This window comes from Drosophila kikkawai, chromosome 2L, assembly GCF_030179895.1.
Source record: "Drosophila kikkawai strain 14028-0561.14 chromosome 2L, DkikHiC1v2, whole genome shotgun sequence".
Classification (NCBI taxonomy): Eukaryota; Metazoa; Arthropoda; class Insecta; order Diptera; family Drosophilidae; genus Drosophila; species Drosophila kikkawai.
In genome coordinates this window covers 19,231,823-19,349,965 of record NC_091728.1, presented here as the reverse complement: position 1 = coordinate 19,349,965, position 118,143 = coordinate 19,231,823, and the positions used below count along the sequence as shown (strand labels likewise).

General features: G+C 40.9%; 4 protein-coding genes, 1 long non-coding RNA gene and 3 other non-coding genes across 13 annotated transcripts; 2 read left to right on the top strand and 6 right to left on the bottom strand.

Moving 5' to 3' along the window:
* The first annotated feature begins 2,597 nt into the window (after positions 1-2,597).
* osp (myosin phosphatase Rho interacting protein outspread) lies at positions 2,598-94,693 on the top strand. 6 transcript variants are annotated; one of them, XM_017170690.2, is made up of 12 exons: positions 22,659-23,762; positions 59,438-59,458; positions 62,206-62,286; positions 83,205-83,270; positions 83,734-84,322; positions 89,185-91,847; positions 91,970-92,104; positions 92,169-92,308; positions 92,372-92,521; positions 92,587-92,704; positions 92,915-93,245; positions 93,535-94,693. In XM_017170690.2, exons 1-12 carry the CDS (start codon positions 23,553-23,555, stop codon positions 93,732-93,734), a joined length of 4,704 nt encoding a protein of 1,567 aa, XP_017026179.1. In that variant the 5' UTR covers positions 22,659-23,552; the 3' UTR covers positions 93,735-94,693. The 6 variants fall into 6 exon arrangements, with proteins under 6 accessions (XP_070140049.1, XP_070140035.1, XP_017026179.1 ...); XM_017170691.2 differs by lacking the exon at positions 59,438-59,458; XM_070283939.1 differs by having other exon boundaries at positions 92,915-93,596.
* On the bottom strand, positions 14,509-39,038 carry LOC138928017 (uncharacterized). Its single transcript, XR_011444468.1, has 3 exons — positions 38,967-39,038; positions 14,742-14,880; positions 14,509-14,677 (listed from the first exon to the last, which is right to left on the bottom strand). It is a non-coding gene; the product is annotated as an uncharacterized lncRNA (long non-coding RNA).
* LOC121502475 (probable E3 ubiquitin-protein ligase bre1) lies at positions 19,351-21,187 on the bottom strand. Its single transcript, XM_041776118.2, has 2 exons — positions 19,592-21,187; positions 19,351-19,533 (listed from the first exon to the last, which is right to left on the bottom strand). The coding sequence occupies exons 1-2, from the start codon at positions 21,008-21,010 to the stop codon at positions 19,522-19,524; spliced, it is 1,431 nt and encodes a 476-aa protein (XP_041632052.1). The 5' UTR covers positions 21,011-21,187; the 3' UTR covers positions 19,351-19,521.
* Adhr (Adh-related) lies at positions 76,864-78,037 on the bottom strand. Its single transcript, XM_017170694.3, has 3 exons — positions 77,915-78,037; positions 77,266-77,670; positions 76,864-77,205 (listed from the first exon to the last, which is right to left on the bottom strand). The coding sequence occupies exons 1-3, from the start codon at positions 78,008-78,010 to the stop codon at positions 76,888-76,890; spliced, it is 819 nt and encodes a 272-aa protein (XP_017026183.1). The 5' UTR covers positions 78,011-78,037; the 3' UTR covers positions 76,864-76,887.
* Positions 78,117-79,817, bottom strand: Adh (Alcohol dehydrogenase). Its single transcript, XM_017170695.3, has 4 exons — positions 79,695-79,817; positions 79,073-79,199; positions 78,614-79,018; positions 78,117-78,546 (listed from the first exon to the last, which is right to left on the bottom strand). The coding sequence occupies exons 2-4, from the start codon at positions 79,169-79,171 to the stop codon at positions 78,280-78,282; spliced, it is 771 nt and encodes a 256-aa protein (XP_017026184.1). The 5' UTR covers positions 79,172-79,199; positions 79,695-79,817; the 3' UTR covers positions 78,117-78,279.
* A 28-nt stretch (positions 94,694-94,721) lies between the features above and the next one.
* On the bottom strand, positions 94,722-94,793 carry TRNAP-AGG (transfer RNA proline (anticodon AGG)). Its single transcript has one exon. It is a non-coding gene; the product is annotated as a tRNA-Pro (tRNA).
* A 209-nt stretch (positions 94,794-95,002) lies between these two features.
* On the top strand, positions 95,003-95,074 carry TRNAP-AGG (transfer RNA proline (anticodon AGG)). Its single transcript has one exon. It is a non-coding gene; the product is annotated as a tRNA-Pro (tRNA).
* A 178-nt stretch (positions 95,075-95,252) lies between these two features.
* Positions 95,253-95,324, bottom strand: TRNAP-AGG (transfer RNA proline (anticodon AGG)). Its single transcript has one exon. It is a non-coding gene; the product is annotated as a tRNA-Pro (tRNA).
* Positions 95,325-118,143: the final 22,819 nt, after the last annotated feature.

The following is a 118,143-nucleotide window of genomic DNA, read 5'->3' as shown; positions in this document are numbered from 1 at the left end:
CAATTTGGCTCCCGAAATATTAAAAGTTAATATACGATTATAAATAACAATTTTAAATAACGCTAAGAATGTTAAAATAAATAATAAATAATTAATAATTTTAATAAACTTTACCTCTGGAGTGAACAGAGGGAAACATTGATTGTTTAACTTTTTAGCGATGTAAAAACTAACAGAGGTGTAATTTATTTGATGTAAAAGTAGAGAAAATGCTTTACGTTTGGCACCTAGTTACCAGCTTTGGAACATAAGACGGTCTTTACACATCACTCTTTCATGATACATATATCCTAGTAAAATCTAGTCATAGGAAGAAAACTCCAAGTATTTTTAATATATATTTTTGTTAACAAACACAAAACGAATATGACTATAATAAAAGTTATTAACAGTTGTAAAGCAAATGTTAACAGCTATACACATGTAGAAACATTTCTCTTATACAGTAAAAACTCAAATTTCTGGTTGCAATACAGACCAAAGCCCAATAATTCCGAAAGCTGTCCCCGCCGAAAGCTTTTGTAGTTAACTTAAAACATAAAAGGTGGCGTTCTTAGCACAAGAAAACGTTAAATTTTGCATTTTAAATTCCTTATAAATTAATAATTTATTGTAAAGTTTGTTTAGACGAGTTTCAGATTTAATATAGTACAAATTGGAATTACCTTTTCCCCAGACAAGCCACTGGAAAACCACAAGACTGTCCGTACGCAAATTCCTTGGTCGAATGATCAAATGGTTCACTGTGCCAGGCACTGTAATCGGCGCACAGTGGGTGGCAAACAAGGAAATGTTTACATTTTTGTTTGATTTTGTTAAGAATATAACTTTTTTCTGTGAGTCGACAAGAAATTTTTATAAGAATTGATCTACAAAAGAATTTTCTGCAAACAAAAAAACAGGATAATAAGCTAATAAATTATTTACTTATCGAAATGTCATATTCCAGGGTTTCTATTGAGGCATCTGAATTTAAATTCATAGCTGTCAATACAGACCACTGTGCCGGACTAGCCGCAAACTCCCTAGCCAGAGGAGAAACCCAACTCGATGCACACCGGAAAAATCGCTTGCATGACTGAGAAGTTGGAACTGAGGCAGTAATTGCTGTGGCAGTGAAGCGCCTTAGTTTCGATCTTCCTCTTCCTGGGATCCACTATATTTGATTGGGGGATTGCGATCGCCTCACGCACACCCATCGACTGGTCATGCAAATCGGGCAGCCACTTGACCATGGCGCGGCTGCTCCTTGCTGCACATGAGCCCGATCTCGATGGCTATGATTACACGGTAAGAATTACATATTGCAAAAAAAAATTAACAATAAATAAAGATAATAAACTTTTCCCCCAGATTATTTAAAGTTAAGTATACAAAATAAAGTAAATAAAAATAAATCTTACAATACATTCTTTGTCATAATAGTTTCATTTTCAGTTCATTTGCTGACCTGCAATTCCAGTTCGGAAAAGTCAGCTCACTTGTCATATTTTTTTCCCTATGTACGATCTGGTCGAGATACGCTTGGCTACCGACTGAGTGCCTCCATGGGCGCCACTTGCTGGGCGTTCAATGGGCCAACTTTCCAAGCCCAGTGAAGGCTGACCTTAATCGATTGTCGTTTAGCTGCAGATTTTCCTTCTATCGACTGGGTTGGGGAGGTGGGTGGGGAGGTTCTCCCTCACCCTCCAGTTTGCATTTCTTTCCTACTTTTACCCAAAAGCTGCCAAGTCACTTCTAATTGACCCAGCTGAGACGGCATGACGATGACGTTAAGAATAATGTCTCATAGTGCAATGATTGATGTCAATCCGGGGTCGCCTCATTGCACTCACTCTCGATCCCTCCTCCACCTGCCTAGTTTTCCATTTTCCATCTCTTTCCCAATTGGGTCAACTATTGGAAAAGCATTTCGATCGCAAAAAGTTCACTCTCATGGCCCGCAGAAATGTGTCAAGCCGCTGGCGCCTTGGGGTCTTTTTAAAGTATTTCCATTTTTTTCCTCTTCTCAGTCTTAGTTTGCCATGCAAATTAAACTTAATACGACGTAGCAAGACTCAAAAGGTGCAACCAGTTTCAAATGGCTCACAACGCATTGGCCAGGTAGAAAAAAAAAAAAAAAACATTGACCGCGGACAACGTCATGTTACGGCAGCAGAATCATTTACACCTGTTGCCGGCCAGGGAGTTTGAGAGTAGGACGCGGTGGCAGTACTTCCACGAAGCCTGTGCTATCCGCTCCCAGGGATTAACGTGCATTTGGGACTTTAATCGCAAATCAGATTTTCACGGCTTTGATGGGAAGATCGAGAGAGGCATCCACACATAAATGGGACACGCTCCATTTTCCACACTCATCTTTGTCAAGTGGCACTTGCATGTCGCGGGAATACAGCCTGAAAGAGATACTCAGTGTTAATCGATGGAAAATTCTATAGTTGAGTTGTAAAATCTAGAAATATGCTTTAAATTTACTTACCAATATCTTTGGTTCCCTCGTATGAAGTGATATCTCTAGCTACTAACTAGTACTCAGTAATCTAGGGGCTACTTTTCATATAAAATATATCAGTTAACACTTTACTTCTACCTGGACTATGGTAAATGATCTCACGTTAGGCCTTTTGCCGGCCTCATGGAACTGGCTCAAGTCTTTGATTAGACTAGTTTTTAATTTTTATGCTGTGTTTAAATATTTTGTGCCACACCTATTCCAACGACAACGACAACGACAACGACAGCAAAGGCAGCCAGAATGCTTCGTGTGCACTTGTTTCGAGCAGCTGGAAGCCAAATTTAACGATGACATAAATACTGTAGATAACGAGCAGCAGGTGAGCCCGAGCGAATTTCCCTCAAATGGTTTGCAAAAAAAGAATGCTGGAGTAAAAATATTATCAAGTTAAGTAAGTGAGTGCTTAGATCTTAGTTTAGGGTGCAGTGAAAAATCATTTATAACTTATTTACATTATCAAAATATGTAAAATGCATTTGATTTGTACCAAAAAATAACAAACTATTTAAACAAAAAGCTACAAATATTTGTACATGCATCTACAACTCGAATGCATAAATATCTTTTGCTCAACAAAGCTCGAAGCGATCTGCCTTGCTGCACCTTCTTTTTAGTTTTCTTTAATTTTTTTTTTTATTGCAAAGCCCAGAAAGTGCACTGCCCATATTGGTAACATGCCGTAGTTTGTTCAACATCATTTTACCTGGCCAGAAGCTGTTGCTCATGTTCAGGCTCTTGCTGTTGTTGTTGTCGCGGTAACTAGAGCAATAATCATGCAAAGCACAGTTACTAAATGAAGTCGCGCATAAAAAGCAGCAGCATAAAAATATCGTAATGAAAGAAAAAATAAATATAGTTGAGAGAGAGAGAGAAAAAAAAAAGGAAAACGAAATTAATAAGAGAAACGAAGTAATTGCCAGTCAGGCTAGATGAAAGAAAGAATTTCTTTGCAAATTATATTTTACGATTTCAGTGAAAATGCCCAAGAATTAAGAGTTTGGATCTGGCACCGTTTTAATCATGGGTTGCATGCAGCACCAGCAGCGGAACCTGTTGCAGTTGCCGGCACACTCGAGTGAGCAGTTGATCGAGATTCGCATGTGAATATATATTCCTCAGGCACTGTGGCTTTTTGGGTGGTTGTTCTGGCTCAAAGTGAGGGCTAAGATGTATTTGCAATTAGAATCGATTCCTATTCGTTTTTCACGCTTGACTTTTATCTAAAACAAATTTGAACGTCAGACTGCGTTAACGAGAATTTGATTTATCACATTTCTCTCTATAATTCGAAATTGCAATCGAAAGAATTGAGTGGAAAAAGATCATAATGAAATTTTTATTTTATTTCGCACTGTCGCCGGCAGTCAACAGTGTTATATGAAGATTTATGGCAACCAATTGACCCAAGTCCCGCCAAGGTGCTGGCCCAAGAAGCTGTCAATTGGCCGCGGAGGGAGCTGGCAGCAAATTGAAATTGAGTTCCAACGGCAGAGGAAAGACTCCGCCGGACAGTGACTTGGGGCCAGCATTATTTGATGAATTGTTATTTATAAAAAAATTAAATTTCAAGGATTTGTGGATTTTCTAAAGAAAGACAAACAAATATTATATTTTGCTTATAAAATATTATAACACTTATTTAGACGCTGCCTTTGGTCATATAGCTAATTAATCTTTATCTAATCTATAAATATATATATAATTTCTTAAGTTTTCTTTTCTTAAAACTGCCATTTCAAGTGCCATCTAATTACATTTCCCGTTTAGCTTATAGTCTTGCCACGTCTCAACCCAAATTCAAAACAAATTTGATTAATTTGACTTTAATTTCACTTGCTCACCCAGCAACGGCGGCACCTTTCAAAAAACCGTACAGAAAAAGGGATCAGAGATGATGGGAGAGGAGGAGGCATAGCCATCGACTTCCAAGAGCTTCGAGGGTAATTAGAGTAGAGCTGCGGGTAAGCGCCTTAGCTTGTATTATACCTATACCTATACCTATAGTTATAGTTATTGCTCCGGCTGCAGTCGCTGCACATTTTCGCCCGGCAATTAAGGCGGCAATGAGTGCATACAGACGAGACAAGTGGGGACACTGAGAGAAACCTGTGGGAAAATTAATATAAATTATTTAATACAAAGCAAGACCCACAGCTTCAGAGCTACTTAATTAGCTTGGAAATACTTATTTTTCTGCTAGCTTAAACTTTAAAGGAACCCACCACATTTCTCCCAGTGTAGAAGACAGCAACAGACTTTCGTGCAGGACTGTTAGAGAGACTGATGTTGCAGCCGCCCGTCCGCTTCTAACGAGCGAAAGTGTTGTAAAATATTTTGTTCGCTTTTTGCTCCGCCGCTCGACAACGTTTATGCTCGAAGCACATATTTCTCCAGTGATTTTATTGTTTTCCATTTCGATTTCTTTAATTGCATTTTTAGTTGTTTGTTGTGGGCTTGGTCGCGCTCCAATTTGTTGACAAATAATTTTTGTGCACGATGCGTCACAGTTGATTGAGTGACTCGCGCAGGTGGGGCATCTAGGGGGCAGGGCAGGTGGCAAAGAGGCTGGAAAAGCCGCTTTCGTGCTGCTTAGGTATTTAATTAATTTCAATTTTTCTCCTCTGCCTGCTGGGAAGTGTGGAAATGTACGGTCCAATGCAATCTCTAAAGCCAGCTGAAAATCGTTTTGTCCACAGTCTGTGGTAACAAAAATGCAATCGCAAGAAAAAAACAACCATTACTTTCATTTTCCCAATGGTAACAACTAAAAAAGAAAAATCCAGTGCACGCGAATAGCAATTTTATAGCCGAGGAAAATTAACATTGTCTCTGGCAGATAGATGCGATTTATGAAAAATGCCATCAAGGGTTTTTTGCAAACTAAAAATAATTGCTTTATAATTACAAGTCGGTCTGCTAAAAAAAAGAGTGCCTTATTAAGCGAAGAATTAATTAAATTTTTGCACAATATGAAACTTGATAATTACAATGGAAGACGTGAGCACTTGTGATAAAGATGAGGTTTTTGACTTAGACTGTATTTGCATAAATCAAATTGTAATATATTTAAAAATTGTTTTTTAAAAATATATATTGTATATACAATAGATTTTATAAGCCCTTGAACTAGGAAATATATTTAGTAAATAAAAAATATAATAATTATTATATTTATACCCCATTAATCGCAGCACACATCAAAAAATTTGCATAGTTTCTCTGGTCTGTCACATTTTTCATTGCTCCCGGCTAAAAAACAAATCGAATTTCCAATTCCCAACACGATCAGGCTCAAAGACCTCAAAAACAACAACAGCAACAAGAACAACAACAGCAACAACCTAAAAAATGGCAATTTGTGGGCCCATTACAAGAGCATTAAGCCTAAGAAAGAAAAAAAAAAGTGGGCAAAATGGAATAAAATTGACAACACCGAACCCAGATTGCAGCTCTTTTAATAGACTAAAAACCGAGGTGCGGCCACCTCTTAGCTTCCCCCCCGCTGCACTTTCCCTTCCCTCGAGTTCCTCCACCCAAAAACTGAATACGCACTGGCATGTGGCCAAAGTCGGGCTGGCTCTCACTCATATACGCATCGAAAATTGGGTGCGTTTATGCAAAAAAGAGACAAGTCGATGTGGTTGCGAGCCCCCGTTTCCAAAAAAAAAGGAAAAAAACACACTCCCGCCGCCTCTGTAAATGTAAAAAATAAAAGAAAAACAACAAAGACTACATGGCTTTATTCTGTGCACACAAAGTATAAGTTAAGTTTAAAATTCTTACGTTTTCTTAATTTTAAAATAAATTTTTCTGATTGATAATTAAATTTATTTTATGTTAATTAGTAGGGTTTTTATTCATTTGAAGTTTGAATGATTTTTAATAATGTTTTTTCTGAATTAAAATCTAAAATTTTTCAAATAATCTTATGAAGTTCCCTCAGTGTAGGTGAAATTGATTGGCGCACGCCTCGGGCATATTTTCATGCGTTTATTATAGCCATGTTCGCTTTTTTAGACGCCGCCGTCGAATCGTTTCCAGCCATCAGTCGTCTGTCCGTTTGTCTATCCAACCAACTGCCACTGGGCTGGCTGCATTTGAAACATGTTTAAAATTTATGATTAACACACGTGCATTGAAATGTTTTTGTTAATTCTATGCCATAAGCCATAAGGCAGCCAAAGATTTCTATTTGTTTATGTGAATAAATTTGATGTGAGTATTTATAGTTCTTATGTTGAAAGAAACGCAAGAACCTTTAAACGTCAGTTTGAAGTTGGACCACGTAGAGATTATCATAAGCATGCCTATTTATATTTCTAGTGTTTAGAGGAGGGAGAGGTACCTCACTATCTCTCTCATAATTATAATTACTATCAATTATACATCTATAAACATAAAATTAGAATTAAAAAGCCCGAGTCCGAGTCCGAGTAAGGCGATTATTGGAAACTATGAACATAGCTTTGGGTGCAGCTCACAACTTGGGCTTGGCTGACAAGTGTGGACAGTCCGGGCCTAATCTCCCAGCTCCGATCGCAGTGTTAGGATATTTTCCATCACTCCCATGCCATTTTTCCCCTTAAAGCGATGACAGGCCAAAGTCAAAAGCCCAGGTGTGAGAGTGCACGGCTAATTAAAGAGCGCGTTTTTTTCACATCAATGTCCGACTTGGACCGTAAATGTCATCAACGTCAGCGTCACCATCAAAATTTCACCAAGCCAATCCAACGAATGTCCATCAAACACAAATTGCACCTCACTCGACTTGCATATTTTTTTTGTTTCATTTTTTTTTCAGATGTTATGACAGGTTGCAGCCGTTGTAAAAATATAACTCTCACCCGTACGACATTCATACAAGTCCTATTTGGTTTGTTATATAGCAAACATTTTCGGTGGGCTGGCATTTTTTTTGGCGCACGTCTGCCCGAAAAAAGCCCAACGGCAGCGGCCAAGAAGCCAAAAACGTCCAGAGACTGGGGCTACTGCTACTTACACTTCTCACTACTCCACTTCCACTTGACTCCCACTCGAGAAAGCACAGGAAATACAGTGGTGTGGGTTGCTTTTAAGTGAAACTAAAAAATTATGTTATAATATAATTTTTGCTTTAAATTATAAAAGCATATAAAGAACATACTTATTATGATTTTTGTATATTTCTTTAAATTTTATTAATAGATTTATGATTTAAGAAACCAAAAAAGAACCGGGTTCTTTGTAATGTTAGCTCTCATATTGACATAATAGAAAACCTTATTTTCTTAACCAAAACTATTTTTTTAAGATTTATATTTATAAAATATCCTCTGAGCTTTAAAATTCTCCTTCAAGTCGTTGATCAATTCCTTTATTCATAGTTTATGATCCACTGTACTCTCAAGGCGTATAATTTTTGCCACCTCATTCAGTCAACCAGTCCGTCATTCATTCATTTGGCACGTCTTCGTTCGTGATAGGAGGCAAGACTGTAAGTGAAGTGAGAGGGGTGGTGCGGGTGAAATAGAGTGGTTTGACCGGCAGTGCATTCATCATATAATCGAATATTCATATTCAGGTGGGGTTCTTCTTTGATAGGCGCTTGCCATTTGCTGTCATGTGAAATTTCGCCAGGCATTTGGCCAACTTTTTTCTTTGTAATCTATTTTTCTTGCTGTTTTGGACAAGTGAAATGAAATGTAACACTAGTTTACAAGGCAATGGGGGAAAGTCTTCATTGGATTGAAAAGTATTTAACAAATAATATTAATAAATATTTAAAATAAATTTCTAAATAATTACTAAGAAAATATTGGCTTGCATGGGTGCTTTTCTTCAGAAGATTTCACTTGTAAGGCAGTGCAATTTCTCTTTTTCTATTAATTGTTTTCATTTATTTATTGTAAGACATTTGTGGAACGAATGGATTCAATCTAAAAATTAAGCTAAATTTGATCAAAACTTACAAGAGGAAATGGAGAGAGTAAGAATCGCCATGTTTTCAAATTATTTTCTAGTTATTTTAGTAATATTTAAAAAATTATAAATATTTATTTTCCAAATAAACTTAAAAATACAAATTGCCTTTATAAATTTATGCCTTGGCAAACCCCTCAGGAAAATTTCCACATACTCAAAACGTCAGTTTCATTTTCAACCATAACTTTGGGTCCCTGCCCTCCACATAGTAATTGCATTTTGTGTTTTTTTTTTTTAGGTTTTGTAACACTCCCAAGCTATCAATTGTCCTATTAAGTTGAGTTTTTGTCTACCTCTCTGGAAGTTTGCCCTTTTGCCACTTGTTTCGCAATCGAAAATGAGTTGTTAGAGCTGAAATTACCATGGACAACACAACCCAACACACACGTGGTGTCCGTTGGCCATTGCACTTTGTCGATGGAGTGATGGAAGACAACAAAAAAAGTGATGTTGCCTCATGCCGAAAATGTTGTAAAAGTGAAAATCATAAATGGTTAATTGTGTTCAAATGCAGGAGAAAAAGAGCACCTCAGTTCAAAGGCCAAAGTGGACGCGGGGAATAAAGATGTAAGATCTTTATAGTAAAGATCTCTATAGTAAATATAAATTATATTATATTATATTTTCTATACCCACTTCCCTATATTTTGTTTATTGATCACTTTATTTTTTTGTGAGTGAATACCAAATGCATTTCCCAACGACCAAAAAACCTATTTCAATTAAATACGCATATCAAATGCATTTTTATGGCCGCCAGACTCTTACTTTGCCTTTCGGTTTCGGGATTTTAAAATCTACAAGAGCATAATTTAATTTGTTTTACTGCTTTTGCGTTTATCGATTTCTTGTGCAACTTTATGGCGGCTTTCAATTTGTTTTATGCTCACTCCTGCTTTTGCATCCGTGACTCAGCAACAACAACAACATGGCCAAATAGCTGAGCCGCCAACAGGAAAGAAACAAAAAAAAAAAACTCGTCACCGAATCAAAGTCTTCCTCGAGTCTACACAGAGATGGGATATCCCGCTGTGTTCTGCTTATTATATGATTTATCTGCATGCGGCTCTCGACTCGCTGCTGCAGAGGATGCACTTCACTTCGAGTTAAAAAGAGAGTGGGTCAAGTGCAGTCAAAAGTGAAATTAATATTTGCTCGCCCTTGCAAACTCAAATTGGAAATACAAGTGGGCATACCCGATATAAGGGGGCATGTAGGCAGATGTTTAATAAATATTAAAGCTGCTGTATAAAATATAGAAACAATATAACTGTTTTTAGATTATTTATAGTTGAGGCTTCAATTTAAGAATACATTTTTGTGTATATTTTAAAATAGTTAAACAGTATTATTCCCTCTTAACTTTAACTTATTTCTACATCAAATATGATTAGGAAATTCAACATTTTATGATAAAAACATATGTTTGCTTTTTCAAATCATAATTAATTTCAGTTTTCTTACTTTTATGGTTGGTTCCTGGTTTTATTTTAATTTTCATAGTTGTCTGACCAGCAGGTGCACCGAATCAGTGTTGGCAAAAACCCACGCCATGCGTTCATACACTAAGAAAAATTGTCATAATTATAAGGACAACAAAATTTACTTAATAAAATCACTATTACTAAAACCTGATTATTAAAATGTATTTTCCTAGCTTAAATTCCAATTTGTAATAGTTTATAAAAATGCTCCCCTAAATTTCCCTCAGTGTACTGAGGAAAACTAACTCTGAAATCTCAAATGGGCGTCAAAGTTGCGTGTTGGCTCAGCATCAGGCTTTTGTTCAAAGAAAAAAATAAAACAAAAAATTCGATTCGGTTCCCCCGCTTGTGACCAAAAAAAAAAATAAATTAATTGAAATAAAATTCATTAAAAGCGCTGCATTGACAAATAAATCATTGTTCGTTCGAATGTCATGTCAAATAAATCATAAGACACGGCAGGACTGAGCGAGCAGCAAATGGGAAACTCGGAAAATGGGAAACTCCTCGCCACCACCACCTATGCTGCACTCTGCGTGCCAAGTTGTGCTGATGAAGAGTTAACTGTAAATTATGTTGTCGCACTCGGCTGGCAAAAAAAAAATCAACAAAATAATAATGAAAACTGTTGAGAAGAAATGTATATTTTTTCTTCTACTTTCCCAAAAAAAGAGCGAACGAAAAGCATTGCATATATCAAAAGGAAAACGAGCGAAAAGCAACGAAAAATAAAACTACTCGAAACAGATAACAAGTATACGCAATGTTGGTCGGTAGACGGCCCCACGAAACCAACCGATTCCGCTTGGCATATGTCATGGCTGTGACGTGTTTCCCTCCCCAATTTTCAATTTTCCTTTTTCCTTGTTAATGAAACGCGATTTCCTAGCTGCCTGTTGCCGCCGCTGACGTCTGTGGTTGCTGCAACTGCTGCCGTTGTTGGTTGTTATTATTCACGCGCTTAGAGTCAATTATCAAGCCACGAAGGAAAAAAAATACGAACAAGTTAACGGACTTTGAATGCTCTTGAATATAAATATTATTTACTTTATTTAATATAGTTAAGATAATGTTAATAAAATCAGAAATATTGTAAAGTTTAATACTGCGAAATTAAGAAAATCAAAGCTGTCATCTTCCAAAATGAATTAGTTTCCCTTACCTTAAATTCTTATCCCCAAAAGTGTTTTTCTGTAACTCGATATAAAAACGTATTTGCAACACTATTTCCTTCCTCTCAAAATCTAAAACTGAAACACTTGCCGTGGAGGGTACAAAATGAACCATAAAAAAGAGCAGGAAAACAAAGTGCCAGCAGACTTTTCGCAAAAATTTCACTTTCACAAAAAGGTCTATGGACGATTGGTCCCCTCCTGCCGACACAACACACACCCCTCCCCTCCCGCGGTCCACACCCTGCGCCTGGCGTGAGTCCGCGAATCGCTGCCAAATTGGTACCAGTACCAACCAAAGACTGTCAGACGTCGATTTGCGGCATTTTTCGTTGGTTTTTATATTTTTTTCTTCGTGTTTTTCTTATTGTTTGTATGGCATAAAAATTGTGTGCAGGTGGTTTCCGTGAGGCTTCGATTCGAGCTGGACTTAGGCTCGGTTTAGCTTCGGTCAGTTATGGGCACCTATTCGCAGTCTCGACGCCCCAAAAAATAAGTTACAAGCTAAAATATTTGCATATATTAAGTTTTTTAAGCTAGCTGAATGTTATAAGGAAGGTATAATAATTTTAGGAAATGCTTTGATTAAATATAGATAAAAAGGAAAGCCTATTTAATAGGGATGCAATTTATGTTTTTATTTAACCGGAAAATATATAAACATTTTTATTGGAATGTTTATTATGTTTTTTATCTAAGAAAGTCTTTCCTTATTTTATTGTAAATAAAGTATTTTTAAACTACCAAATTGTGTCTAAAATATCGCAGATTAAAGTCGCCCTAAATTTTTCATAAATCAAAAAATCTAATTTAAGAACCAACCCCTTCTTTTCCATGTATTTCAAACTTTTTCCCTGCTTAGTCTTGCCTAAAATTTGGTGGCAAGTTTAGCATAAATCATGTCATTTATAGGGATATTTTAGGAATTCTTAATACCGAGACATAAAAAACTTGCTACTTGAAATGGGAAACATTTCATGCCGTGAGATTTGGGGTGTTCTTTAAAGACTTTATCAAAAAATGTATTTTATACCATTTTTTCTTCTTCTATTAATACATTCCATCCTTAAATATTTGCAAGCTATTTAAAAACTAGAATAAATTAATTAATAAATTCAAAATAAAATTTAAATTACATTTTATATATAATAGAAAATCCTCAAAGATATAAAATTGTTTAAATTCCATAAACATCCCCAAACACATGCTCAAAAAAATTGCCTTAAATTTTTCCCATGCTTGCGCTTTTCTTCATATGGAAAATTATCTTGGCAAAAAGTGAAAGTGTTTGCAGCTGCAATGAATTTAATATGTACCAGCGCCCGACATCATAAGCACCACTTAGACCTCGCCCAAGCGCCACCCCTTCAGCTCCACCAACAACACCGCTCCAAATTGCCAATGAATGGGAGCCTTACTTTCTGTCAAAAGGGCTCAAAGTGAGGATAATTTTGTTTCGGGTTTCGAAGCATTTTCCTTTGAGAAAATGCCCAAAACTGACTGTGGAAAGCGCCAGCCCACGCGCAGATTTTCATCCAAGCTGGCGGAGGTGAGGAGTTGTCGGCTCAGATTGCCTCAAGTTCAGTGCTTTGATTTTCAATTCGGTTCACGATTTGCATGGCTAGACGAGATACTTATTAACCCAAGTGCTACGCCAAGAAGCGTGATCCATGTTTTTTGGTCACACACCCCGAAGGCGGTATCGGTTGCACTTGCTGCTGCTGAAGCCGGGGTCTCTTGTTGCATGTTTCTAGTCTAATGGGTAAGTGCACCGGACTAATTGCCCCTAAATCAGTCCAGGGAAACATGTATGAATAATAATATAATTTTATTTTGAACGGAAGGTGTCATAAAGCTACAAAAATGGTTCATCGAAAGAGGTGAGTTTTCTCAATAAAAATCTATATTTTCATCCTTGATTTTCATTACTCAGAATGGTTTATAAATTATGATGAAATAATTTTCTTTACTTATTTTTTGACTTACCTGAATCCTTGCTTAATTTAATCACTGCTAGACTTTACCGTTTACATTTCAAACTCATTTAAAAAAGGACCCCCGAAATTATTTAGGGAAATAGGTTTTTCCTCTTCATTGTTTGAATTTGAATTCATTTTGAGTGCCGGCAGTGGGACGAGCTTTAAGGGGGACAACTCATTTCGTGACTCGATTGACATTTGAATGAGAGTGGAAAATGTGGAAAACGAGCGGTGGCGGTGGCGGTGGCTAGCTTGGCACACACACACCAAGTGTGTCCTCTCCTCTCTCTCGCGCCATCGATGAAATCGATATGCGGTAATGCATTTTTTAGCTATGCAGGTATTACAACAACAAAAACAGCAACAGCAGCAACAGCAGCAGAGACAGCAACAATGGCCACAAAAAGAAGCCATTATCATGCAATGTTTTGTTGCAAGGCAGCTGGCAAATGCAACAGTTGCAACAACAGCCAGCAGAACCGAAGGCGATCGAAGCATTTTCGGCAATTGCACAAGACCCAGCCGGATTCGAAGCCGAATCACAAATTCGAAATCAACTAATTACCGTAAATGCCAGACACAGTAGTAGCCTTGGTGGTCAATGAACTCGCCGGTTCTTAGGCTATGTTACTCTCCCTTTCTGTAAATGAATTGTAAATTGAGGGTACACTGGGTGTAAAAATGAAAGGCTCGCTTGATAAAAAGGATGCCTACTTCAAACGATTAAAGGAAAATATTGCATTCTTTTATTTTATTACAATTTTATACATTTGTAATTAATAAACACTTAATTTTCGTTGGCAGAATACGCTCAAAAATGTATTACAAAATAAAAAATAAATTTTTAAAATTTGTTGACTTATATAGAAGTAGTATTTAAGGCATTTTCCAACTTTTAATCATGTCAAGTAGTTTTTTGGAAACTACCTCTGCTCCCCCTTCGTGGTTAAGGGCATCAGCGCCACACATTAGTCTTCCCAAGATGACGCCATGAAGCACATTATGTTCATTATATGGGGCCTCTTAGAAGGTTCAGTCAAAATATTTGATCGAATGCATTTCCCTCCTGCAACTTACCCTCTTCTTGCAGGTACACTCCATTTAATTGTCAGAACTCTGGAGAAGCGTAATTAATCAATTTCTACGCTACACTACGAGTAATCCTTTTAAAATCAGATTATGTATGAATTATGAGCTGTAATAGAACATTTTACATTATTATGAAGAAAAAACTAAAGTAAAACTAAAGTAGATAATTTACTAGCAAATTTATAATAAGAGGTACATTTTTTGAACCAATTTTTGTGTCTTTTCTTTATTTTGAAAATAATCTTTTAATATATCTGTTAATAGAACATATTTTATATAAGAAAAAATAACCACATCAAAATCCTTTTAAATTTGAATATTAAACAAGTATAAATAAAATAACTTATTTCCAATTTCCCTCAGTGTACTCTCTCCCTCTCTCTTGCCTTATTCCCACTTCTCTTTTGCTTTGTTCCAGGTGCCTGAAAAGGGTTCATTTTCCATTCGCTCCCACTCCCTTAATGGTTCTGCTTCGCACTTGAAAATTTGTTGTCCGAGGTTGTTAATGAAGCGTGCAGTTAATTGTTATTGTTATTGTTACCGCTCTTCTGCCTCCTGTGTTCTCTGGCCGCGGGAAACCGTAAACAAATTGTTTGTGAAGCGATATGATTGCCGGCTTTGATTTTTCCACCAGCATAACTTTCCAGTGCCGGAGAGGAGTCAAAGAACTCATCAATTATCTGTCGGAAGCGAAACCACATTTTGATGGTAGAATAAAAGAGAAAAGAGGTACTCAGGAACATGTTGCTGTGGAGAAATGTGCTCTTATAAGGTACATTGTAAAACTAAATTAATAATTTAAATTGAATTTTGAAATTTTCAAAGATAATAATGTATCTTTGGCAGTTAAACCATTAACAGATACCAGATATCAGTAGATATTCAGATATATTAAGTTCAGGGGAAACAGAAGAGTAATATTGATTTAATTTTGTTAATTTTTAAATTAAAAAAGGGGTATGGGATAACCAAAAATCTCAGATATATTCGCATGACATTTGAATTTCGGTCCAACCTGTTATTGTTACAGTTTAACAGCGCTCTGTACTCTCAGTCGCTATATTTTATACTCTCTTTTACATTTTACTAACTGAAAAATGTTATTGCACTTGTTGCTTCATGTTATTGTTAAAACGGCTGCAGCAAATGTTGCTAACAAAATAAACCATAAAACTTCTTAAAACTTGTTATCTTTCTGTATACACAAAATCAGTAAATTTTTTAATATTTTATGTTTTATACATGTAATAAGCGGGAAATTTCAGTAGTTGGCTCAGAAATAATAAGAGAACAGGCTTTAAATCTTGAGGCAGGTCGCACTATTATTTTGGCAACGACTGTGTATGTCTAAGGTTCCTTACGTTATGTTAAATGTTTAAGAGTAAATATAAAACATCCAAGAGAGTTTCTGGTTTTGTCGAAAATCAATGGAAATCGGAAATATATGTACATATATAGCCACAATTCTCTCATGCTCTCACAGTTGCATCCAACTAGGCTCCATCATACATGTTCGACGAACAACATTTCAACATAACATAAATGTATTTATTTAGTTAAACATAGGGATTTTGATTTCAAATTTTGATACAAAAATATAAGAAATATATTTAAAAAAATGCTACTGTAGGCCTTTGTATAGTTTAGTTTTTATCTGTTTTATTTAACACCGAAATGTACGCACTTCTTTTGCCAAAAAGACGCCGACCAAAAGTAGTGATCGCAGTCCCTCAATATACATATGTCATTACAAACTATCGATAACCTACTTTATTTACAATCGATCTAATACATGGTGGTCCTAATATTGTTTCCACTTATAATACATGGTGGTCCTAATATGTTTCCACTTATAATACATGGTGGTCTTAATATGTTCCTACAACTCGGCCGTCCTGACTTTTAGGATCTCCCGATCCTTGCCGACGTAGCTCTTGTTATTCTTTTATATTCAATCTTTTCTTCTTTATCTTCATTATCATTTTTACAATTATCTTTACATATATAATTATTCATATTGCTTCTTAAACTAGGTTTAATTCTATAAATACATTTTTCCCTCGTTTCTTTTTTTATTTCTTCCTTGTCCCTATAATCTTTACATTTTTCACAATTTTCATTTACATTTAATTCATCATTCGTTACATCTAATTCATTATCTTCTATGTTTAATTCATCTTCTTCTATATCTAATTCATTTCCTTTACTATTATTTTTTCCTTCTGTATCAATCCAAGGCTTCAAATTGTGTACTGCCCATATCCCTTCATATGGTTTTTGCGTTTTCTGAAAATTTTCTACATCTCTTATTAAATATCTATCATTCCCTATATCCTTTGCGATTGCATAAGGTCCTTTAAACCTCGGAATAAGCTTACTAGACGCTCCACTTGTAGAATTAAAATTTTTCAACATAACATAATCCCCTACTTGGTACTTGTGTGGTTCTCTGCGTTTGGCATCAACATATTTTTTATTATATTCTTGTGCTTTTATTTGTGCTACTCTAGCCTTTTCTCTAATTTCATCTAAATTGACCTTTTCTTTAATTTGTTCACTCTCAATTATATTTTCCTTCACGTTATCAATAACTTTCCCCTTTTGTCGTATCCCAAATAACATTTTACTCGGATATTCATTTATGCTTTTGTGAAATACGTTATTAATAGCAAATTCTACATCAGACAGTACCTTATACCATTGCTCATTCTCTTCCGTATTTATTAGTTTGCTTATCATCGGTCCCAGTTCCCTATTTGTTCTTTCTACTTGGCCATTTGCCTGCGGTGACCCTGTCGCAACCTTTAAGTGTTCAATGTTGTTTTCCGAAACAAAACTCTCAAACTCTTGTGATGTGAAACATGTTCCCCTATCCGAAATAAGGATCTTAGGTCGACTATACGCTCTAAAGTAATCGTATAATGCATCTATTGCCTCTTTTGATTTCGTAGTTTTTGTTGGATACAATCTTACAAATTTGGTAAAACCATCTATTACTACCAGAATGTGTTTTTTTACAGCATTTTTGTTTTCAATCGGACCATAGTGATCTATGTGTAACACTTGAAAAGGCAAAGTTCCTTTCGGTATAGAATGAAGAAAACCCTCCTGTCTCGTATTCTTAGCCGTAAATGCAATACACTTAAGACAGTTTTTAATGTGTTCCTCTATCTTACTTCTCATATTTGGGAACCAATAACTTTTATTTATTATATTTGCCACTTTATCCGTTCCCCAATGTCCCATTTCGTTATGATATTTAAAAAGAATGTGAGTTTCCATTGATTCTGGAACATAAAACAATAAGTTATCCTTGTTTTTTCTATAAACTACTCCGTTCCTCATTTCATAAAAACTATGCTCTCTCTCCTTCAACATTTCTTGTAGTCGAATTATTTGTTTGTCTTTACTTTGACAAATAAGTAGATTATCCTCAAATGTGTTATCTTCAATAACCATAATTGTATTACACCTACTTAATGCGTCAACATGTTGCATCCTTTTTCCCGACCTATGTTCCCATTCGCAATCATAATTTTCTAGCTCTAATGCCCACCTTGCTATTCTCGGGTTTAGTTCTTTCTTTTGTAAAGTCAACTTTAACGAATTACAGTCTGTTACAACCTTAAAAGGAATGCCTTGAAGATATATCCTAAAACGTTTCAACGCGTATATCACTGCCAAAGTTTCTAATTCAAAACTATGATATCTAGATTCTGCTTCCGTGGTTCGCTTTGACATGTAAAAAATTGGATGAAACTTTCCGTCGCATTTCCTTTGTAATAATATCGCCCCAAATCCAATTGCACTTGCATCGCAATGTAACTCTGTTTCATCTTCTGGGTTATATATTGCTAAAATTGGTGTTTCTAATAATTTTCTTTTCAATGATTCAAACGCCTCCATTTCATTTAGTCCAAATTCGAATTTTTTGTCCTTTTTCATCAAATCGTGAAGCGGTTTTGCAATAAATGAGAAGTCTTTGATAAACCTCCGGAAATAGGAACACATTCCTATAAAACTCTGAACTTCTTTGACCTTAGTAGGAATTGGAAAATCATTTATTGCCCGAATTCCTTCCTCATTTGCCTGTATACCCCTTTCTGAAATAACATATCCAAGATATGTTACTTCATTTTCTAAAAAACTGCACTTATCCATTCTCAATTCAAGTTTGTTTTCTACCAAAAGTTTAAAGACCTCTCCCAAAATTGCTATATGTTCTTCGTATTCTCGTGTAGCAATCATTATGTCGTCCAAATATACTACAACTTTTCCTTCTCTTATCATTTTCTCAAACACTTTGTTTATAAACCGTTGAAATATAAATGGTGCATTTGTTAATCCAAATGGCATTCTTAAGTATTCAAACTGTCCTAGTGGAGTTATGAAAGCAGTAAACTTAATTGAATCAGGATGCATATATACATGGTTATAACTATTTTTCAGATCTAATTTCGTAAATATTCTTTTGTTAACCAGACCATCTAGCAAGTCGTCTATCAATGGTATAGGATATTTTACTTTTGTAGTCAGTTTATTAAGACGTCTATAGTCTACGCACATTCTCAAACCACCAGTTTTCTTCTTAACCAATACTATTGGAGATGAATATTTGGATTCACTAACTCGTATAATACCATTTTCTAAACCCTCATCAATAATTTTTTGAACATTGGACTTCTCAGCGTAGGACAATCTTCTAGGAGCACTACTAAATGCCTTGTTATCTTCAACCTCTAGTTGCATTTCAGTTTTTATTTTCGGTTCAACTGGCCTTGCGCATTTTATATAACCACTCTCAATAAGATTAATTAACTTTATTCTTTGTTTGTAGTTAACGGATTTTCCAATACTATATTCATGTTTCTCGTCTGGAATATCATACTCAATTGCTAATATTTGATTTTCAAAACTTTTTTCTTCTGTTTCTTTTCCTATACTTCGTTTTTGATTCTTTCCCGAACATTTTTCCTCACTTATAATACTGACTTTTATATCCGTGTCATTATTTTCACTCAATTCCATAATATTAATTTCTTCGACAGCTTCTTCGGTTCTCTTTCCAATAGTCAGTTTCATGTTGCATTGTTTTAAGAAATCTCTACCCAAAATAATCGAAAAACCCATAGATTCATTATCCACCACCATTAACTCGCACAATATGTCTTTATTTGAAAAAGAAATTAAACATTTTACACTTCCAAAAATCTTCAGTTTACTTTTGTTAATTCCAACAAAACTTCTGTTATTCATTTTCCTTAAATGTATTTGCGGTGGAACGTATGCTTGTTTTATCAAACTTATGGGGCTTCCTGAATCTAAGAGTGTTTCTATAAAAATGGGTTTACAATGAGTATCCGATAAAAATATTACTTTCATATAACTTACATATTCATTTTGTTCATCTCGTTTCTTATACTGCTCACAATCCTTAGCTTGATGTCCAGGTTTTCCACAAGCGAAGCAAGTACCCATCTCTCGTTTCGGCTTTCGACATTCGCTTGCTATGTGCCCCAAACTGTTACAGTTGTAACACTTAACATTTCGCCTTTGAGTTTTTTCAGTACCCTTCTGTTCCTGTGCGTTTCGTTGTATGGATGATGTCCATTGTAACTCGATGTCGATGAATGCTTCTAAAATTTCGGTCTTCGTCGAGAAATTTTGGAGTTTCGCCATGTTCCGAAGATTTACATCCGGAATTCCCGCTATCATGTACTCGATCAGCTCATCTTCATCCAGGTCAATTTCATTTCCCAGAGATACCATTTCTTGGAAATATTCGTCGAAGCGTTTTCCTCTTTTCCAGGTGCATAATTGAAGTTTTTTCCTGGTAATAAGTTTAGACCCTTTCTTTTCAAAATGTTTGGCCATTTCATCTAGCAGAAAATCTACAGTTTCTGCCATTAGCGTAGGATTAGCAATCACCCACTCCAATGCTTTGCCTTTGACTTTGTTAAAGATTACCGCTCGCATCACATCGTCATCTACGTTGTACATTTTCCGAACATTGTTGATCATTGTACGCCAGTTGGAGAATTTATTGTCGCCTTCAAAAACGTATACCAGTTCCTTTAGCATTTCCAGAGATATTTTGTTTCTAGTACCCTCTGCATAACTTTGTTGGTTTTTAATATTAGCCAATTCTTTCTCCAGTTGACGTATTTTTTCATCTTTCTTAAAAATTTCAAAGCGTTGTAGAATAACGTCTAAATCGCATTGCTCTTTCATATTTCCGGACTCGTTAAAATCTCCATTGTTTTTTTCGTCCGCTTCCCTTACGTTGTTGTTTCCATTTCCATCTTGCTTCGCGTTGTCTATCTCCCTTACGTTTTCATTTTTCTTCACGTCGTCGGTTTTCTTTACGTCGTCCATTTTCTTTACGTCGTCGATTTTCTTTACGTCGTCGATTTTCTTTACGTCGTCCTTTCCATCTTCTTCGTCGTTGTACTGGTCGTCGCCATCTTCATTTTGCATCTTCTCTCGTCTCTCGCTATTCTGTTGGCCACTCTCGTTGTTTCTCTCTTCTCCTTCGTCGCATTTCTCTACGTTGTTGTTCTTGGTTTCTGTCGAAATGGTGGCGTCGTTTTTCGTCCCATTCGAAAGGTTTCTCGAATGTTCCATTTCGTCGAATTTAGTAAATTCACAATTACTTTTTAATTTCAGCACGCTCTGCTCAATTTGTGGTTTCGCTATTTGTTGCAACCTCCAAATCAGAATATTTTTGGTGCCGGTAGCATCCAAACTATTCACGACGCACAAAAATTGCAATTCTTTTTTAAGCAAATTTTTTAAGTTTGTCGATGGCATGTATGTGTGTATTTCCAGATTTGTTAATTTGATGATGATGACACAGTTCACTTAAGGCGTGTTCAAGACCACTTCTGAATATTGTAGGCCTTTGTATAGTTTAGTTTTTATCTGTTTTATTTAACACCGAAATGTACGCACTTCTTTTGCCAAAAAGACGCCGACCAAAAGTAGTGATCGCAGTCCCTCAATATACATATGTCATTACAAACTATCGATAACCTACTTTATTTACAATCGATCTAATACATGGTGGTCCTAATATTGTTTCCACTTATAATACATGGTGGTCCTAATATGTTTCCACTTATAATACATGGTGGTCTTAATATGTTCCTACACTACTAGGTATTCACCTAAGGGCATTTATCCTTAAACTAATGCAATAAACTTCTTTGGCATTGGATGATTCTTTAGACACCAAACGAACCTTTTTAGGGGCACTGAGAAGATACCAGGGATCGTAACAGTTATAATTTTTATAATACAAATTATAAAATAAGAGTTATTTTAAAGTTATATAGAAAAAAATAACTACACTCTCTGAAAAAATAACGTTAAAATGTTAAATTGACCGGAGCTGTTGCCAATGTATTTTAGTATCCTTGTTTATTTGGGGAATGTAATAAGCATTACGTATACGCATACGATCCCTGGAAGATACCCTGTAATTCCTATTTTTAATGGAAAATTTAACATAAATTGTTCAAAGGTTGTGCTATTATATAGTTTTAAACTATTAAGGGGGTCTTCTCATTGGGCAACTTTTTTTTTCGATTTTTTTTTTTTTGCATTTATTTATAGCTTGGGATGGTGTGTATATGTCCCCAAAAGGAAATTCGAAATACTTTAGAAGATACGGCCTTTTTTGTGAAGCAAGATCTATGCAAAATGAGCTTTTTTCAAACTTCAAACGCGTTTATCTCGAAACCACGTTTTTCGAACTGGCGGCCATGATATCTCCAGTTCAACTCAACCGATTTTCATGAAACAAAGTGGAATCGACGCAGAATAGATGTCATTTTCGGCTGACGGAACAGATTTTTTTTTTAATTTTTTTTTCTATTTTTTTTTTACACTAAACTACAAAAAAAACGCCCGAAATCGAATTTTTTTTTTTTGAATGGCCGCCATTTTGTTTTAAAAATTTTTAAAAAAAATCTGTTCCGTCAGCCGAAAATGACATCAATTCTGATTATAACCCCGTTTTTATTTTTCATTTCGGACGCTCTGGAGACCCTGAATCGTGGCCGCCAGGACGACACCTTTTTTTTCGACCACCAAGTTTGAAGTCTCATTACTCTTTGAACAACCCTCGTATCGCGGCAAGAACAACTTTTTTAGTTACTTTGAACATTTTTGAATACAATAAATAAAAAAAGTTTTCAATTATTCTTTGCGTTTTCAAATAAGAATTTTTTTAAAAAGGGTCCAAAAAACGGCTTTTGAATGAGAAGACCCCCTTAAGCTAACTTTAACCGTTTTGCCACAAAAATTGCTTGAACAGTGGCCTATGAATCTAACCCGCCCTCCCCCATAATATTAACATCCAATCAGCTGCTTACTTCAAACATGTTGGGCAGAGAAATGGCTCGACAGAACGAATGGAGCCTCGATACAATTTAACAGTCAGTTCGAAAAAATTTACTCATGAGAGCGGTACCACGCGGCGGATGATTGTTGTCGAAAAGTACGAACTTCGTTCGGCTGCCTCTTTCTCCATTCCCATTGACTAATCCGCACATCTGAACTCGGAATACAAATATTCTGGCAAGAACGAAGCCTCGAAGTGCCGCGGTATTCGGAGGAAAAAACGCTTGTGCTCGAAAAATACTAATAACAGTTACGAGTCGAACACACCGGGTTCGAGTACGAAAATAATAACAACAACTACTGCCACGAGAAAGATAAAAAACAAAACAAAAGGTGGAAAAGCAACAACAAGGCCAAGAAGAAGCATCGCAAACTTCTGCTCTGGTTTGCAGCGGGTGTGTGTATGCGTGCCTGCGAGTTGTGCGAGTGTATCTGAGTGTGCCGAGCGGTATCCGTGAGTTTGCGGTGTTTTTTGTGCGTAAATGTGTGTGAATGTGCCAAAGCCAAGAATCAAAGTGCAAAGCAAAATTGAATAATTTCTCTCGCTCCCTGTGTGCCGCACATTCGCAGTGAAATTAAAGTCGCTGATAAAGGCAAATAATAATAATAATGCCCAAACTCGGTTGGCGTGAAAAGTGAGCTGAAAGCTGGAAACAAGAGTAACACAATGGCAGTGGCAGCCGCGGCCTGCAGAATCGTTACGTAACAGCACCTTGCGTGGCAGCATCCTTACGGGAATCGCAAACGGAAAAAGGAATCGCAATTCAAAATAAAAATAGTGTCAACGTCAAATTCGGCCATGCTGCAACTTTCGGGAGCTTGAACGCATTCTTCTTTCTCTCTCTATACCCCCTTCTCTCTGTCTCTTTCCACCTCTGCCTATTTTTCTCCCCTGCCGCGACCCCATCGCCCCATTTTTGTGTTTTTGTTTCTGAGCGAAGCGAACGAAATGTCAACTTCCACAATAACAACAACAACGACAGTGGCCGCCGCCCCCTCAACATCGGCGCCGCCCACGCCCACAGCAGCAGCAGCATCGGGGGCCGCACGCACTGCCGACTGCCGCAAATTCACGCCGAACATTTTCAACAAGAGCAAGTGCAGCCACTGCTTCCGGCAGCGAGAGGAGCACTCGGCGTCCGCCTTGGAATGCAATAGGGTAAGTGAAGTGAAGCACTGAATTTTTACAATTTACGGCAGGGAAATTTTTTTGGGTTTTCCTCAAAGGCAGGGAATGTCAAGCTTGAAGCTTGGATGTCATGAGCCAGGAAAAATATGAGAGAAAAGCCAACAGAAAGCCATCTGAGGGTGACATTTAAGATCTTAAACCTAATTTATTACTTAAAATTGTCGTGTGGAGTGGGATTTAGTTCCATAAATCTGTATAAAGCTTTAATATTTTCTAAATGGATATATTTTTATTGGAAATTTTGGAAAAACAAATAGTTGTTCTCTTTTACTTCTTTATTAAAATTTAAATTTAAATCATGAATTTGTCAAAGTTGACACATTTTTTTTAAGGTAATGATCCAATCTAGGAAAACCAAGAGTTTTGACAGATTAATTCATCAACTTTATACAAAGCATCATTCGCCTGAAGGCAAAACGATCTTCTAATCTTAAAACTTTCGTTTAATGAAGCATCAGAAAGGGTCAGCAACGAACAACATATTGAAAATAAACAAAATTGCGGCACAACAAAGGAAAACACTCGCTTTCTCGTTTCACTGGAATCAGGGGTTTAGAATTCGAGAAAAGAAAATAACGATACGAAAAAATGCCACTGAAAACTAATTAAAATAACAAAAACTAATCAAAGCGTAGGAAACATAAAAACCCACTAAGACGCCAAAAGAAAAAGTGAAAATCGTTTATTGTATTTACCCGGGACCAAGTTGGGTCACAACCAAAAAAATTTACGACAAAACAACGCCCTGAACCGGCCAGGCTAGAGTTGAACAACCGGCTTTTTTATATGCCATGATAGGTTTTGGAATTTGAATTTAATAAAACATCATAAAACATAGAAGAAAACCAACCAGCCAAGAAAAATAAAATCTATAAAATGGGTTTAACACTGGGAAAGTTGGGTTTTTGGTTTTTTTAAACCTATGCAAATTGAGGTGTTAGAATGTCGGAGGGTACAGACACATGTCAACCCGATCGAAATATGAGATAAGCCATATCTAATCTCAATTTTTTAAAAAGATATCTTAAGAAAAGATAGGAACAAACCAAGGCATAATGCGAAAATAAAATTTAAAATTAATTGTTTAAATAAATTTAATAGTAGAGTTGTTAAATTATATAATAACAATACTATTTAGTCAACTTGAAGCACTTTTGCCTCTCCTTTCCCTTGCCCTGATTAATAATTATTTCATATTTTCGGTGATGCTCTCGTTTTTGTTCTGGTTAAATGTATTTTTAAACATCTGACCCTAATAATGTGTGATCTGTTTTTGCTTTTATTGCTGTTCTTGTTGCTATTTAAGTAGAACAGCTTAGCTGTGCAGTTGTCGAGCGTATGTAAAGGGTCGAAAAATCTTTTATTATGCTTAATATTTTATCTGATCACAAACAGTGACAGCAGCTTATAGTTTTGAGTGGCGAATCGGCTTGTAAAAATTAATTATGCGTTTGTCAAAAGCAATTTCTGGCACAGCTCTTTTCGGTTGCCAAATTGGAATGAGTTTAATTGATCACCCGAAAATGTACGGATCCGCTAGAGATCTATGCCCCGGGGCGAAATTTGCTTTTTGTGGGCTAAGTGCGAATAGAAATCTAATGTGCCCATGAGCAGTGAGGGAGAATGCTTCAACTGCGTGACTGATCTTTAAAAAACTGCCAGAATGACCCCCATGAAATTTGCACAAGCACTCGCACCAAAGTCTTGTTAATTGTTAAATATTTATTGAGGAAGTCGCAGTATAAAAAACAACCAGAACTGATAGAGCTCCCCCGAAAAACACGAGGGCAACAACACTTGACAGCCGTGAAATATGTCGAGGGGGCATGTAAATGATCCACAAAACGGAGAACTAGTTGATCGATTTGTTGGCTTAGCTGTTCCTGGCCGCATTTCCTAATTTATAAATAACTCGAGTTACAATATTGAATTACCCGGACTGAGCGAACCGGAGCAGAGCGTTGGAGTCAAGTGTTCACAAAAGAAAAAATAAAGTTTACTATTTGAGTGTGAAAGTCATTTGAGTCAATATGCCCAGTGGGTAGAACAACTGTGTCAACAAGTGGAGGAAGTGGAGCTGGGCATAAGTAGGCAGATTTAAGGTTAAACACCCTAACTAAGAAACTACTGTTAGTTTCCTGTCTTATCGATTGCTTTTATTTCTTTGAAAAACTGATTCAAAATTACTTTCTTATTTTTCTTGAAATCCAATTAAACCGTTTCCTAAAATTAATAATTATAAAAATATTCCTAAAATAAATTTATGTTGAATTTACTTTATTTTAATTCGTAATCATTTGGAATTCTTATGTATTTCTTTTATCAGTTACTTTAAAAATACACTAAACGTAATTCAACAAAAAGATTTATATTTGAACATTTCTAAAGCAATGAAACTTAGTTCAGACTTTCATTAATAATTATTTTGTAGACATTTCAAAGATCAAATATGTTCCAAAAGTATGGACTTCAGCTCTATTTATTGCTCCCTTTTAATTAATTTTTTTAAAATTAATATTCTCTCTTTTAAGTATGAAATAGAAACCTTTTTTAGAATTAAATGGCGCCTGGCATTCTTACTTTAAAAATATTCTCTTGTACATCGTTATGGCTGTCATCAAAGAATCCGCCCGGTTTCAGGCATTTAAAATTCAGTCTCTGGCCGGAGAATTATGCACTCCTCTCTGGTGCAGACTGAGCACTCCTTGAGTTTGTTCCACATTAGGCTCCCCCTTCAGCAGAGGCAGTTGCTCCGCGGCTAATGTGAGTGTGCATGTAAAAATAGAACCCAACTCTTGGCTTCCGCTCACCGAGCAGCAATTAGAAGGCGTCAGGGAAAAGTCGATTCCCTGCACCGATCCCTCTGCTGCTCGTACCGGTCGCTCCCCTCTTGCGGTTACTCAACCTAGAGACCCCACAGGCTTAGTCCCCCTCCCGACTATAGTCGGTGGTTCTAAATTTAGCAGCACTTTTGCTTTTGTTTCTCGCTCTGCAGTGTGCCCATGTCGGCCTGTCTTCTCCTTGGGTTTTGACTAGTGCATAAATGCTGGGCCATAATTGTAGGATTGTCTGTCGCCGATTTGAAGGCTAATGAAGCCGGCAAAAGCGTCCCTAACACGGCTCTCGGATTACCTTGCCATAGTATTGGCTGGGAGGACAGGAGGAGATGGCATTGGATGGGATGGGAAGCGATGCGAGGGCATCGTAGGACCACCTATCGTTTGGGATTTCCTTTGTAGTTGGCGGTGCGACAGGAAAGGGCAAAAAACAAAGGCTAAAGAAACGCGACGAGGTGCAAAACGGATGTCGGAATGCATTGTCAAGTCAATGGCGTGGAACATTTTAGTTACCTGGGCCCCATCCACCTCAGAACCCATTATATTAGCGCAAAGGGTGTTCATACTTTTATGGGGGGCAGTGTGATGTTGACAGGTCAGGTCAGCGGGTTGCAGCCTTTCGGTTTTGATTCTTGAAAAACACAAAATCCACCCGAAGACCCCGAAAAAAATCTCAACTTGCTATTTTTTGTCTATTTTGTTGTGCCCGGGCGCGTGACTGGGCACCCCACTAAGACTAAGGCGAAGACTGAGACCCAAGACCAAGACTTAGACCCCACCAAATGCCCTGGCCCAAAGGCAGTAATTGTGGACTTTTTGCTGTTGCGGCGGCCGTCTATTTGTCTGGCAAAACAATTGGCATGTGACCACAGTGGGGCCGAAACAATGCATTAGAGAGTGCACACAATTCTTGGACACATGGAAATATATTAAAAGTAATATATACGTTTTGACCTATATTTCCCATAAAGCCATATTTTGTATGTGTTATATATCCTATTCTACAGAAAGAGAACTAAATTAGTTTTGATGTACAAACAAATGAATATAGTACTATTTCTAATATAAGTTTCTTCTGCCCCTTTCTCTTCTTTTCTCTTTCTATAGTTTCCCTCGCGCTCTATCACTCTCTAAGAATTTCCCGGGAGTTCTGGCCCACTGTCTGTCTCAGTCAGCAAGCCATCGGTGTCCTAGGTGCCTACCTATCCCACTAAAAAGATCTCAATTGGTCCCCGGGGTGTTATTGAGCTATTGGCAGCATGCCATGGGAGACAAGGCCCCTCGACTCGACTTGACTCCTAAACTAACCCAAGCCATGCCGCAGCGTAGTCCAGGTCTCCAGTGGAGTCTCTCGGAGACCTCATTCCCTGGGCTTTCTCGCGTTCCGTTCCCCTTTTGCCCTTTTGGTCGCAGTGTCTTTCAGGTTCTTGTGTTGTTTGTCAGAGAAGTATACACATAATAAATATTACTTTTGCGCACCCATCCTGCACACCCCCTCCAGCAGCCCCCACCTGTGGCCTGGGCATAGGTTCGTGTATCCTCGTTGTGGCAGTGCCAGTCTTAGCCGCCTCCTAAGCCCTCCTCGCCGAGGACGTGCTCAAGTGGCCAACAGCGTTGATTGATTGTTTGCCTTAGAAATTGTTCTCGGTCCCCTTTCCCACACCCATGTGAAGTGGGTGTGTTGCAGAAATTTGCATTTTTGTAGGTTAATTAGTTGTATTTGTGCTCTCCGGCGGAGTCAAGTGCATTGAACCCTCCCAGTCGCCAGTCACAAGTCACCAATCGCCAATCGCCAGTCCCTAGGCAATGCATTTGGGACCATCTCTTGACTATCTTAAACTCTAGCTAGTTGCGTTGTTAAACATCAAGGTAACACTTTATAGAGATAAGGCCAAGGCAAACAATTGTGCAAGTGTGAAAACAAAAGAACAAGCCGAAGACCCGATAAATGAGGCAACAAAGACGTATCTAACAGATAGACACAGCTGCAGCAGACAGCCTGCAAGATACTATGTAGTTGGCAGTTGCGCATTCTAAGCTACGTCAGGTAGATAAGAGAAGTCAACTCTTCTGCTTCTGAGTCAGCTCAGCATAGCTCTTACCACACAGGCTTTTTAGCTGTTAATCTTTCGGATGTGTTATCTTTCATGTTGTAAAGTTTTTGTTTGCATAAAGTAACCATTAGGGTTTCCCCTTCGATATTAATTATAAAGTGTAAAAGATATCCTTGTTCTATTCTAAAAGGAAAGATTTTCCCATTTGTCAAATGCGCTTATCTATTTAAATTTGTTGCGGCTTTTTATAGGTTTATGCCTGAATACTGTTATTGTTTTGTGGGCCGTCTGGGACTGCAATTAACTGAAGGCATATTCCTCTGCCTATTCCAAAGCTAGTCTGCACTTTGGATCACCATTCCGCACAATCTTTCTTTTTGTGTTTTGTTTTTTGCATGACGCCGTGTCACAATTATCAGCACGAACTCCTCTGGAGTTCGCAAACATGAGCCCAGGTACCCCAAGACAATGCCCCACAAAGTTGCTCTTTCTTTGAAGTCTTCTGTCTGCGTTGCGATCTTTTTGCCCTGTTCGGCGGCTGTTGGGCCTGCCAACCTTATCTTTATACATAGCCAACAAATCATCAATCATTCTACCAGCCACAGCTACAGCAGCAGAAAATCAAATCGACTTCTTAACGCCAACAGCTTCATCTCTGCAGCTGCTACCTCTTCTATACCAAGCTTGGGATTCATCTCTATCTCTATCTCTCCATCCCTAGCTATTAGATTTCTTTATAAAAGTCAGCAGAAGTTCTCCTCTTTTATATTCAGTTAAGGTTTCTTTGAAGTCCAGCTTAGTCTCTAAACTCTCGGCGACATCTTTATTTCAATATATTCAATCTCTGCGTTACGCCTTAATTAAGAAACCATTTTAGAGATCAAGTACTGTGGGTTAAAGTAACTATACCCCTGCATATGAGAGTTAGTACCACATTTCTGCTATTCATAAAGACCACTATGAACACACACGAAAGCCCTGCTGTTCCCCCTCTGCTTAAATTGAAAGCTAATTCTGTGCGGAAGCCGAGGCAGTTTCATGCCATTCCTTACAGCCATCCATCTAGCCAGCTAGCCATCTACCAAGTATCAGCATTCTACTAAGAAAGCAACTCGAGAAGAGCCGACATCCACATCCACTTGTTGCTCGCTGCAACGATTTTGCCACTTCATACATCAACCATCATCAGCAAAGAATGAGAGGGGACCGGGACCGGGACTGGGACTGGGACTGGAACTCCTGCATCCATCCATTGTTCCCTTCGCCAGCCGCCCCATGTGACATTTTGCTGCATAATTGAATTCTTATTCTCTTTTCCCGGGCTCACTCAATCAAGACACAATGCCCCAAGACCAAGTCCAAGTTGGGCTCCAGCTCCGGCTCCAGCCCCACTGCCACCTTCATCCGCAGGCCAAGTTCCAGTTCAAATGCCGCGCTGTGAGATCTTCTGAGTTATGGCATCTTTACACCTGCCCCTGGGCACGGTTCACTTTGAAAGAGATAGAGATGGAATAAGACTAGGGTAACACCGGCAAACACCATTAGATTGCCGGCGATAAAAACGAAGACAGGGCCAGTGGAGGAGAGGTTCCAGGCAATGGAGATCGCGCTCGCGCCTTGGCATTTTCCTGAAATAATGACGTGTTGAGAAGGGCATCTTGATTTCAAATTAGTTTATAATTATGATTTTGCCACGACTGCAACTTGTATTTTTTCCATCCACTCTTCTTTCTCTTCCTCGAAATTGCTGTTTAATTGGAAAGTAATTTGCACGATATCGGAAGCTACAACACAAATCGGTTGAAATTGTTGGACCGGTCGCGGTCCAACTGCATGCCATAATTTTCAGACTTCCCCCCATCACCCTCTCTCTCTCCTTGGCTGCTTTTGGCCAAATCTTTATTGGGGCGCATATTTTAGCACCAGAACAGCAGGCATGAATATACAATTTTTGAAAAAAATAAAAACCACAACACATGCCTCTCGGGCATTTGCAATTAACTATCAAATGCTAATTTCCTGTATAATACATGCGAGGTAAATAAATCTGTTTTTCTGTGTAAGTCAGGTTTTTTGAGGGTTAAGGCGCTCATTTATGAATAAACATCAGTGCGAACCTATTAATCAGAAAATCACCTGTCAAAACTACCAGCTAGACTAATAATTTGATGGCTCTAAAACAGTCTTGTGATTTGTTATTAATACATAGGAATAAATTCTATCTCTATAGAGGTTTTATAAAATTGAAAATTATATAATATCAAATATCTTAGTTCAACTTAAAGAAGAATGAACTGTGGAAATCGCCTTAAAAAATTATAAAATCATAAATTTGCCAAAACTATTATAAAATGTATTTATTTAAAGTGTCCATCACAATTTCAGCTGTTTATTGGCGTACTTCTTCGGGCTCAGCTCGTCTCGAAGCCGTGGCATATCTTAGGCAATATGTACACCTTTTCTCTCTCGATCTCTCTGTTTTTGTTTACCTGTTGTTGTGTTCAGTGTGCGGTCAAGGTGATCGAGCTGAGCTGAGCTGTTGTCGAGTCAAGTCGAAATTCAATCGGAATCCGCAGGCAGGTGGGGAAACAAGCCGGGAACGACCTATAGCGCTGCTAAGCTTTAGCACTTCCAGGTAGAAGTTTCAGTTTTATGCTCTCCTCCGTCTGTTTGTTTTTTAGCTTCGCGTCTAGATAAATCATTTAAAATACATTCCATTTATTTGGCAGTTTAGAATTTGGTTGCCTTTCCGTCTCCGACGATTTTTTGTGCGTAAAACTCAGCTCAGAGGCTTTTGTGTTTGTTTCTTGGAAACAGCTTTTGGAAAACAATGGAGGTTTCGAAGATCTCGCGGCCTGATCTCAGACACGAGACATTTGGACTGAGCTTCCACATGGGGTAACTTGGGCAAATCCAAGAAGCCTAAAAAATTGGCAATTATAAACCCAAAAATACACAACAAGGCACAGACTCCGTGCAAACGGCAAAGCCAAAAGCATTTATTTATAACCAATAATTTAGGTGACTACAAACACTGCTACAGCATGTGCTATATTACGTAGGTGGACATGATAATTTTGCTTTGCTGCGCAGACACCCTCAGCACATAGCCCCTATCCCTCCCAGAAATAACAAAAAAAATCAAGCCGCGCCTTAAAAAAAAAAATAAAAATAGGAAACACTGCGACCCCGAGGGGAATTTCATTTAGACAAAATAAATTTGTTGCTTTGGTATCCAAAAAAGCGCGAACTCAGTCTGCAATTACTGCAAATATGTGGCGGCTGCAATGCAAATGAAGAGTGATGGGGAAGGGTACGTGTATCGAAAGTGAATTTGACTTTATTTATAAGTAAATTAATTATTATAATTTAGTTTATATACAAAAAGATTAAATGTATATAATTAATTCAGAGCAAAGTAGGTTAAAACTTTGTTTGCCTAGCTGCAAGATCAAAATAGACAAGAATTTTGTATAGGCTATATGTTTGGGCTATGAAACCTATAAAAGATATTTATAAATTCGCAAGTAATTTCAATGAAGAATATTGGTCTTAAAAACGATTTTATGGGGGCAATATTTAAATTAAATAGCATTATCCCTGAGGTAAAAAAAGTTCCAAAATAAAATTAAGATAAAATAAAAACATCTAACAATGTGTAAGTTCGTTTACTATTCATGCAATAAATCTAACGTTTACTCATGCTGCCATTTCACTCCAAGAAATTGTCAAAACCCTTGTCCAATTTTCGCAGACCAAAAAGCAGGAAAAAATGCATTTTTAATGAGCATTGCGATTCCGCATGCTGTGACGACGGCAATGGGTGGGTGTACTGGAACTACCCAACCACCGAGCCACCCAACGCTTCATCCGCGAACCAGTCACCCACAATTTGCAATGTTTATGTTTTGTCTTCGATTTGTTTTCTGCCTACCACAGTACGTGGGTCGTTGTGAATTGGCAATGCCGCTTGCCGCTGCCTCAAGCTCGGTATCCGGCGACAAACGCGGCAAATGGGCGAGCTCGGCTCGGAGATATCATGTACGCTGGTGGGTGAAAGAACAGGCCCACCGATATGCCCGATTCAGATATGTGTTTGGCGAGTATCTGCTGTCTGTGGCATTTTTTGGCTTGGCGATATGCGTGCAATTTATCAAGTCATAAAATATTTAGGTGTTCGCCATATTTGAGCACGTCTTGCATAATTTGTACGTTTGTACTTTTAATTAAAGATATTTTAGATATATTTCTTGTTTGGCCATATTCGGCTTGGGTACCGATTGCCATTGTTGTGTGTGGCATGCCACAGCACAAGCACACACAAAGGCAGCAAGAAAATTGCGGCCCTAATTTGTCTATTCCCCCCCAAAAAAAAAACCGAAATCATTTATCATGCCAGCCACTAATAGGCAATTTCGGAGCCATCTAGTCGCTGTTGAAACTTTAAATAATAATAATATTTCTCGAAAGCAAATATTTAACCCCAAAAAACACAACACAAAAGGGAACAACACGATTTCTTTTTGCACAATTATGAATCATTTACGATAAGAACTTTGGCTTTGTCCGTACGAGTTGAGTTGAGTTGATGATGCTACTGATGATGCTAATGATGCCGATGAGGCCGATGATGGGTTTTGGCTTACACATATGGTGATTAGCCAGTTCTCCGGCACTTTTACCTTGGGGGCTTGGAACACGTACATAGCGATTTCACATCTTTTTACTAATTTGTTTCTACGATTCTTTTCTCGTTCTCGTTTCAGGTATGTATAAAAATGAAAGATCATAAAATGTTCTACGTTTATGCGAAAGATACAAACTGGAAAGGGGTATGTTTGGAAATTAGCGAGACTTCAAAAGTTGGTATTTTCGTGTTTTCTCTGTCTAATAATTTTAATGAACAACAAATTAAGCTGATGTGTAAATTAGGAATAAAAATATATAAACTAAACCACTCGAAAAATGTTGAAGTATATATTTGCTAATTAATAATTGTTACAAGCTTTTATAAAGTAAAAAACCCGAGTCGTCTAATGTTTATATATTTACTGGTAAAAATATTTTTTATGGCCAACCATTAGCTCTATATAAATTCATTTAACAATGATAAACAACTTTTAGGACAGCCTTTGCCAAATAAAAGATTGAAACGTTTTTATTGGCAATTTAAAAATAACAAACAACGGCACTTAATTAGAAAAGAAAATAATGTTTGTTATATTTTATTATTTATTTATTTATATTTATTTTAGGAAGAAAACTCGAATCAATTAAAGGTCAATTAACTGAAGATTCCATAAAACGAAATCTGAAATATAGTATTCCGTTTCAGCATTCGGAAAAAGTATAACTTTAGGTTCTTTACGTGTTTATTTTCTCGACGCGTTTTAAGTTATTAACCTACTTCCGCGAAAAAGAGAATAGAAATTAATTTTCTTTGCCACTTTCGAAACACAACAGAAAAATAATTTGCAGAACCTAGAAAAAGTCTAATAAATCATGAAAGCGAATTGGGCTAATGTTGTCGCTTCATCAGCTGAATTTCGTGTGAAAGTCAGTTGGTCCGTATATTCTCTTACAAAAATTAAGTAATTTTTTTTTTAATAAGTAATCAAATTATTTTGCATTTAACATGATCATTATATCTTGGCCCGGCGACGACAAACCTAATTGAGGTTGAGTCTGACATCGAAATTCCAAGTCCAACTCACTTTTGAGGCGTTAGGTGGGCTTGGCCTTTGACTTGATATGGTCGTACATACGACGAATACTCACTCACACACTCGATACTTTTCATTGAGTTTCATTCATTTTCATTTGGGTTGACAAATGTGGCAGTAACAACTACTTGTGTCCGTATGACAAATGTGTGTGTGGCCCACTTTATTTCCATTCAATTCGCTTAGATAGATTATTATGGTCTTTGGGGGCTTGTTAAGGCAATATGAGAAGTAACGGAAAGCGAACACAACCACATAAAAGTCCACTAACGAGATGGAAAACATTGCTATGTGTTAACAAGAACTGTAAACACACTAAAAATTGGGCTACTACTACCTAGTACTTTCGGCAATTCTGCAATTAATCAATTTGTAATTTCGTACTCGAAAGGTTTATCTTTTAGAAGAGCAAGTTACCTAATGCAATACATGTTTCACTCACATAAATTACAGTTAAATAAGATTTACTGTGTGAATTTGTAATGTTAAAATTTCAAAAGTTTTTGTTTTCTATTTTGTACTTTACCAAATCTTAGAAAAAAATATTTAATTCTCTTTGTTTGTTAGAGTTGGGCTTTTGAATTTACGCTTTGGTATCGATCCGTTGACAAGGTCTAGGTGCAGCCCGGTTGTCCATTGAGATGGAGAAGTTGGACAATTGATTTGAATATGAATTGAAATGCGTGTGTACATTTTGTCTGTCATTTTCGATTTCTTGCACGCGCCGGTCGGCGAACAAAAAGTCATTGGAAATGTGACTCAAGTAAATGCGAATGAGTGTGAATGAGTGCTCGTAACACGGTTCATGGCGCAATCTTCGGCAAATTCAAATGACTGACAACCCAGGGGCAAGGTAATAGAATGGCCCGTATCCGTGTGAGCGTATCCATCGGATACAAGATACTTCAATGCACGCGTTTTGCAGTTCACAAATAGAAAGCACTGAAGAGCGGCGAATGGTTTTTTTAATCAAATTGGTAAATAAGAAATTATTCTCTTATTATTATTATTTTTTTGGAAATTGTATGAACTTCTCTCTTCCCTTGTCTTCATATATCAATAACCATCTGGAAAGTGTGTAAGAAAAACAATTTGCTCAACGTTTGCGTAAATTATTTTGATTTGATTTGTGAAATTTTCAAGATTCCCTTCAAGTTCCAGCCATAAAGCCAGGTACCGTTCTTGTTGTTGGCGCCCTTTTTTCTTGGCAATTTTAGCCCAGTCCCCAGTCCCCCCTTCATGCGTCTCCTCTTCATCTTCCTGCACTTCTTGAGTTTCCTCGTCTTCTTCGCGGCGATCATCATCGACATCGATGTCGATGTCGATGGTGGATGTGGATGTGGATGTGGATGCTTCGAACGTGTGGTGTGAGTGAAGTAATCGGCCCGTTGGGTTCCCTGTCCTTCCCACTCCCGTTCGAAGATCCCCCACCCATCTGACCCCTCTATCTTTTTCGCTCTCTTTCTCTGCCCCCCGCCCCTACACAGAGAAAAAAATATACATATAATTTAGCAATTGTTTTATAAAAAAACTGCAAAATATTAACATCGGGTTTTTTTATTGCAAATAATATTCTAAAACAAATTTGATAAAAATAATAAACCATTGTTTAGAGGAATAATAGAGGAATGAATTCAATAACATTTTTGAATATTTGTTCGATATTATCGATAACATCAATATTTTCTCGATATTTAAATTCTCAAGACCGATATGTTTGCCAATATCTTACATCGCACTTTTCCTTTCGATTGATCAATCGCTATATTTTTTTCTGTGTACTTCCACTTTTGTTATTGCTCTTTTTCTTCTTCTTCTTTGAGAAGAAGGTTGTTGAACTTTTTCGTGTGTGTGTGTGTCTTGTGTGTTTGTATGTTCTGCTTCTGTCTCTGGTGTTGTTGTTGTTATTATTGTTGTTTTTGTTGTGTTCCCTCAATCAGTATCTGCCGCACTCGTCTGTTCGGCCTCCATCTCCCCTTACTCAGCACATTGAGTTCTATTATAGAAAATTATATTATTATTATGTACTCGACTCTCCTCTGGGCACTCTTTACTTCCCGAGCAGCTTCAGTCTTCGGTTGTTCTTATTTGAAGGCATTTTTACTGTTATTACACGCAGATTTTGTTTTTCTTATGCAAATTTTTATGATTACTTCTCGAGTTGATATTCCAGCATCTTTACTCAACCCTTCCTATACCAATACATTTTTTCCTTACAAAAGTAACATGTAACAATTTTATAAAATGGCCCCTAAGAACACGAAAACTTAATTATATTCGGCATTTTTGAGAGCTGGTCCTTAATAATTGGAATACCTTAGTGAAAGGGTATATTATTTTCAGAAAATTATATTAATTATAAAAATGTTTTCACAAAAACAACTTTGATTTCTAAAAATAGTTGGTTAATCTAAATATTTTACTAAAGAACAACATTTTCCTTGTTTTATTTTTCCAATTTACATATTCAATTGCTTATCTTTAATATTTATTTTCCCACAACATTTGACCGGCCTTATCGGATGTGGCTCTTCAATTAGAGCCCTTAAATACATATTAACATAAGCCATAAAATCCAAATTAATTTAATTTAATTCAAATTGACAGCTACGATTCAGATAGATGGGGGGACGGGACCCCTAGAAACTCACGTCGGCACTGGAGTCTTATCAGCTGATCCCCGTCTATTGAATGACCTCTCCCCAGACAATTCAGAAATATCAACAGTTGGGTGAATTCTTCAAGTTTGTTGCCACAATAAACGCCGGACTTGGCTTGGCGTTGGCGTTGAAGTTATTTATGTTTCTGCTTTTGTTTTGCTTTTTGTTTGTTGCCTTTTTTGGGTCAATAAAAACGCTGACCTTTTTGGTTGGCGGCCTGGCTCCAGGGCTCAAAAGCCTTCCAGAACGGCGCTAACAGGTTTTTTTCCGGTAGATGTGAAGCAATTAATTTCAAAATGTGTTGCTCTAAGAAATAGAACCTTGGGGAATGCTTTCTTAATACTGAAACGCCGCACTGTGGGATGATTATTTAATTTAATGGAATATTCCAACATTAGTGTTGCCTTAAAGATTTGTATTTAAAAGTTATTCTAATATATTTGGAAAGCATTTGCAAAAAAAATTTAAAAGATACAAATAGCTACCTAAATTGGACTGTTAATGCTGATCAAGAATGGTTGATTTTGAGCACACTTTAGACCTCTTTTACCCCACTGTGCGCCGCTCATAAAAGAAAGTGTTGAGGCTACAAGACCGTGAAATTACTATTTAAAATTTCTATTATTTTACCTAAATTTTTAATACCAAAATGTTGATACTCAAGACAAATTTCTAAGCCATGGTGTAAACAATTCACTACATTAGGTCAATCATTTCAATTCATGCCACTTGCCCCACGATCAGCCGCAAGAAGGTTTATTGAACCCACCCTAATCATTACATCAAAATATACGCTCGCTCGGGTGCCTGAGTGGAACCTGGAGCTCATGACTAACAAAGCTGCCCAGCTGGTCTCGCTGGCTCTCCAGCGTCCAAGTCCAGTCCAGTCCAGTCCAGTGCCAATTGACACAACAAAACGGAGAAATACCCAACTCAGGCAGCAAAATGGCAGCCAAAAGGTTCCCACAGTGTCCATATGCCAGAGAGACGAGCGGACGGACGGACACTTATGACATTTTGCTTTTTAGCAATAAATAATTTATGAATTTTACCCACACACAAGCACATATATATAATATATTCGTAGATACATTTTCCAAACCGAAAAGATAAAAAAAAAAAATAAAAACAAAAATAAAAACAAAAAAAAATGAATACAAAATATTTTTGCAACGCCAAAGAAATTAACAGCAATTGACGGTTGCAATTTGATTTATTGGCTTTGTCTGGCGGGCAGCAGGCTAAAATACAGCTAGCTGTGCAAAAAGAGATGGAGACAAACGTAATGATTTATTGGCACGATCGGTAAAACGTGTCGAAAGGAAGGGCCGAGCAAGTGGCTAGAGCGAGGGGCCCGGGCTGCACACGTGGCCAAAATAGAGCGGGAGTTTTGACCCATTCCCATTTCGTAGGCTCAATGTGTTTATGATAATGGTGGAAATACAATGGAATAAACACATTTAACTGTAAAGCTCATTGAGAACGCGTATAACTCGTCCCCCATTTCATACTTTCTTGAGTACCCGCCGCTCCTCCTCCGTACCTATTTCCGCTTCAGACTGTCTTTGACAGTTAGGCTTCTCAGTGGGTAAAGTGTTAAGCAATAATAGCGTCAGAAGAAAGCTGAAAAGTGAAGAGTGTCTCCGCCTCTTCCACTTCTTTTCCCAAACTGAGAAACTAAATGGTCAGCAGAGGAAAACTTCAAGTCAAACCTTTAAAAAAAGTAATAAATTCTATAAATAAAACAGAAAATTTCAACAATAAGCTTTTGATGGATATGAACTCGACTAGACTTTTTAATATGAAATATTTAATGATTCATTCTTATTTGTTTAAACATGTACAACTTTACATCCACAGTTTAATGACCTTTCCACCACAGAAAGCTTAGTTTACTTACTCAAATTTCCAATGTTAATTTCACACCATTTTTTCGGGAAAAAAAATTACCATTGTTCAACGCCAAAAGTTCCCCAAAAGTCATTGTTTTATTGTTGGGGGCTTGCTTTCTTGCCCAGCAAATCGAAACGAGTTAACAAGTGTGACATTGGCAATTTGTTAAGTAATTTGGCAGAACAACCAGGCGAACCTTGCCACGGCCAAAGCTTCTATTGTTTCATCTTTCGTCTATTAAAAACCTCAAAACAAAAAAAGAAGACGGGAAGATGGTTATGTAACTTTTGGAAAATTGTCAACGTCTTTTGTCTCAATCTTTTCAATGCTAATTTCATTTTCCGGCTAGTAAAAGGTAGGCCCCGTCGCTTCAGTTCACCGCCTTGTAAATTATTTTATTACGTTTATTTTCCACTTCATTAATTCGCGCTATGACTGACTGTGCCTTGGCCAACTCTTGCGCTCAAGCCTACAAATGTTATGTAATTTCCTCGAAACTGTAACTACTTTATTTTGTATTCGAATGTTTTCTTTCTTTCCCCTATTTTTCTTTATATCTGCATTTGTTTATCGTTCGACTTTGCCATGCTTACGAATGCGTTTTGCCTTGGACTCGGCTCGAGCCGGGCTTTATTTTCTGTGTCTGTGTGTCGGCTGTCGATTTTGTTTGGCTTTGCCATTACTTGGGCTTCATTATTCAATCAAAGGCAATTGTACTTACGAATACCCTGCCCCAAGAGTGTCGATGAGGATGGTGATTCTTCAATACTTACTTTCAAAGGCCAGGTCTGGGTAGTGTACTGATATTTCCTGACGATTCAAATTCAGTAAACTTGGTTGAAAGGTACAGGTTATTACAATATTTTCTTACATTAATAATAATAATTTAATTACTATTAAATACGGTATAAAAACAAGAATATTTGAGTATTGTTTTGAACTTTCTAAGCTAAACCAAGCTTTCCTTTTCACACAAAGGCCTTTCTTTAGAACCTTAACATCTGCAGTCTATTAGATCTCATTACCTTTCTTCTGTTACCAAAATCATTTGCTTACCTTTTCGTCTATCAAAGATCTTTATACTCTCTTTTCAATTACCAGTGATCAATCAATCATTAAATTTCGTTTTCAATCCAAGCTTTATCAAACAAAAGCTGTGCTCTCATTTCACGATCTCTTAGCACGATTGAAAGTGTGTCATGGCGGGTGTAATGAGGAGCCCCCAACTGCCCAATTATTGTTTATCCGCGGCGATATAGATGTGAATCTAGCCGTGACCCATTTGTGGAGGAACACCCACTGGTCCGTGGTCTCTTTAAAGCGCGGCTCTCAAGCTTTTGAAGATTGGTTACTGGCCATTGGTGGGTCTTTAAGCTTTTACTTTTGGTTTCAATGCAACCGGTGGAGCTTCGCTTGGAAAACTGAATAGCAGCTACCTGCAAAGGCAGCGAATAACTGTTACCATTTCCCATTTCTCATTTCCCGAGTCACCATGTATGGGCCAACTAATGCATTACTAATTAGATTTTCGGGGCCGAGCCTTTCGCCAATAGTTTGCTTGCTCCTGCACTTTCACGTGTGTGCAATTGAATTATTGAGTTTATTGTCTCAAGTGGCCATAATAAATAATCGTTGGATGTAAAACAACATTCACCATTGTTGGCAGCTACGTTTTAGCCATATTCGGATAGGTTCAGACCGAAACCGTTACACATGCAAATCATGTAGGACTGTGCCCAATGCGAATGCGTAGATAGCATTTTGCTTTGCTGCCTCTCTGGCATTATCATTAGACATAATAAAACCTGAAAGCTGAGGCAAATGGAATTAATGAAACCTCAAACCGCACTCGGTAAACATTTTTACAACAATTCTATTAAATTATACGTCTGTAGCCGTACATCTGTATGTGCATATCTGCCCATTATCCACCAGATGTAATTAAAATCAGGGTTACGCCCGCTCCCCTTGCTCTCAACATCTGTCATGTGCCCGTAATTGTCGATCAGGGAAATGCTATATAAACGTAGTCAGATATTAAGGTTCAAATGGTTTTTGGGTTTTTTTGCATTGCAAACAATTAATTACTAAAAGATTTGCAAAATAACGAAGATGTTAGTACTCTTAGTAGGTCGGTTTCAAAGGAAATAATTCACAATAATTAAGTACATAAAATAAGGAAGTTTAATCTTCTGTATGATACATTCGATAAAATATTATATTAATAAAATCAGCTCCCATGTCTACTTCTATATAATTCGATTTAACTCTATACAATTTTCGAATGATTCGAAACACCTGACAGACTGGCGGTTGACGGGATGACAGACTGACCGACTGACGGATGGTGGAGCAAAGTCAAACGAACACCCAATAAAATAAAAATACAACCCAAACGCGGCTGACGACTCAAGTTCGGATGAGTGACTGGCGCAAGATCATTATCAATGGGATCTGCTTTAAAAAAAATCGAAATTATAGCATTGAACAAATAAGAAAATGAAAATGAGAGAAATGAATAAAAAAAAATAAAACAGGTGAAGTGATAATGATCGGGCTTCATCTCTTTGTTATTAGGTTTCATTGTAGGCCTTCATTTTTTCTATAACCAAAATGTAACAATTTTTCTGATGTACAGAGAGAAACGTTAAGCCTTCGCAATGTCTATTTTTTGTTACATTTTTCTTTCTATTTTTAAACAGAAAAATTACTTAATTTGTTCACTTGGAGCGAAGACAGCTTGATTTGATATCGAAACAACTTTCACTTCATTGCCGCAGCACGTCCCCCTTCAAATAATTGACAAAAAGAAAAGTCTTCACCCCACCCTCCGCCCCTTTAAATGCCACTCCTCTAATTTGAAATCGAAAATCGTAAAAATTCAACCTCGAAGCGATTTAATTAATTACAAATGCATAGGCCTAGTCTTGGACCGTTTTTTTTCGGTTAGCCAACTGTGGGTTTGTTGATTTTCTAGCAGGTGAATGCAAAATAAAAGTCAAATTTAAATTAATTGAAATTTTTATGGGGAAACACGAAGAGTATCCTAACTGACAGATCTTTCTCATTCTTTAAAAAAGTGTTTCCAGTTAAGGGTTATTAGAAATAATCCAAGAAACTTGAGTTTTAAAGCAAAGCCTCATTTTACCTTCGCCATTGCAGGGATTCCACCTGTTAACTCGGCAGACAAGCTGTCTAAAAACTTTGTCATATTAGCCCAATTGTATTATATCTTTCCATTCCTTTTTTATGCATGCCGAAACCGCCTTTTGGAGTTCATATAAGATATAAGATCACGTTGCGCTGACGTCGTTGTAGGTTGGCTCGGTTCGCTTGGCATGAGTCGAGATTGTTGGCAGAGGGGGGTACGCTAGAAAACTTATGTAACAATAGGTAAAGCTCTCTTGACACACAAGTTTCTCACATTAAAAAACAATAACAACAGCAGCAACATTAGGAAAAGCTGCAATTGCAAGTCTATGGGAAAAATCACACATTATCTGCATGGAAATATCAATAAATCGGAAAACAAAGACCATGGCAATATCAGATATGATATTATTTTCTATATACTCTTTCTAAAATAATGTACATCTTTCAGGAAATGTTTCAAAAATAGACATTTTCTTTGACTGCATTGCAAAATTCCAAAATACTTCCCCTTGAAAAAATATATATGTTTATAAAATAAAGCTCAAGTTACACTCAGACTCAGCTAGTATCGCTGCACAAGTGAAATGTCAAATAAGCAGTAAGAAGTGACACATAAAAAATGGTCAGCCCATGTTTATAAATTTTATTGTTACCTAGCAGATTACATAATCGTTGGCATTTTTCTGTTTTTGCTACTTTTTTTTGCAAATTGTTTAATGGCAACCAGCTGCAAAAACAAGCAGAAAACAGTTTAAAACGATGCAGACATGAGGAAAAAAAAATGCATGTAATAACGAGAAGCAAAAACCAAAACATCTCACCCACCTCAATGGGTCCCAGACTCTTTGGAGGTTGTCGTTATTAGCCCCAACGACTAAATGTTCATACCCAGATTCGACCTCACTTGACTTCTTTTTCACATCGAAATGTACAAGATTTGCAGCCGAAATACAGTGGCTACAAAAAGTGCAACAACGACAAGAGCAGTCGAACAAAAAGCCAAGTCAATAAATAAGAAAGCCATACAACCAGAAAATATTTACATAAGTTTTGACCTCCAGTCTCATGTTTTTTAGTTCTTGTAGAAAATTGTGTAATCTAGATGAACTTTAAGAGATTTTAGAAATATCGGTTAAGAAAGAGATAACATGGGATTCCTAGTTACCAATTATAAGTTATTGTAAATAATAAAATAAAACACTAAAAATATCTATAACATGCCTTAAAATTCGCCCAGCGGCCTCGCAAGTTTCTGCTGCACGAATTCCCCAACATTTTCCTTTAGACCCCATTTATTCAATTATCAAATAGATCAATGGGCGTAGCTGTTGCCCCTCCAGCATCTTGGAAATTCTTGTCATTGGTTGGCCGTTTCAACATTGTTTTTATGGGAGCCATAAAGAGTGAACGAAGGAGGACGAGGAAGAACCGTTGGAGCATAAATCGCAGTTGGCAAATCATTTGCAAATTCACTTATAAATAACGAGCTCACAATTTATGAGCGACAATAATTATGCCACCAAATAAAAGTCTGGCCAAGATAGTGGTAAAGGCAACCACTGGCCGGCCGTCAAGTCGCATGCGAAAATCAATTAGGCACAGTCCGCGGCTCCGAAAGTATCTTGTGGATCGCGGATTGCGGATCGTGGCTATCTGCTCTTTTATCTGTTCCGAGAGAGCGCTGCTGCTGTGGCAAGACAACAGGTTGAAAAACTTATCGCGATCGCTGTCGCTTGCGGTAAATGTCCAAAGTTATTACTAAAAGCTGACAAATTACGACTCCAGGTCTCGGACGGGCCTGGGTTTTCGGTTACGCGGATCATATACTCGTATTTTTATATACCCGGCAATCGAATATAGTAAGGGGTATGTTGCAGCCATCTTTCGGTTACCAAAATAACAAATATTATTCTAATATTTTTTAGAAAATATTGAGTATTCTAAGGAATTGTAAGAATTTACACAAAAAACAAAAGTATACCTTACAAAAATGTATTCTTTACTTTTGAAAGTCAGAATCCTCCTTTTTGTAACCGCAAATGCTGGGTATTTCATAGTCGAAACACTGAATTTATTCTTTGTTCTTCTATTTCGTTGCGGAAATGCAAACGCCAAACTCCAAGTCAAACTCGGACAGATCTGATCTGCCCCAGAGGAGTCGAGGATTCAGCTCTAACGCGCTTCAGAGAAGCGTTAAATTAAAAGTCGCTAATCATATCAATGTCCAAAGTGTAGCGGTTACCTGTCAATTGATGAGCCTAGTCCACCGTTGCCGTGCTCTTTGCAAAAACAAAAGGCTAAAACTGGAACTGCCAACGGGCCAAGCGGCCATAAAAGCAGCAACAACAATTGTGACACGATCGGGAGGTGGAGTAACTGGCTTTCATAGCCGCTTAACTTAGCGCCAAGTTACGACATTGTCGGATTGTCTTTTGACTAGGCAAAAGGAATGCCTTAACCCGCAAGCGGGCAAGGAGTTCTCTTATGTCCCCCCAACTATAAAATAAATAAATATTTCAGAAATTAAGAAATATTTAGAACAATGTGGCCAAGACTTGTTTTTAATTAGCATGCATTTCCCAAGTCAGTCTTACTTTCCCCTCCATTTATTAACCTTTAAAAGCTAATTAAAAATGGAATTCAATTAAAAGGACCTGGCCCACCTAAGGGTTAATTGGATAACTCAGAGGCCGCAGTCGGATTCAATAAAAACCAGCGGACAGATGAATGTCGACAATGGGTCTACTTGGGCCGGATCCCGGCTTGGCTGAGGAGAAGAGGTTAACTCGAGACACACAACTTGATATCTTGCATCAAAAACCGTTTCTGTTAAGGTTGGCTTATATATATTTATTTTTCTGCTGAGCCGACGGTTTCCGACTGTATTTGTTTATTTATTTGCTCTCTGATTTTGGCGTCTCATAATTTTTGCAGTTCTTTCGGTTGGCTCTGCCAAATTTGGCCATTTTGGCGCGAGACGACACTGTAATTTTGCACATTTTTGAAACATATTTTTGTATTTTTGCTTCTTTAACCTGACTCTGCAGCCTGTCTTCTCTGTCTTTGTCCAACTGCTGACATTTTAATATGCACTTTGCGCTCATTTCACAATTGAAGGAGACTTGCAAAAATAAACATTTTGCCTTTTTGCTGGCTGCTGCAGCCAACTGGCAAAATAATTAACATCAATGTGCGTTTCTTTCCCAGTATTTTTCGAGCTGTTTATTTTTATTGGCCGAACATTTTGCTGGTGGGTTTCTTTCTTGTGCACGATTCTGGCTGGTGCCAAAAGTCTTCGTCCCCATCATCATTGCGGTGACACAGATTTTTGCTTTTTGAGTTGGTGAAATGCTGCAGTTGTGCGTTTAAGCTAATTAACCCAAAATTAAGAACGCAAAAAAGAGGATAAAGGGCGGATGAGAAGTCATTTACCAAAATCCCTTGGACATTGATTAATTAATTATTATTTTAACTTTACGCATGATGCATGGGAATCTTAAGCTAACAGTCTTGAAATGATTTGCGTAAGTTTAAATATATTTTTATTTCGGTAAAGTCTGCTTCTGGGTTTTAGTAATCATGGCTTCATCTTTTCTTGGAATTTGGACAACTTATCAAAAGCAAAAGGCAGTCACTTAGCCAGCCCCGATCCACATTTCTGTCAAGATCAGTATAGAAGTCAGTTCGTCTGCCTTGGCTTTGGCTCTGAAGTCTAGACAAAAGTCAAATTGAAGAAGAAAAAGTGCATTCACTGCAGACGCAGACGAAATGTCATCGGTTTTTCTACTTTTAAACTTTTGCATATATTTAGAGAACAAAAAGAGTACCTTGAATTTAAAGAATCAGGAACTAAAAATAACTGTGTGTTTATTTAAATAGAAATTATTCATAAAATACATTGAAATTCATTTTAAATGTATGAAAAACCATAGGTTAACCCATATAATGTATTCCATTTCTTTCTGTGTGTGCCCAGCTTTACGCTTCAATTGCAGTTGCTGATCGCGCAGTTCACACCCCGCTAGCTCCCTTGGAGAAGTCCATAACGTAAATGGCCACCATGCATCAAGTTGGCCATAAATTATTTGCTTGTTGCTGCCTTTTTTGTGGCTGCTGGTGCCTGTGCCGCTGCTGCTGCTTGCGATTTTATAACGTTGACCCCGCGGATCAGCGGATCTTTGCCCGTGGAGGCAGCACATATATGTCTGCTGGACAAACTTGAAATTTTTATTGTGCCTCTCGCGGTCGTGTGTTAAAGTTCAAATGTGCCCAGGCCACATGCGTCGCTGCAGTCTGGGTCCCTAAATATATACGACTATATACATATATGCGAAGGTATCTCAATCTGTCTTTGGGGTTTCCACGGCTGCAAGTTTGTGTGGTATTTATAGGCTCTCCACTCCGCATCGCTCCGTCCTTGCCAAATCTGTACTTTTACTTTTGTTTGTCTCTTTTTTTCCTTTCGGCCGCCTCTTATAAATTATATGGTTGGGGGATTAAATGCATTTTTTTGGTCTTTGACTCGCCTGGCAATATTTAATCCAGCTTATTGCAGAGAATTTATCGCAAGACTCGGAGGATGTGTCGGAGGAGAAAGGATTAAAAACTGAACGGCGGCTAAGTTACGTAAATATGTGCAAAATAAATGATATTGAGTCACGATACTTTAGCCTAAGGCTTGAAAATAGTGATTTGCAGCAAGTGTTCTCTCTTAATCTTAGAGGTAATGCAGAACTTTATATGCTACGCTTAATATAATTTATTGAAAGCTAGTTTGCTTTAATTAAAGTCAATCACAACTAGTTTATAATGACGCCTATTTCATTAGGATGAAATGTGCGCTTTGCCTTAACAAGTTCTTATTTCAATTCTAATTTTATACAAATGGCTATATTACGCTCAAGAATTTAAATTTTATTAAATTATTCAATTGGTTCATATACCTTCATTACCTAGATTCATCGAATTAAAGAGGCTTTCGTTCTTTTGATTTGATTGCCAAACTCTATTATTTTCGCTTTGGCAGTCAATGCGAGTTTCCACTGCTAATCTCTTTATCGTGATCGTAAATCATTTCGCAGTAACGCATCCCTGGGCTAGGACCCAAACCAAATCGCAAACGTTCCGCGAAGGGGAAAAATACCAAAAATAGTTCACTTAGAGCCAGACACGAACCCGAAGTCTTTGGCATTGCCCTGCCATTTGGATCGTCGTCGTCTTCGGTCGCTCAGTCATTTAAAGTCCATGGTACAATATGGTGTGCGGAATTTCCATTTAAACCAAATTAGGCAAAGGAATAATTTTTTCGCTTAAGGCCAAGCTGAAATGCCACAACTACGCTCGCTCAGCCCGACTGTTAGTTGGGTGGATGTGGATGGATGCCTGGGATATTGGACACTGGATACTGGATGCTGCATGCAGTATATACTGGATGCCTGGATACGATCCGTCGACTTGAGCCCGGCTTAGATATCATCATCATCGTCGTGGCCGTCGACATGGGTCTCTTTTGGCCACGGCTAGTCCTCCGCCGGCACAGAGATTGTCTGCGGATTTTGTGGAAAAGTCAATCGTTTGATTGACAAGTCGGTGCAGTGCAATGCACTCTCCCAGTCCCCCAGTCCCCCCTATCGTCTTTGTTTTTCTATTTTGATAATGCAAGTCCACAAAAGTGATCTTGTCTCCGTTTGATTCCTCCTGCTTTACTTCCTGCTCTGATGACCAAGAAGAATTCCTCCAGGAAAGAAGAATTTCTCGCAGAAGACAGCTCCTTAGCCATTGCGAGAAAGTTCTTTTTCCCGTTTTTCTGGAATACTGTTTTCCTATTTGAATTTAGTTTGTTCTTTTGGCCTAGGAGAGTGTGGCTGACCCAGTTGAATTTTTGGGATTCGACAGAAAACGCATTTGTCCACACGACAACGCCTCCGATTGCGCTCAACCCATTTACGAGTGTTTTCTTTTTTTATATTTTATTTTCCTTTGACACAGCCACACAGTGGAAAGCATTGTTTTCATTGAACAAAGAATTCTGGTGAGAGTGGAACAAAAATGAGTTCGAGGAGCTTGCCACGCGATCAAGTCTATGCAACAAGATGTATGCAACAGCCAAAACTGTTGTAAATAAATTTTAGTTATGTTATGAATATAATTTACTCAGGGAAAACCTACGAAGTAACTTAAAATGAATTATTCTAGTAACTGCAAGGGTATAACAATTTCGGTTTGCCGAGGTCAACTTCCTCTCTTTTTGTACTATTATTATTATTTTCAATGGCTTTTGTTTTATTTTCCACTTGGCCACAATGCCCATTGTGTTGGCTTCGTTGTTGTTGTCCCATTTAGGGCTCAAACAATTTACAATAAAAATATTTGTTATATTTTCAAATGCATTGGAGGCATTCCAACGAATTAGAAACAAAACAAACCGAAAACGTAACAAAAAACTGGGGGGGAAAAGCCGATAAAAGAGTCGCCTGTGCTTAATTTTTCTTTTGATTAATATCCGAGTGTGAAAATGGAAAGTGTGAAAGTTGCCAGAAGCCTCAGCCAAATGCAGCAGCCAGCCGGCAGCGGCAGCCAGAAGCCAGATGTCGACTAATTAGCTTTGATATATTAGATTTGAGCCTGGCCACGACAAATGGAACTTGAAATTCATCTAATTAGGCGATTTCCAGCGGAAAAATCAGCGAATTATTAGTTTGATTTAGGTTTTCATGGCGCACCGGCTTGCTTGAAAACTCGAAATCGTTGCCCAGAGTCGTATTGCTCATAAATATTTACAAACAGCAAATCGCAATCACAACAAGTGGCCAAGTGCAAACTAGTTTTAAGTAATTCCACCGGAGTTTTGTCGATGGAAGAAAGGGGCAAGAGCGATACTCGACTCTGAGTCGGACTTGGACTTGGCTGGGAGTGCAATTAGAATCGCAGGGGAGATGGGGTCCAGAAATGCGGCAATGTGGCATAGGGCATTCCCGCACTTTATCGACGACTCAAAAAAACCAGTCAGCTGGCTGCAAAACTGCTAGAAATCGATTCTAACTCGCAAGTGGTTTTCCAAATGCCACGCAAAGAATATTTTAGACTTGATGAACGTGCAACGTATACTACGCGATACTGGTTGCTGCCTTGGCAGCAGCAGCAGCAGCAACACCAACGTCCACAGCAACGGCACAGCAATAGCAGCAACAACTTTTGACCTAAATTTCAAGTTAAATGCATTTTAAATTCATTGAATCGATCTACAGCAGCAGCAGCCACTACAGCACTCGGCTAAGCCAGCCCCAGTGTTTTTTCTTTATACAATTTGAAATTAAAAAAGTCGAACTCAAAATTAAAGTATTCCGTTAAAAAATGTATACACTTACGGGAAAGACTTTTTTCCTTTTTATTTTATAAATAAGAGTAGTAAAGATTTAAAATTTAGGGAGGTATTCGTTTTTGTAAAATATTCTCCTATCAAAAATATTTGTTGCTTATATTATTTAAGTTGATCATTGTATTTAATGTTAACTTTTTCTCAATCAAAAGGTTTCCCAATTTGTAAAATTTTCAAGAATAACTTAAAGTTTACCAATTTTTTCATATCACAAACTTCATCTTTCGTTGGCTATGATCGCTTTTCTAACAAGAGTATACAATGGAAGACAAATAGAAAAAAATATAATAAATTATACAACTTGCAATTGCAATGTTGTGGTCGGGCCGTTGTTGTTACTGTACGCGCTACGTTGGTGTTACTGCCGCTGGGGCCAACAACAATGTTGGCTGCCGACTGGAAATGCCGTCACCATCGTCGGGCCAAGAGACATCGATTGGTAGGACGCGGAGGCAGGGGCGAGAGGGATCGGGATCGGGCCGCAGACGAGCTCCTCCGAAAGTACGTCAGCGTCGCAGCATCGTCATCAGAGTTGGCTTGTTATTTAGTCGCTGCCTGTGCCTACCATCGTTGCCTTTGTTTGTCTTACCACAGTTGCTGTTGCTGCTGCTGCCGCTGCCGCTTCTGCTACTGCACACACAAATTGAGCAATTCCAGTCAACAACTCCTACTTCCAGTTGAAAAGTAGCCAAGCTGCAGTCGAAGAAAAACATTAAATAGAAAAAAAAAAAACGAACCAACCGACAGTCGGGCGAACAACAACAGCAGACCATTAGGCAATATCAAATACGGTCATAAGTCTTGGCAGCAGGTTCTTAGCTGAGTTTGGTAATTTATACTTGAATTTTCTTTTTCTGCCGCGATAAGTAGCACGCAGCTACCTCGATTGCTAAGACTGTGTCTTAAAATAGCCTGTACTAATGGATTTTACAGAAACAACTTGGTTCCATTTCAATATTGTGAATATATATAAAGCTTGAGTGTAAATATGCTTAGTATATTTTATCAGAAGAGTCGCACATCATTCCTGTTTTTCCAAGGATCCCCTTCTTAGTTCAAGTTCATGGGGATTTTTCCAGCTTTTCCGTCTGAGCTGTCACTGGCTTGATGATGAATTTAGGTTGCTTTGACATTTGGCCAATTGACATTGGGACATGGCAACCAGGTTCCCGGCAACTTGGCATTGGCATTGCTAGGAGCCGGTTCATGAAATGATCATCATCATCATCATCGTTAGCATAAAAATAAATTTCAATATTGTACCATTTAACGGTTCCCGAGGTGATCTCTGCGAGAAGCCGGCCGTCCCTCCGTTTCTGATGCAACTGCAAAACGTTCTTCCTGCCGCAGAGACAGAAGATGACTCCGAATCCGAGTACGGCACTCATCACACATATTTCTCCAGAGACTATTCGCTTTTTTTTATATTTTTATTTTATTTTTTGTGGGTCTTGCAGAAGCAGACCGAGAACAGAGGTAAATTCGCTGGGATATCAAATACAGAAATCAACTGTCATGTTGTACGCCAATGACGGAAGTTTTGCGAGAATTTGTTGGCTCCTTTTTGCAGTTCTGTTCGTTTGGTCGGGCTCGAAGCCTCGTTCTAGCGGTACTTGGCCAGCTCCATCGCTCCAACTCCTTGGCTTACCAACTCTCCGCCTGCCTCTAATCTAATCTAATCTTTATGGCCTCAGAGATTCCAAAATTAGTATGTGGTCGTAAATAACAGCGAAAGTATAGGTCCGATTCGGCCCACGTCTTGAAATTTGATTTCCTTCGCTTGCCCGTTGGTTTTTTTAACACCCAAAAAGCAAAATAAGCTTGGTCTTTATGTAACTGGATGTCGCTGCCGCGACTTTATTGCATTTGGCTTAAGCCCAAACGCCATAAAAGTAGGGAAACCCCTGCAGCAGTTTCGTTTCATTACACATTGTGTGCCACTGACACACTAGCATTCGTAGGAGCGAAGCACAACACTGGCTGCTCGACTCCTACCCATCTATGTACGTAAATGAATTGAGGCTTGAAGTACCATAAAGAAAAATACGACTCTCGAAATGCAGTGGAAAAACATTTGAAATTCCGAAACAGAATGGGGCATGCCTTTGCTGACGAAAAAGTCCAAATTCCGGGGATGAATAAACAACAGTAAATCTTTTCAGATCTTTATTTAATCTACTCGTATATAAGGGAACACCTGAGGGTGTCTGTGGTTTAATAGTTTAATTTTTGATGGACAAGAATTTAACTTAAAATAAATGCAATATCAATACTCATAAGATGCAACTTTATTTTAGAGTTAAGCCAGTGCCAAGTAACAAAAGCCTAGCCATTAAAGTAATAACGTTTGCGACGGCATGACCAAATTATGTTAAATAGCACAGCGACGGCATCGGCGACGGCGACCTCTTCTCCCTTGGCCAACATGGCGTATGCGCAATGCCATTTAAAGGTTTTTACGCTGGCACTTAAAGTGACTTCTGCTGAATTCGGCTCGGTGACTTGTTCGTTCGTTTGTTTGTTTGTTTGTTTGTTGGGTTTCTCTGCCTTGGCAGTTATGTGACTAAGCTGAGATGGAGGAGTGAGTGAAAGGGGGCGTAAAGGAAGCTGCATCGCCGACGCCGGTGTGTCCCACTTTTTCGATTCTCGCTAATTGAGCCACTGATTTTCTAGTGAATGAAATGTGAAACCGGCCAAAGACTGCATATGCCTAGAGCCAGTACATTGCTCAGCCATAAACAGTCAGACGGTGAACCGTTTTTGGCCTCTGTGTGTTTTCATTCATAAAAATCATCGGATTGGCGGCGGGGCAAACTCTCTCCACCGTTTTCCGAACCAATTTTGTAATTACAACAACCGACGCGTCCGGATCGGCCCCAAAACCATATAAGTTAACCCGCCTTTTTGGTTGTGCACACTCGCTTGGGTTGTGTGAGTGCGCACACCGACTCAAATAAAGCCATTTGTGCCAGTTTTTCTCTCAATGCACTACTCAATGAACGTTGGCTGTGGCCCAGCACAAAACGTACCATTTATCATAACCACCAAACTAACGTTTTTCTACAAATTTCTTTATCTCATTGCAGGTAAGCGCACACCACCGCAACGACTACCATTAACGATAATGCCATTCACAATGCTAATCTATGTCGGTCAAAAAAACAAAAAAAAAAAAGTAAAACACACGTAAGCTTCTAGATAATTAAAAGTCTCAGATAAAAGGAGGTATTTGGGAAGGGGCTTAAAAAACATTGCGAAAGTCACTTGAATTAAGTTAGAGGTCATTTGTTGGGTGCAACAAATTACATATTTTAATCATTAGAATACATAAAGTTACTTAGCTATTTAAAAACAATAACTTTAATGGAAACATTCATATAATTAAATATAAACAAGTTATTGCAATAGACCAGCTCCTAAATCCTCAAAACTAGGAAAATTCCTATTAAGATGTGAAAGGAAATCCACTCTTTTAAATATCTAATTTCCTAAATTCAAATTTAAAAAAGAAAACCTGAAAGGAAAACCTTAGCCTTTATCTATGCCCCACAGTTTACAATTGTTATTGGTGGTGCCACATTTTGCGTATCCCGGAACAGTGTGAAGCGTAAAATATTTCTTGTTGAACTCTGGCCATTCGGGGGGAAAAATGCAGTAGCAAGCACTGCAGACCAAATGGAAAACGAAAATCGAAGATCAAACGAACTCGATCATGAATGACGGCGATCATGACGTGGCCCCATCAAGTTCACTTTCACTTAGTGTCAACAGCAGCAGCAAGCGGCAAAGCAGCCGCTGACGATGACAATCATCGATCTTCATCGGGCTTGGACTCGGGTTCGGGATCGAGTACTAGGGGTACTAAGTCTCCCCTGGCTTTTCCCGCGGCTTTCCTTCGACGCGAAGGCCTAGCTAAATTTATGTTCAAAGGCAAAACTTGACTGCGGTCTGTCGAAGGTTCGTTGCCATTTGGCGGCGATCGACGATCAACGATCTCTGGCGAACACACAACCACAAGGCGCTTTTCCTCCTTCAGTGCATAATTTCGTTTCGTTTTTTTTTTTATTTTTTAAATTAAAAACGAAAGTAGCTGTGAGTTGGTTTGTCTCGTCGACTTTTTTTGCTTGCGAAAATATATGCAGTCGCGCAATTATTTCGTTTTTTACCCGTCTTGCTAGTTTTCTCGCGATCCCAGGCGCCTGGTTGTGGGCCATTATTACGAGTATGTATTATATTTATATTTAAAATTTAGTTTATCGGTCTAAAGATTATTGATAGTTAAGGGAAATGGAAAGAATTTGTAAGGCTATGGTGTTGTGGGATTGTATTCTTGATTATTTTAAATAAAAGGAAAGCTTTAATCTAATATTTCATAAATAGAATATAAGAAATCATATAGTTATAATAAATAGTTATTATTCTTAATATTAATAATAGTACTTTCGAGCTTAGCAGGGAATCCATACGTCGTCTTTGTACGTCTTATTTTCCCATCAAGCATCGTTTTCCGCTTGGTCTTGCTCCGTATAAGCGCCCTGTGGCTCTCCTTGTTAAGTTACTCAATTGGCAGCGAGTTGTTAACCTTTTTGGCTGCACCTTCTCCGATTTTCCCCACGCCGCGCGGCATTCGATCTTGGATTGTATCGGTTTTTTGCGAGAGTTTCGCATAAGGTCCCCCGAAGCGTTGACATTTAATGATGAATTTGACACACAAGGGCACGACATCGAATCGTTTGTTGTTGGTCATCTGTCAACCATCTCCATTTCGCCCTTTCTCACTCTGAAGTCGGACAGATGATTAATTTGGTATGCATATACCCCAAAAGCAATCAATCCAGGTGGTCCCAGGTCCCCCCTTGTTGTGGGTTTTTTCAGTTTTTCCCTTTTATGTTTACAGATTATCGTTGTGCAATATCATAAATAATGAAGATTGCCGAGGTTTGGTAATATAACTAGCCGCAAGTGATGTGGGAAGTTTCAAATGTCCTGTGCTTGATAATGCTTTATACAAAAATGCAAACATTGGAAAATGTTGAAGGGATTTTGATTTACAATTTTAAGGAACTATAATGCAGCTAAGGCTTAAAGATCATATTTTGATACTATGCTTTGTCTTTGCGAATATAATAAAATCGGAACAAGATTTCATGGATTTCAATGGAAGATACCAAAACATCTTGCCTTACAAAAAACTCTTCTAAAAATAAATATAAACAATTAATAAAATGGTTTTAAAATGTCTTTAAGTTTATTTATTGAAGTGCATTAACACTTTAATACTTAAAATGTTGCATTATTTTGGCCTACGAGGAAACCAGTTTTCCTGCACATAGGATGCATATATGGCTATGATCGCACTGTGAACACTTGGCGAAACTTTCCATTTCATTTTTGCATTCTTTTCCCTTTCATTTCATTGGCCGCTCACCACTCCCGGCCCCTGGCGGCTGCCACAGTCAGCAGCCAGAGTATTTTATGTATTTTTAAATGCATTTCTAAATGAATTGTAATACCGTCTGCGTCTTCGTCGGATTGGCATCATGGAGTCGAAGTCGCAGTCGCCCAGACACGACCTGTGCGAGCGAGTGTATGTGCGATGTCTATCGCCCGAAACTCGGAGCGGAGTTGAATGGAGTCTCTCGGGTTGGATCGCGGCAACTTGCAAACTCATGTGCGGCAATAAAAATAAAAAAAAAAAAAACAAAAAATACCCGTGCTCGTATAACAAAAAAGAAACAATCAAATGCAAACATATACGGCGCACAAGAAGCTAAAAACGTTGAAGGTGATTTTTACTTTTACTTACTTAAATCCGTTTGCACGATTTTCCACCATCGAACGTCGATTTCAAATGCCGCGCGCTTTCAAATGAAGAGCCAACGACCAGCGGCAGCAGCGGCACAGCTTCCACATCCACGCAGCAGACTCCACAGATGCGAAAGATGATGAAGCCACCAATAAAGGCCTTCGTCCAGCACACCCATCTTCACCTCTGCCCCCGTCCATTGAAAGTGAAATGTTGTCTTTAAACAATTGTTTTGTAATTTTTTATGGCTGCCAGTGCGTTGTTTTCCCCCCAAGAAAATCAATTTCAAACAGTTTTTCTATTGTAATTTCCCGTAAATAAAAGCAGAGGAATGACTAGATTTTTATTTCATTTATATTATTTATTTCTGTATTACTTTATTACTTGTTTTGTTTGCCTTTCATGAGTTTTATTGGGGATTTTAATTAGCCAGGTCTGGGGCTGAGGTTTCCTTTCGAGTCATCATCCATAGCAGCTTTAATTATTATCATTTGGGCTTGTAATTTCGGTTTATAATTTGATTTTGCGGTTAGATTTGAGTTTGGTTTTGTTACAAAAATTATGAGAAAATTAACAAAAAAATGTATATATGTGCTTAGTGTTACTTTATATATTTATCTTTACATTTAAATGCTTTAAATTAGGAAAATAACTTTTTCTTCTTTGAAAATTAAGACAAAACCAATTTTAACTTAAGGGAAGCACCCATATTTATTTATCTCATCCCAATGCCCTTTCTCCACTCCATAATGATGACTAATTACCGGGCCTAAACGATGTCACCCATGCAGGTGATCTCATCCAACCCGAGATGCGATCCGGTGCAAGCCCAGCATGATGCACATGCAGTTCCCACAGCGGCCAACGAAAGTGAAACTGCCCCGGCGATCGGAAAGAGAAAGAGCGAAACCAGAAAACGAAATTTCCAATACTTAATGTTTTCTTAAATATTACACAATGGTCACGGCCCGTCCAAGTCAATATTATGTTATGTTAATAACTCCCGGGGCAACAAAGTAAGGCCCCAAACTTTCCCGCTCTATGTAGCTGGGCGAGGGCAGGCGAATTCTTGGCGTGCCCGGCAGAACTGGTCGGCGGATGTGGGGATGCATTGCCTTCGCCCCGAATCGGATTCGATCGCTGCCAGTGGTTCCGGATCGGGCCAGAAGACAGACATGCTGTCTGCCCCCCTCCATTCTCTGGGGCTTATCTGTTTGGCCCTCGCTTCGATCCGCTTTGTTTTTTTGCGTTTCGTAAATGGAGCTTGAAGCGCGACCGAGCACCGCAGGCGACCAGCACACAGGGAAACTTTTCAGCAAAGATGATAAGACATTTTTTATATAATTTAATTTATTAATTTTAATTTATAATATTTAAAGAAATCACTACATTATTATTTAAATTATTAGGTCAAATCAGACTTTAAAAAGATTTCAAGGTTCTAAGATAAGGAAGGTTTGTAGTTGGTGTGAATTTTTATAATATTAAATATTGCTTATATTTTTATTTAATTAATTTCTTTTAAGGAACATCTCTTAATTGCCGTTGCTTACTTAAAAAAATAATACATATTAAGTTTGTATAATTTATAAAATTGTTTTGTATTTATTTCCCAGTCAAACAGAAATGTTTGCAGGTAAACCCATAATTGAAGTTATATTCTTGAAGTTCCATTCCTCTTTGAACTCTTACCTATTCTATATAAATTTTGATTTAAATTTTAAAAGTGTGTTGTATTTTCTCTCTGTGTACTGAACCATTGGAAGACACAACAACCGCAGCAGCCATTCGGCATTCGCTTTCATTTCCAACTGCAGTTGCCTCTCAGCTGCTGGTCAGTCACACTTGCTACCCAATGCCATGGCGCACACCGTATTTTTCATGCCGTGCCATGCCATGCCATGCCGTGCCATACACTTGCCACTCGACGGCCCCCCTTTCGCACCCTTTGCACTGCGCCACTGCTCCTTTTGGCCGCTCGACGACGCGACGGTTCATCAGTGGGTTGCACTTGATGTTCGGGTCTCTGTTTCAGGTTCGCTTGCTTTGTGCAGTTTCGCTTTCGATTTCTTTCTTGCTTTCGATTTTCGATACCCTTGAATACGTTTTCAGAGGTGTTTTGAATTTCTATAAGTCAAGCCATTGAATATCGTAGAAGATGGTTAGAATTTATTGGAGTTTGAAAAGATCTTAGGACTATAGGTTCCTAAATTTTCCCTCTTTAAACAAGTCAATCTTAATAGAGTTATAAGAAATATTATGTAATAAACTACTATATGTCAAAAGATCATCCTGAAGACAGTTTGAAGGTTTAACCTTTAATATTTGAGTTGGGAGAGACCATATTTTCTCAAGGCGAAATGTACTATTGCATCTTACCGTCCAAAGCCCTTATGAGCAGTCAATCAACCAGAGTCTTAACTGATCGCAAACCACTTTCATCTGCCAGTGCGGCTCTCTGTCTTTTTCCCTGGGTTTTGGGAGTGGGAGACTTAATAAGCGTGCGAAACTTATTAATCATATTTCATGTCGGGGTCGCTGCCATGCGTGGCGATGGTTAAGGTACGACAGCGTATACTTATACATATGAATGACCAGAGATTAGCCATCATTGGCTTAATCGCGGGCTAAGATCGGCAGCGGCCCTTTTGGGCAGCCACTTTCGTTTTTATTCGAAGCCACTTAAGCGAGTCGGAAGAGCATCGATTCATGGTCAGCAAAGAAAGCTTTTCTCACAAATTAATTATGCTTCTCGAAAACCTCCCCGTGTAATAAGTGATACGAAAAATAAATTGTATTCATTCACTGATAAAAAGTCAAGATATTCCAATTCTCAAACAAAATTTTCCCAAGATACAAGATAGCGCGGATACTAGAGACATCTAAGGTAATACTATTACTTTTTAATGTAACGATTTAATTACACTTAATCAAGGTTAGGAAATTAAAAAAACTAACTAATGTAGTTATTTAATATTGGAATAAAACTAAGCTTCTCTATTAAATCGTAAAGTTAAAATTGAAAATCAAATATCATTTGCTGGATTTTTGCTGAAATTAGTGATCAGAGATCGCAAACCAAAAATTGTTTATCGCAACCCTGGAAAACCTGTTGCCATTTGGATGGATGTGGATGGTGGTGGCTAATGATGATTTAGTCTGTTGTTGTTATCGCTGCGGTTGAGGATGCTGGCTGTCCGCCGGTTATTGCCGCTTGCCTATTAAGCCACAACTTAGAAACTCAAAGCGAAACAACAACTGCAGCGGCCAGATTGAAAATACACATGTATAAATAAACAAAAATAAATAAGCAAACAGCAGTGGGGCTGGGACTGGGACTGAGGCTGAGGCTGAGGCTGAGGCTGAAATTGAGTCAAAAGCCCAAGAGATTCAACGAGATTCAAGAGGCCGGGGCTGCAAACAACTTTCCACTCCAACTTACAACTCGAAGCCGAAGCCAAAGCGGGTTTGTGACTCGACTTGACTTGACTTTGACTTGGACATGATCCACGTGTGCGTGAGTCTACTAGCTAAACACAGTATTTGGTATACGTACGGATAAATACAGATGTGTGCGCATACGTGATATGTGGAGGGGCTGCCACAAATTGTTTATTTGTCAATCGGTTTTTGGCTTATTAGCCACAGCCGAGCAGCGGCGCTGCAGCAAAAGTGAAATTTTCCACAGCTCCTAGCCAGAGCCAATTTATGGCCAGCGGTACAATTCAGTTAATGGCCCAGCCGCTGCCAATAAATCAGCGCGCGGTGAGTGAAAAACGTGACTTTTGATTTGACATTTCACAGTCATAAGTATGCGACGATCCGTCGTCTCGCCTCTGGTTTGTTATCAAATTAAATCGAAAACAACCCGGTCTCATGCAATTTAAATTCATTTGGCTCTGCAGCTGGGACTCGCCTTCATCTTCATCAAGAGCCTCTTGAATGTCATCTTGAATGTGGCTAAATGTCAAAATGCATCAGCATCACCGCAGTCATCTTCCCCGCCGTTAATTGAGTCATTTGGATTGTCTCTTCCCTCCCCTCTTCAATCGCTCCATCCAAGACTTTTCCCTCAATACTATTTAATTCTATAACTAACCGAATGCATTCTCTATTCGTATCTTGCACGCTTGCGCAACAGCGAACGGGTCTGACTGAACCAGTAAGTATGAGGCTGAGACTAAGCCTAGAGTAGCTTCTCTACTTATGTCTCTCTTGCATGACTTCATATTATTGAGTATTTTCATAGAAGTTGGCAGATTCTAGGATATATTCATTACTTACTAGCTTTAGTTGACTCATCATTATTTAAATTTTGGATAAAACTGGCATTTATTATTTATAGATATAAGGCTATCCGGCTCGAAGGACCAAAATGTAAAGGGTTCCAAAAATATACATTTTATATATATACCTACACATTTACTCACACATTTTATTTTTATTTTAAAATAAGCATTTAAAAAAGTTACAACATTTGGATTGCTACTTCGATAATATCGAATGTTTTAATAATTTTCCATTCAAATCACTGGGGAGCCCAAAACCGAGTCTGGCTTTGCCAGAGCTGGGTTCCCAGTGCCTGTTCACAGTCTGTTGATTTGTCATTAGCATTCGTACTTGTGCTCAAGTTACTCACTCGCTGGGGATCTGGCGCGATCAATCAGTGGGGCTTTTGTTTGGGGTCGGCCCACATTTACACGGCGCGCTTGGCTTCATTAGCCAGCGCCTGGGGGCGGAGCCACGCCCTTGCCGCCCCAACCGCTCACTCAAAATTCTGCACGCGCAGCTCCGAAAGCCCCCCTTTAAGCTGAAAGTCTCCCCATTTGTGTTTTGTGTGTCAGCAGCGACATGCGCGATGCATACATTTCCAGAATGTCGTTCGGATTCGTTCTGAAAAATCCGCTAAGAACAGAAGTTGGGTTGGGCTTCTGGAACAATTAAGCTGGAGCATGTTGCTGTGCAAAATGCGATCTTAAATTTAATCTGAAATCAGCACATAACTTTTATAAGCTGCCTGAGTGCCAGGTCAGTAGTTAGCAGGGTTCAGGCCCTTTCCACATTAGCATATAGTTTCAGTGTTGAATCAATAGAACAGCAAACGAAAATAACAATTCGCACAATTTGGAAGACAATTGTGACTCATTTAGTCACGATTTTTTACAATTGTTTTTTCATTTGTGCAAAACGACAAAAAAGTAAACCAAAACAAGAACCAGACTGGCATTGATAATTTATGTTGGCCTGTCCCCGGAGTGGGGCTTAGGCTATGTACGTGGTCGGGTACTACGAGTAGCCAACGGGACTCTGGAGATCGGCCTCGCCACCAAATGGTGTTTTGTAATGTGACAAAAGTAGATCGCAATTCGGCGATCGTGTGAGCCCGATCGCCAACGGGTCGTTAGAAGGTGCTACCACTAAGGCTGAACTGAGCCCATTTCTGTCACTTAACTCCTCGGACCCATTGAAATTTATGTGGAAAACGTGTCGACTGACTTAACCTGATGAAAGCCTGACAGCTGCTGCTGCTGCTGCAGACTGCAGACGGCAAACTGCAACTGCAACTGAAACTGCAGCAATAGCGAAGGCTGCTACTGTTGCAGCTTGCAAGTCTCTCACTCATTCTCTCTGCCCCAGCTATTTGAATACAAACGTGCGACTTTTCACATAAATCAATGTTAATGGCGCATTTAAACGACCCACCGCCGACAACAACAACCACTGAAATCGCAGAGAATATCATAAAATGAACAACAACAAAAAAGAAGGAAAATACACAAACCAGATAAATAAAATTAGCCAGCGTAATTGCAAACCAGACAGCCGGAGACCCCAAAAAGAAAAGAAAAAAAAATTGAATATATAGAGTACAGTGGCTCGATCAGACCTCCGCGTGGAAGGGAAGCGGGAGGAGGCGAAGGAGGAGGTGTTTCTTTCGGCCAACTTTGTTCAGTTGCTGGATAGTCTGGCACCACCGAGTCGAGTGAGTGGCCGGGAACTACCGTATTACACATTTCTAGCCTCACTCTTTGTGATTTTATTGTTTTGTATACATTTTGTGGTGTCAGCTTACAAGACATGATCGGGGTCGTTTGGGATCAAGAAATCGGACGGCATCCTAGGCGATTCCAGGGGGTGGTAAGGTCGCTGACACAAGGTGGCTTAATTGAGGGTTCATTGTAAGCATTGGGTGGGAATCATCTTTAATTTTTATTATTTATTCATATTTTATTATTAATTTATATTGTTGATTACAAGAAATACCAAGCACAATGATATTACAAGTAATTATAGATTGCAAAGTTTAAATTAGTTAGCTTTTTTTTCATTTGCGAAATATAATCTTCATACATCTGTATTTATGCAATTTTTTGCAAAATTCTAGTAATATAGTGAAATTCTCGTACGTCATTAACATTAGTCATGGCCAAGACAAATGTATCTGTCAGTATGTATGGTACACCTGGTTGCGGTAAAGTTAACACGTGCGCCACATATATAACGAAAAGCTGCGATAAGCAGGCGGAGATAAAAACCAAAAACACAAACGGCTGGCTAAGAAAAAGTTTGAATTTTTTAATTAAAAACACATTTACTTTTTGTTTTTTTTTTATGGTGGTGATAAGCAAGATATGATAACCAAATTTGTTTTATTTTCTTTATTTTTCGCCAACGTAGTTTTTGAATTGATGTGTTTTTGCAAATTGAGAATAATTTCTTTTGGTTTTATAATAATGCCTGATCGTTATCAAATCTGTGAGAAATATTTACATAATTTGCTGTAGTTTATGTCAAAATTATGTCATTTAAATTCCATAATCAATTAGCATTGAAATGTTTTTCCGAGTCTTATACAACATATTTTTGAACACATATTAACACATTTTCTCTCTTTCAACATTTTTGTAGGCATCGCGAAAGGTCTCTAAATGTGGATATTTATTTGTGGCGCCAGATTGGGACTTTAGCAATCCATTGTACAGAACAAAGGTGAGTTTTTAATATATTCATAACACGTTTATATTCTAGAATCTTACTTCTAATATTTGAATACAAGATGAATGTTTATGCTGAATCTAAAATAGTTTATGAAATTGACAAATTTAAGGTGAGGCTTAAAGAAATATAACGTTAATTTAAAAATATTCGTTTGCTTTTCTCTAGAGATCCACGCTTACAAAGACCAGCTCGTTTTGAAGCTTAAAAAAATATATAAAAAAAAACTCACACTTCGAATGCATTAAGGCTAACCAAATTTTCGATGTCCACTTTCCCAAAAATGCCAAACCGCCTATCCCCACTACAAGTAAATCCCATAAAGCAAATTGCCAGCCTTGTCCACCCAAAGGGGGTGCGGTAGGGTTGACATGGGTGGCGACTCGGAGGCGTTGGCGGGGTGGTGCGAAAAGCAGAAACACTTGAGCAAATATTTGACAGCATCTGGCGGGAAAGAGGCGACTGGCAGCCACCGATTTGTTGTTTTTTCGGTTCGCAAAGAAAGTGCCACTGGTTGGGGAGTCGGGGAAACGGGAACGGGCAAGGGGAAGGCTAAGAAATGATGACAGTTTGCCACCCGATGCACTTGAAGAAATATTTAAATATTAAAAACAAATAAATTACTAAAAAAAACAATTTTAAATATTTAAATGCTAACTTCAAATTTGATTCTGTTTGGTTTGAAAGAAAAATATCGTTATCTTTTTGTATAAAATTTCTTTTTTTAACATAATAACCTCTTTAAGCCTATACGTTTAGGCTCCTATTTGAATTTTTGAGTTGGCTTTTATGGTAGTGCATCCGAAGTTGTGTCTGGTGATGACCAGCACTACGCCACGCCTCTCCCACATCATCTTCCTCATTCTTATGGGCTGGGGGAATGGTTAATAGAGGATGCAGGATGGAGGATACAGGCTGGTCGACGTCGTCACTTCACTCCCTGCCAGCGAGATTTTTATCTTGACCAATTAGCGAATAACGTAGCGACGTGGCGACAGCAGCGCTTCGTTAAAGCCACAACGCAAACGTTCGGCGACATATGCAAATGGCTGCAAACAGTTACAGGCCTTGCCGCAATAGAGAGCAGCATCTGGACGGTGATGGTGTGTCCACCACCAGCACTTGGGCCAGGTGGCAGGTGGCAGGAGGCGGCTGTACGGGCGGACAGGTAGAAATGGCCAAATGGCCGAATGGTGGCCGCACACTGCCACTGATGTGTGTTGAGTTGAGCCCCGGTCAGCTGCGGCAACGACAGCGATGCTGATGATAATAATAAAAGTGTGCGCATGCGCAGAGCGCACTTCCTTGTTAACAACATAAATTTACGTATGTTTTTTAATAGATGGACAGGTATTTAATTAACATTTGCGCAGAAGCAGTCGCAGCAACTAACCGGATGTTGTGAGTCGTACTGACTGCTTTTCCAGTTTCACAGATTCAAGAAAGTCGGAAGCAGAGGCCGAAACGTTCATACAGTTCCGTGAATAAAGGGCGGGACAGATTGTGGTGCCGTAGCGGTAACGGAAAGAAAGTACATTTAGGCAATTATCCACTGGAGACTTTATGTATTATTAGTCTTTTTATGTTAACAAGTATTAATAGTTGAGCTTGAGTTAAATGTTGTTTATTATTATAATTTATAACTTTACTATGAAGAGATGTATAAATAAATATATATTCTTAAGCCACTTGATTCTGAAATGCGATGAGGATAAGGCTATAAAGAGATTGCATGGAGATAGAGTTTGGTATCGAATTTTCTGCATTTTTTAATAACAAATACATGGCGCCTATAATAAGATCTTCTTAGTCAATGAGTACCCCAACCCAGTACCATAATAAATACTCTTAATAAAAATCCAAAGTTAACCGGATCACCAAAAGTAATTCCACCACTGCTGTCGCCGAAATCTTTTTTGTCTCGGCATAATTTTCGTAATTTCCCTTGACAAGTTAAATGCTACAATTTGGTATCCGATAATTTATCATATAACTTAATATTGATTACGATTATCAAAAGGGCCAGTGCATCCAGGGGGAGAGAATGCAAAGACACACTCTTGCAACTGCCACTCGCAGCCCCTCCTCTCGCCCGCCGAGCATCTTTTCCGCTCGCGCCGAGCGCTAGGAAACGGCAATAAACTTACGTCTTGAAATTATGCAGATTTTTATCGCCACGCCAACTTTTCTGCATACAAAGTGCATAATTTCCAGAAAGGAAAAACCTGCTCGAGCGACGACAGACGGAAAGTTGGACGGTCGGACGAATGGACACGTGGGCAACATAAGCGCTGGCTGAGCAGCAGCCGATAAGCTTTGGCCTACACGGGGGGAAATGGGGAATATTTTCATAATGACGACTTTTGCGTGAGGAGGCACTGGGTGGAAGCCTTGAGCGATGTTGTGGAGCAGGGGAGTTCAACGTACTAGTACCTGCTCCCGAACGTAGTCAACAAGCGGAAGTGAATCAGTGTTGGCTGCATCAGTCGAAAGCACTGTTAAAACTATCGATGGTTTAACAAATTAGCCGAACTTCGATTTTGTTTACCACAATAGGCAAAGTCTTGACTTACATTTGGCTTAAAATTTAACTATAAATTATATTATAATTTTCCCATATTTTTTTATAGATTCGAACTTTCTTAGTACTTTATCGATATTATCGGTAACTCAACTTGCACCGTACCTGGGCTCTGCTCTGATCTGAAACTGGACTTGATAATGAAATTGATAATCCCAATCATCAAGCTCAGGCTGGTCACCGTTTCAAAAATGCTGCTGATTGACAAGTTTGGCCTGGCCACCGGCCAGTAGGAGCTGCTGCCAGACTGCAGCTTATTAATTAAACCAGGAAGCGTTTTCGGACGGGCTCCACGGGCAGTCTGCGATTGCAGCTGGGAGATCTTGAAAAATATTTATTAAAAATTATGCACGCATTAGCCGGCCTCTCACTCGGTCTCGGTCTCGGCCTCCCTGAGCTTTATAAAGGAAGTGTTTTGGCTTGGTGGGCGATTTACACGAAATGCTGCATATTTATTTTGTATCTCCAGCGGTAATAGCTGCGATTTGCGGTCGGGCCCGGGCCCAGACTCGGTTTATGGGCTTTTGATGGCCAAGAGAATCCGCTATTAAAATGAGCATCTAACATTTTACGGTCGTCCGTTCTCTTTCCATCTTTTTAGAACGGCGGCATACCGATATGGATGAGTTTTATTTGGTTTCATTTTCCTTTCAACGCCCACAGTGTGCGTAGTCGTTGGCAATTTCCTCTCAAAACTAATTACAAGTGCCTGGGGAGGAGGCCGAGGTAGGAACACAAATTAGAATATTAACTGAAAATCGTCTACATGGCGCAAATTCATTAATCGCAATTAACGGAAGATCGAAATGGAAACTATCGATTGCGATCGCAACAGGCTGCAGCCAGTTGAGTGTGGATACACGGAGCGAAGATTGCATAAAATTAGTTTATATTTATGTGCTTGCTGATTGAAAACTAATTTTACTTGTATCTGTACGAAAGGAGTATATATTTTTCGTAATCGTATAAAATTTATAACGTTTTTTGAGTGGGAATGTTTTTGTTTTATCTTAAAATCGGAAACCACTGACAAACACCACCCAAACATTAACTATTCTTGCAAATATTTCTATATATTGTAATTATTTTTGCTGGCTTGAGGTGAGCAATTCGAAATAAACATTGGACAAGTGGGTTAAGCACATGCATAAAAACCAAACCAAACAAACTAATTTGCACACTTGACGGCCTGACAGCTTCGGAATGACTGAATGAACGAATGAGTGGAATGACTAACTGAATGACTGAGACTGCAGCTCTGCAGTTCTGCGGACGCTGTCTCCCACCGCTAATAAATAGCAATTAGAATAACATGCCAATAAATCTTGGCTGGCTAAACTCTTGGCCATAAACTGCAATCGACTGTTGTCGATGCTGCTGCCTTTTAGCTGAACGGAACTGAGAGCGACCTTGGCTGGCATATGAGAACGAAATGCATAATGCAGATTGGGGCACTGACAGAAAAGAAAAGTTCTGAATCTTTGAATATCTTCAATATCTAATAGAAGCCCTTGTAACGAGCCAAAAGTTTTACTTTCTTTTAGTTTTTGTCAATACTGTCACTATCTCTAGAGATAAATGATTCACTAGCTCACTGATATATCTTAAAAGAGTCTCGGAACTTGGCTCAAATTGAAATTTAACTATATATTTTATATGTTTTTGTAGTTGACCGATTTCTCTCAGTGCTCAGTCACTTCCCATTCTCCTCTTCCACCTCCACGACCAGCCAGCCATCCAGCCATCTCTTTGTCTCTGTCAGTTTCATTCATAAATAAATACAAAGTGCAACACCTCTAAATTTATATGTTAATTAGTTTGGCTGCAAGCTGAAACCGCAAATTAGCCCACGACTCGCAAGCGAGTGATGCATTTGTAACTGTCAGCGTTGGAGAGGCCGGAGTGGATGGAGTTCTCGGCGTGGGCCTTTTCGAACTCCTCCCTTTTCCACCCACCCGAAGTTGAGCTAATTGATTGCTCGCTCGCCTCTCCTGGGCCTCCATCCTGGGCCTCCATTTGCTAACGGTAAGCGCTGTCAAGACCACACCAATGCCACAAACAATTCAAAGGCAAAAAAGGTGAAGAAAGCTGCAGAAACGAAACACATACATAGGCTAAGAAAATAATCTAAGCTTTCAAGTCCTTTCAGCAAGTAAAAAAGTAGTCTACAATAGAATTCTCGCTGCACATTGTTTATAGTCATATTTCAAGCTGACAACTGCCTGAGAAACACATGCTCTTTTGGATACCCTTTCTTTGTAAATTTATTTCGAGTATTTTACTAAAAAAAATAAGAGAGCATTAATTTATATATATACAAAATTTATATAGAATGTAAAATATTTAAGTTTATAATCAATATCACAGTGCTAAAACAATCACTGGATGCTCACAGATCAAAAATGCTCTTTTATCTAAAATTAATAATAATAAAAGATATAAGTACATCTTTAAGTAGAGTATTTTATAATCCACTAAAAGCGTTCTTACTTGTTTTTGCTTCGCTAGTTTTTCTTTTCTTCTTTTTTTTTTTTTGCTTCTTGTAATTACATAAAACGGCGAGCTAAGACAAGGCGGGACTTACGTGACGGAGCGTCTAACGGAGATGACGATGACTGCGAAAGATCGCGTATTGGATTTCAAAGCCGTCACTGTCGCCGAACGAAGCCGCTATGAGTGATGAGCATGGGTCTCTCGTGGGGTGGAGGTGGGGGGTGGTGGTTGCATTGACGAACTGACAAGCGGCAGACCCAGTCGGAGGCTATATTTCTAACTGAGCTGTGGTTTTATTGTGCTCATCAAGCCCACGGGCTAGGCTTAATAAAATGTTTGCTCCATGGATACCCATGGATACTCTCCAAATATGGGGATTGCTGGGACAGCGGGGTAGTAGGGTGAAGATATAGTTAATATTAATATGATTTTTAATTTAATTCAAGCATTTTTATTTAGACATTTTATTTCATAGCTACTTTTCCATATATTTTATTATATTGAACTTCCAACTCCAGCATATTCCACATTCGATACACGCTCTTCCTTTGGGACCTCTAACCAACTTTTTGAGCCCAGCCTGCCCATCCAACATATTACTCAACTTTTTCATTTGTTGGCTGCAGTTTTGTGCATTGTTTTTTGTGGGCACTTGTTTTATTTTTCATCTGCTGCTGCAGCTTTTGTTTCTTGTCATCTGGTTTGCGCATTGTGCTCATATGCAATACTGCAACACAGTCCGGAGAAGAGAAAAAAAAATTAGTGGAAATGGTCGCTCTAACGTTTTCATCATAATGGTAATGGCTCCTTGCAAAATCACCTGGGAGACATTTGATGTTTGATTTCCGCGTAATTTCCTTTTTGTGTTTCCAAGCCATGGGTATAGTTTTTCCAGCTCGTTTCAACAGTGTCTCTTGTTCGCAGTAATTACAAAAAATAAAAAAAAAACTCCGCCTCCTGCTGCAGCTGCAGATTTGTAGGCGTGGCAGCGGTGTTGCAATTGTTTCTCATTGTTTTTCATTCCCTCCTCCTTTCGGTATAACACGTATCGCATTAAGGTGCATTTAAAAAGCCAATTGCCGCTCTCCCAGACGACGATGGCTACCAGTCGCACCAGTCCCCCATAAAAAAGTAGCCACTAGTGAACGATTTCCGTTCGCGACCGTCATTTGACACGTTTAAAGAAATGAAAATGATTGACGACTTGTGAGTCGACAACAGGCCAAGTCGCAATTCTACCTGTGAGCTAGTTGAAGTGCACTTAGCTATTACCAAGAACAGTACAGAAATTATATTACAACATGTTCTAAAAATGGAAAATCGTATTAAAACAATCATAAAATAATAGTATATAATATCTAAGAAACAACTATGATCTCTTTTTATATAAAGTATATTTAAAGTGTATTTTTATGTGCAACAAAGAACATTAAACTATTTTTTTTCTGTGTGTGCTTCTATATTTCACAATTGGCGCCTCTAGCCAAATGACTGACTTCTTTGGGGCTGACTGACAAGTTAATAGTTAACTCTATTAACTTTTTATGACCACGACAAGTGCGCTTTTGTCGCCCCAAAGGAAGTTGCATTCACTTGAGAACAGCAACAATGTAAGCTTGGTACGAAATTACAACCACTGTGAAATAACCGATTTACGAATATTGAAAATTAGTGCTCGGGGTAATGACTAAATCAATAACTTACTTCCTGCGGTGCTTTGGCAATTACAGTCGGTCATTATGGCCAACATTAGTTCATTGTTTGTCAATCTGTCTTTGCCTTTGGGTCGGTCTTTAATGATATTTCAGGTGATTACAGATTTTTGATTATGTGGATCATTCTCTACAGCTCAAGTACATTTTCTTAATCCCCTAGTCAATTCTTATTTCATTGCCATAAAGTTTTATTTATTCATTAATTCCTAATTCAATTTTAAGCAATTTTTCAATCATTTTTAAAGCCATCAATCGCAGATGACAAAATCATTTCCCAACAACCATTTGGGCTAGGCGTGTTGACAAGGCTAAGCAACGACGCCTCCGCAAATCTGTCCATCTTTTCGTCCAAGATAGGAACATGCTCAATTTATGATCCAAACTTGTGGCATCCATCATCGTTCATGTTGTCTTTCGTTTTTCTAAAAGGGCCGATTATACACGCTGTATAATATTTTTCTGTATGCAAACGAAAACGCCACATAATCAACGCCAAAAGCCAACAGACGAGGGAATGGAACGGAGAGCTGTCCGAGTTATAAATGATGGGCCCCGACTCCAAGTCGAGATTCGAGTTGGAGTTCGGGCCTCTTTCTCCCTCTGGAGCCTTTTACTCTAGCGCCACATGCCACGGCAAAAGATCTAAGACCCCGTTGCACATCACAACATTGTCTGACTATCTGACTGTCTCGGGAGTCTGTCTAAATGTTGGCGGCCCACGCATTCTCCGGCTAAAAGAGCACAGAAACCTGCTGCATCATTTTTCACTCGAAGATTGCATAATGATTGACAATTCATTATGCCAGCGAGCTCTTCGCTGCGATCACTTTAGCATAAAGGAGTTAATGACACTGCGCAAAATAATCCAAGTAAAATAAAAATTTAATTTTTAAACAAACTAATTGTTGCTCAAGTTTGACCCTTAAACTGGTAGTTCTTGAAACTTCCACCATTACTTTTTAAAAACCCTTTTAAAACCTTAATAAATCTCAGTGTATTTGAGGGTTTCTTGGATTTTTAATGGCCGTCCAGATTAGGGATCTCCCCGTGGGCAATAAGGAAGTGTGCTTGTTCGTCTTACGTCCGTGTTCTTGCATCTAATAACACACTAATGAATCTTTTTAAATGCTCCTCTCCCTTCTCTCAGGTGAGTGAAGACGGAATCGAGAAGACTTGAGAGCTGCAGCGATTGATCTGTGCACTTAGAAACTTGATTGGGGAGCCCAGGTATCAAGGTCAGCGGATCGTTTAATTGAAAAATCCTCAAAGGTGTGACCGCAAAAGCGAAACAACAAAAATAATGTAAGCTTTCGAAAACAATAGAGAGATCCGAGTGTTGAGTGCCGAGGGACCGCAATTGAGCCCCTAGATATACTCGTAGATATTGCACAACTTTGTCGGTCGTTTCGCACACCTGTTGCGCTGCTGCCTTCGAGAGCCTCGGTCGAAGTCTAATTGAAGCAATTAGTGAACCCATTATGGCATTTTTCTTCGATTTTTTCTGTTTCGGTTTCGGCTTTGGGGTTATATGTTTTTCCCGCCGGTCTTGCCGATTCAATTAGTTTATGTTTGTATACTCGGGGACGGGGACTGTCGGTGGGTCGGTCTGCAGCTCATAATTAGCCCATGCTTAGCTGAGTGGGTACGAGGAGCCTCATCCATTCCATTCATCTGTCTCTGTCTCGTGGCTATGACAACATGGCATAACAAACAACACAGAAACACTGACAAAAGGCAATTGACCTTCATTGGTCAAAAGTTCATTTGCATCAATTTATTATGGCACAATACTCTTCGAACTGTGGGATATATTTTAGCAAGCTTTTGAAAAATGTTTGACTTGACGTGGAATAAATTTATCTCATAAATGCTGAAATGCTTAAACATGTATGGTAGTATTTGATAGTTGAAAATATGAAAGGTTATTGTACCTCTGCTTTTATTTAAATTTAAAAGGCATGACTATGTAAAGACTCGCAAAGACGTCGAATACAAGTGTTAGTATTATCTGGCTCGAAAGACCAAAAAAATATATAATATTTATATTAAAACATTACAAGCAACATTTTCAATTTAATATATAGCGATTTTCCCCTCTCCATTCACATCCCCAACTATGGTTACTGCGTATTCAGCGCTGAATCTGTAAATTAGTTCAATAAACGCGCGACAAACAAGACAGACCAGACCAGCAATCAACGTCAATCAATGGGGAATAACTTACGATGCTCACAACTCCTTGCTCTCCCCTCAAGGTTTTTGATATGCATTTTCTCAAGTCTTGCAACCAAAGTGACTTTTGGAGTTTGTTCACCCGACTTGGACTTGGAGTGGGAATGGGGGGGGGGACCATTTCCAAATATCCAACAAATATTTCTGCTGTGCTTGTTGTTGCTGTTAGACTTTTTTTTTTTTTTTTGCCTGCAACCTGCTTGGGTAATATCATATTTTAGCAAAACTTGTTGCAAATTCCAAGACACCAATACCAAGACCTGACACAGCACACACGTTGACCAAGCTCTAATAACTAATGGCCAAGAGCCGAGCTGGCCACTTGCCGGCTTTGGCGCAATTTGAGACTCGATTTCTTGCACCTAGATACAAGGCAGCTCAGGTAAGCCAGCAAGCAGGCAGGCAGGCGGCAGTCGCCCAGGCAATCGCCAACAGCACTTCCCAAGCTTGAAAATAAGAAAAGAAAGTCGACTGCGATGGAACCAACATCCCAAGTACCCTTACCTGTTGTTTAAACAATAACAACAAAAATTGCACACAAAAATATACATTTATATGAAAGCGAATTGTTTTTTTGCGCAAAACTCGGTTATTTATGCATAGAAATCAGAATATTTTTCACATCAATTGAATTCAAAAAGTTTTTAATAATTAAAGTAATAATGTTATTATTATAAAGAATTTCAATAATAAGGTTTTGGCCAATATGGCTTACTTTACTAAGGTTTTTTATTCTTGCTTGTACTTTTTTATTCATTAAATTAATAAAGGCTTAAATATTTTATTTAGACCTTAATGTGTTTGTCTGCGTAGTCTAAAAATATCTGTGAATGATATTAATTAGCATTCATTATTTATTTTATTATAATTTAAAGAATGCTTTAATCGCTTTAACATGTCTTTATTTCATAGGAAATAGTGTGCTTAACAATGGGAGAATGAATAAAAAAATAGGAAAAATTCAGCTTCGCAAAGATTTCTGCTCTTTTTGTTTTCTTCGATTTTTTCTAAGAATTGGATTTTAATAAAATGCTATAAAATAAAAATAATAATAATAATAAAAAATATATTTCAAAATATTTCCGTACTTCATTTAAACAAAATGTAAGCCTAGATAAGTAGTTTTATTGTATATACTCTCAATCACAATTATTAATCCATTAAAAAGTTATTGTTTTTTTGCTCTGTGCATCTCCTAATGATGCAAGACAGCAAAATGTTGCGAGAAATTTCAGCGGCAACTTCTCTTCTGTGGGTAAGAGAGTTGCAGCAGCAGCATCAGCAGCCACAAAGACGTTCTAAATGTTACGTTATATTATTGCATGTTGCCGCTGCAGCGGCTGCTGCCTCCTTCGGTGGTTCCCGGTCGCCACCACTCGCAGCTCTTTCACAGATGCGCCTCGAATTAGGTCTCTTGGCTCTGGGCGCTGCTGCAGTAGCCTTTGTTGCTGCTGCAGCTTTGTGGTTGTGCTTTTATTGTGTAATCAGCAGATAACGGCATTTAATGGCTGAATGAGTTTTCCGAAGAGTGGAACAAGGCACGGTAGCGGGGAGTGAGGATATATATATATATATATATTTATATATCGGTTGGAGCCAACGCATTCCGCACGAGCTTCGTTTAGCGATCAGTTTCTAGAGCTATTTTCGATAACTTAATTTTTTTTCGGCTCAGCAGCTTTGTTTTTACTTTTTCTATTGGGCAGTTGAAGCGTGGCGCTAATCGATTTCTATTGCCGCAATTTGGTTTCCATCAAATTTGAAATTACCAAATTATTTCACAATTCGTTGGTTTTCCGTTAGTTTCCCATTTCGCAGGTCTTTCGTGAGGCAGCTCAAATTGCATTTCAGATACTTGCTATTATTTGGATTGAGTTGTTGATTGGAGTGGAATTTCTGTGTCGGCCTGAGCGGTTCCGATTTCATTTTCTGCTTATTAAAAGGGTTGCAATTGCCTGTGATGAAAAGTATACGAAGGAAATTAAATTATACATTTTAAGTTTTCCAAGAAATTTTTATATTTATTAAAGAATACTACAAAAAATTTAAAAATATATCAGTATAAATTTCAAGACCTCAACTTCCAACTTAAAAGTTAGCAATTTCTTCTCCCCATAAACTTCCTTTTTCTGGCTGTCAGAAACTTTCTATTGAAGAAGAGGAAAATTATATGCGGAACGATCAAAATGCTCCAGCAACTAATAACAGTAAACGTTGAACTACTGGCCAAGATTGATCAAACGATTGCCTCACATCATCGTCTTCATCATCTTGGCAATCAATGCAATGCATTGCCCCCTCGAATGCCGAAGGGAGAAGGGAGCACCAATGCGATTCTTCTCCGTCAGCACGCAAGAACAGCCATGATCTGTCGGAGCAACTCCTCAACTCTACTGAATCCAACTCCTCGCCTGCCTCTGCCTGGCCTGCCTGAGCGACTGTCCCAACTGACTGGCCAGATCACTCGCTGCAGCAACCACACACACCGGCCATGGCAGCCAAGAACAGCTACGTCGACGATGACGGCGACACATGCTATGGGTACATAGCATAAAAATTACTTCCTGATTGTGTTACATGCACCCAGGACCGGTCCCAGTGCCCCTTTTCCCGCCCTTCTTTGTGGGCCCCCTTTAAGAATATTGCTTATTTTAACAGTGAAAATAAAATTATAAAGATGAGGAAAATCATTCAAGCTTTTGTTAAATTAAGTTTGGAAAAATTGAAAAATATTCCTATTTGTATCCTCAATTTTAAAAAGATTTAAATGTTTAAAACCTACATTTTAAGATCAACAGACCGCAAAAATTGTTGGATCTATAAATTTATAAGAAAGACCACATTCGACCACATATTCTCTCAGTGCATTGACATCTTTTCACATTCGTCTCTTGTACCTACAAAGTGGTTTGCTGCCTCAAGGCTGAAATTGGTATCGCACAGACACAGGGGCGCACTGGGAAAGGGGAAAGGAAAGGGTTTGTCAGCTTGCGTGGGCCAAAAGGAGACCCCCCAGCTAAACAGGGTGACTCTTCGTCGGGCGGAACGGGACCAGCGAGAGATCTGTATCATTCAAAGTGTCAATGGACGCAAATTTGCAAAATGTTTTCTATTTATATTCCGGCAATTGTCATGGGCATTTGTCGAGCCCATTGTCGCCGGGCACGTGTCGGAATCTGGGATCTGCGGCTCAAGTTCTGCTCCACTCCCGCCCGAATGTGGAATTGTCCACGGTCGCCAGCTGAATGCAATGGTGGGGGGGGGGGCCTGGTGGTGCCTGGCATGGCGATTCGAAGCGGCGAACCCCGGAGGGCAAGAAACGTTTTTGCCCCTCATTTTTCTTCATGTTTCATGTTTATTTTTCGCTTACTGCATTTTCTGGCATTTAAGCTCCGCTCTGATCTATCTGTCTTTTCCAGCAAGCTGGCGTTTTGCCTGTTCTGAGCCAGCCAGTTGGCCGTTCGAGTTTTCTGTGTCAGTCCCAAACCCGGAGCACTTGTCGTGATTAGTTTGGAAAAATGTTGGCTATTAATTTGCTGCCTTGAGTAACACTTGTTATTTGGCTTCGCATTTCGCATATAATCTTGTCTGACCGACCGCCCGGTGCCATGTGCGAGCCGTAGATAATCTCCATGCGCCCCTGCAAACTCCACAATGGCTTCGGCCCCCTCCCCCCAGGCCGGGCCAGAGTCTCAGGCTCTAACAAATGGGTCTTGGCTCTTGGAGTTTCGGTGCCAGCCGATTCTGCGGGTATTTGCTCTGGTATCCAACATGTGCTCTGATGTTTATTTTCGGTTACGCTGCCACAGGTCTTATGAAATGTGTCGAGATCGGTGAACTTTTGTAGGGGGATCTATATAGAAATGCATTATATTTAAGTCAGTATCCCAACAGAGAAGTATATAACTTAAAACGATCAATTAACTGATCGTATATAGATATAATTACCAAAGTATCTTTTAAATATTTTTCTTAGAAGTAAGAATTTCCTACTGATAATACTATTAAGACTTTTAGAAGTGTTTTTCTGCACATCTTATCGCTTAACCTGAAAGTGCCGCTTCATGCAGTTGCATAATCACAATCATCTTCGGCTGTGGCGTGCATCCGTCAGGTTAATTAGTAAAATACCTGGTGACCAGGCACGTATTGCCATTTAAAAAGCATCAGTTTTTTCCCCCATTATTCAGTACATTTTTTTTTTGTTTTTTGATTAATCTCCACCTACTGCCGGCAACCGGTCGGTTGCATGTTTTTGGTCGATACAGCATAGTAAAAATATGGCAAACTAGTCGAAGCTTTAATACCCTTAAAAATGTAGGTAGGTTAAATGGTTTCATACACTTGTAAGCTCCTTGGAATTGTATTCAATAAGAAACACAAAGGATTATTTTGAACCTCTCATGTTATAAAGACACTTGTAAAATAATCGAAATAGTCACTTATCCCCTTTTGCGACTCATGTGCCCTCCCATTATGGCGATTGTGCCCTAACCAATCGATTACTTCCTGCATTTTTAGATGTCCCCTCCTCTCTCTCTCTTGGCTCTCGGCAGCAGGACAAATTAATCAAGCGTACGCCAAAAAAAAAAATCGTATAAAAATATAGGAAGAAACCAGAAAAATTTAACGAAAAAAAGAAGGAGTTATAAATGAAAAATGCTGGACAATTGCATGGTTCGCTTACAGTGACTAATCGATTTTGGGAATTAAGTTGCGCTGCAGAAAGGAAAGCAAGCTGGCAACGGAAGTGGACAGGAGGCTCTGGAAAAATGGTTTGATATGGCCCCGGCCCCAGCCTAGTCGAAGCCAACGATTCGCATTCCATGCGAAGCGATTCCGCCGGTTCCATTCCGCTGCGTCGGGTCCTCAATGTCCGATGCTATTGTGGCTCTTTTTGGTCTGCTAGCTATTGATTTTTACGATCCAAGTGGCCCCGACCGAGAAGGAAGCCATGGCACCGAGACACTGCGAGGAAGACAGCGACAACGCACTCAGATTGGAAGTATGCCAAGGCGGCGTGCCCACAGTTCACCCTACCAAACCATATAGTACAGTCCCCTTCTACTCCCTCACCTCTGTGTATATCCATTCCCGGCCGACGTGTCGGCAGATTTGTTTGTTTTCACATTCAATTCTCGGTCGCTCGATTGGGTTTCTATTGGCGTTTGGAAATGTGCCAAAGTTCAATGCACGGCATTGCTCTGGTAAAATTTCGCACTGCATTCGCATAGTTCAGTTTAGAGATGATAGAAAATGTGGTTATAACGATACTGCATAGATATTTAATTGATTATCAAGATTTGATATCTTGATATTTAATATTCAAAATTTTGATATATCAGAGCTTATGATGTTTTCCACATTTTTTTACATATCATACTTTTCGTTAATCGTTTCTAATCTAATTATGTCGCCAGCTCAACTAGAAGGCATACTTTTAGGCACACTGATATTCGTCATTATTCATTCACACCTCCCCCATATGAGATCGGACCCTAATCTACATATAATCGCACAGAAAAAAAAACGAGTCTACTTTTGGTGACACTTTTCGCTTTATTTCACTCGCAGTCAATCGTGCTCTTCTTCGTCGTTGCTCTGCATATAGTTGACGAACTGATCGGCCATATGCCAGTACCAGTGCAACTTGACCAGCTCCAGTCCGCCCTTATCGGCAATCCATATTCGACCATTCTCGGATCGCTCGATGGCATTGACAATGTTCTGGCCACAAATGGCAGTCGACTGGCAGGGGGCGTGGCGCAGGCGATCGGCAAAGGACTGGCCATATTCCAGGAAGGCCTTTAGCTCGCGGTCTACAAAAACTCTGGTGGGGCCACAGCAAACAGCCATGACAGCCACTCCGTTTTGGGAATAGTACAGTGGGTCCTGCAGGGAATAATAAGGATACTCAAAAGAATATATTGAGTACAAGTTGATTATACTCACCGCTAGACTTCTGGTGAAGCCAATGACTCCGAATTTCGAAGCACTGTAGGCACAAAATACCGGAGATGGGTCCAAGCCAATAACTGATGTAACATTCACTATTAATCCTCCAGATCCGCCCATTTTTCTGTCCATATAGGGCAGAACAGTGGCCACCGTGTTCATCATTCCCGTTAGATTCGTGTGGATGGTGGCATCAATGTCGTTCTCATCGCACAAAGTGGCTCCGTTTATCAAGACATCGATGTAGTCCATTTGCACCATCACTTCATCGAAATACTTTTTCATTTCCTCCCTGGCCATGGTCACATCGTAGGTCCAAAAAAATATCTGAGTGCTCGGCTTAATGGCTTGAAGCTGGGCGATGGCCTGGGGATTCTCTGTGCTCTGCAATATGGCCAGTTTCTGGGGGAACAGCGTTAGGATTTACATTTTAGAATAGCCCGATAAGCGAAAGTTTTTAATCCTTCAACTAAATCTAATGCAGCCTGAAACATAAACCTAATTACAGCACAAAAAAAAACTAGCTTGAGAAACAAACATGAAAAACTCATTAACTTAATTAGTTTCGACAGCGACTAGCTGAACTAGTTTGGGTGGAAATACAGAAGACTAAGACCGAGCAGCGCCCAGCTTCCCGCTCACTCACCGCTATGTTCTTGGTCATGAGAACCTTGCTGGTCTCCAGTGCAATGCCGCCACAGTCCGCGACATAGCAGACATGCTTGCCCGTCAAATCGAACATTCTTTTCCGCTTTCCTCGACTTCTGTTTTACGACTGACTGGCAGGTCTGCCATTCCTGAGCAGCCGCTCCCCTTTATCTATTTTAATTAATTTTCTTCGCTTATCATTTGTTTTGCATTTCTCAATTTTATTATAACTTGGTGCTGTTTCATGAGTTCTATTATCGTATTTGGGGAGATGTGAGTGTGCAGCGATCAGCCTTTTTGCTATGCGTGAATATCGAGCGGTTCGCAGAACCTTATGAACTAGAGTGTTGCTTGCGGGGGTGATTAGATGCCAGAGTCCCAGTGCTTGGTCCACTGGATGGGCTCCAGGGTACCCAAGTCCAGCTTCCAGATGGCACCGTTCTTATTCAGCTCGATGGCCTTGACAAAGTTCTCGGCGCAGGCCTGAGAGGCCTGGGTGGGATGCGCCAGCAGCTTCTCGGCCACCTGGGGCTCCACATCCAGCCAGGAGTTGAACTTATGCACGAGAGTGGTGCGGGTGATGCCGGGGTTCACGGTGTAAGCGGTCACACCAGTAATGGGGGCCAGTTTCTGTGGATTATACATGGTATAAATATTAAACCTAAACCCAGGACACCAACTCGGTTGAAGCACTTACCGCCAGGGAGCTGGTGAAGTTGACCACGGCGGCCTTGGTGCCGGAGTAGACGGGCACCTGGTAGATGGCATTAAAGCCCGTCACCGATCCAATGTTGCAGATAATGCCGCCCGGTCCGCCCTTGCGCTTGTCCCAGAAGTCCAGGATGGCCGTCGTCGTATTGACCAGACCCGTGTAGTTAACTGCAATGGTGCGCTCAATCTGATGGTCGTCCAGGATGCCAGCTCCGTTGATCAGAATGTCCACGGTCTTGAGCTTGGCAAAGATGGTCTTCAGCAGCTTGGTGGTCTCGGCAATCGGCACGGTCACATCGTATGGGTAGAAGGTGACGGTCACCTTCGGATTGATTGCCTTCAGCTCGGCAATGGCCGCCGGGTTGTCAATGCGGTCCAGGATCACAAGGTTCTGGAAGGACAAGATATTGTAGCGACGGGGCTATTGGTTCTGGCTATTAGTTACCTTTAGGTCCCGCTTGACCAGCTCCTTGCTGGTGTCCAGGCCAATGCCGCCCAGACCGGCCACGAAAATGACGTTCTTGTTGGTGAGTGTCGTCGACATGGTGACTCCTTTGGCTCGCTCTTTCGATCTGTTTGATGGAAGGAGGGTTTGGTTACTTGTTGATTTCCAGCAGAGCTCCCTCCCGTATTTATAGGAAGACGATTGCCCCCTCCGAGCTTTCCTAACGTCGAGCTTTTGCATTATCTCGCATTACGTGATGAGCTACGTGAACTGCCGGCTCCCGGTTTGTTTTTTTTTTAAGTTTCGGCACACTTCGGTTTGTTTTTGTTTGGCATCGTATGCCGGCCAAGCTCTTTCGAGATTAGCATTCTGTTTGTATATTTGTATAAATTAGGCGAAGTTTGGAAAATTACTGCTGGTCTGGGCATCGCTGTCATAGTCTACACGCGCTGCGCGTTCAAGATAGCCCGCAAAGGAAAGACCCAAGTTAACAGTCTATGTTAAAGTGTCTAAATATAGACGTTAGCTAACAGTCGTAGTACAAACTACTTATTTAATTTAATAAGTTTAATAAGTTTAATAAGTTTAATAAGTTAATACAATTTCTAGTATTATTACTTACTTGATCAATTGAGAAAATTTCAAGAAATGCACTTCTCCGTTAGCCGGCCTGTACAACTGCAACTGACCACTGCACTGAGACAATAATCGCCGCCTTCGACATTTGCTCGGCCTTAAATACTCTTCCGTCTGTAGGTGGCAGTCGACGTCAACGGCTACGCCGACGCCTGCAGCAGCGGCGCTGCCATAATTTGTAATATGTAAAATGCAATAGAAATAAGTAAACAAATGATCTTCAAATAAATGGCGAGCGCCAATAGAAAAAAGAGCACCAGTAAGTACACTGAAAGAATAACTGAAGCGAGAAATGGAGCAATAAATGAAGCCATTAATAAAGATATATTGCTAATCAGCAAAAAAATATTAGTATATTTTAGAAGGACTTAATAATTTATTTGGTATTATCTTCTAATTTCGATTAGTCTGATGATCTAGTCTAGATCGACTTGTCTGCAAAGCTTTCTATAATAGTGCTCAACTTTGACGGATCATATTCAATTAAATAGTAATGTCAAGTATTCTTGGTATTATTTTCCTCAGTGCAAACCCAGTCAGTGAGGATAGTAAGAGCTTTAACCTTGGGTGAATGTCAAGCCAGGCAGCAGAATTGTAGCCTGCATTGTTGCTTTTGTCGCAATTGAACTTCAGCTTAATTTGCATACGTGTACCTCTCGGAATCGAGAGCCTCATGGGGCGCGGCGTAAGACGAAGGCGGCGTAGAATCAATCTGGAAAAGTTGGAAAGCCGGCAGAACAACACGCCCCCTAAAACAGCTCATTAGCATGCCCGCTTGTCCACAGGTCTGCGCAGCGACCAAGCCCACTCTGCGGCCGAGCTGGAATCTGGAATAGCGGTTTCCAGTGCCCATAAAAGATAGCAAGTGCAGCTAAAAGTTAACCCATGTTTGAATAGTAAATGCTTTAATTATGTTGCTTAAAAGTAATTCTTAATCTATGTACTTGGAATTTTAGCCTCGTTTAACTTATTTCCTCATCTTTAAATTTAGAAAATATTCCCCTTTACTAAGTTAACTGAATTCTTTTTCATTTTAAAAACTTTATAAAATTCCTTGGTTTGCATTTTGAAAACTTAAAATGTAGTCTCTATTTCGTTAGTTTTTTTTTTCTCCTAAGAATAATATATAGGATAATGTAATCGATTTCGCCTTGGATTGTCTCAAGTGGGTTAAATTTGTTTATCCCGCAAAACGATGGAACGTGTGATGAGTGCGAAAGAGATAAGTATGCGGAAGAATGAGCTTTTAATTTGCATAAAAAATTCTTTAACCCGTTTAATGAAGTAGAATGAAACACACTCACACCTCAATTTCAGCCTAGATCTGCGACAGATCCTAAAACAAATATATTTATAAGTATTTGGAGCGTAAAACTGTGATTTCTAGAATCAAAATTATGCTTATTATGTTAGTTTATTTCTCAATTTGCTCTGTCCGTATTTTATAATTAAATTTTTTATTATTTTTATTATTTAATTCGTAATATGCTATGCCTTATCTCGACCACACGCAGAATGCATGCTACGAAATGCTGCTGATAGCTTCTTTCAATTTGAAATCTTCCAGCAATCGATAGCTAATTTTCCGAGTGACCCACTAATCAAACGGGTTGCTCTGCTGCCCTGGCAACGGCAAAGGGGGCAATAACAGCAACATCGTATGACTATTCGCGCCTCCAGACGTTAATCTGATATGGTCTGGCCTGGGGTGGTCTGGGCTACTATTTTCCTTATCGTCGGACGGCGAACGTCTTTCAATTATTTGGAGGCAGAACGAGCTACACTGGGGGAAATTACAGATTATTCACATGACACTAATATACAAGCATTTTCCTACTGAACTGTATAGATTGTTATGTTTTTTTCTCAATGTACTCTATAAGGTGCCCAGCGAGCCCCTTATCGGCTTGGCCCCCATGGCATGCTGCCGGTGACATTCAACCTCTCCTGAGGTAATGACGTACGAGTACCTGTCAAAACCGATTTGCGCCAGCTCTTGCCCCGCGCACATACACTCACACTCACTGAGGTCCCCTTAAGTAGACGCTGGCGAACATTGAGATGTCGTTCCTCCAACTAATTAAGCTAGTGCCATTGTCTTTCCGCAGCGAATGAATGAAACTGGGGCTTCTAAACGATGCCGTATAAGCGGCTTACCTCGGCTATACTAGGGCGAATGTGAGAAATGGGAATTCCAGGGAGTGTTTGGGGCACGGAACTCTAGACACGTTCTATGTGCATATTTGGGGCGTGGTTTCCATTGCATCTACATGCAGAAGTAATCTAATTTACTGTACTATTCCACAGTTTGACCCATTTGACTCATGTCGATCTAACACAAAGGGAAAACGAAGAAAATCAGCAGTCGTTGACGTAATTCAAATCAGAAAATCTTTCCAAAGAGACGATCGGGTTTCGCTTTACGCTTGACTTTACTTTCGGGTCTCTCCTAACAAACCGCACAAAAGTTTCCTAGTCTAGATTGCAATTGTTGTGGGAATTCTTATAAATAATTGGGAACTCACAGATTTTTACCTCTAATATTTAAAATGAGAGGGACAAATATTCATGGTAGTTTATAATTATGACAAGAAATAAGGAAAAGATGACAACTTGTATTTTGCACCTTTCATTTTTCTCACTTCCAGCATCTCTAGACTCACTTCAATATTTATGAATTCAATCGTTAAAAACCGCAGGGAGAAGAGGAATGAAAAAATAAGTCAAGAACTGGATCGCAAATCGGAAAATTGTGCTGCGGCTTGATTATTCGTGTGCTAGTTGGCTTCTTCTAGGCCTTATAAATAATGCGCTCGACACACCTCGCCAGTCCACATGAACTCCCCCCGATCGCCCGTCCCATTATTGGATGTGGTATAAAAAACCTTAACTTTGAGAAGGTGCGAGGGCAACTAGCCAGTTGCCTGCCTCAGATTTCAACGTCATCTTCGCTGAAGGTTGAGCTTAATTTGCTTTGACTTTTAGTAATTTGCATAAATATCAGGCACACGTTGAGTCCTACACGCTGCTTTTGCCGAGGCACGTTTGTTATGACTCTGGCAACTAACAATAACAATCAGAATCAGATCCAGATTCAGATCCACATCCAGATCCACACCGAATCAGTGCCGATGCGAAGGCGTCGGTGTCGGTGTCTCGGACTTGGAGCTGGAGCTGGGTTACCTTTCATGGGAATGACAACAGCAGAAAATATATGAAAGAACGAATTATAATGGAATTATGATTTTTGTCGGGGGCGTTGAACATTATTTACCCCAATCTCTAGTCTCCCTTCAGATTTCTCGGCCCCACCTTTCTCATTTCAAATTGCAGACGACAATGAAAATTTTGGTTTATTGGGAAGAGATCAGTCGACGTATTTATATGATTTATTGATATATCATATAAGTTGATGTATGTCAAAAATTTAAATAATTTTTTTATATTTAATATTGTATTTATAATTAATACAATTTCATTTTATCTGAATCTTCAGCGCTGGCAAAGACGATGGTTTGTTCTCTATGACGATGGCGAGCTAACGTATTCTGTGGATGACTATGTAAGTACTTTCTTTAATTGTAAATATAATATAGTAAATATACAGAAATGCTTTTTTTGTTTTGTTTTATTATTATTATTTATGCGCATTTTCTATGAAATTGTTCTGTCTTGATAACAAACAATAATAAAAAGTTCATTAGATCTGAGTGAATAGTCGAGATAACAGACTTTAAAAATATTAGGACCTCGATTATGGCCTTGCTCTTGAAACTAGTAAATATATATATTGTAGGTGACCATATCTTATCGGCTGGCGGAAAAACATTAGAGCTTAATACTTGTGTGCTTTAGATTTTTGTACTCTTACGGGGTTCGAAACTAAACCATATAAAAGCTTTGTTTTTAAATTATTGAAGACGATCCAAATTTTTGTACACTTTCTCAGGGTATATATATTTTGATCATATTTAATATTTTATATTAATTTATTTCTTATTCATTTCTGCATCCTTTTCCTACAGCCCGAAACCATACCGCAGGCCTGCATTGATATGACCAAAGTGCTGGAAGTGACCAGCGCCGTGGAGGTGACGGGTCATCCCAACTCAATCGCCATAGCTGCCCCGGAACGCGTGACCTTCGTGAAGGGAACCAGTTCGGAGGAGTCTCAATGGTGGCTCAACATCCTGGCGGCGTTTCCGAAGTCGAAGGGCCGCCACAAGCGCAGCGCCACCCTGCCTGGTGGCCAGGTTGTGGGCAGCCTGCGTCAGGCGGGCAACAGCGAACTGACGCTCGCGACGAAGCTGGGCAATCGGCACAGCTCTTATCACAAGGACACGCTGACGTCCTCGCAGTCGGCGGGCAACCTGCTTAGCACTCTGGATCTGGGCCCCAGTACCACGAAGACATGCTCAGCGGCTTTGACCACCACACAGACTTCTCTCGCTGATGACGAAGAGGACGACGGCGTGGAAACGGGTGAGGATGTCGAAGATGATGAGGAGGACGATGAGGATTTGCCAAGGAAGACGAGTGCCGCCAGCACAACCAGCTGCTTAAGCGGACAGGACGAAAACAATCGAAATGCGGGCAACGAGATTACAAATCGAGGTGAGTGACAAAACTTCTGGAATAAATTAATTTAAAAAATGTTGGAATGACACTTAATAGATCTAAAAATGTTTGAAGAACGTAGGAAATATGAGTTAACCATTTATTATTATTATTTATTATTAAACATAATGTACCTTTCCAGCAAAACCCATTTCTTACCCTGCATTTTTTCGCGAATTTAGTGCAGTTCATCCTTTCCATTGTGTTGGGCTGCGTTCCGTTCCGAGCTCGTATCGGCTGCTATAATTTTTATGATCATTTATGGCTCGCAGCAATCAAAATTATCAACCTCAGCCCTCGGACAGACAGAGACAGGGGCAGACTGAAGGATTACAGGGATACAGGGGATGCGAGATGGAGATGGGGGATCGTCGCAGTGCGTGTAGCTAGTTAAGGCCACAGCCACGAAATTAACCTTGAATTCACACAAACACAACGTGCAGCAGCAGCGGCGGCAGGGCTTGTCGGGAGGAGAATCCCCTCCACTACTTAAGATCGTATAATGGTAGGCCTCATAAATTTCCTTTAGATCCCAGCAGACCCAAGTGGATCTGCTCCGCTGCGCTGGATCGGTTGGTGGGTCGGTAATTGCAGTTACTGTGAATGTTCTCACATACATTGCTGCAGGATACTTGTTCATGGAAAAATGATATTCACGCTTAAATTATAGTGTGTCTGCCCTCAGATCCGTTGCTGTGCCCATCAACGACGTATCCAAGGGGTATAGTGCCCGGACTGAGGAGCACAGCACTCACACTGGCCCTTCGCCCGGATCTCCGCTTATAGTTACAAATTCAAGACTCAGCATCCACATCAAATGGCATTATTCAGTTGATAAATCGCCAGTTAAATAAGTACGTGAGCCAGTTCAAATTGTTGGGACCACGAAACTGAAAGCCTGCATTAACAACGCACCTTCACAGGCTCGTGGTAGCAGTAAACTTATGGAAACCTATGGAATATAGCTACTCACCTACAGAAATACCAACAGATTTAAAGAGAATGTAATTCAGAAACATTTGCCTCCAAGGGAAATCATTACAACTACACATAACATTTCCCGGGAAATGTCTCGCTTGTGGAAGCACACCAGTGTCCGGTTTTTACACTCACACTTGACACCTTTTTCGATTAGCGATACACAGTTTCGGTGTAATGGGTCCAGAGAGTCCAGGGAGAGATCAGTTACCAGGACTCTAGGGCATTTCTGGTGCTGACACAGACTAATTATTTTCCATCAATAAGGAAAATTGTGCGGCAAATGAGGCAATTCATTGGTCGCCGCGCAGGGAGCGGGCACTTTCAGAATGGGCGTTAGGCCACGGACGGAGCGAAAGACTTAAAATGCACAACGACAAAGATTATAAACTGTCTACACCTAATAGCCGTCGGCTGTCCAATGTCAGGCAGGGGCCAGTTGAAATATTTACCAAGTCAGCGCTACAAGATAAGCCCCTCTGGAGATGAGTCCCAGTCGGCGTCCCTCCATGCATGGGCTGCCTGCTGTACCTGGCTGCTTGTAATGGGCAAAGTTTTACGGCAAAGTGAATAATTACAGTGCAAATAAATCTCGTGGAGTGGAGCGTGGAAAGGCCCCGATCAGTGGATAGATTTAGAAATTGCAACAGCCTCTCGGAAGAGGTGACGAAATACAGCTCCCTTTCAAGTAGCCCAGTAACCGGCTATTAAACGCCCGAAAAAGTCCCCCCAGAAGGCCCAGACCAACAATAAAAGCATCAACCCAGGGCCCATTGCAAGCCAACGAGCTGCTGAAAGTTGCCCAAGAATTAAATGCAAGATTGTATTACAATGACAAATTGCAGATGCCCACAAGAAGAGCAGAAGTAACTACTTATGATTGCAACAAAGTAGTTGCTTTATCTGTGAATCAACTGCACTGAAATTAAATTGTTAAAGCCTGGGATTTTACTTACCTAAGGTTGCAACAATAGTTAAGACTTTATTTGGTTTTAATAAAAGGTTTATTAATAGAAGTAAAAGATGGAATTGCTTGGGATTATATTAGCCAGTAAAAAACTCTTTAGATGTTGAAAGGCCTCGGTTATAACAGAATCCTTATGAAAAACGAATATAGCTTTGAAAGTCTACGAGATCCCTGAATAAAACTCTAACAATCTTAATATTATTAACTGACTCGTAAAGATATTTTATTGGTGCATAACCTTTACACTATATCACTCGCTAATTACACCCCTTGCCAACTGTGTTGGGAGAGCCATTAGTTCTCCCTTGAATTCATTATCTTTCTATTGAGGAACCTCATTATGAGCCCCACATGGCTCTCTGGCCATTTTAACAAACGTGTCTAGAGGCGGTACCAGTGGATCCAGCTTCATTGAGGCCGGACAACTTCTGTGCAAATGCAAAATGACAGCATAGGACAGGCAAAAAAAAAAAGTGAAGAAGGCGTCCCAGCAGCTAACGATGCAGGTTGTGCGATTTACGAGGCTCGAGAGCACCACCACCACCATCTAGAGGAGCTGTAGGAGCAGCCGCCACAGCCTCCGCCAATAACCAATCAATATTCATAAGTGTAACGACTTGCGAGCGAAATTTATGCAACATACATGGGTCTGGTCTGGCAGGATTTTTCTTCTTTCTTTCTTATTTTTTTTTATATAATCAGGGATCAGGGGTGGCGGGGCATCGAGGGACCGTGCACGGCCAGTTAGAAATTTTTCAAAGTCATCGTGTGAGGGGGCCCCAGGGCAGGGCAGGAGGGCCGAAGCGATTCCAATCCAAAGGCAATTTTCGCTTTCGTTCGCCCAAAAGGCAGAGCGGAGCAGGTAAATCAACTGGCAATTTGATTATTTATTACGTCCAAGGCGGAGTTTGGCCACGAGGGGAGCGGCAGACCGTGATTGAGTGGGTTGTTCTAAGAGCGGTTAATTGTGGCCGTAATTAATCAAATGCTGTTAATTAAAGAATGGAAAGGGATACCCCCACCACAGCGGAGACAATTGTAAAAATCCTTCGGTTCAATATCTCCTGCCAGCGTACATACATTGTCTGTGTTCCTTGGGGTTCTCAGCAAGTAACCATAATTATAGACCTCTCTGCATCAGCTGCGGCATCAAGCCACTTGCCAGCCCATGTATCTGCGAACACAGTTTTTATCAACTTAATTACACTTAGCACCTTACGCGTCCTGCTCGGACTCCCTGCTCGCCGATTTGATCTTGAACTTGAAAGTTCGTAGTAAAAGCCACAATAAATATTAAATGGTGCAAAACACATCAAGGGCAGGCAACAAAAAAAATATATATATATATATAAAAAACGAGACAAAGAGCCCAAGATAATAAAGCAGCAAGGGGGAAAGAACAAGAGCGGGGCATCGAATAAGAAATTACCTGTAACCTGAAAGGATCCTTGGGCAGACTCATAAGAATTTAATATTGTTTAACATCAGTATAGGATTTATTTTATTTTCCTTCTTCTCTAACAATCTTTTTGAAACATTTAAATTTGAGGTTGAGCTCATCAACTCCCTTACAGCTCCATAAACTTGATGTCCTTATGCCCTGTCCCTTGTCGACTATGTGTAATATCATAAGCATTATAAATTCCATTGCTGACATAGTCCCAGCCCCGAACCATAATCGAGGAATCGTTGCCGGAGCCACTTTGGTCCGGTCAGTCTCTTTGGCTCTTTGTGCGATGGACCGACAAGTCGACCAATTAAAGGCATACCCCTGCCCATTGCCGTCTCCCAGGCGCAGTCCCAGTCCCAGTCCCAGTAACCTCCCCTTCCGCAGTTAGCACAGTAACCTTGAACCTGCTCGGTGAGTCAGTTAGTCAGTCAGTCACTCCCCGACCCCGTTTCTGACAGAGTCTTGGCCGGATCTGCAGCTGAAGCTGTAGCTGAAGCTATTACTGATGCTCGCTCGCCCAGCCGAAGTTCAGAGGCTGCTGGTCCACCTCCATTCGCTTTTCGCAACAGCTCAATAATCAAGATAAACGCCGCTGAGCAGCCGAAAAGCGACCAACCTGTTCAACTGAACGAATTGATGTGCACTCGGGGTCTTGGTCTGGGATTTAGTCCCGTCCCGTCCCAGCCTGAATTCCAGTCTGCGGCCCAGTCCCGGTCCGCTCGCTCGATTTTATGACCAGTCGGAAATTTGTATCATAATCATAATAAACACAAAGGTGGCGGCAGCCTGGAACAGGTCGCGACTCGCGAGCACAAAACTCACTCCCGTCTAAATATATATTTTGTAATCACATATTTTATGGGACAACTCGAAGGAGCTGCCTCTCGTCCGTCTGGTTCGTCTCCGATGGTTTGTCCTCGACTTGTTCGGGTGTTTATAAAATTATGGCACTCCGGCGAGCTCTCAGGATCGCTTTGGCCGGGCGGGCTTATCGCGATCCCTCGGATCCCCTTACCGTGTGTTTTAATAATTTTATTATATTTGCGCGCACATAACTTGGCTTTCTCGGCGCGTTTTATGGCCCTTGCTGGGCATAAATATTGTTAGAGGCTGGGGGAGATCTCTCCTTCCATTCCTCAATCCGCCATTCTCCACGATCCCCTGTCTAAGTTAATTTCAGTCAATGCCATTGATATGGTTTGCTTAGGTAGAAGATCTCAGCCAGCCGACCAAATGAAATGGCCAAGTTGCTCATATATCACAATATTTAATTGAGAAGTAGGGCAACGTAGAAGAAGGGAATTACCTAAATATCTGTCCACAGGATCTCTCTGTAGTTGAAGGTTTTAATAATTATATTAATATTTGATTGGAGAAATCATTCTTAAGCTAGAAACTCATTTAAAATGTCTACTTATTTATCATTCCTCGAGCGAAATTAATAATTGTGTATTTCCTTTTCAGTTTCCCAGCCCACCACCTGCCTCCTGATCGAGGACATTCGGCGCGATGAAAAGACGATCAAGGACATCGCCAACACAATCACGAACTTGAGCCAACAGCAGAACAAACGCTGGTCCACGGCGGTGAACAATGCCCTGAACAACCAGCATCAGCACCACTTCAGCCACCATAGCCAGTACCAATCATCGCGGGATGAGACAGACTTCCAGGTGTCCTCCAACAAAGTCAGCAACAAGACCCCGAGCACGGCCACTGAACGACCAAAGTCCCTGCCCCTGGCAGCCAACTCCACGCCAGCGATTGTATCGGCCATAGTCAAAAAGATTCCCACGGTCATGGAGCAGGGGGATAAGGCGAAGCCCACTGCCAGGCTGCAGTTGCACCTGAAGTCGCCGAAACACTACCAGCACGAGAGGGGCGACCCCGATGGCGGATGCAATCTGGACGAGCTGTGCGTTAACTACATGGCCAAGACAGATGAGCTCCGATCGGTGGGCAAGGCAGGCGGTAAGGTCTCCTCGGGTCAGGGCAAGCCTCCTGCCAAGGCCACCGCAGAGGAGTCCCTGAATGCTAAGAAGGGTTGGCTCATGAAGCAGGATAATCGCACGGGCGAGTGGTCAAAGCACTGGTTCACCCTCAGCGGAGCAGCACTCTTCTACTACCGGGATCCCTTGTGCGAAGAGCGTGGAGTGCTCGACGGCGTCCTGGACGTCAATAGCTTGACCAGCGTTGTAGCTGAGCCTGCGGCGAGTAAGCAGCACGCCTTCCAGCTGACAACCTGGGACAAGCAGCGCTTGCTCTTGGCCAGCTTGTCGCCCAGTTCGAGGAACAGTTGGCTGGCAGTTCTGAGGAGTGCCGCCGGTCTGCCTCTGCTGGAGACGCCGCCCCAGCCAACGGACATTGAACAGGACTTTATCAAGGCCCAGATGCAGCAACCAACCTCCAGTCCCGTCACTCCTGGCACGCCGATCGGTCCACACTTTTCTTCGGATGAAGAGTACAGAACGGCCTCGGAGGGCGGCAGAAGAGACAGCTTGGACTGGGGATCGCCATTGTCCCCATCGCCGCCAGTACTAAGAAGTTGCCTTCGCAACCGCAGCCTGGCCAGTTTGCACAAGCGGAGCCGGAGCTCACCGCCCAGCTCCCGGCGCAGTACGGTGGACAGTGTGGCCAGCGATGAGCTGCCCCTGCTGGTGGTGCCAGAGGAGCTGCAGCCATCCGAGAGCCGGGAGCTCAAGCAGCAGTGCGAGACACTTCGTGCGGAAGCCTCTCTGCGGGAGGCCCGCATGTCGGAGCTCCTGGCCACCCTCCAAAGAACCGAGCAGCAGCTGACCGCCCGCCTGCAGGAGCAGCAGCAGCAACTGAACAGCGAGCTAAGTCTAGCAAAACAGAGTGCCTCCGACCTGATGCACAACCTGAGCCTACAGCTGTCGGAGAGCCAGTGCCAGATTAAGCAGTTGGAGGACCGCCTGGCCCAAGGCATCGAGGAGAACGAGGGCCTGTACAAGCGTCTAAGGGAGCTCAAGGCGCAGGACAACAGCGGCGGCGGTCTAAGCAACCTGCAGCGTCACAAAATCAAGCGCATGGACTCGCTCAGCGACCTGACCACCATCAGCGACATCGATCCCTACTGCCTGCAACGCGACTCGCTTGCCGAGGAGTACAATGAGCTGAGATCCCGGTTCGAGAAGGCGGTCAATGAGATCCGGGCCATGAAGCGAGAGCTAAAGCAGTCTCAAAATCAATACGATGCCCTGGAACTGGCGCAGGCCGCTCTGCAACAAAAGCTGGAGAGGCGACAGCACGAGGATGGAGCCCAGCTGCAATTGATGGCTGCCCGGATTCAGGATCTGACATTGAAGTACAGCAGCTCCGAGCGCCAGGTGCGAGGTCTCAAACAGAAGTTGGCCAAGTCTGAGCGGCGCCGCTCGCTTTCCCTGAAGGGGAAGGAGCAACTGGAACTAAAGCTGAGCGAGCTGCAGAAGGAAACGGTGGACAGAAAGGAGGGCACACCTCCCGAATCCTCCAGCAGCGAGTCCAGCAGTCAGTCGCCCCTGAATGCCCACCTCCTACAGCGCCTGCACAGCCTGGAGCACGTGCTCTTGGGCAGCAAGGAGCGCCTGGAGCAGAGCCTGTCCCAACTGCAGCAGATACGGGCAGGCCAAAGGTCTCGTCGCTCCGTCTCCCCCATAAACGACCGTAAGGACGGTCTCAGACAGCTGGAACGGGCTCTGGCGGAGACCTGCGTGATGGTTAGTGAGCAGATGGAGCTTACCTGCCTTCAGGATGCGTGCCACAAGTGCTGCGACCTGCGGCAGCGGGTGGAGAAGCTCTCCGCCCTGCAGCAGCAAACCGAGACGGATTTGCAGAGAAGCGAGCAGCTGCTGGAGCAGCGGGAGAGTGACCTGGCCCAGGCTCTGGAGAAGTGCGCCAGTCAGGAGCATGAGCAGGAGCTACTCGTGCAACAGCGCAGGGAACTTAGCGAGGAGCTGGGCAGACAGCAGGAGCGCTGCCGACGCCTGGAGAAACGACTGGAGCTGCTGGAGCGGGAGCACGGGAAGCAGCTGGAGTGCCTGAGGGAAGTCTACCACAATGAGCACACCAACGTCGCTGACGAGCTGAGCTTTCGCAAGCGGTACCAGACCGAAATCGAGCAGCTAAGAGTATGTATTTAGCAACAATTGAAATTAAAAGGAAATTAAGTTGAGTTCTTTAGAATGTTAATCATAATTGTTATTATTTAATCTCTTAATCATAATTACAACCTGCATTTTTTTCTCTTAAGACGCTCTGCGAGAAGGGCTTGAGTGCAATGGAGACATCGCATCGTCGACTCACCTGTGACCTGGAGCAGAAACACAAGCTAGAGATTGAGCGTTTACTGGCCGAGAAGGAAACCGCCTTGGCCGAGGAAACTCAGGTTAGAGTCTCAGGACCCATTCAACTTATACCCAATTGCTGATTGCCTTTATATAAACTCACAGGCCACTTTGGCAGCTCTGGATGCCATGCGTAAGGCGCACCAGAGCGAAGTGCAGAGGGAGGTGGCACGTTTCAAACAAGAGTTCCTCCGCCAGGTCCAGAGGGGCGAGCACATGCGGGGCGATGGAGCCAAGCTGAAGGAGTAAGTAAAATCACTGCTGATATTTCTAACAAAAATATTCATGACACTATTTAACCAATTAAGGGAGGATCTCGAGGAACTACGCCTGGAAATTCTGTCATTTTCTGAGAAGTACTCCATCAAGTGTGTGGAGAATGCCGCCTTGGAGGAGAAATTGCATATGGCAAATAGCAAACTGAGACACTTTCAGCAGATGCAGCAATTGGAACTAAGGTAGGGCACTAAATAGGAGCCTTTGTTATTTATTTTCACACTTGTTATATATATATTACCCAAAGGAATCAGCAATTTCGTGCTCACCTGGCCTCCTCCGATGACCCGGCGAGTGACGTCCACTTTGTCCAAGGCCTGACTACCGACTCCAGAGAGGGTGCCAATAATTGTGAGGATAGCGAGGTAAGAATCGAAAATGAAACCAATGCAAACGCTCTCTTAACACTAGACCAAATAATTTGTACGAATTGTGACTAACACTAATCACCACAAACAGCAGACAACAAACTAATCCACTTTGTTACCATCTTCCACACTATCTTAAAACGAAAAACAAAACAAAACAAAAACAAAACAATCACCACACACTACAACTACAAACAACCACCCAAGCCTGCACCTCAAATAGTGGGTAAAACAGCAACCAGAACCACAACCGTAGCAGCCGCATCAGCGCCCTCAAGCGACACAGAGTCCAATCCCGATCCCGATTCAGATACAGACACAGAACCCGCCGTCGACTCATCGCGAGCGCCACCCGTGAAAATGCAGCAAAGCCTCCTCGTGATACCCTCCCATATGCTAAACTGTTCCCCCGTGTCTGCCGCAAACGCTTCTGATCAGAGTCCCGGCCGAGATCTCGATGGGCCCGAGGCTGGCTACGAGCCATGCTACAGGCCCTTCGATATATTCGCCATCTATCAGAATCGTTTGAGCTTCCAAGGTAAACGCAAAGCAATTTTCGAACCACTCTTTTCTCCTGGGGCAGCGCACTCTCTCTCTATGTTCTACACATCATCACGACTGTCTCTGATTCTGTCTTTCTGTACATCCCACCTCCTGGCACACTCTCAGTGTTGTTCTCGACTCGAAGTAAACACACACATATCTGTTTTGGCCTTTACCCAACATTTGTTTGGCTTCCACTGCGACCTGCAAGCGATAAATGCGTGACAAACTAATTTTTGATTTGGCCTTTTCTTTTCTCTTTTGCTTTTCGGGACTCGTTGCAGGTCTGAGAGGCAGCTCCACCTTTGGCAAGAGTTTGCGAAAATCCACTGCTCACCAGGCATCACCAGCATCATCAGAACTAACCACGACAGCGCCGCCAACAACCTATCCAAATAAGCCCAGTCACAAGGAATTGTTTAAAACGGCTGCCGTTATTAACATTCAGCAACAGCAACAACTCCCAAATGAAAAAGCACAATGAACAAATCGAAGATAAAATCGAAAAATGGAAAGCAAAAAATGCAATAACCAAGAGCAAGCAAACAACAAACAAAACCAGTGGAACAACCAAAGAATAATTAGTGCTAATAATAAATAAATAAATAATTATAAATATTTAAAAATATATTAATAACCAATCAACCAAAATCCCGAAAAGCAAATATCAGCAATTCTCTAACCGAGCGCAAAACTGGTTGACGAGCATACACAACGATGATGATGATGATGATGTTGGTGATGTAGACGATGAGGAGCAAGACTTGATGAGCTTCACGCGGAGAAAGGGAGGTGGAGATGGAGTTAAGCTAACAACGACTGTTCACCCCCCTCCAGGGATAAACTGGAAGGGACGTCGAGCAATGAGAAAACTAACCCCAACAAGAACAGCAACAACGGCAGCATCAGCAGTCGTAGCAGCAGCAGCAACTGCGCAACAAAGCAACATAACAAGCAAGAATTTTGGGCCAAATTTATGTATTTATCATCTATTCTATCATTGTATCGTATGTTATTCTATTGTACGTTTACCTAATTCTCTATGTCCACAAAATGTGTCATTTATTTATGTTTACGTAGTTGTTAGGTCGGACTTCTTTGAAGCAAGAACGCGAGCAAATTAAGTCTAAGTTGCCAATGCAACTTTTTTTTTATTTGTTGGTTTGTTTCAGTTTCTTATTTCGCTTGTATTACTTGTATCGAAATTGTTTCTGCTTACATACTTGTAAATGCATTACACATAAAGAAAATACAATTGAGAAACAACAAATCATCCAATTATATTTTTGTTTTGTTAAACATTGGTATTAATCATATATCTTATGCAATTTTAATCTTACCTAATAAGTGGGGCAAAACAACAAATGTTAATATTATTTACCCGTAAGTCGTTATTTGTGCAACAAAAATAAAAAATGATGTAAGCAATGTTTATAATTTGAAAAAAATATCAAAAAAGTTGTTTTGACTTGGGCTCGTCCGGGATTTGAACCCGGGACCTCCCGCACCCTAAGCGGAAATCATACCCCTAGACCAACGAGCCAGTTGCGGTCTGACTGTCCAAATGCCTTCATGAGATACCTGCAGCGCAGCCACGTCTCTTATACTGCAATAAGCTTTAAAAATAGCCTAAACCAGTTATTTAAATGTTTACCATCCATTTGCATTGAAAGCATAAGCCACTGTAAGATATTATGAATAACCTTGTAGTGCAGTTTCACTTGGAGGCCTATTTTTCGGTCTCGATCAATCGGCTCGTTGGTCTAGGGGTATGATTTCCGCTTAGGGTGCGGGAGGTCCCGGGTTCAAATCCCGGACGAGCCCAAGAAAGGTATTATTTTTATTTGCTCAATTTTTTTAAGGCTTAATAAATGTTTTATAACTATTATAATATAGTCCCCATATCTTTTGATCTGTATGGATTGTATTTTAAAAAACAAATATCTAAATGCAATTTTTACAGATTTATAAATAAAAACACTAAAAAAAATTACTTTCTCTTGGGCTCGTCCGGGATTTGAACCCGGGACCTCCCGCACCCTAAGCGGAAATCATACCCCTAGACCAACGAGCCAGTTGACTGCACCGCGATAAAAATACGTTTTCTTATTGCAGCCATTCCATGCGCAAGTGCAAATAAAGCTTTTGCCCTAAGAGGCGTGAAGCTTTCCTGGAAAACCGAAGACGCGAGCAGAACGCAAGAGCGCAGATACATCTGCGAGATAAAGATTCTCGACTCATTACATGCCATTTCCAGTAATTTCTGCTGCAGCGGGCAAAAAGAGTGTCTGAATAAATGAGCGCATTCGGACATCGGGGGACTCTGGCTCGGTTCCATGCAGTCTGGCGCATCAGAGTGGCTGCCACAAAAAAGGCAAGGGAGAATGAACTGTAGATGCAGCTGGCATAAGACACACAGTCCGCGGCCTTATATGTCAACTAACGTTCCCTTGGGTACGTGCGACAAAAACCCTTTGGCTCGATCTTAAAATGCAGAATGCGTCGCCTCGTCTCAGCTAGCTGTGTTATGGAGTTTTTCCCGGGAATTGTGGGATCTGTAATGCGTTTTTTCCTTCTAGACCTATTGCCTTTTCTGGTTGGAGCCTTTACGATTGCAACGATTGTGACGTCACTTTAAATGAGTCGCAATGGATTTGAACTTTTCCCCAATTGGAATTGCGCGATTCGATTCCCATTCCACCTTCCCTCGCCGTTAATTCGCATAATTGTTTTGCTACTTGGGAAGCAATTCGACAAAATGTTGACGAAGGCAAAGAAAAGAAGGAGACTGAAGAAAAGCAAACGTTGTGGAAATTAGCGAAAATTACAGGCCCCTGTTTGGCTCTTGAATCACGATTTTCACTTCATTGGCAAACCATCGATACAATTTGTTTGCATTTCCCCCGCTTTTCCGTCGCTCTGGCCACGGCTTTTCCTTTCGCTGCCTGTCCCTGACCCCTGTAGGGACAACGACAGCGACAGCGACCACAAAGAGTCCCAATCCCGGTGGCGATTTTCTTTCGGCTTGCCAGAAAGCCCGGCTAACAACCTTTTTATTTGATTATCTACTCAGTTGCCGTCGCTCCGGCCGCCGACTGACGTGACGGAATCGAAATTACTTAATTCAGACGATTGTCAGTCGACTTTAGTGGCATCGGATCAAACGGGGTTAACTTTACCGCCAGTTGAGCAGGTGATCTTAGCAAACAATCTGAATCTCAGCTGAAGAGGCTGCTGATTTTTACATGCAGATGCTGTTTTTATTTCATAAATTGCGAGTCATCAAGTTCCATCTATACAAAAATGGATTAATAATATAATATTTTGATGTTTGAAAATGTTGTTATTATATTATAGTAGTGTAAGACACATATTTGTTGGCCAGAATATGGGTCAACTTTAACACCTTGATTATCTATAACCCAAACAAGTCCACCAGTAATGAGCCTGATCGGATGGAAGTCGTTTGCCCGTCCCATTCAATCATCCTCCAAGTGGGGCTTCCATTTCCCTCAACTTCAGGCAGCTCGGGAAAGACGTCATTACCATCTTGCACACCTGCAATTACCATCTAGTTCTCCGTAAAATTTTCCAGCTCGAACTATGAGCGGGAAGTATGAGTTCTGATTAGTGTATGATACGAAAGGAGAATAGGAATGAGGAACTCTAAGACACCTTGCCAGAGGGTACGGTTTTACCAATAAGAATTCCATGCGTAAATGTTTGAAGAATCAATAATTAAGCTGACTTAAAGAATTAAAATATTTGATTTTATTTGATATTCATTAAAATATATTTTTTTATAATCTCCATACTTATCACCGCTCTCATTTATTATTTCTTCAGTATAGAAAACCTTACCGAAATTTTAAATTTTATGACCAGTTCTATCCCTGAGCCCCAACTAATTAAACACGCTCGTAAATTGTTATGATATACCATAAAAGAAACGACACTAAATCGTTTACTGACTTCAAAGGACCTAGCGGGGCTCTTTCGCTTTGGCTTGCCGAGCTCCTAACAAGCGCCAAAAAGAAAATCACCGCAAATTAGAACAAACCCATCACGATCGATTACATTAAGTATTGCAGCGCCTGTCTTGGTGTGGCTGCCGCTGCTGCTGCTGCTGCAGATTCTAACTGCGACAACATCAAAGGCCCAGCCTCGACCCAATTGGCCTTCTTCTCCGGGGCACCCCAGATCCCATCCCAGATCCCCGGGCTCTGACTTCATTGAAGCATAACGTTCGCCTCGGACTGGGATTCGGATTCGGATGCGGATTCTTTGGGCCTGTTATAACGGCCACGAAATCGCGCGGTCCGAAACAATGCCACGGCAGCAACAGCAACATTAGCAGAAAGCTAAGATGCGGCAGCAGCAGCAGCAGCAACTTGCAACAGTTGCAGAAACGGTAGCTGGCGTTGAGGCTGGAAAGGGAAAATAGCTTCGTTTCGTTTTCGCCCTGCTTCCAGCTCTTTGGCTCTCTGGGGATATTATGTTTGGTGGCTGTTAACATAAATTTATACTGCCTTTAAACTAATTGACGATGACAACTACTGTGCAGCAGTGGCAGTCGCAGCAGCAATAACTACTGGCAATCGTTGCTGGCATACTTTTCCAGGCATCCCTGTTGCGGATTGGCATCGGGATGGGATGGGATGGCATGGCGATGGCTTTGTGGGCTGGTCTCTTGAAATGTTTCCAGGCCTTGGCGATTTACGAGGGCCGCGATCTTGAAATGCCTCGGCGGACACTCACCAAATGTGTGTGCCAGTGCCACATTTTATTCAGCAGCCGTGCTAATTGGAATCCAGCCATTGGTCTGAAACAATTTCTATTTCAATCATAAAATGTATACTAGGACAGTGGTTAAGCGGTGTTTTGGAGGTTTTTATAAAAATCATTTTCTTTAGGAAGTCACATGAAATGTTTATAAATGTTGCTTTAGAATACTGTATGATTTCTGGTGAAGAGGTGAGCTGGGTCCTTGTCAGCTTGCCTGCTCGTTCAGCTAACATTTTTTTTACCTTAGCTTTCCTTTACAAAGAACTTTAATTGCCTTTCAAAGCTAGTCACTCTTCAAAACTCACTCCATTTTATTTTCCATTTTCATAAACGTGTACCACCATCGATTGTCATTAGTGAAATGAAATGCACGCAAAGACAGAGTGCCGCCTGTCAAAGATGCCGAGGAAAGTTTCGATTCGTCAGCGCGCCAGGTCTGGATCAAGATAGTGTGGCAATTGATGGATTCGTGGAGGCGAAGAGGCCACTGAGGAAGTCGACAACAAGTTGTAAGAACGAATAAACAATTGGTAATTGTTTCGAACTGGAAATGGAAATGGAAATGGCAGCGGCACTAGAGGACTGCCGAAGAGGCCCAGAGACCTGGTGACACACATTTCCATCCATTATCCAGGCACAAGCACAGGCAGACACCACCAACATGCAATGTACACGAGCTTGAAAACCGAAAGTCACACAAACCAAGATAATCATCAAACGAGACTTCTTCTGGCTATGGCTCTGACTCTGCCCGTGGCTCTGGCTCTGGCTCTGTCTATGCTTCTCCTGCTCTCTGGGCCATCGTGTGAAACATAAATGCGCCCAAATTGATTTTTAAATGCTCCTGGGGACCCAGCTCCTGGGGATTGACCCAGCTCAACCCTCTGGGAATCGGCTGCGGAGAATCGAATACTGCAGAATACTATACTTGTGGCTGCCGTAATACGCAAGCCCCGTTTTTGGCGCTGGCAGAAATGAACGAAAAAATCTGTTTACTATTTAAGGCAGTAACAATTTGTTCGGCTCACGTTTTTGGCTAGCACATATTTGGCTAGGATGCGCTTATCCCAAAAGATGGCCTCGGAGAGAGAGAGAGAGCAAATGGAGATGCACTCCGAGGCCTGTGGCCGGGACTGGAGGTAAAAAGGAGACTGCCCCATCCGACGCCCACAATGAAAGGCGAAGGCGAAGGCGTTGCCGCTACAAATTCCCAGCTGGCCTGATATGCAATCACAAAACATTGCATAAACATCGGTACATCGGACAATGGGCCACCTAAATGAACCGATCGTAAATTGCGCGGTAGTTGGGCCCCAGTCCAAGGACCCCCTTTGGGGGGAACCCCTTCTGGACGATGGCAACTGTGAAGTCATAAATTTGTCGACCGTTCCTCGTTCCTGCCGGCTAACGGAGAGTGCACACGGTGCGTATGTATTTGGCCAGGTTCCACATAAAGCAGCGGAGCACGCCCCGAGGGAATTAACGTGGCCAAGATCCTCGCGAACCTCTGGCTGTCGGTGTTGCCAGAGGGAGAAAAGGGAATACAGTGGCAGGGACTGGGCCAGGATGGTTCAAAGGTAAATATGGAAGGAGTTCAGTTGAATATTTTGTTTACCCTGGCAGGGTATTAAGGTAGCTCTCCTAATACAAAAGAGTTACTAGTTTATCTATTTCTTTAGTCCCAGTTACAACTTCTAGCCTATCGTCACTATGGCCTTAGCTATCAATTCACTGTTCATAATTGTAGTTTTTTATGATCAGTTCTAATTTAGAGTTCCGCCTAAACACACAGCCGGAACTTGCGGTAGCCAAAGCGCTCGAGAAAACCATTGGTTGGACAGACCCAGGGGTCGATCTGGGATCGCTAATCAAAAATGTTCTCCGGCCCAGTGGCCAGAGGCCAGGGCAAGGCTGGACCGGGAGAACCCCCCAATTCAAGTGGCATGGAGAAAAGTACGTCCCAAAAGTCTAATAAGCAGTAGCCCAGGCTCAGCCTTAATATTTTTAATTGAATTTTAGGCCTGTCAGGGGAAACTGGCCAAAAAAAAGCAGGCAGGCAGAGCAAAACCACAATTTGTGGCTGGGTGTGTCTTGGAAATTCTTCGGGCCAAGGCAAAAGTCGAAACATAAATTAATATGCAGGCAGGTAACAAACAGCAATAGGCGGAACCGACCAGGGCAAGGCAAGGCCGGTAGCCGGGCAGGCTTTATTGATCTTGCTGCAGGAAGGAGACTTGCTCCTTGGCAGAGCAACATGTGCAACATGTTTGCCAAAAACATTTGCTTAGCCAATTTCTAATACCGCGAAGGCATGCATATAAATCTTGCGACATGAGTGCGTTTTGTACAAAGTTCCTTTATTAACTAAGGAAATACCCTAGCAGGAAAAGAAGTTAGATATAGGAAATATTATCATTAAACCATACCAACCTTACCATTTTAAATCATATAAGGTCACATAAAAGATATTAATAAATAAATAAAAACGTTTGAGCCAACAGTCTTGGATTTATTTACTATCCTCGCAGAATAGAACAATCTCCAAAAAAATGTAATCAGCAATTTATTCACTTGACTATTTTCACCCATCGAGCTCTTCGCTTGGGTGTTGCTGCCAAATTGAATATGATCAGTGAACAGCAGCTACACGGACATACGTACATCAGCAGCAAATTCAATTCGATTTCCTCATCGATGGCGAAAATCCTATTTAAATGGCTTTGGCCAATGCCAATCTTTGGATTCTCCGGAGCTCAGTTTAATGGGATGTTTGTTGCTGCAGTTATTAGACGCTGCTGCGGAACAGTGCCGCTGCCTGGGCGTTTAACCATTATTATATATTGGCCTCATGCTAGTCATTCGTCCGCTTCTGTGCTTTTTTCTGTTGTTTTTGCCTCTCGAGTAGGCCGCAGAGCAGCCTCTGCAATTTAGCTAGAAGTCTTGTGGGTAGAGCACAGCCCGAACTTGCTCTCGATGCTGGCGAGACATTGATCTAATAAATGCTGCCAGCCAGCGGAGGACCGGGCTGTGGGTCTTATTTCGTTTTCTTCTTCTGCAACTCAAATTGCCTTTTGCGTAGTCGTTGTCGGTTTGATCCACTAAACCAATAATGCCACACATCTGACCCAGTTACTCCCCATCCGCCCCCGTTTGGGTGCTTGTTATGCGATTCCTGCCGTAATTATAGGAATAGAGAGAGAGATGCCATCGAAAAAAAAGTCTGCCAAAGCCTACACACGAGCAATTTGCAACCAAATTGTGTATTTTCGCAGAGTTTTCACCTGGCAAATCGAGAGCATGGCTCTGTCATTAAATTCGTGTGTGATATTATGGGAATCAAAACCAAAAACGATCGGAATCAAATTGAAATGAAACTGTATTAATTTTACAGCTTGCTCCAAGTTTCCTCACAAATTCTATTTACCTCTTAAATACTCCGTCTAATTAGTGTCCCATATTGACTGTGCACTCCACCGACCGATTTGGGAGAAGAGCCCCATATCTCTAAGTTATGAGTACTCGTGGCGACTACGGTAGCCGGAGATCTGATGGCATTAAGTGCCGATTTATGGCCCAACTTAGCACGGTCAACCTGGGGAGTAAAAGTTAAGGAAAACACTCACTCGGTCCGTGAGTTAAGTATGCCAAGTTGGCGATCTATTAGAAGATATGCTAAAAGCCCGCGCCAAAGTGAGTGGCTGCCACTCGACCATCCCGAGATCCCGGAGTTGCCTCGCCGGCAAACACTTCTGTTAATGACACTCGTCTCGCGGCTCCTTGGCCAGTGTTAATTTGCGGTCATTAGCCAGGTTCTCCGACTCCTGCGCCGCCGCGTTCAATCAATTTGCGTCTGCGCGGATTCGCGGATTCTTTTCTCTCCGCGGGCTGCTGGCCAAAAGGCTTTCCACACTCGCCGCACTCCACTCACAATGGGTTGTTAACCCACAATGGGCCTTTGTTAACGGTTAAATTACACTTGATGCCGCCTTTTAGGCTAATGATGCGTACGGGAATCATGTGAATACAAATGCTAATTCATTTGCACTTTGCACCCGGCTCTCGTCTGATTTATTTATGCAAAAATAACAATAAATTTCGGGCCCAAAAGTGAATGTTAACAATGAGGAAGTGGGTCAGCCGGGCAGGACAGGGCAGGTCAGGGGAGTTAAGCAGGTGCCTTATCAGCAAATTAAAACGGTCGATGATGTATTAAGTGAGTCTTTAGGAGCTGCCAAAAGGCCCGGACACGCCCCCGGAATCGCTCGATGGCATTGCTAACCCACTTTTCTTCTGGCCAGTCCAGGCAAGGGAATCATCGTGCGATTCGTTTCATTCGATAAAATGGCCGCCGCGCACACACCTGCCGAGCGGGGCCAACAAATTTCACTTATTGCCAATTTGCTGGCAATGAAATAAAATACTTCTTTTCCGTAACTCGCCCGTTGCGCCGCCGATAGCCAAAAACCTGACCAGCAACCGAGGGGAGTCAAAGTCGTAGTCGGAGTCGGAGTCGCCTTCGATCGGCAGCCAGCGCCGACTCTGCAATAAATAAATTGCGAAATTTATTTGGCGGCACTTACGCGTCGCTTTTTTTCAACGACTGCATTTTCCATAGTGATTTATTTGCATCGATTGGAGCTCGGGGCGAGGGGCGCGGGCCTCGGCAGATGATCCAGCCTGCCTGCAAGTAGAAGGCTAGAAAATATCAATAAAAACTTAAATATTCTAGGTTATGACCAGAGCCAGAGATGCGAATAAAGTCACTTGTTAAGGTGAATAATATTTAATATTTTATAAAATGTATTATGATTATAATTTCAAAATTTAAAAAGTAAATTAATTTAGTAAAGGGATTTGGAATAAGGAAGTGGAAACAACTTTCTTTGTAAATTATTGAAATTATTTTATGAATTATAGAGCTTATCCTTTCAAACTCTCCCCTCTCATGAGCACCTAGTCCGGAGTGGATATTGCTCGCAGTCACTGTTACCAGCTCCCAGGGGCGGCATCTCTGCGACTCGGAACAGCTTCCAGCTGCTTTCCGCGAATCTCTCGCGATGTGCGTCTGTCTCTGGCCAAGATGCGTCGGTCTTTCGGGCATTTCCAATTGATTTTCAAATTTATCAAACAGGAAGCATCTCTGGCAGAGAACTTGTTGGACTGCGACTCTAGCTCTGGCTCTGGCTCGCGCTGCATGTCCATTTAACGGCATTTTACGGCGCAGATCGCCGAACTGGCCAGCTCCGCCAGATGGCCCAAAGCCAAGGCAAGGCAAAGTGTTTTCTGTCGCCGCTGATCGATGCGTCGGACTGCCATTCGATTCGGTTTGCCTTGCTCTTGACTGGCTGACAATTTGTCAATTGCTCGCCCCGCTTTACTTGGCTAATTTAACTGCTGTTTTAATTAGCCACCGCGCCTCTTGCGAGTAGCCAGCACTAAGTGACTGTTTATTAATTAGCCGGCGATTAGTGGAATACTTTGGTCTACGAGCAGCAGGTGGCAGATGCCAAATGCGGGACTCGAATTTGAAACCGAAGGTACATATTGGTAAGGCTATTTTAAGCTCTATCGAGTGAGAAAACAATTCATTACAAATGTTTTTAAATTTTAAATAATTATTTAAGAGATTAACTTAAGTTATCATAGGTTTGTAAAGGATATACAAGAAAACCCTTACAAAAAGCCTGACTTCCAAAGCTATTTACACCGCGTATCCGAAAAAGCACAGACATTTTATAGGGACATTTTTACCGAGTATATAAAGGGCTCCAATGCCGAAAAAGTATCCCCCAATTACCTTTGCAGAAGCCAAGACGTGAAAACTAGAAGAAATCGGACTGATGTTTAAGACTGAGATTACGCTGCAACAGAAGCAACGGGCTTACATCATGAAGTTGACTTAATCATAAGGATAATTGCTTTGATTGTAGCAAAATTCCAAGAGAGTAAACTAACTTAAATTCATTTAATTAAATATTCAAAAATGTCAAATATTTTCTCTTCACAGATCTGCTGAAATTTGGAAAATAAGACTCTCTGAAAGAAGAAAAGAGATAATTTTTTTTTTTTTTTTTTGAAATCTAAGTTTTTTTCCCAGTGTAAAGTAAGCAGTTCGAACAAGCAGATTGGTTCCAGTTTTTTTTCTCAGTGTAACGTAAGTGGCGCCCCCTGTAAGTAAGCAGTTCGCAAGCAGTTCTCTTTGCTTTTTATCCCATCAGAAGGCGCTGGCATAACAACCCGACAGAGGGTGCTAGCGAGCTGTTATCAGTAGTTAATGAGAATTCCTCCAGAGGGAGGCTTTTGGCGCGTGTTTACCAATAATTTAAATAATCTAAATTTAGACAGCGGATTTTCGTCGTCAGAGTACCTTTGAATTAGCTAATACTAAAGTACTTGATTTAATTAATTCAATTAATTAAATTAACGCTCTTTTGGCCGAGCTATGATATTTTTAATTTAAAAAAATCAGGTAGTTTTTTAATATAAAAAATCCGATTTTATAATACAAAATAATATTTTTCTAAGTCAGGGAATCATTTCCGACCCCATAAACCATATATATTCTTGATCAGCATCAACAGGGGAATCTTTCTAGACATGTCCGGAAGAAATCGATTTTTTTGCCATTTTTGCGAAAATTGATAAGGGGATACATCATTAAAATTAGCAAAAATGGCCAAAAATTTTGATGTCTTAAAATTTTAAATTTGGTATGCAGTTTTTTTAAATTAATAAAAACTAACACAAAACTGCTTTCCGAATCGAAATTAATGCATTTTTGGCTTAGTTATGATATATTTTAATTGTTACCTGCAAGGGTATACAAACTTTGGCTGGCCAAAGTTAGCTTTCTTTCTTGTTTTATTTCCATTATAAAAGTAAATAAATTCGATAAGAATTACTATCCAGAAAATGCCACCTTTTGAAACCCCAATTATTAAGTTGTGTTATCAGTTCATTATCCTCCACTATCTAGTTTTCAGCTGCAGCCAGACTCAATCCCATGGGACACCAGACGCATCTAAGCAGAGAGCGTAGAACCTCATCGGTACAACGGCAAGTGGCAACCGCGGGCTGACATGCAAATTAAAAAGCATATGCTCGGGCTTCTAATCACAAAGCACTTTCGTTCAGTGACTGCTGCTCCGACCCCCCTAGCCTTGAGTGGGGGTGGGGTGGGGTGGCGTGGCTCTTTTCTTCCGCCTGTCAGACGTCGCTGCCGTCGCCTTGTCCGCGCTCACATCCGCGTCCTGCCCTGCTCCGTTGACGTTGACATTGATGTTGGCTGTTAGCTGTTGCCTGTTGGCTGGCTGCCTGGCTGTTTGCTGGGTGGCAATGGCTGGCATTTCGGGGCTTGATGGATTTCTGCAGCACTCCGAGTCGAAATCCAGCGACTCCGACAGCTCGGCGCACAACTACGCCCCAAATGGCGCAAAAAGCGAAATCCCCAAAATGATTAATGACTTTTCAAGTGACTTGCAACAAAACCAAGTCACCAGTCACATAACGAGGCCAGGCAAGGATACAAAAGATGTGTCTGCACTGAGAGAAAATAGCCAGAGCATTCGAGATTTTTTAAAGAATTTTTGAGTATCAAAAATGTATTACCTGAATTTCTGCAGAACTAAAGAACATACTGACCTAGAACCATATCTATATTATAATCTTAACATATCTTATTTTTCTTATATATTCATTTACAATTTTTATATAGTTCTCTCAGTGTTTATGCTCACATAGTAGGCGTCTTGCTAGACCGCCTCAAATTAGTCTCAGCAAACGAGGACAAGACTACGACTCCAACTCCAACTCCGACTCCCACAGCCACTCTGATGATGACTACTCTCTGCTTTGGGCACTTCCATGCAGAGACATCCTCCGGCTGCCCGTCTATCCTTGACATCACTCCGGCTGAGTGATGGGGCATGCGTGTGTGTGGGGTCTTCGTCATTGGAATTAATGATTTAAATGCGGGGAGGCGGCGGCAACTGCCTGGCTGACTCCGAGCCGTCGTCATGTCATTAACCAACACTCGGCCGTGCCATTTTCACCTGCAGCTGCAGTCATTTTTCAACACTGGGCCAGTGGGATGGCATCGTTAATTGCAGGCAAACGTCAAAAGTCGCCCCAAGCTCCAGCTCCAGCTCGAAGCTCCTATGTGTAGCATCAAACATCAGCCATCAAGCTGAAGCGTTGGCTTCTCGTCCACGTCCACATCCACGTCAGAAGCTGTCAGGCTCACAAAAGTATACATCACGGCAAAGTCGCCCATTTTCCCACTCTCATTCCCGTGCCAGTTCCAGCTTCAGCCAGAGAGTCCAGGCCTGGTCATGGTCGATAGTTGGCTGTTGCTGTTGCGAAAGATTGATGTGTGCTGTACGACGTCGGCAGGCAAAACGGAAAATAAATGATGTTGGTGATTATTTTTCTTCATTGAGCGGCAGTCGCTGCTGCCTGCCTCCCGTCTCGTCTCGTCTCATCTCGGCTCGTCGTTGTTTCAACAGCCATTTTGGCCATCAATCTCGGGAAGCATCAGGCGGAGCCGAACCCAACGGGCGTTTTCAGGGGGCCATCAGCTGGCGGTTCGGGGCGCACTCGCTTATTCATTCATTCATTCATACGCAGCACATTTAGACAATCTATCAACTCGGCCCAGATGGGTGGTAAGGTGGTCGCGGAAGGAGGGCAGGATCCAGAGCTGATCCATCCTGGGACAGAGACTCTTGATAGCGTAGCTAATTCCAAGGAGGATATACTTTTTTCTGGGTGAAACAAAATCAAACTGGATACTTTTATTCCGACTTGAAGAAAGAGTTCGAATCAGTGAACTGTTTGTTTTCGATTCTGGGATAAACCTTATCATAATGATATTCCATTTATTTAGAATTATAAGTCTCCTGTTGATCTTCAAGATATTTAATACCTAACAGGGGTTCTTTGCTATCTTCCAGCTGAAATGGGTTATCTTCCGATCTCCTTTATAAGTTGTATAAGGATTCTCCATGAAATCTGCCAACATATCCGGGAACATAACACTTGGTTCTTTTTCGCTTTTTCCCTCGTAGTCTTGTCAATGACATTTTTTCTCATTCTCTATAGCTCTGGGAATATATATATCTCCATCCATTACACTGCCACTCTTCGTCGCCAGGACATTACCACAATAACGCCCACAACTCTTAGAGCATCTGCAGTTCTATGCCCCGCCCTCTCCGAGTCCTTGTTTGGGGGAAAAGTGCAATATCATCAATTACTCGACAAATTTAGTGCCAGAAGAAGCCCGGGTCCGAGTGACCGGTCAGGGAAGAAGCTCGGCGGAGGGCAGAGGTCGGAAAAACGAAATGTCCGGATGCAAACAATAAAATACATTTTCCGGTTACTTGTCACCCACTTTTCCACTGCCACCGCCACCACCTTCGCTTCCTTACGCCTTCGACTTGCTCGGCCGGAGAGGAAAATCCCTTTGCCATCTGAAAAGAAGTTGACACATGCTGCTCTCCTTCTCCGTGGAACTGGCAGAGCTGCAAGTTATCCCGACTTCTGGGGGAAACTCCTCGGCAATTGCCAACAAAGCATTTCACTTTTTCGGTTGGCCAGCATGGCATTCCTGTTGCTGTTGTTGTCCAAAGTCATGTCGACAATAGCTTTGGCTTTGCTTTTGACACTTGGTAAATGGCGCCCGCCCGCTGAGCGACTGCAGCCAGCAGGCTCCTTCTTGCCATCTTTCCTGGCCTTCGACTACTGGCTTCCGGTTCCCACTCTCCCCATTCCCCTACCCCTTGGGGCATCCATCCATATGGGCGGATGGTGGGCGTGGCCGGGTCACTTGTTTACCGCTCCACTTACGCGTCGCTCTCAAGAGCTGCCGGACAGTTTTCCGGCTGCTGTTCCAGCATCTTTCCCTTTTCCTTTGCTCTTCATCGAGATTGGCCAGCCACAAATGTACTGAAAGAATTTATAGCAGGAACTAGTATTTTAGATAATAATAATAATATTTACAAGATTGAAAAGAATGTATTTAAAGCATGAGCTTTCGATGTCTCAAAGTCAGAACATACATCTGTTTCTATCATTTGACAATATTATATTGCTAATTTGTTTTAGTAATTGTTTTAGTATTTTTTCTCTGTGCATCATCCTATACCCTCCGCCTTTTAAATATAAATTGTGCCAAAGTGCAAAGTGCAGGGCACAAAGTGCACCGATGTGAGTTCTCCGCCTCGTCTCTCCTCGCCGACTTCATTGCCTTTCATCACCCGGACTGCAGATAATAATTTATCAAGTGCGTGTCGGGATGCTTGACACAAGATTTGTAGCTGCCACTGTAGGGATGTGTCAGGTCGGGATGCCAATCGACAGACAGACAGACGTGAAGTATTGGATCAGGTTGTCGGCAATCGCTAAGGCAATCAGTGGCAGGACATTTGCATGGATATTATGTGAAGGCGGAAATTGATATTAGAGCGTGGCAAAGCGTTGTAGGAAAAGTATAGATTACACTTTATTTATCACAATGAAAAAGGATTGAAAAGGTTTTATTTGGCAGTAATTTCTCCCAAATAGTTGCCAGAGTATGGACATTTTAAACTTTTCCACAGTTCCACTTTATTAGATCAGTACATCCTGTCATCACTGCCTTTCGCCTAATCTCAACGTCACCTTGTCCGGACTCTCGCTTTGGGGGAGAAAGCGAAAACATTGGCCAGCATAAATCTTGGCGGCCAAGTAGTAAATTTTCATTTTCACACCTTTCAACACTTTTCACGCTAACACGACCAGAAGGAACATTTTGCTGTCAAAAATAAAAAGCAGATTGGCAAAGAGGCAAAGGATTCGACCTCTGATGCTGCTGCTGCCCGTCTCACTCTCACTCTCAGCTAGTTCAGCTGTCCTTGTTCCCCTCCCCCTGTGACAGGCAACACAAATACTGTCATATGCAGTGGGGGGAAGGATAGGAGCGACCGAGGAGGAGCTGCCAGGACAAGGAGCAGTCTCGTTGAGCTTGGCCGAGGCAGAGCGGAGCAGACAAAGTGCCTCTGAGCGTAAATAAATTGGAAATGTCCTTTGCCCTGGCAGTGCCCCCATCAGCAGCTGAGAGAGTTGGGGAAAATGGAAAGAGAGTGATGCAGGAATGCACTGAGAGAAAAGGGATCTAAACAAAAAATTAATATAAGAATGAACTAAATGCTAGTAACAGTGTTTTTAATTCACAATAAACCACTTACTCTTTCAAATTAACATAAATATAGTGAATTTTTCTAATATTTTCCAAAGAATATCTTCCAGTGTTAACTACTAAAAAGGAGAACGAGGCAAAGGTCCTTGCTAGCATTGCAATGCGTCGGACATTGGGCGAAGGCGAAGCTTCCATTTTAATATTAATTTTACCCCAAAGCAGCAGACGGGACCCCGGACACAGAAAAGTTATTGCCAGCGCCGAGGACCGAGGCAGAGGCAGAGACAGAGACAGAGGCAGTAATCATGGGGCAAGGTCCTGGGCATTGCAGTATCCATCCTGCAGCCCTCCTGCCGCCCCTCCCTTCTCGTCCTCTGGCGTTGTCAGCTGAAGCAATTTATGTCAGTGCATATCCGACAGCCAGGCAGTTGCAAGCCATGTGCGGATCCCGAAGTCCCAGTCGGTATCGGGCCAGCTCCACCTCCATCCTCCGTGCTCTCTTTGGCCTCGGCTGCTTGAGGCCAACACCGAAGTGTCCTTGTTGGCAGCAGCACAACAACAGGAGCAGCAGCGGCAGGAACAACAATGCAGCCTGCACCTATCAAGTTATCAAGCGGGCAGAGAGAGGCTTCCCACTGCTGATCCCACTGGCGATGTCAACGTGTCACGAGACCAGACAACTCTCATCCCTCAGTGGGGTACTGGGGGAAAGCTTTATACCTTCTAACCAGAAAATGTTGGTTAAATAGTAGTAGTAAGAATTACGGTAAAAATAAAGTTTTACCTTTGAATATTTCTTGAACTAAATTCCACTTCAAAGTTTTACCATGGTCACGTTCTCATCTCTAAAAAGCTATAGCTGTATATATGCTGCAATAGTCATCGTTCTTGTTGTTATCCTGGCAACGACATCGAGCAGGCTAAAGTTTAGTGCAACCTTTGATTTATATATTTCTCCACGACGCTCGGCTCCACTTCCCAGTTGCTGCCTTCCCCTTGCACTTTTCTGATGCCAAAGGAATTGCTCTATTTTCCCAGGCAGGGCCATTCATGTCCTTTGGAGCAGGAACATTTCGCAGAGCTCGCTGCACCGGAAGGCGAAAGCAAAATATTTATTAGTCTGTTAAATTGTGAATTGGCCAAGGATCTGCCTGCATCTCTTCGATTTGTTTTGGCTTGAGCATTGCATTTGGTTTTAATTTTTTTTTTCTGTGAGATTGGCTCCTGTTCTGCTCCTGCTTCCACTCCATTCGTTGTTTGTTCGGTAATGACTCCTGTCTGACTTCTGGCCTGGCTGTTACACGCTGCCGAGTCCTTTTCTGGTTGAGCGGGTCAAAGGATTCCATTATTATTTTTCATTGAAATGCCCTTTGACACCCAATGTTGTAGATTAAAATGTCGCCCAGTAAGGATGTAGGAAGGGTTATCAATGGGAGCGAGTCCTTAATAGACTGCTCTTTGGATTGTTCAAGTAGATTTGGCTTAAGCCTTACCATTTAATTGCAACAAGGGCCTGAAACCCAAACCCACACCAGTTGCTGGGGTTCACCTCAACCATCGGACACATGTTTCGGGTTAAGCGCCCCCCCGGCGACCCGATCCGATCATCGGGGACTCATTTTGATATATAATATTTTAATTAAAATGTAAATCGAAATGATTAAGTGCTTCCAATTTATACACGATATTTCATAAGCACAAAGAGAGGATAGCGAGAGCCATAAAGCACTGAAAATTGTCGGTGGAATACAAAAGACCATAATTAATTACACCGCTCCGAGCTCCGAGCTGCGCACGAAAGGGGCGAGACGGGGCCAGGGACAGCGAGAGCTGCTAATGACGGACGAGCGAGCGGCAGGGAGAGAGCCAAGCCAGCGAGTAACGATGAGAAACGATTCCAGGGAGTAGCGGCTGATTAATGATGGGCTGCGAATGAGACAGAGACGGAGTGAGCCGGGCTGTGGAAGGGGGCGACGGGGACAGCGACGTGAGACTGACGAAAATGAGCACAACATCATCATGATAAATATAATGACGATGATGAGCATTATATGATAAATCAGTGGGGCCAGCAGCGGTGAAAGAGGAAGCGAGAGGAGAGGCAGGCAACGAATGCTCTGCTGAAATTTCTGTGGCACAATAATAAATTAATATAAATGATACTTAATTTTATGATTAATGATATTGATGAGTTCCAGCCAGTTCAGGCCGCCTGCCAGCCAAGTTCTGGCCGAAAAGGGCCTGCCGGCCGGCAAGGAAAAATTTTCATAAATTTATCAACAATAAATCAGTGGGGCCGCTCTCGCTGTGAATAATGTACAATAAATAAAAAATAAATAATACATAATTACAACTTTTGATTATTGCTCCTGCCGCCGCCGTCGCCTTCGAATTGATGGGTTTCGATTTACCCGCCTCACTTCCCGTCTCGACGCCATTGACGCCTCTCGACCCGGCCAACTTCTGGTCGATGTCGGCAGGGGCGAGTCGGAGCTGGGCTGGTGCCTTCTGACAAATGATGCGACCGAGACCGATTTGGGCCAGGGAAAGATACATTTCCAAAATGATTGAAACGCGTAATTAATTCACTTTTCGCTGCCCGACTACTCACTCACTCTGCTTTCTGTTTCCAGGCGCCCCCGGAATTTATCCAAGCCATTTGGGACAATTCGCTTTCTGCGGCTGATGAGCCACAATTTGTCAAAATTACCGAAATATGGAATGTGGAAGGGCGAAGCATACCGGAGAAATCAAAGGGTTTTCAATGCCTTTATAAATAATATATAATGGTTCGTGTTAAATTAATATATTCATATTTAATAAATGTTCATAAGTGTCTAGTTTACAAGATCATAGAATATAGATTAGGAATACATAAATTAATGGAAATGTAATTTTAAATAAAAAATCAGTACCTTAGGATACTTTTTCCCAATACAGCACAAATGGTACATAAGTCCTATCTGTGCATCGCCTTTTCTTCAAGTTCCTTGGCTGCTTTCTTAGCTGACCAATTCGCACTAGATTATCATCTATCCTAAACTTTTTTTTAAGCCTGACCTCATTCCGTAAAGGTTAATTTTACCACATCTTTACCTACATTGCCGATCACTTTCTACCTGACGTCCTCATCTGTGGAAAGAATGAAAATTCTCCAGGAAAGCCAACTTGCATTGCAGCATATCTGGCTAAAAGAGTAATTCCAAGATTGCATAAGTCGCATAAGTCAAACTGTCAGCGGCAGGCAGACAATCAGACAACAAGCACACCGACTGCAGAACGGAAAAAGTTCCATTGCCTGAGATGAGTTGGAAAAAGTGAAAAGTTAAGCGAAATGAAAAGGAAGGTTTTCCCCTATAACCACTGCCAATGTCTATCTTTCAGACCCGCTACCGTGTTGCTGCTGGCGGCGGCATTGTTTCCATCGCATTTGTTCCAACAAAAGTGCAATTTGCACCCAAAACAGCCGCAAACAAGGAGGAGAGAGTGAGTGTTGACAATGGCAGGGAGTAGGGAAAGAACAAAAGAAATGACAAACAAAAACAACAGACCTCAACAAACATATACACACATGGCAAAAGCTAAATAAGAAAAATCCCTTTTGTCTAGGGTTTTCTGTTTTGTAGCACGAGTGGAAAAAATCTCGGAAAAGCTCAGTAAAAGCAAAGGCAACTGAGAACAGGTACCGACTAAGAGATACCTTGTACCTCACTACTTCAAAGATAATGCTCTCACTTTTAGGAGTTTTGTAAGTACAAAATCTTACTAACATCCTTCTTAGTTTTAAAGTTCCCTGAAGTCAGAACACACTAAGATTCACATCAATATACCCTGTTAATATGATTTTACGAGGTATTCAACCCCTTCGGTGAAATGTGCGGCATATGCTGCAGCAGGAGAATCTGACAGAAGTGAAGTTCGGTTCGGTTCCTGTTCAGTGTGGTATCCCGGCGATAAAAACCCAAGCGGACTGACTGAAAAGACACCAGGCAGAAGGTTGGGAAAAGAAAACTGCAAAATTGCAGCAAATATCAGCAGCAGCAGCGCCAACAGCAATAACAATGGCGGACTGACAGCAACAGTCCCTGCTTCCCACCGCCCCCGATCACCACCCACTTCGAACGGGCCACCCACACCACACTACTCCCCACACACCAGCGGAGTGGTTGGTCTGGAACAAATGCGTACGTGACACTTTGGTGGCGCAGAGATATAAGAATGTCACATAACTCACCGTGATTAACGTCTTTTTGTCGCTCTCAGGCGGCACCACCATCCCCCTCACCCACCCACAGCATGCAAAAATATAGCCAGCTATAAAACAAGTGCCTGTGGACCTTCTCATTGGGGTTATTCGCTCCGGAAACTCCACAATCGTTTAACGAAGCTGGGGCATTATGCGAGGGCATTTTCCAATCCCCTTCTTTCCACTTTCAGTTGTTTATTATTTAAAAAGAATTTATTATGGTATAGGTATGCTATTAAGACAAACAATAATCATAAGTACATGATTAAAAAAATAATAATAATAAACTTGCATGCCGAAATGCTTACAGTTTATTCTTGTATCTTGTATCTAAAAGTTGGTCTTCTTAAAATCATAAATTAAACTATTACACCTATAAATACCCAGACTAAAGAAAATCAGTACTAAATTCTGTTTCTTTAGAAACTAAACACTTTGATATAATAACTGATAATCAAGCCTATTTCGTCACACTTTACGGCCTTACCAGTCAGCACCTTGCCCAGTCATCAACTTAATCATTTCAGAGACTCCAGCAAGAGTCGAAATCCCATTATAAAACCATCAGCCAAAGCTGCAAAGCAAAGCGATCACAATAAATTATCGCAAAAAAATCAAAGCCAAAGAAACCAGACTGAGAATATCCAGGCAGACAATGGAAAATGCGTTTGATATGCCACAGAGCATGATTGACATGTTGGGGCGACCGGAAAGCCAAGACAATATGAAATCACAGAAAAACTGTGGTAGAAGAGGCACAACAACCGATCGCAGAAGAAAAAAGCCAGTCAAACGCTCACGCGCGCAACAAATTGGGTTTATTTAGAGGTCCGACTCATGATCCCCGAGTATCGAGATCGAGTACCCGCTATCCAGTATCCAGTAACCAGACAGTACCCAATACCCATGCATGATGCATGAACGATCAAATGAACTCACTTGGCTGGCAATTACTGCGGCTGCTGGCAAACTGGGCCGGTATTGAGTTACTCCAAATCGAATTTTGCGCCAAAAGCGAATTGACATTTTCCCCACAGCCGGGTTCTAGTTAGGAGTCCGGAGCCGGGACTCGCTTCCAGCTGGGCTCCAGTCAACCCTAATGACACTCAGTGCGATCGACGGCGCGGCGAGGCTACTGAATTTCCGCCTTGAAGAGGCTCGGTTCCCGGCTCCCAAAGTCTGTTCATACATTAATCATTAGGCGGCTGCCTTCCTACGTTGTTGTTCACACATTTCAGCTCGAATTAGTCGAGGCTTTTCATGAATGAATCGTTCGGATCGAACGGATCGAGAGAAACCTCTCCCAGGCCCGTTTCGATTATTTCTTTATTCGGCTTCGAGTTGTGACCACATGCGGTCGCCTCGATGGATCGCTGAGAGCCCGACTCGCCGGATCGACGCACAATAATAAAGAAATCCCCTAAAGAAAAGGAAGCCGACAAATGCTGCGCTCTATCATTGAGAAGTCAAGAAATGCGCAAGGAAAGCAATGCCCGGCCAATCGCCATCGTTATTATTTTGTAGCGTTTCATGTTGCGTTGCGAGAAATTGAAATCAGCATGAGGCCCCACAGGCAGCTAGCCCAGCGAGCTGTCGGCGAAATGTCTTTGTGTTTAATCGGCCATAAGCACAAGCCGCGGGGGTCTCTTTTCTCAGCCCAATCTTGAAGAGGTTTCCCTGGCAACGAGCGGGGAGAAAATTAGATTTATTTGCCAGCCCTAGTGACCCCAGGTGAGCTGGGGTCCGGCTCCTGGCCCCAATTTCAAATCCTGACACTCTTGGTTTATGACACATTCTGCACAATCAGCACGACACAATGATCAATCTACTTCAGAGTTCTGAGACGGGGGATTAAAGTTCAACTGGTCCTGGCATTTGCAACGATGTCATGTCCTGTCCCTGCCCCCACTCCGGCTTCCTGCCTCCTTTTCGGGCAGTGACAGTTGGACAGGCCGAGTGACAGATTTGACCAGAAAACAATTCGTGTGGCACATACAACAATAAACTTATCCCGGGCCAAGTCCTGTCCTTGGATGCAAAGCCCGACAGTGTGTCTACACTTCGCTTAACTCCAATGCCAGTCTCGTCCTGTCCGGGACTGTTTTTGCATTTTATCCTCGTCAACAGGATTTTTCAGCATGAGTTGCTTGCGGGCTGGGCCATCATCAGAGTTTGGAGTTTGCGCCCGGGGGCGGGGGCGAGGGCGACTCGTGTCATCTTCATGTGTCCAGAGGCAGGCAGAGGAGGAGGCTGGGTGGCTAGAGGGCTGGCTGCAGCCACACATAATGTCCAACTGGCAAGCAGCTGTCACTCAGTTGGACCGGAAGAAGGATGTCATGTATACCCTAACATTAACCTCACTACTTGAAGGCAGTTAAGCTAGTTGAACAAGTAACAAAAGTTAAATGGTGGTGTAACTACAAGGGGTTGATCAACTAAAATGGAAATTAATTTGAGCTTTTAAAGTATTGGAAAAGATTTTAGAAGAGAGTAGAGAGCTACAGTGCAATGTGATCGATTCTTATATATCATGAAACAATAGGCATACTTCACTTGTTGTATAGAAATTCAAAATAGAGTATTTAAAGTCCTCTTCTGTTAATAACACCGTCTGTATCCCTGATTCCCAGAATCTGTCCGGGTGACTCCAGTTCTTGAAACTCATTCGTGTGCACTTGTCAAGAGCAGCCGTCAGTGCATTCAATTCCCCCTGGTCCTTCCGTTACTTTCCACTGCGTTCCCCGGCATCGCGTTGTCATTCCATTTGTTTTGCGGTCAGTGTTACCAGGCGCATGAAGCACCACTCATTTCTCGCATATGGGGCGCTGCCTCGTCCCCTAGGGTTGCCCCCGGAGATGAATTGGATGGATTGCCGGAGGACAGAGTATTGGTAATGCAATTACAATGCCACTGCCGGCTAATTAAATCCCCCACAGAAAGGTAACCCGGACAATTAATAAGCTTATGGGGCCAATAAAATATTGATAAATGCCCGAGAGCTCCACACAATCCCCAGAACAACATCGCGAAACGTTCGCCGGGAGCGATTTATGTGTTAATATTTACAAATAAATTACGCGGCCAGGGCGAAGAGGAGCGGTATGGTATGCCTAGGCCATTTCGTAGCCCATTTGTAAAGCCCGGGAGTTTGCAACCCGGGAAAGGTGGTGCTGGGGCAGGGGCTGAGTGAATGAAGCGGAGCCCATGCAAATAAGGCAGCTTTTGATTAATGAGAGGACTGCAAAATTAAACAGCAAAGCAAATGTCGACGACACTCCACTGAAAGGGAAAGTAAAAAAGGAGTTTTGGGCTAGGGGATGACGGTTGAGGTGGATTAAGATGCCTTCGTGTCAGTAATTACAAGGTAGCGAATCTAATATATTTTTCTATTGTATTTGGTTTATAACGTATTTTATTTTAATAATAAGAATGACTAAATATTTTGTTTGACATCAAATTTTCTTGATAACAATTTTATAATTTTTTCCGCTCATCTGTTCGGTCTTGCCTCTTGTGTTTCTTTCGACATTTGCTAAATATTTGCGAGTGCATAGCTCATTTGGTAATTTAAGATCTTGCACGAGTTGGTCGTTGGTCGCGGCCCTCACGTACGCCCTTAGCTGAAAAGGGGGAACGGGAACCCTGGGCAGACTCACACAAGAAGGGCCTGGAGCTTGAGGATAAGCAATAGCAGAAAGGCTACAGAAGAGAGAATTATTATCCTCAAAAGCAAGGGGGTCTAAGCACTGGAAATAATTATTTACACAACATATTTTATAAGTTACACTACTAATACTGATCTCTGAAAACTTTTAAGGCTGTTTTGTTTTCTTTTAAATTAAGTTTAACCATTTTAAAAATTCATTATCAATCTTAGTTTAAACATTTAATTATGAAATAAATCCTTTTATCCAGTTAATCCACTTTATTTCGTTCCGTGTAGCAGAGCAAGTGCTTCAGCTGCGTTTCCTGCCTGGACTGCCATGGGGGTTTTGCTTTAAGGAATTAAGCGTGTAAAATACGAGCGCATAAATCTATTTGCTACGCATATAAACAACGGAGCGCATTTGCGTGTGCAATCACGCCATTCTCCATTTGCCATTTGCCGAGAAATGTAATTAGGCCTGCCGCCATGTGGAACGCATTCTCTGGCCAGCCCAGAGGCGTTCTCGGGTCGGCGAGGGTGCTGGGGCGGCGGTCTGCAGTCTTGTGGTCCGAGGGGTTGGGTAACAGATGGCTTCCAGCTGACCACGACCACACACACACTCTCACAACCTACTGGCCAGCGGAGATGCTTTCTGTGGACTGCAATTGCTTTTGCCCCAAATGATAACGGGTCACGAGTACAGTGCCGCTCCGATCATCGCTGCTCCAAACGTACTGTACGGGATGACCGAGGGCTAATGACAATATTACCGCTCGCTGACCGCCAGGTGAACGCCTTCGGAATTTATTGAATTTGGTAAGAAACAGCGGGCTGAGCAATTGCTATTTACTCGACCATAAAGAGAGCCATTAAATTGCGCAACAAAAGGTAGAGATGATCGCTGATTGGAATACCCTGTAAAAATCAAAAATTTTGAAGAAGCAATTTGTAAATTTTATATTAAACATAAGCTTCTGTTTTTCTTTTATTTAGACTCTTTTGAAATTCTAGCTTGAGCATCAGAATCATAAGAAAATGAA

What these genes read in the sequence shown, in the direction of transcription:
- osp (XM_070283934.1), top strand. Translation starts at nt 2,598, where the DNA reads ATGGTAAATGATCTCACGTTAGGCCTTTTGCCGGCCTCATGGAACTGG. An exon ending in GATGGAGCCAAGCTGAAGGA is followed by an intron (nt 92,309 to 92,371) that starts GTAAGTAAAATC and finishes TAACCAATTAAG; the next exon opens with GGAGGATCTCGAGGAACTAC. An exon ending in ATGCAGCAATTGGAACTAAG is followed by an intron (nt 92,522 to 92,586) that starts GTAGGGCACTAA and finishes TATTACCCAAAG; the next exon opens with GAATCAGCAATTTCGTGCTC.
- LOC121502475 (XM_041776118.2), bottom strand. Translation starts at nt 21,010, where the DNA reads ATGCCATCGACAAACTTAAAAAATTTGCTTAAAAAAGAATTGCAATTT.
- Adhr (XM_017170694.3), bottom strand. Translation starts at nt 78,010, where the DNA reads ATGTTCGATTTGACGGGCAAGCATGTCTGCTATGTCGCGGACTGTGGC. An exon ending in TCATGACCAAGAACATAGCG is followed by an intron (nt 77,671 to 77,914) that starts GTGAGTGAGCGG and finishes CTGTTCCCCCAG; the next exon opens with AAACTGGCCATATTGCAGAG. An exon ending in GCTTCACCAGAAGTCTAGCG is followed by an intron (nt 77,206 to 77,265) that starts GTGAGTATAATC and finishes TATTCCCTGCAG; the next exon opens with GACCCACTGTACTATTCCCA.
- Adh (XM_017170695.3), bottom strand. Translation starts at nt 79,171, where the DNA reads ATGTCGACGACACTCACCAACAAGAACGTCATTTTCGTGGCCGGTCTG. An exon ending in TGGTCAAGCGGGACCTAAAG is followed by an intron (nt 79,019 to 79,072) that starts GTAACTAATAGC and finishes TTGTCCTTCCAG; the next exon opens with AACCTTGTGATCCTGGACCG. An exon ending in ACTTCACCAGCTCCCTGGCG is followed by an intron (nt 78,547 to 78,613) that starts GTAAGTGCTTCA and finishes TATAATCCACAG; the next exon opens with AAACTGGCCCCCATTACTGG.